A 144179-nucleotide genomic window follows, 5' to 3' on the forward strand; every position below is an offset into this window, starting at 1 on the left:
GCCTAAGACCCTTTTAAACTAATATGATATGTTATTTGTAAGTTTTCTTTCCATTTAAAGTACATTAAGTACATATGTAAGGATAATTTATAATCAAAAAGCTTCACAAATTTAAAATTGCTGGAAAATATTACATCTTCATGCAAGGCTCCCCTTCATTGGAAAACCTCCATTTTTAGGCACAGGCTCATATAAATTTGACTTTTGAAAAATTATGCTAAGTCTGATATATAAAATGAGTACTCTATTGCTTTAAATACATGATGTATTATATATTAAGGCATTGTAAAAGTATTTTTTTGCAATATTTTAATTTTAAAAGCCCCAAATGTTGATAGTTGAAATTTCTCAATTTTAACGTCCAAATTTAACACGTAAAGTTGAATATAGAATTAATCATAGTGTCTATAATATATATCCTATTGCTATGAAACTTTGTAAGCAGTCTTATAATATATTAGGCTTGTGTCATACCAAGTTTTATAAAGATTGGTCAACTTTTTCTATCCTAAGAGGTGAAATCAGGAAATATAGAATCTGTACTTTGGCAACTTCCCTGAATGATTTGATGGTGTCAATTTGTCAAATAGCATAAAACTAAAGGATTTAAACTTTTATTTGATAGAATTTCTGCAAAAATAACCAATTTTGGCATTATATGGTCAAAATAAGCATTTCATAGCTTTTTCAATGTTGATGCATAAGTGGCATTTTGACTTTCTATCTGACATGTTTTCATGTGTCAATTTTGGTGTTTCTATGATTTAATCCAGTTGTATTACTCATTTGTGAACTCTGAATTTACAGAAAAGAAGATTATCTCAGACAATATGAGCAAAGTGTGTTGTATAAATGACCCTCATCTAACGCCCTGTTTGGATCAAGTTAAATGTGAGGAGCATGGTACATAAAAGTTGAAGTCCATAATAAAGACCTCACTAAATTTGTATAAAAAGCACTTAACAATGTCTTTTGTACCTGTTTCATTTCACATAATATCTTTCTTTACCTCTGTAGGATACCATGTGGTTCAAATATAAGCCTGTTGAGACTAAAATAGCATGCAAGTATTTCACTAAAAAGTGAAAAATCTTTGTATCAGACCATACTGTCTGCTCAAAAAGTTGAATGTAAGAGGCTTTTTGTGCTCAGATTCATTGTATCATGTCACTTGAGTATAGAAATGATAGAAAAGACACAATTCTTTATTTCCTATAGCTTCAATATGCATTTTTAAATGTAAATATGTGCTACGGCCTAAATTGACCCTAAATTATTTTTAGTCATACTTGGCCTAAGACCCTTTTAAACTAATATGATATGTTATTTGTAAGTTTTCTTTCCATTTAAAGTACATTAAGTACATATGTAAGGATAATTTATAATCAAAAAGCTTCACAAATTTAAAATTGCTGGAAAATATTACATCTTCATGCAAGGCTCCCCTTCATTGGAAAACCTCCATTTTTAGGCACAGGCTCATATAAATTTGACTTTTGAAAAATTATGCTAAGTCTGATATATAAAATGAGTACTCTATTGCTTTAAATACATGATGTATTATATATTAAGGCATTGTAAAAGTATTTTTTTGCAATATTTTAATTTTAAAAGCCCCAAATGTTGATAGTTGAAATTTCTCAATTTTAACGTCCAAATTTAACACGTAAAGTTGAATATAGAATTAATCATAGTGTCTATAATATATATCCTATTGCTATGAAACTTTGTAAGCAGTCTTATAATATATTAGGCTTGTGTCATACCAAGTTTTATAAAGATTGGTCAACTTTTTCTATCCTATTAGGTGAAATCAGGAAATATAGAATCTGTACTTTGGCAACTTCCCTGAATGATTTGATGGTGTCAATTTGTCAAATAGCATAAAACTAAAGGATTTAAACTTTTATTTGATAGAATTTCTGCAAAAATAACCAATTTTGGCATTATATGGTCAAAATAAGCATTTCATAGCTTTTTCAATGTTGATGCATAAGTGGCATTTTGACTTTCTATCTGACATGTTTTCATGTGTCAATTTTGGTGTTTCTATGATTTAATCCAGTTGTATTACTCATTTGTGAACTCTGAATTTACAGAAAAGAAGATTATCTCAGACAATATGAGCAAAGTGTGTTGTATAAATGACCCTCATCTAACGCCCTGTTTGGATCAAGTTAAATGTGAGGAGCATGGTACATAAAAGTTGAAGTCCATAATAAAGACCTCACTAAATTTGTATAAAAAGCACTTAACAATGTCTTTTGTACCTGTTTCATTTCACATAATATCTTTCTTTACCTCTGTAGGATACCATGTGGTTCAAATATAAGCCTGTTGAGACTAAAATAGCATGCAAGTATTTCACTAAAAAGTGAAAAATCTTTGTATCAGACCATACTGTCTGCTCAAAAAGTTGAATGTAAGAGGCTTTTTGTGCTCAGATTCATTGTATCATGTCACTTGAGTATAGAAATGATAGAAAAGACACAATTCTTTATTTCCTATAGCTTCAATATGCATTTTTAAATGTAAATATGTGCTACGGCCTAAATTGACCCTAAATTATTTTTAGTCATACTTGGCCTAAGACCCTTTTAAACTAATATGATATGTTATTTGTAAGTTTTCTTTCCATTTAAAGTACATTAAGTACATATGTAAGGATAATTTATAATCAAAAAGCTTCACAAATTTAAAATTGCTGGAAAATATTACATCTTCATGCAAGGCTCCCCTTCATTGGAAAACCTCCATTTTTAGGCACAGGCTCATATAAATTTGACTTTTGAAAAATTATGCTAAGTCTGATATATAAAATGAGTACTCTATTGCTTTAAATACATGATGTATTATATATTAAGGCATTGTAAAAGTATTTTTTTGCAATATTTTAATTTTAAAAGCCCCAAATGTTGATAGTTGAAATTTCTCAATTTTAACGTCCAAATTTAACACGTAAAGTTGAATATAGAATTAATCATAGTGTCTATAATATATATCCTATTGCTATGAAACTTTGTAAGCAGTCTTATAATATATTAGGCTTGTGTCATACCAAGTTTTATAAAGATTGGTCAACTTTTTCTATCCTATTAGGTCCGAGTACACAGTTATCGTCCTTTGATTTTCGTTGTTCACGAATATAGTCCTTAATGTGGACAGTGTGTTACTTGCCAATTTTTGTTATACCCCTTCCAAATTTAATTCTCCTTGTTTTATGCCTCATATAGCAAGTTGGGGGGTGAAATGACACTGTAAAAAAATTTGGGTCATAAATATTTAGGTAAAGTAGTGATTAGGTCCAGCTGAAAAAGGTCAAAAATTAGCACTTCGGAAGCTGTCAAAAGATTTCAAGACCCCCTTAACACAAAACTGTCCATATTTTGAGTTAGAGCTGATGAAGTTTTCTATAATTTTGATATAATTTGTCCCAAAAGTAGTACAACACACTGTAAAAATGTTATTGAGAAAGCGCAGGTGGGATTTTTTTTATTTACATTTATTGTCTAAAAGAAATGCACTACGAAATAACTGTGTACTCGGACCTAAGAGGTGAAATCAGGAAATATAGAATCTGTACTTTGGCAACTTCCCTGAATGATTTGATGGTGTCAATTTGTCAAATAGCATAAAACTAAAGGATTTAAACTTTTATTTGATAGAATTTCTGCAAAAATAACCAATTTTGGCATTATATGGTCAAAATAAGCATTTCATAGCTTTTTCAATGTTGATGCATAAGTGGCATTTTGACTTTCTATCTGACATGTTTTCATGTGTCAATTTTGGTGTTTCTATGATTTAATCCAGTTGTATTACTCATTTGTGAACTCTGAATTTACAGAAAAGAAGATTATCTCAGACAATATGAGCAAAGTGTGTTGTATAAATGACCCTCATCTAACGCCCTGTTTGGATCAAGTTAAATGTGAGGAGCATGGTACATAAAAGTTGAAGTCCATAATAAAGACCTCACTAAATTTGTATAAAAAGCACTTAACAATGTCTTTTGTACCTGTTTCATTTCACATAATATCTTTCTTTACCTCTGTAGGATACCATGTGGTTCAAATATAAGCCTGTTGAGACTAAAATAGCATGCAAGTATTTCACTAAAAAGTGAAAAATCTTTGTATCAGACCATACTGTCTGCTCAAAAAGTTGAATGTAAGAGGCTTTTTGTGCTCAGATTCATTGTATCATGTCACTTGAGTATAGAAATGATAGAAAAGACACAATTCTTTATTTCCTATAGCTTCAATATGCATTTTTAAATGTAAATATGTGCTACGGCCTAAATTGACCCTAAATTATTTTTAGTCATACTTGGCCTAAGACCCTTTTAAACTAATATGATATGTTATTTGTAAGTTTTCTTTCCATTTAAAGTACATTAAGTACATATGTAAGGATAATTTATAATCAAAAAGCTTCACAAATTTAAAATTGCTGGAAAATATTACATCTTCATGCAAGGCTCCCCTTCATTGGAAAACCTCCATTTTTAGGCACAGGCTCATATAAATTTGACTTTTGAAAAATTATGCTAAGTCTGATATATAAAATGAGTACTCTATTGCTTTAAATACATGATGTATTATATATTAAGGCATTGTAAAAGTATTTTTTTGCAATATTTTAATTTTAAAAGCCCCAAATGTTGATAGTTGAAATTTCTCAATTTTAACGTCCAAATTTAACACGTAAAGTTGAATATAGAATTAATCATAGTGTCTATAATATATATCCTATTGCTATGAAACTTTGTAAGCAGTCTTATAATATATTAGGCTTGTGTCATACCAAGTTTTATAAAGATTGGTCAACTTTTTCTATCCTATTAGGTCCGAGTACACAGTTATCGTCCTTTGATTTTCGTTGTTCACGAATATAGTCCTTAATGTGGACAGTGTGTTACTTGCCAATTTTTGTTATACCCCTTCCAAATTTAATTCTCCTTGTTTTATGCCTCATATAGCAAGTTGGGGGGTGAAATGACACTGTAAAAAAATTTGGGTCATAAATATTTAGGTAAAGTAGTGATTAGGTCCAGCTGAAAAAGGTCAAAAATTAGCACTTCGGAAGCTGTCAAAAGATTTCAAGACCCCCTTAACACAAAACTGTCCATATTTTGAGTTAGAGCTGATGAAGTTTTCTATAATTTTGATATAATTTGTCCCAAAAGTAGTACAACACACTGTAAAAATGTTATTGAGAAAGCGCAGGTGGGATTTTTTTTATTTACATTTATTGTCTAAAAGAAATGCACTACGAAATAACTGTGTACTCGGACCTAAGAGGTGAAATCAGGAAATATAGAATCTGTACTTTGGCAACTTCCCTGAATGATTTGATGGTGTCAATTTGTCAAATAGCATAAAACTAAAGGATTTAAACTTTTATTTGATAGAATTTCTGCAAAAATAACCAATTTTGGCATTATATGGTCAAAATAAGCATTTCATAGCTTTTTCAATGTTGATGCATAAGTGGCATTTTGACTTTCTATCTGACATGTTTTCATGTGTCAATTTTGGTGTTTCTATGATTTAATCCAGTTGTATTACTCATTTGTGAACTCTGAATTTACAGAAAAGAAGATTATCTCAGACAATATGAGCAAAGTGTGTTGTATAAATGACCCTCATCTAACGCCCTGTTTGGATCAAGTTAAATGTGAGGAGCATGGTACATAAAAGTTGAAGTCCATAATAAAGACCTCACTAAATTTGTATAAAAAGCACTTAACAATGTCTTTTGTACCTGTTTCATTTCACATAATATCTTTCTTTACCTCTGTAGGATACCATGTGGTTCAAATATAAGCCTGTTGAGACTAAAATAGCATGCAAGTATTTCACTAAAAAGTGAAAAATCTTTGTATCAGACCATACTGTCTGCTCAAAAAGTTGAATGTAAGAGGCTTTTTGTGCTCAGATTCATTGTATCATGTCACTTGAGTATAGAAATGATAGAAAAGACACAATTCTTTATTTCCTATAGCTTCAATATGCATTTTTAAATGTAAATATGTGCTACGGCCTAAATTGACCCTAAATTATTTTTAGTCATACTTGGCCTAAGACCCTTTTAAACTAATATGATATGTTATTTGTAAGTTTTCTTTCCATTTAAAGTACATTAAGTACATATGTAAGGATAATTTATAATCAAAAAGCTTCACAAATTTAAAATTGCTGGAAAATATTACATCTTCATGCAAGGCTCCCCTTCATTGGAAAACCTCCATTTTTAGGCACAGGCTCATATAAATTTGACTTTTGAAAAATTATGCTAAGTCTGATATATAAAATGAGTACTCTATTGCTTTAAATACATGATGTATTATATATTAAGGCATTGTAAAAGTATTTTTTTGCAATATTTTAATTTTAAAAGCCCCAAATGTTGATAGTTGAAATTTCTCAATTTTAACGTCCAAATTTAACACGTAAAGTTGAATATAGAATTAATCATAGTGTCTATAATATATATCCTATTGCTATGAAACTTTGTAAGCAGTCTTATAATATATTAGGCTTGTGTCATACCAAGTTTTATAAAGATTGGTCAACTTTTTCTATCCTATTAGGTCCGAGTACACAGTTATCGTCCTTTGATTTTCGTTGTTCACGAATATAGTCCTTAATGTGGACAGTGTGTTACTTGCCAATTTTTGTTATACCCCTTCCAAATTTAATTCTCCTTGTTTTATGCCTCATATAGCAAGTTGGGGGGTGAAATGACACTGTAAAAAAATTTGGGTCATAAATATTTAGGTAAAGTAGTGATTAGGTCCAGCTGAAAAAGGTCAAAAATTAGCACTTCGGAAGCTGTCAAAAGATTTCAAGACCCCCTTAACACAAAACTGTCCATATTTTGAGTTAGAGCTGATGAAGTTTTCTATAATTTTGATATAATTTGTCCCAAAAGTAGTACAACACACTGTAAAAATGTTATTGAGAAAGCGCAGGTGGGATTTTTTTTATTTACATTTATTGTCTAAAAGAAATGCACTACGAAATAACTGTGTACTCGGACCTAAGAGGTGAAATCAGGAAATATAGAATCTGTACTTTGGCAACTTCCCTGAATGATTTGATGGTGTCAATTTGTCAAATAGCATAAAACTAAAGGATTTAAACTTTTATTTGATAGAATTTCTGCAAAAATAACCAATTTTGGCATTATATGGTCAAAATAAGCATTTCATAGCTTTTTCAATGTTGATGCATAAGTGGCATTTTGACTTTCTATCTGACATGTTTTCATGTGTCAATTTTGGTGTTTCTATGATTTAATCCAGTTGTATTACTCATTTGTGAACTCTGAATTTACAGAAAAGAAGATTATCTCAGACAATATGAGCAAAGTGTGTTGTATAAATGACCCTCATCTAACGCCCTGTTTGGATCAAGTTAAATGTGAGGAGCATGGTACATAAAAGTTGAAGTCCATAATAAAGACCTCACTAAATTTGTATAAAAAGCACTTAACAATGTCTTTTGTACCTGTTTCATTTCACATAATATCTTTCTTTACCTCTGTAGGATACCATGTGGTTCAAATATAAGCCTGTTGAGACTAAAATAGCATGCAAGTATTTCACTAAAAAGTGAAAAATCTTTGTATCAGACCATACTGTCTGCTCAAAAAGTTGAATGTAAGAGGCTTTTTGTGCTCAGATTCATTGTATCATGTCACTTGAGTATAGAAATGATAGAAAAGACACAATTCTTTATTTTCTATAGCTTCAATATGCATTTTTAAATGTAAATATGTGCTACGGCCTAAATTGACCCTAAATTATTTTTAGTCATACTTGGCCTAAGACCCTTTTAAACTAATATGATATGTTATTTGTAAGTTTTCTTTCCATTTAAAGTACATTAAGTACATATGTAAGGATAATTTATAATCAAAAAGCTTCACAAATTTAAAATTGCTGGAAAATATTACATCTTCATGCAAGGCTCCCCTTCATTGGAAAACCTCCATTTTTAGGCACAGGCTCATATAAATTTGACTTTTGAAAAATTATGCTAAGTCTGATATATAAAATGAGTACTCTATTGCTTTAAATACATGATGTATTATATATTAAGGCATTGTAAAAGTATTTTTTTGCAATATTTTAATTTTAAAAGCCCCAAATGTTGATAGTTGAAATTTCTCAATTTTAACGTCCAAATTTAACACGTAAAGTTGAATATAGAATTAATCATAGTGTCTATAATATATATCCTATTGCTATGAAACTTTGTAAGCAGTCTTATAATATATTAGGCTTGTGTCATACCAAGTTTTATAAAGATTGGTCAACTTTTTCTATCCTATTAGGTGAAATCAGGAAATATAGAATCTGTACTTTGGCAACTTCCCTGAATGATTTGATGGTGTCAATTTGTCAAATAGCATAAAACTAAAGGATTTAAACTTTTATTTGATAGAATTTCTGCAAAAATAACCAATTTTGGCATTATATGGTCAAAATAAGCATTTCATAGCTTTTTCAATGTTGATGCATAAGTGGCATTTTGACTTTCTATCTGACATGTTTTCATGTGTCAATTTTGGTGTTTCTATGATTTAATCCAGTTGTATTACTCATTTGTGAACTCTGAATTTACAGAAAAGAAGATTATCTCAGACAATATGAGCAAAGTGTGTTGTATAAATGACCCTCATCTAACGCCCTGTTTGGATCAAGTTAAATGTGAGGAGCATGGTACATAAAAGTTGAAGTCCATAATAAAGACCTCACTAAATTTGTATAAAAAGCACTTAACAATGTCTTTTGTACCTGTTTCATTTCACATAATATCTTTCTTTACCTCTGTAGGATACCATGTGGTTCAAATATAAGCCTGTTGAGACTAAAATAGCATGCAAGTATTTCACTAAAAAGTGAAAAATCTTTGTATCAGACCATACTGTCTGCTCAAAAAGTTGAATGTAAGAGGCTTTTTGTGCTCAGATTCATTGTATCATGTCACTTGAGTATAGAAATGATAGAAAAGACACAATTCTTTATTTCCTATAGCTTCAATATGCATTTTTAAATGTAAATATGTGCTACGGCCTAAATTGACCCTAAATTATTTTTAGTCATACTTGGCCTAAGACCCTTTTAAACTAATATGATATGTTATTTGTAAGTTTTCTTTCCATTTAAAGTACATTAAGTACATATGTAAGGATAATTTATAATCAAAAAGCTTCACAAATTTAAAATTGCTGGAAAATATTACATCTTCATGCAAGGCTCCCCTTCATTGGAAAACCTCCATTTTTAGGCACAGGCTCATATAAATTTGACTTTTGAAAAATTATGCTAAGTCTGATATATAAAATGAGTACTCTATTGCTTTAAATACATGATGTATTATATATTAAGGCATTGTAAAAGTATTTTTTTGCAATATTTTAATTTTAAAAGCCCCAAATGTTGATAGTTGAAATTTCTCAATTTTAACGTCCAAATTTAACACGTAAAGTTGAATATAGAATTAATCATAGTGTCTATAATATATATCCTATTGCTATGAAACTTTGTAAGCAGTCTTATAATATATTAGGCTTGTGTCATACCAAGTTTTATAAAGATTGGTCAACTTTTTCTATCCTATTAGGTCCGAGTACACAGTTATCGTCCTTTGATTTTCGTTGTTCACGAATATAGTCCTTAATGTGGACAGTGTGTTACTTGCCAATTTTTGTTATACCCCTTCCAAATTTAATTCTCCTTGTTTTATGCCTCATATAGCAAGTTGGGGGGTGAAATGACACTGTAAAAAAATTTGGGTCATAAATATTTAGGTAAAGTAGTGATTAGGTCCAGCTGAAAAAGGTCAAAAATTAGCACTTCGGAAGCTGTCAAAAGATTTCAAGACCCCCTTAACACAAAACTGTCCATATTTTGAGTTAGAGCTGATGAAGTTTTCTATAATTTTGATATAATTTGTCCCAAAAGTAGTACAACACACTGTAAAAATGTTATTGAGAAAGCGCAGGTGGGATTTTTTTTATTTACATTTATTGTCTAAAAGAAATGCACTACGAAATAACTGTGTACTCGGACCTAAGAGGTGAAATCAGGAAATATAGAATCTGTACTTTGGCAACTTCCCTGAATGATTTGATGGTGTCAATTTGTCAAATAGCATAAAACTAAAGGATTTAAACTTTTATTTGATAGAATTTCTGCAAAAATAACCAATTTTGGCATTATATGGTCAAAATAAGCATTTCATAGCTTTTTCAATGTTGATGCATAAGTGGCATTTTGACTTTCTATCTGACATGTTTTCATGTGTCAATTTTGGTGTTTCTATGATTTAATCCAGTTGTATTACTCATTTGTGAACTCTGAATTTACAGAAAAGAAGATTATCTCAGACAATATGAGCAAAGTGTGTTGTATAAATGACCCTCATCTAACGCCCTGTTTGGATCAAGTTAAATGTGAGGAGCATGGTACATAAAAGTTGAAGTCCATAATAAAGACCTCACTAAATTTGTATAAAAAGCACTTAACAATGTCTTTTGTACCTGTTTCATTTCACATAATATCTTTCTTTACCTCTGTAGGATACCATGTGGTTCAAATATAAGCCTGTTGAGACTAAAATAGCATGCAAGTATTTCACTAAAAAGTGAAAAATCTTTGTATCAGACCATACTGTCTGCTCAAAAAGTTGAATGTAAGAGGCTTTTTGTGCTCAGATTCATTGTATCATGTCACTTGAGTATAGAAATGATAGAAAAGACACAATTCTTTATTTCCTATAGCTTCAATATGCATTTTTAAATGTAAATATGTGCTACGGCCTAAATTGACCCTAAATTATTTTTAGTCATACTTGGCCTAAGACCCTTTTAAACTAATATGATATGTTATTTGTAAGTTTTCTTTCCATTTAAAGTACATTAAGTACATATGTAAGGATAATTTATAATCAAAAAGCTTCACAAATTTAAAATTGCTGGAAAATATTACATCTTCATGCAAGGCTCCCCTTCATTGGAAAACCTCCATTTTTAGGCACAGGCTCATATAAATTTGACTTTTGAAAAATTATGCTAAGTCTGATATATAAAATGAGTACTCTATTGCTTTAAATACATGATGTATTATATATTAAGGCATTGTAAAAGTATTTTTTTGCAATATTTTAATTTTAAAAGCCCCAAATGTTGATAGTTGAAATTTCTCAATTTTAACGTCCAAATTTAACACGTAAAGTTGAATATAGAATTAATCATAGTGTCTATAATATATATCCTATTGCTATGAAACTTTGTAAGCAGTCTTATAATATATTAGGCTTGTGTCATACCAAGTTTTATAAAGATTGGTCAACTTTTTCTATCCTATTAGGTCCGAGTACACAGTTATCGTCCTTTGATTTTCGTTGTTCACGAATATAGTCCTTAATGTGGACAGTGTGTTACTTGCCAATTTTTGTTATACCCCTTCCAAATTTAATTCTCCTTGTTTTATGCCTCATATAGCAAGTTGGGGGGTGAAATGACACTGTAAAAAAATTTGGGTCATAAATATTTAGGTAAAGTAGTGATTAGGTCCAGCTGAAAAAGGTCAAAAATTAGCACTTCGGAAGCTGTCAAAAGATTTCAAGACCCCCTTAACACAAAACTGTCCATATTTTGAGTTAGAGCTGATGAAGTTTTCTATAATTTTGATATAATTTGTCCCAAAAGTAGTACAACACACTGTAAAAATGTTATTGAGAAAGCGCAGGTGGGATTTTTTTTATTTACATTTATTGTCTAAAAGAAATGCACTACGAAATAACTGTGTACTCGGACCTAAGAGGTGAAATCAGGAAATATAGAATCTGTACTTTGGCAACTTCCCTGAATGATTTGATGGTGTCAATTTGTCAAATAGCATAAAACTAAAGGATTTAAACTTTTATTTGATAGAATTTCTGCAAAAATAACCAATTTTGGCATTATATGGTCAAAATAAGCATTTCATAGCTTTTTCAATGTTGATGCATAAGTGGCATTTTGACTTTCTATCTGACATGTTTTCATGTGTCAATTTTGGTGTTTCTATGATTTAATCCAGTTGTATTACTCATTTGTGAACTCTGAATTTACAGAAAAGAAGATTATCTCAGACAATATGAGCAAAGTGTGTTGTATAAATGACCCTCATCTAACGCCCTGTTTGGATCAAGTTAAATGTGAGGAGCATGGTACATAAAAGTTGAAGTCCATAATAAAGACCTCACTAAATTTGTATAAAAAGCACTTAACAATGTCTTTTGTACCTGTTTCATTTCACATAATATCTTTCTTTACCTCTGTAGGATACCATGTGGTTCAAATATAAGCCTGTTGAGACTAAAATAGCATGCAAGTATTTCACTAAAAAGTGAAAAATCTTTGTATCAGACCATACTGTCTGCTCAAAAAGTTGAATGTAAGAGGCTTTTTGTGCTCAGATTCATTGTATCATGTCACTTGAGTATAGAAATGATAGAAAAGACACAATTCTTTATTTCCTATAGCTTCAATATGCATTTTTAAATGTAAATATGTGCTACGGCCTAAATTGACCCTAAATTATTTTTAGTCATACTTGGCCTAAGACCCTTTTAAACTAATATGATATGTTATTTGTAAGTTTTCTTTCCATTTAAAGTACATTAAGTACATATGTAAGGATAATTTATAATCAAAAAGCTTCACAAATTTAAAATTGCTGGAAAATATTACATCTTCATGCAAGGCTCCCCTTCATTGGAAAACCTCCATTTTTAGGCACAGGCTCATATAAATTTGACTTTTGAAAAATTATGCTAAGTCTGATATATAAAATGAGTACTCTATTGCTTTAAATACATGATGTATTATATATTAAGGCATTGTAAAAGTATTTTTTTGCAATATTTTAATTTTAAAAGCCCCAAATGTTGATAGTTGAAATTTCTCAATTTTAACGTCCAAATTTAACACGTAAAGTTGAATATAGAATTAATCATAGTGTCTATAATATATATCCTATTGCTATGAAACTTTGTAAGCAGTCTTATAATATATTAGGCTTGTGTCATACCAAGTTTTATAAAGATTGGTCAACTTTTTCTATCCTATTAGGTCCGAGTACACAGTTATCGTCCTTTGATTTTCGTTGTTCACGAATATAGTCCTTAATGTGGACAGTGTGTTACTTGCCAATTTTTGTTATACCCCTTCCAAATTTAATTCTCCTTGTTTTATGCCTCATATAGCAAGTTGGGGGGTGAAATGACACTGTAAAAAAATTTGGGTCATAAATATTTAGGTAAAGTAGTGATTAGGTCCAGCTGAAAAAGGTCAAAAATTAGCACTTCGGAAGCTGTCAAAAGATTTCAAGACCCCCTTAACACAAAACTGTCCATATTTTGAGTTAGAGCTGATGAAGTTTTCTATAATTTTGATATAATTTGTCCCAAAAGTAGTACAACACACTGTAAAAATGTTATTGAGAAAGCGCAGGTGGGATTTTTTTTATTTACATTTATTGTCTAAAAGAAATGCACTACGAAATAACTGTGTACTCGGACCTAAGAGGTGAAATCAGGAAATATAGAATCTGTACTTTGGCAACTTCCCTGAATGATTTGATGGTGTCAATTTGTCAAATAGCATAAAACTAAAGGATTTAAACTTTTATTTGATAGAATTTCTGCAAAAATAACCAATTTTGGCATTATATGGTCAAAATAAGCATTTCATAGCTTTTTCAATGTTGATGCATAAGTGGCATTTTGACTTTCTATCTGACATGTTTTCATGTGTCAATTTTGGTGTTTCTATGATTTAATCCAGTTGTATTACTCATTTGTGAACTCTGAATTTACAGAAAAGAAGATTATCTCAGACAATATGAGCAAAGTGTGTTGTATAAATGACCCTCATCTAACGCCCTGTTTGGATCAAGTTAAATGTGAGGAGCATGGTACATAAAAGTTGAAGTCCATAATAAAGACCTCACTAAATTTGTATAAAAAGCACTTAACAATGTCTTTTGTACCTGTTTCATTTCACATAATATCTTTCTTTACCTCTGTAGGATACCATGTGGTTCAAATATAAGCCTGTTGAGACTAAAATAGCATGCAAGTATTTCACTAAAAAGTGAAAAATCTTTGTATCAGACCATACTGTCTGCTCAAAAAGTTGAATGTAAGAGGCTTTTTGTGCTCAGATTCATTGTATCATGTCACTTGAGTATAGAAATGATAGAAAAGACACAATTCTTTATTTCCTATAGCTTCAATATGCATTTTTAAATGTAAATATGTGCTACGGCCTAAATTGACCCTAAATTATTTTTAGTCATACTTGGCCTAAGACCCTTTTAAACTAATATGATATGTTATTTGTAAGTTTTCTTTCCATTTAAAGTACATTAAGTACATATGTAAGGATAATTTATAATCAAAAAGCTTCACAAATTTAAAATTGCTGGAAAATATTACATCTTCATGCAAGGCTCCCCTTCATTGGAAAACCTCCATTTTTAGGCACAGGCTCATATAAATTTGACTTTTGAAAAATTATGCTAAGTCTGATATATAAAATGAGTACTCTATTGCTTTAAATACATGATGTATTATATATTAAGGCATTGTAAAAGTATTTTTTTGCAATATTTTAATTTTAAAAGCCCCAAATGTTGATAGTTGAAATTTCTCAATTTTAACGTCCAAATTTAACACGTAAAGTTGAATATAGAATTAATCATAGTGTCTATAATATATATCCTATTGCTATGAAACTTTGTAAGCAGTCTTATAATATATTAGGCTTGTGTCATACCAAGTTTTATAAAGATTGGTCAACTTTTTCTATCCTAAGAGGTGAAATCAGGAAATATAGAATCTGTACTTTGGCAACTTCCCTGAATGATTTGATGGTGTCAATTTGTCAAATAGCATAAAACTAAAGGATTTAAACTTTTATTTGATAGAATTTCTGCAAAAATAACCAATTTTGGCATTATATGGTCAAAATAAGCATTTCATAGCTTTTTCAATGTTGATGCATAAGTGGCATTTTGACTTTCTATCTGACATGTTTTCATGTGTCAATTTTGGTGTTTCTATGATTTAATCCAGTTGTATTACTCATTTGTGAACTCTGAATTTACAGAAAAGAAGATTATCTCAGACAATATGAGCAAAGTGTGTTGTATAAATGACCCTCATCTAACGCCCTGTTTGGATCAAGTTAAATGTGAGGAGCATGGTACATAAAAGTTGAAGTCCATAATAAAGACCTCACTAAATTTGTATAAAAAGCACTTAACAATGTCTTTTGTACCTGTTTCATTTCACATAATATCTTTCTTTACCTCTGTAGGATACCATGTGGTTCAAATATAAGCCTGTTGAGACTAAAATAGCATGCAAGTATTTCACTAAAAAGTGAAAAATCTTTGTATCAGACCATACTGTCTGCTCAAAAAGTTGAATGTAAGAGGCTTTTTGTGCTCAGATTCATTGTATCATGTCACTTGAGTATAGAAATGATAGAAAAGACACAATTCTTTATTTTCTATAGCTTCAATATGCATTTTTAAATGTAAATATGTGCTACGGCCTAAATTGACCCTAAATTATTTTTAGTCATACTTGGCCTAAGACCCTTTTAAACTAATATGATATGTTATTTGTAAGTTTTCTTTCCATTTAAAGTACATTAAGTACATATGTAAGGATAATTTATAATCAAAAAGCTTCACAAATTTAAAATTGCTGGAAAATATTACATCTTCATGCAAGGCTCCCCTTCATTGGAAAACCTCCATTTTTAGGCACAGGCTCATATAAATTTGACTTTTGAAAAATTATGCTAAGTCTGATATATAAAATGAGTACTCTATTGCTTTAAATACATGATGTATTATATATTAAGGCATTGTAAAAGTATTTTTTTGCAATATTTTAATTTTAAAAGCCCCAAATGTTGATAGTTGAAATTTCTCAATTTTAACGTCCAAATTTAACACGTAAAGTTGAATATAGAATTAATCATAGTGTCTATAATATATATCCTATTGCTATGAAACTTTGTAAGCAGTCTTATAATATATTAGGCTTGTGTCATACCAAGTTTTATAAAGATTGGTCAACTTTTTCTATCCTATTAGGTGAAATCAGGAAATATAGAATCTGTACTTTGGCAACTTCCCTGAATGATTTGATGGTGTCAATTTGTCAAATAGCATAAAACTAAAGGATTTAAACTTTTATTTGATAGAATTTCTGCAAAAATAACCAATTTTGGCATTATATGGTCAAAATAAGCATTTCATAGCTTTTTCAATGTTGATGCATAAGTGGCATTTTGACTTTCTATCTGACATGTTTTCATGTGTCAATTTTGGTGTTTCTATGATTTAATCCAGTTGTATTACTCATTTGTGAACTCTGAATTTACAGAAAAGAAGATTATCTCAGACAATATGAGCAAAGTGTGTTGTATAAATGACCCTCATCTAACGCCCTGTTTGGATCAAGTTAAATGTGAGGAGCATGGTACATAAAAGTTGAAGTCCATAATAAAGACCTCACTAAATTTGTATAAAAAGCACTTAACAATGTCTTTTGTACCTGTTTCATTTCACATAATATCTTTCTTTACCTCTGTAGGATACCATGTGGTTCAAATATAAGCCTGTTGAGACTAAAATAGCATGCAAGTATTTCACTAAAAAGTGAAAAATCTTTGTATCAGACCATACTGTCTGCTCAAAAAGTTGAATGTAAGAGGCTTTTTGTGCTCAGATTCATTGTATCATGTCACTTGAGTATAGAAATGATAGAAAAGACACAATTCTTTATTTCCTATAGCTTCAATATGCATTTTTAAATGTAAATATGTGCTACGGCCTAAATTGACCCTAAATTATTTTTAGTCATACTTGGCCTAAGACCCTTTTAAACTAATATGATATGTTATTTGTAAGTTTTCTTTCCATTTAAAGTACATTAAGTACATATGTAAGGATAATTTATAATCAAAAAGCTTCACAAATTTAAAATTGCTGGAAAATATTACATCTTCATGCAAGGCTCCCCTTCATTGGAAAACCTCCATTTTTAGGCACAGGCTCATATAAATTTGACTTTTGAAAAATTATGCTAAGTCTGATATATAAAATGAGTACTCTATTGCTTTAAATACATGATGTATTATATATTAAGGCATTGTAAAAGTATTTTTTTGCAATATTTTAATTTTAAAAGCCCCAAATGTTGATAGTTGAAATTTCTCAATTTTAACGTCCAAATTTAACACGTAAAGTTGAATATAGAATTAATCATAGTGTCTATAATATATATCCTATTGCTATGAAACTTTGTAAGCAGTCTTATAATATATTAGGCTTGTGTCATACCAAGTTTTATAAAGATTGGTCAACTTTTTCTATCCTAAGAGGTGAAATCAGGAAATATAGAATCTGTACTTTGGCAACTTCCCTGAATGATTTGATGGTGTCAATTTGTCAAATAGCATAAAACTAAAGGATTTAAACTTTTATTTGATAGAATTTCTGCAAAAATAACCAATTTTGGCATTATATGGTCAAAATAAGCATTTCATAGCTTTTTCAATGTTGATGCATAAGTGGCATTTTGACTTTCTATCTGACATGTTTTCATGTGTCAATTTTGGTGTTTCTATGATTTAATCCAGTTGTATTACTCATTTGTGAACTCTGAATTTACAGAAAAGAAGATTATCTCAGACAATATGAGCAAAGTGTGTTGTATAAATGACCCTCATCTAACGCCCTGTTTGGATCAAGTTAAATGTGAGGAGCATGGTACATAAAAGTTGAAGTCCATAATAAAGACCTCACTAAATTTGTATAAAAAGCACTTAACAATGTCTTTTGTACCTGTTTCATTTCACATAATATCTTTCTTTACCTCTGTAGGATACCATGTGGTTCAAATATAAGCCTGTTGAGACTAAAATAGCATGCAAGTATTTCACTAAAAAGTGAAAAATCTTTGTATCAGACCATACTGTCTGCTCAAAAAGTTGAATGTAAGAGGCTTTTTGTGCTCAGATTCATTGTATCATGTCACTTGAGTATAGAAATGATAGAAAAGACACAATTCTTTATTTCCTATAGCTTCAATATGCATTTTTAAATGTAAATATGTGCTACGGCCTAAATTGACCCTAAATTATTTTTAGTCATACTTGGCCTAAGACCCTTTTAAACTAATATGATATGTTATTTGTAAGTTTTCTTTCCATTTAAAGTACATTAAGTACATATGTAAGGATAATTTATAATCAAAAAGCTTCACAAATTTAAAATTGCTGGAAAATATTACATCTTCATGCAAGGCTCCCCTTCATTGGAAAACCTCCATTTTTAGGCACAGGCTCATATAAATTTGACTTTTGAAAAATTATGCTAAGTCTGATATATAAAATGAGTACTCTATTGCTTTAAATACATGATGTATTATATATTAAGGCATTGTAAAAGTATTTTTTTGCAATATTTTAATTTTAAAAGCCCCAAATGTTGATAGTTGAAATTTCTCAATTTTAACGTCCAAATTTAACACGTAAAGTTGAATATAGAATTAATCATAGTGTCTATAATATATATCCTATTGCTATGAAACTTTGTAAGCAGTCTTATAATATATTAGGCTTGTGTCATACCAAGTTTTATAAAGATTGGTCAACTTTTTCTATCCTATTAGGTCCGAGTACACAGTTATCGTCCTTTGATTTTCGTTGTTCACGAATATAGTCCTTAATGTGGACAGTGTGTTACTTGCCAATTTTTGTTATACCCCTTCCAAATTTAATTCTCCTTGTTTTATGCCTCATATAGCAAGTTGGGGGGTGAAATGACACTGTAAAAAAATTTGGGTCATAAATATTTAGGTAAAGTAGTGATTAGGTCCAGCTGAAAAAGGTCAAAAATTAGCACTTCGGAAGCTGTCAAAAGATTTCAAGACCCCCTTAACACAAAACTGTCCATATTTTGAGTTAGAGCTGATGAAGTTTTCTATAATTTTGATATAATTTGTCCCAAAAGTAGTACAACACACTGTAAAAATGTTATTGAGAAAGCGCAGGTGGGATTTTTTTTATTTACATTTATTGTCTAAAAGAAATGCACTACGAAATAACTGTGTACTCGGACCTAAGAGGTGAAATCAGGAAATATAGAATCTGTACTTTGGCAACTTCCCTGAATGATTTGATGGTGTCAATTTGTCAAATAGCATAAAACTAAAGGATTTAAACTTTTATTTGATAGAATTTCTGCAAAAATAACCAATTTTGGCATTATATGGTCAAAATAAGCATTTCATAGCTTTTTCAATGTTGATGCATAAGTGGCATTTTGACTTTCTATCTGACATGTTTTCATGTGTCAATTTTGGTGTTTCTATGATTTAATCCAGTTGTATTACTCATTTGTGAACTCTGAATTTACAGAAAAGAAGATTATCTCAGACAATATGAGCAAAGTGTGTTGTATAAATGACCCTCATCTAACGCCCTGTTTGGATCAAGTTAAATGTGAGGAGCATGGTACATAAAAGTTGAAGTCCATAATAAAGACCTCACTAAATTTGTATAAAAAGCACTTAACAATGTCTTTTGTACCTGTTTCATTTCACATAATATCTTTCTTTACCTCTGTAGGATACCATGTGGTTCAAATATAAGCCTGTTGAGACTAAAATAGCATGCAAGTATTTCACTAAAAAGTGAAAAATCTTTGTATCAGACCATACTGTCTGCTCAAAAAGTTGAATGTAAGAGGCTTTTTGTGCTCAGATTCATTGTATCATGTCACTTGAGTATAGAAATGATAGAAAAGACACAATTCTTTATTTCCTATAGCTTCAATATGCATTTTTAAATGTAAATATGTGCTACGGCCTAAATTGACCCTAAATTATTTTTAGTCATACTTGGCCTAAGACCCTTTTAAACTAATATGATATGTTATTTGTAAGTTTTCTTTCCATTTAAAGTACATTAAGTACATATGTAAGGATAATTTATAATCAAAAAGCTTCACAAATTTAAAATTGCTGGAAAATATTACATCTTCATGCAAGGCTCCCCTTCATTGGAAAACCTCCATTTTTAGGCACAGGCTCATATAAATTTGACTTTTGAAAAATTATGCTAAGTCTGATATATAAAATGAGTACTCTATTGCTTTAAATACATGATGTATTATATATTAAGGCATTGTAAAAGTATTTTTTTGCAATATTTTAATTTTAAAAGCCCCAAATGTTGATAGTTGAAATTTCTCAATTTTAACGTCCAAATTTAACACGTAAAGTTGAATATAGAATTAATCATAGTGTCTATAATATATATCCTATTGCTATGAAACTTTGTAAGCAGTCTTATAATATATTAGGCTTGTGTCATACCAAGTTTTATAAAGATTGGTCAACTTTTTCTATCCTATTAGGTCCGAGTACACAGTTATCGTCCTTTGATTTTCGTTGTTCACGAATATAGTCCTTAATGTGGACAGTGTGTTACTTGCCAATTTTTGTTATACCCCTTCCAAATTTAATTCTCCTTGTTTTATGCCTCATATAGCAAGTTGGGGGGTGAAATGACACTGTAAAAAAATTTGGGTCATAAATATTTAGGTAAAGTAGTGATTAGGTCCAGCTGAAAAAGGTCAAAAATTAGCACTTCGGAAGCTGTCAAAAGATTTCAAGACCCCCTTAACACAAAACTGTCCATATTTTGAGTTAGAGCTGATGAAGTTTTCTATAATTTTGATATAATTTGTCCCAAAAGTAGTACAACACACTGTAAAAATGTTATTGAGAAAGCGCAGGTGGGATTTTTTTTATTTACATTTATTGTCTAAAAGAAATGCACTACGAAATAACTGTGTACTCGGACCTAAGAGGTGAAATCAGGAAATATAGAATCTGTACTTTGGCAACTTCCCTGAATGATTTGATGGTGTCAATTTGTCAAATAGCATAAAACTAAAGGATTTAAACTTTTATTTGATAGAATTTCTGCAAAAATAACCAATTTTGGCATTATATGGTCAAAATAAGCATTTCATAGCTTTTTCAATGTTGATGCATAAGTGGCATTTTGACTTTCTATCTGACATGTTTTCATGTGTCAATTTTGGTGTTTCTATGATTTAATCCAGTTGTATTACTCATTTGTGAACTCTGAATTTACAGAAAAGAAGATTATCTCAGACAATATGAGCAAAGTGTGTTGTATAAATGACCCTCATCTAACGCCCTGTTTGGATCAAGTTAAATGTGAGGAGCATGGTACATAAAAGTTGAAGTCCATAATAAAGACCTCACTAAATTTGTATAAAAAGCACTTAACAATGTCTTTTGTACCTGTTTCATTTCACATAATATCTTTCTTTACCTCTGTAGGATACCATGTGGTTCAAATATAAGCCTGTTGAGACTAAAATAGCATGCAAGTATTTCACTAAAAAGTGAAAAATCTTTGTATCAGACCATACTGTCTGCTCAAAAAGTTGAATGTAAGAGGCTTTTTGTGCTCAGATTCATTGTATCATGTCACTTGAGTATAGAAATGATAGAAAAGACACAATTCTTTATTTCCTATAGCTTCAATATGCATTTTTAAATGTAAATATGTGCTACGGCCTAAATTGACCCTAAATTATTTTTAGTCATACTTGGCCTAAGACCCTTTTAAACTAATATGATATGTTATTTGTAAGTTTTCTTTCCATTTAAAGTACATTAAGTACATATGTAAGGATAATTTATAATCAAAAAGCTTCACAAATTTAAAATTGCTGGAAAATATTACATCTTCATGCAAGGCTCCCCTTCATTGGAAAACCTCCATTTTTAGGCACAGGCTCATATAAATTTGACTTTTGAAAAATTATGCTAAGTCTGATATATAAAATGAGTACTCTATTGCTTTAAATACATGATGTATTATATATTAAGGCATTGTAAAAGTATTTTTTTGCAATATTTTAATTTTAAAAGCCCCAAATGTTGATAGTTGAAATTTCTCAATTTTAACGTCCAAATTTAACACGTAAAGTTGAATATAGAATTAATCATAGTGTCTATAATATATATCCTATTGCTATGAAACTTTGTAAGCAGTCTTATAATATATTAGGCTTGTGTCATACCAAGTTTTATAAAGATTGGTCAACTTTTTCTATCCTATTAGGTCCGAGTACACAGTTATCGTCCTTTGATTTTCGTTGTTCACGAATATAGTCCTTAATGTGGACAGTGTGTTACTTGCCAATTTTTGTTATACCCCTTCCAAATTTAATTCTCCTTGTTTTATGCCTCATATAGCAAGTTGGGGGGTGAAATGACACTGTAAAAAAATTTGGGTCATAAATATTTAGGTAAAGTAGTGATTAGGTCCAGCTGAAAAAGGTCAAAAATTAGCACTTCGGAAGCTGTCAAAAGATTTCAAGACCCCCTTAACACAAAACTGTCCATATTTTGAGTTAGAGCTGATGAAGTTTTCTATAATTTTGATATAATTTGTCCCAAAAGTAGTACAACACACTGTAAAAATGTTATTGAGAAAGCGCAGGTGGGATTTTTTTTATTTACATTTATTGTCTAAAAGAAATGCACTACGAAATAACTGTGTACTCGGACCTAAGAGGTGAAATCAGGAAATATAGAATCTGTACTTTGGCAACTTCCCTGAATGATTTGATGGTGTCAATTTGTCAAATAGCATAAAACTAAAGGATTTAAACTTTTATTTGATAGAATTTCTGCAAAAATAACCAATTTTGGCATTATATGGTCAAAATAAGCATTTCATAGCTTTTTCAATGTTGATGCATAAGTGGCATTTTGACTTTCTATCTGACATGTTTTCATGTGTCAATTTTGGTGTTTCTATGATTTAATCCAGTTGTATTACTCATTTGTGAACTCTGAATTTACAGAAAAGAAGATTATCTCAGACAATATGAGCAAAGTGTGTTGTATAAATGACCCTCATCTAACGCCCTGTTTGGATCAAGTTAAATGTGAGGAGCATGGTACATAAAAGTTGAAGTCCATAATAAAGACCTCACTAAATTTGTATAAAAAGCACTTAACAATGTCTTTTGTACCTGTTTCATTTCACATAATATCTTTCTTTACCTCTGTAGGATACCATGTGGTTCAAATATAAGCCTGTTGAGACTAAAATAGCATGCAAGTATTTCACTAAAAAGTGAAAAATCTTTGTATCAGACCATACTGTCTGCTCAAAAAGTTGAATGTAAGAGGCTTTTTGTGCTCAGATTCATTGTATCATGTCACTTGAGTATAGAAATGATAGAAAAGACACAATTCTTTATTTCCTATAGCTTCAATATGCATTTTTAAATGTAAATATGTGCTACGGCCTAAATTGACCCTAAATTATTTTTAGTCATACTTGGCCTAAGACCCTTTTAAACTAATATGATATGTTATTTGTAAGTTTTCTTTCCATTTAAAGTACATTAAGTACATATGTAAGGATAATTTATAATCAAAAAGCTTCACAAATTTAAAATTGCTGGAAAATATTACATCTTCATGCAAGGCTCCCCTTCATTGGAAAACCTCCATTTTTAGGCACAGGCTCATATAAATTTGACTTTTGAAAAATTATGCTAAGTCTGATATATAAAATGAGTACTCTATTGCTTTAAATACATGATGTATTATATATTAAGGCATTGTAAAAGTATTTTTTTGCAATATTTTAATTTTAAAAGCCCCAAATGTTGATAGTTGAAATTTCTCAATTTTAACGTCCAAATTTAACACGTAAAGTTGAATATAGAATTAATCATAGTGTCTATAATATATATCCTATTGCTATGAAACTTTGTAAGCAGTCTTATAATATATTAGGCTTGTGTCATACCAAGTTTTATAAAGATTGGTCAACTTTTTCTATCCTATTAGGTCCGAGTACACAGTTATCGTCCTTTGATTTTCGTTGTTCACGAATATAGTCCTTAATGTGGACAGTGTGTTACTTGCCAATTTTTGTTATACCCCTTCCAAATTTAATTCTCCTTGTTTTATGCCTCATATAGCAAGTTGGGGGGTGAAATGACACTGTAAAAAAATTTGGGTCATAAATATTTAGGTAAAGTAGTGATTAGGTCCAGCTGAAAAAGGTCAAAAATTAGCACTTCGGAAGCTGTCAAAAGATTTCAAGACCCCCTTAACACAAAACTGTCCATATTTTGAGTTAGAGCTGATGAAGTTTTCTATAATTTTGATATAATTTGTCCCAAAAGTAGTACAACACACTGTAAAAATGTTATTGAGAAAGCGCAGGTGGGATTTTTTTTATTTACATTTATTGTCTAAAAGAAATGCACTACGAAATAACTGTGTACTCGGACCTAAGAGGTGAAATCAGGAAATATAGAATCTGTACTTTGGCAACTTCCCTGAATGATTTGATGGTGTCAATTTGTCAAATAGCATAAAACTAAAGGATTTAAACTTTTATTTGATAGAATTTCTGCAAAAATAACCAATTTTGGCATTATATGGTCAAAATAAGCATTTCATAGCTTTTTCAATGTTGATGCATAAGTGGCATTTTGACTTTCTATCTGACATGTTTTCATGTGTCAATTTTGGTGTTTCTATGATTTAATCCAGTTGTATTACTCATTTGTGAACTCTGAATTTACAGAAAAGAAGATTATCTCAGACAATATGAGCAAAGTGTGTTGTATAAATGACCCTCATCTAACGCCCTGTTTGGATCAAGTTAAATGTGAGGAGCATGGTACATAAAAGTTGAAGTCCATAATAAAGACCTCACTAAATTTGTATAAAAAGCACTTAACAATGTCTTTTGTACCTGTTTCATTTCACATAATATCTTTCTTTACCTCTGTAGGATACCATGTGGTTCAAATATAAGCCTGTTGAGACTAAAATAGCATGCAAGTATTTCACTAAAAAGTGAAAAATCTTTGTATCAGACCATACTGTCTGCTCAAAAAGTTGAATGTAAGAGGCTTTTTGTGCTCAGATTCATTGTATCATGTCACTTGAGTATAGAAATGATAGAAAAGACACAATTCTTTATTTCCTATAGCTTCAATATGCATTTTTAAATGTAAATATGTGCTACGGCCTAAATTGACCCTAAATTATTTTTAGTCATACTTGGCCTAAGACCCTTTTAAACTAATATGATATGTTATTTGTAAGTTTTCTTTCCATTTAAAGTACATTAAGTACATATGTAAGGATAATTTATAATCAAAAAGCTTCACAAATTTAAAATTGCTGGAAAATATTACATCTTCATGCAAGGCTCCCCTTCATTGGAAAACCTCCATTTTTAGGCACAGGCTCATATAAATTTGACTTTTGAAAAATTATGCTAAGTCTGATATATAAAATGAGTACTCTATTGCTTTAAATACATGATGTATTATATATTAAGGCATTGTAAAAGTATTTTTTTGCAATATTTTAATTTTAAAAGCCCCAAATGTTGATAGTTGAAATTTCTCAATTTTAACGTCCAAATTTAACACGTAAAGTTGAATATAGAATTAATCATAGTGTCTATAATATATATCCTATTGCTATGAAACTTTGTAAGCAGTCTTATAATATATTAGGCTTGTGTCATACCAAGTTTTATAAAGATTGGTCAACTTTTTCTATCCTATTAGGTCCGAGTACACAGTTATCGTCCTTTGATTTTCGTTGTTCACGAATATAGTCCTTAATGTGGACAGTGTGTTACTTGCCAATTTTTGTTATACCCCTTCCAAATTTAATTCTCCTTGTTTTATGCCTCATATAGCAAGTTGGGGGGTGAAATGACACTGTAAAAAAATTTGGGTCATAAATATTTAGGTAAAGTAGTGATTAGGTCCAGCTGAAAAAGGTCAAAAATTAGCACTTCGGAAGCTGTCAAAAGATTTCAAGACCCCCTTAACACAAAACTGTCCATATTTTGAGTTAGAGCTGATGAAGTTTTCTATAATTTTGATATAATTTGTCCCAAAAGTAGTACAACACACTGTAAAAATGTTATTGAGAAAGCGCAGGTGGGATTTTTTTTATTTACATTTATTGTCTAAAAGAAATGCACTACGAAATAACTGTGTACTCGGACCTGATAATTTCAGGACCGATATATTTTGACATATTGAACAATTTGAGTTTTTGGCCCCGTAGTTTCAGAGGAGGACACTTTTTAAATAGTTTACGACGAAAGACGACGACGACAGACGACGGACGCCAAGTGGCGGCATTTATCAGCTAAATACGACTCGGAAACAAAAAACGCTTATGAACTGAACCACTTCAACAAACGACAACTACTGAACATCAGATCCTAACTCAGGAAAGCGGGTTTAAACGTGTTAATGGTACCAAAGCTTCACCGTTATCTGAAACAATTATAGTGTAACATCACAACATAGAAAGACACACTATAAAATATCGATTGAAACGAAAAAAATACATAATTTACACTGAACATAGTCTACACTAAAAGTTTATGAATCAATGTTTTATTTATCTTAATTTCAACGCTGATACTTATGTACTATATATTAAACATATGTATAGTTTCCAAAGATTTGTATAGTAATATACGTAACAATAGATATGATCAGGCAGAGTGAGACGACTTTTGATCACTTTTTAAATGTTAAAAATCCACGTGTTGCATTACTTTATTGGAAATGCCTGCAGCAGGAGTGTGTGTAATTGTTAGATCAACCAATCAACAGCCTGATTGACAGTCAGTGCGATTTTTTTTGTGATCGGAAAAAACGGAAATCAGGTACCCGAAAAACGTGTTGAATATTCATATGTGTACAAATTTATTGATTAGGTAAGAAAACATCATCAAATACATTTCTAAACAAAAATCTAACCAAACAGTTTGGGCTGCGAGAGTATCGATCAACCTATCGAACCGGTTCTTATTACAGATTCTAAAAGTTTTTGTCTTTGTGTTGACTTTTTGGATTCCAGGTGTTCGAAGTATATTTCGCCGTTTATCTGTTACAAGCTTGATATAACATTTTTAAAAAAGAATCACACAAACATATTCTGACTTCTACTTATAATATTTATGCAACAAAACATTCTGAGAAGTCCAAAAATAAATATGCAACTTTGTTTACAAATTTTCACCTGAAGCCGCCATGTTTGATTTCGAACTTACAGGTTGAGTAACTAATTACTAAGCACATCAGCTAATGACATAAGCACTAGTCATGTGCTGTGCAGGTATACACAAGACTATCTTTAATCTACCACAAACTGTATGTATTTTTTGTTCCAGCATTATAATTTTAAGTTAAAGACGATGTATTTTATAGGGGAGAAGTAAATAGTGAAATTATCTCCCTTACTTACTCAGAATATTTTTTTCATAATGAATACAGATCTTCATTTTTCAATAGTTAGACCACACAAAATTAATACAGCAAAAGCACAGGCACTTGTCTCTGAGAAAGAAATCCATCAACTTTATTATATTACATGTACAATGCACTTGGCTTACATTTTTGGAAATGACAAATGGTTTTCAGTTTTCCTTCATATTTTGATTTTGGTAAACGGACAGAAAGTCACAGGACATAAAGTCACAAATTTGATAGGACAAAAAGTCATAAATATTTTTTTGACAATTGTTTGGATATATATAAGAGAAATATCTTGAAATATTTACTTTTTAATACATATATTCATATTAAGTTAATGAAATTTATCATTTTACTTGAAAAAGGAAGATTTATTTAGTTTTAATCATGCAAAGGACATATTTCTTGGCAACATGAAGCCATTTAAGTGCCAATATATTTTGACATTTTTTGATACATTTTGCTTACAAAGTTGGTTAATATACCATACTTCAAGAAAAATACAAAAATGTTTTTGTAAGAATAAGCATTTTTTATTCAAAGAAAATAATCAGAAAAAATGAATTGTGACTTTTTGTCCGTGACTTTTTGTCCTGTGGCTTTCTGTCCTACATTCTTTGATTATACAGTTCAAGCAATTGTCTATACCACTTGAACTTATTATCCCATAAATCTACATTGAATTATCTACAAAAGGGTGTATAACATACTTATTCTATGATAGGAATAATTCTTGATAGGTCATCCAAGTACATGTATTTCAACCTTAATTATTTTGTTGAAATCACAGTCCTAATTTTGGAGGCCTTCTACAAGTGATTCAGACCTCAAAAGAAGACGTCAATGTTTCATTCACGATTTTGTAGCTAAATCGATGTACAGTTTAGTGGGGTAATTAAGTGAGGAATCACAATATACTGAAAGCTCACTTCAAAATACTGATTGTATTTTTTTTTTAAATGCATGTTTATAAGTATCTTGAGTGGAACAGTACATGTATATAGAAAATAAGAAATTCTGAGATAAGTACCTTTGAGAATAAGGTGCCATGTCCCTCTCAATCAATTCGTCCCGAATGAACATTAAATAATTTGCCACTGCAAGGAAGTTAAGCAAAGTTTGATACCAATTTTTTAGTGTAACAAAAAAACTAACATGATTCATTGTGATTGGTCATCCTATATGTTAGTTCCGGTAAATTAAGTATCATTTGTCCAAGTATCATTAATATTAAATATTTTATTAAAATCTAGAATAGAATACAATCTCTTTATAAGCTATAGTCTTGTGATTTATTTGAATTATTTAAATAGGTGATCATTAAAGAAAGTCTTAAGTACTTTTTCTCAAGTTACTTGCAAATTTTCTATAAAAAATATTGCTTGAATAAGTGAATAAAGAAATTACTCATTTAAGTATTCCCCCTGACTGTATTAGTGGCAAAATGAAGTTTTGATTGGTGTTATTTGAGTATTAAAAAGTTCTTGTCTTCAAAATTCCAATAGGGAACATACCTTTTATAATTGTATAAATAAACCAATTGTTCAGACGTTTCGGCCATTGGCCTTCTTCAGTTATTTATTATTCCTCTAAACTACATGGCTGACATTTCTTTTTTCAAACATTGAAAAGATGTTATAGATAAAAAGTTATTATTTCTCTTTGCCACCATGTTGAGGGTCAATTTTCTCAAATTCTTTCTTAAATAAACCAAGTTCAACATGTTATGCTGGTCATTTGAATTGACTAGAAAAAAAGTTTGTTTTTTTACAAATTTTCATTTGTCTTTAAGTGTTGAATTGTATCAAAGTATAACAAGATCTAATATTTATAGGATCTCCTATCAGATTTGCTTGAAACAAGTTTGGTTAGTCCATGTACATGTACATGAAGTCATTTAGGAAAATACCCAAGTTATTGAAGTTAATTATAATGGGGCAGAGGTATAATAATATATCAAACTCAACTTAAATATTCAAAATTGTGACAAATTTTTTGTTGTTGTAGATAAACTATTGCTTCACCAGATGAAGATGTAAACAATGCCTGCAGGTCATTATGACCCTCAGACTTCTTACAATGGTGATGATTCTGCAGCTAGCATTCTAAAAACAGTACAAGCACAGGTAAGTACTAATCTACACATATATTGACCTATGATGGATATTGGAAGATGTGGTATGAATGCCAATGAGACAGCTCTGATGGTTTACTTTTACAATTTGTGACTTGGACAAAATGGTGGATGGACAGTTGTCTCATTGGCACTCATACAACATTTTATATCTGTATACATGATAGAACAGATGAAATAATTGAAAAAGGATAATAAATGTTAGGATTACCCATGCATTAACCTTTGTACAAATGTGTAACATAACTGAAGAACATTGGACAGTTTTGTTACAACGTTAACACTATAAGCACCAACAGTAATATTAGTTGGTAAGGGCTTTAAAAAATCATCTGCAAGAATATACATTGATGAAAATTTAGAAATGGAGGAACTTTGACCAGGACATGTACAAAACACTGCATTTATGACTAAAATAATTGTTTCCTCCATTTTTTTGTAAGGCCAAATAAAGATGTGGGTTGGTAAGTAGACATTTTTTTTTGTGACCCCTCTATAGCAGTGGGGGCATTAAGTTTTATCCATGTCCAACTGTACGTGTCGACATCCCAACTATTTTGTTTGTTCTTTAACTTGGATCAAAACACAGTTAAAGTCTGAATTTGGGTGGTGTCACTTACCATTCTAGAATAATTCACCTTTACATTCTCTGACTTGTTTGACTGGATTGCCTCAACTAAATGTGTGAATCTTAAACAGTGCTTATATGTTTACAACAATACAAAGATCAAGTTTGAATCTGCTGGGGTCATTTTTAACATTCTAGAGTTATGCCCCTTTACAAATGGAAAACTTTCTTATTTTGTTTCCATTCTCTGTGAGTTTCAACTGGTAATGATCATGAAGATTCCATTTTGGCAGTCAAGATCATTGCATTTAAGTTACATATTTCAAAGTCTGACTTATGGCCAAGTTATGGGACACAGATGATGCCCACCCTGGGATACAACCCTATACAGAACTTGAACCTACGATAGTGAGGGGCATTATGTTTTCTAGTCTGTCCGTCTATTCGTCTATGTTCGTCCAACTTCAGGTTAAAGTTTTTGGTCAAGGTAGTTTTTGATGAAGTTGAAGTCCAATCAACTTGAAACTTAGTACACATGTACCCTATGATATGATCTTTCTAATTTGGATGCCAAATTAGAGTTTTGACACCAATTTCATGGTCCACTGAACATAGAAAATGATAGTGCAAGTTTCAGGTTAAAGTTTTTGGTCAAGGTAGTTTTGGATGAAGTTGAAGTCCAATCAAATTGAAACTTAGTATACATGTTCCCTATAATATGATCTTTCTAATTTTAATGCCAAATAACAGTTTTCACCCCAATTTCATGGTCCACTAAACATAGAAAATGATAGTGTGAGTGGGGCATCCGTGTACTATGGACACGTTCTTGTTTTTACATATCTCAGTATACATAGTTTTAGCCTGATAACATTTGGTTTACATCACTTTATAGGGTACACATGTATGTTACAATATATATCATGCATATTTTAACCTTAAAAGTGAAGTATTGAATTTGCAGTAAATTAGTATTCATGTTTAAAGTATGTATTAATAATTGCATTTTATTATGCCCCATATACATGTATGTGCATTATGTTTTCTGGTCGAGGTAGTTTTTGATGAAGTTGAAGTCCAATCAACTAGAAACTTAGTAATCATATTCCCTGATATGATCTTTCTAATTTTCAGGCCATATTAGAGATTTTCCCCTTTTTTCTCGGTCCACTGATGAACATTGAAAATGATAGTGCGGTTGGGGGCATCCATGTACTTTGAACACATTCTTGTTTATTTTATAATATTTCATGATTTGACAACATGAAATAATTATAAATAATTGCCAAATAAAAGTAAAAGTATACATATACATGTTTCCTACTTTTATATGTCACACTTGTGAAAAGCGTATCTTCAATTTTTTTAAAGGTTCAGTTGGTGGTACAATGATCTACAGTGTATATTGAGAAAACTGCAGGTTCCTCATCAACATGTTATTGGGGTAAAAAATGATGTGTTAAAAATCCTAATTTCCTTGATAATTAGAAACTGTTACAAGTTTATACAATCAGTGGTTTTCCTATTGTGTTGAGGAAGGGGCCCAGGTTCATATTCATGTAGATAGTAAGAATCGTTTAAAATGATTTTCAATGTGCAATGGCACCGATAAATAGAAACAGCTTCTTGCTCTATTATTAACATCAATTTGTCATATGAATGGTGACATACATGTATAAGAAGACCAGAATAATATTGGTTTCACAAATAAATCAAAATTACTTTTTCAAATGCAGTACAGACCTTTGACAGATACATGTTGTACCTCATTCTAAATTCAGTGTGTTTTTTCAATTCAATATCATGTGACTTCCTAAAGAATTAACATTATGAAAAAAAATCATGACTAATTTATGACACTGTCAGTGTCACCTAAATTGTTTGGTTGACTGATTAAGAACAAAGGTTTATAATTTATTACAAAATTCAGCATGTAAATTTGAAAATGTAAGCATGGAATATGTACATGATTTTACAAAAAAAAAAAAAAAATATCTTAGTATTTGAGAAATGTAAAAATATTGTATATATTATATACATACATGCATCATTTATCTGTCATATCAGTAATTAAATCTACAGATACATGTATAACATGTACAATGTATTTCTAAAGAAAATATGCTTTTAAGTGACAAATACAGTTCACTCATGTTCACATGTTAGCCTCTGGTTGAAAACTTTATTTGTGAAATGTAAAAACTATATCAGTATACATATACATTTAACAATTAAAATGTGTTTTCTTAAGCAGATACTGTAATTGAACTTATTTTCGCGGTGTATTTATTTTCACGAATTTCGCGCTTGGTTTATTATCGCGAAAATAAATACACACGAATCTAAATCAAACCTTTCAACTGAAAGGCAATAATTATAAAATTGCGAAAAATAAATAGCCGCGAACGTTTTTGAAATACACAATTTGCGAAAAGAAGTACCCGCGAAAAAAAGTACAAGTACAGTACATTGTATGCCTTAAAGTGTCAACTTCTGGTTTAAATTTTCATTAATAGGTGCAGTTGTATAAACTACATACATATAATTTATAAAATGTAATTCTAAATTAGATCTGCTTTTAAAAACTTAAAAGTGTCAGATACAATGTACTAAGTGTGCATGTCAGCCTCTTGTTTAAATTTCAATTAATTGGTGCAGTTGTACATATACAACCCATAAATAACATATATTTTTAAATTCCATTTTCTTTTTAGTGCCAGTCACTAGATTCCCATGTTAGCGTCTTTTTTAATCTCCATTAATTGATGCAGTTGTATAAACTATTAAATTTCATTCCAGTTGCTTTGTGGGTACATGTATTTTCTCACACTGTAATATGATTGCAATAATTTATTATTAAAACGAACACAAACAAATTGTGTAGGAAATGATGTAAGCTAATAAATAGTGGAATAGTCACTGACATTCCAATCATTATGTATTTATAACACCTGAATGAGCACGCTCAGTGAGTCAGTTAGGAAAAGGGTTTTACCTGTAAACATTGCTTTTACCTGTCAGGTGTAAATTAAAAAATCAAATAAATTCGATATAAATTCAGTAATATTTAAATCAAATTAAACTTGTATCAGACCATTAAAATTTTATAGGTGTAAAAACATTTATATATGTTTATCTTGACAAACAAATATAACATGCTGATAAAATTTTTCCTTTTTTGAACCCTTATCAAAGGATTGAAAAAATGACAACACACATTTGAATACACAATACCTTGAACTCCCACAAATATTTGTGAACTCAAACACCCAGACACATTCTCATCATTGTCCTTTAGTCTAGGTCGTTGTAACATGTAAAAAATGTAAATGTACAAAATGTACCTGTAAATAAATCAGTGCACATATTGGGGCATTATTGGGACGTAATTAAACCATTTTATTGATGTACAATAATATATACATTGATTCATTGTTGTATGACAGTGCATGTATAATGTGACTTAGGGAGTTATTATTCATGTAATCTTTTGTGGAAAAAATATATCTAAAGATATTCAGAGACACTTACATGTAAGAAAACGAGATTTATTGGATACTGTATATGATATTTGTGTAAACAAGTTTTATATATATAATATATATATGATATGAATTGATATATTTGGAGATGCATGCATTTTACAAATTGTGACTTGGATGGAGATTTGTCTCATAGGCACTTATATCACATCTTCTTATATCTATATATTTCATTTGTGGATTTAAAGTAAATAACCAGTGTTTGTGCTATAGTATAGATACCAGTGGATTAACATTCAAGATATGGATTATTAATTTTTTTAGGAAGCAGAATTTGAAAGATTAACCAGAAAATTGGAAGCCGAACGAGAAACTGTAGGACATAAGTTTAGGGAGGTGAGTAAAGGAAAGATCACAAGAATAGTGCTTGTTTTTTGCTGTTTATTAGATCCTTCTACAAAAAATTTTGTTTTACATGCACACCTATAAAAATTGCAGTTTTTATCCAACACAATCATATAGGTTTGATCATAGTTTTCAATTCAGACTTGTTTATACATACTGTATATCATATTTTTTTCATTCATTATTTTGCACTTAAATCAAGCTGTTAGTTTTCTCAATTGAATTGTTTTGAAATCTTCATTGGGGGCCTTAGGTAGCCAACTATGTGGTATGGCTTTTACCCATTGTTGAAGGCTGTACGGTGACCTATAGTTGTTGATTTTTGTGTCACTTTGGTCTCTTGTGGTGAGTTGTCTCATTTGCAATCATACCACATCTTTGTATTTTGATACATATTTATAGAGATAGACTAGTATGGAACACTTTGCTTTCATTTTATTTTCAACTCCTTTCGGATTGTCTTCTCTTGTTGTCTGATGTTTTCCATCAATTACAATTCACTGTTCTCCCCAGGGGCTTTTAACATTATTGTAAGGTGATGCAATCTGAAATTATTTCTTTATCATGTTTATAGATTGTGTTTAAGATATGATACAACAATTTTCAAAATGTTATTTCAAAATACGCTGTAAAGCAGGATACAGTCACTGGAAGGATTTCATCATGTTGATAAAGATGATATATAAAAAGGAGTTTTAAACGGGTACTTTTTAAGTACACATAAATACCAGGGGTTACAGACTGATTGTTTAGCCTTTAGAAGTATTTACAAATGTATGTCAGTCATATCAATACCTGATTGAGTCTATTTTTCTCCAAAAAAATATTCTTATTGAAAGCTAAGATTTTGGTGAACATGACAAGGTTTGAACTTCTCCTGAAAAATAGAAGTTGATATCAAGCATATTAGCATATTCTTTCAGTATACATGATGTACATGGTTAAAATAAATGATAAATATGATTTAATAATCATCAAACATTTTCGTCAAATGAAAACTTCCAGATGACCAAACTTTTAATTGAACTTTTTATTTCTAAAATTGCTTTAATTTGTTTACACAATGAACAGAAGAAATGGAATATGAAGATAAGGTATACTAATTAACAGGACCCAATTACTAAGAGGTACATACATGTACCAGGAAATAACATACCATATGTTTTATCTGACACTGCAGTATTTGGCATATATATAAATAAAGAATACAAACAATCTCTGATTTGAAGTAATTATGCTTTTTACTTCATGTACTTTGAACTCCTTGTCCTAATTGAAATTTGTACATTTCTTTCTTTTAAAGAAATAGGTAAGGCCTAAATTAAAATATTGTTTGTTTGCCTTTTTCCGACCCTATGTTTTGAAACAGGGTAGGTAGGTAGGTAAGATATTTTATTTTTTTCCCCAAAAAAATAACTTGGCTCGGTATATTATTTGTCATGGGTAGGCAGGTAGGTATAATATTTTATTTTATAGATACAAACTCTGCATAATGTCATTTTTGTCCGTTTTGTTTTTGCAAATAAATTTCTAGGACTATTAGTTTTGAAAAATAAAAATATTACAGAGAATGTGAAGCTAATTCATATATGCACTACTATTTTGTTTTCAAATATCAAAATATAGAGCTGTGCCACATATCTTCAACGTTTATATGCCTGGAACTTTGAAGAGTTTGAACTTGCATTTATATTCTGTACTACTTACCTTGTACACTTACCTTAAGGATTTCTGTAAAAACTTTGTACTGGTAAGATATGTCCGGGCAGACATACATTACTAGTAGAAAAAGTCCCTAGAGTGTTAAAAAATTCGTGTGTGCCTTTGTTTCCAATAAAAAATGCTACAAAACTTAAAACTCTGACAATTGTCACGTATTTTACATCGCATTTATAAATGATCTGTATGGACAACTTGGCGATTTTACTGCCAGATATTCTCCACTTTACCGGGTTTTGTCACTTTTGATTCGTGTCAGATATAAATAATATAGCGGCATCGTTAACATAATCATCCTGATCTGCGGATCACAAAAGGCCATCCCTACATGGAATACAACGTCCGTTTACAAATTAGTTTGTACACACGTTGATAATTTTGTATCAAACAAACTTTTTTGTAAATGAACCCTGCTCTTTAAGTATAAAGGTACAGAGTAACATACGTCATATCATGATTTTAGGAAGCGTTTAACATCGATTTCAAACAAATGCTTTGAAACTTCAAATGCAAGTGTTCATGCCAAACGCTCAGGTGATACCAAACGGACTGAACCTTATACATCAAAGATAAAACCCGAGGATTCCGGTAAAAAAGTTTTGAGCGGGAAATACAAATATAAGATTTTTGGTAGGAACGAAAAAATAAAATAAAATAAAATCTTGCTGGTAAATACAAATAAAAGATTTTCAGGCGGAACGAATTTAAAGGGTCGGTCGGTAAAGGGCAAACAAACAATATTTTAATTTAAGCCTAATTCTAATGAAAAGCTCTAAAAAGAGTGCACTTTGTGGGACAGACAACTTTCTACTTTTCTTGTCTTTTTATTTTGTTGTCGTAAATATGCACGACACTCCATTATAAAACAATCATTGAAGTAAGACAACATTATAACACCATGACGGATCATACAGCATTAATTTAACTTAATAAATAACATTTTCATGAAGTCATTTTTTATGAGGTTTTATAAGAATGTTATGATTAAAAGCAGGATATGATAAATTGAACAAGAAACTTATTATTTTCTAAAACTAAAATGAATTTTCTGATATCAAAGATTGCTTGCAGTATTTATTCATGACTTTTGAAGTATTACACTGTATACCATGTATAAGCAAGCATGATAAGTTTATGTTAAGATTGTTATGTATAAATACAATTACTAAGTAAAAAGAATAACTTGACGTATATCATGTATATTTTTATACATTAGCCTAAATTTAACAAATGTATCAATTGAATTACTTGGTATACCAGATATTCACTGGCTTGTAGACCACTTTTAAAATGAAGACTTGTATTGACTCCACACAGGATGTTTTGTATAACTTGATTTATACGGGTATCTTTCAGGTATTTTAAAGGTGGACCTAAAAATGTTGTATAATCGGTTTTAGGAATGCATTTGATTATTTTTTGGGCACATACATGTAGTTATTTTCACCTATCACTGATATTGGTCCTAAACAAAATTTAAATACACACTCAACAGCCAAAAATTTCAATTCTGTGTCCACAAGTTGTAATTTATCAATGTTTCTGGTTATAAAACAATGTGTTTTTCCTACCTGAATACTTTTGCAATGTGTAAGCACTTTAAAGATTAATCTTGACTTTATATTAAAACATGATTTATTCACTTTCATCAAATTATAAAGACACAAAGGTTTCAAAAATAAACTTGGTTTTAGTTACCAAGATATTTGAGTAATTTGAATTTTTCGTTTGAAATCATTTCCCTGTTTAGATAATTACTCGTCTCAAAATAGCCAAAGTTTTCTTTTTGTTAAAAACATGCATTTCATGTTCTCAGTTTACAGTTGAATGATATCAACTCTCATAAAGACATTTGATAAATTAAATCGCTACTGTCTGGGTCAGCTAGAGGTAAAATTTATTACATGTATAAATTACAATTATACCGAAAATGATTTCATGTCATTAATTGATAGCTAAGTAGATGAAAGTAAAACTAATAAACAGGTGTTAAATGGCTAACAATACCTGATTGTACTTGGCTTTAATATCGCTGAGGTTCATATATTTAGCAAGCTAATTAGCAAGTTACTTGTGTGGTCATATAGGTTTGTACTAAGACCTATGATTGAATTTGGGCAAATATTTATGTTTTGAAATTGACATTTCCTATTAAATCTGAAAGTATAAGCGTCTTTGTGATATCACATTTTCTCCTATATGTATACAAACTGAAACATTAGATTGCTTTCATTTGATATTAGATTTCCGAGAACTTATCATGTTAGCCAATGATTAATTAAGGTTTTGGACCTGATTGGGTTTTAATCTATCTTCATTGTTTAATGGGTACACAAACAGTATAAATGAATTCTAATATTTTAAAAATTAATAAAATGAGAGAAAAGGAAGATCTTTGTTACTTAAAAACGTAGCCTGTTGTTAACTTCTAGGTCATTCATGTCTTCTGGTCTCTTGTGGAGAGTTGCTTCTCCAGCAATCATACCACATATCCTAATTTATATGCTGTGACATTTTCAGGAAAAACTAAATCAAAACATATAATTTTGCTGGGGTATACATTGTAAGGTACTTGCATTACATAGTTAAAATAGAATTTTGGATTGCATTGAGGACATGATCTGAATATCAATGTCTGTACATATTATATGTGTACATTTGATGCCTAACAATATAAGTACATATGAATTTCAAAAAGCTTGTACATTTAATTGTACTCTGCATGTTGTATATGTACAATATTAGAATTGGGTTGCAGCTTGTTATGGATAGTTTATAACTTGTTTGCTTCTCCCAGAATACCATTTATTTGTTTTGGTGTTTGGACTAGTTTTTACCTGTATAAGTATCCTATTTTACAGTAGAACCTTTATAGTCAAACCTGCTATATCTAAAGGTCTTGTGTATTTACTGAAAATGTCAGGTCATCCTCATTTGGAATTGTCCCACTGTATTGATACCAATTCATATTGAACTACCTTTCAAAAGATCCCATCTCATATGATGGGTGACCTTTATACCAGGTTTGACTGTAGTTCACACATAGCCAATTTCTGTTAGGTATTTAGTTACCCTTTTTAGTTTTGCATGGATCTCTAGCAGTGTTTGGTTTTATATTATTGCAGTACAGGGTGGGAAGTCAGGCTGATAGTATGAATAGCATCAATAGCGCAGATGATTCTTATTGGCGTAGTCCTCACTCTGACTCACGACTCCATGATGATACTGTGGGGGACTCTAAAATGAGCTCACACCTCCTTGACTCCTGCCTGTAAGTATTTTTGGTAGCGGGTAGGTTTTAATGTTAGGATGGTGAGGTATCTGTATTTGAATTTCATCAGGCAATGAATATACCTAACCAAACTGGTCTCTAAGATTCTGATCTCACTGATTTCTAAAAGCAAATTGTTTTTTTTTTCATTCAATCAACATTTGCCAATACATTTAGAAAGATTGTTGACAAATGATTAAAAGATATAAATAAACATGATAAACATGACCTTCTGCTGTTGTTTTTTCTATGGTCGGGTTGTTGTCTCTTTGACACATTCCCCATTTCCATTCTCAATTTTATGATTATTTTTTTTTGGTTGGGGGGGGGGGGGGAGGTTATTTTAGGATGTAGAATAAATCCCATTGCTTTACTTTGCCACAATTTGATGGTAGTGCCTGAAATTTAAACAGGGGTTTGCATAAGTACTGCTCATTCCTAACCTTTGTTTAGTTGCATTAATTGTTGTAGAGCTTCAATTTTATAGGACATCTTTCTGACATATATGTTTTTGCATGATTAGTCATTTATGCATTTAAGTCTGAATCTTGAACATGATAATGTACATGTATCAATAACCATAAACATTATCCTTGTACATATACATGTAGGCCTGAAATAATATGTATATGGGTCAGAATTTACTGTCATGGAATTTGTGTTACATCTGACAATTTCTTAAAATGTATAGTCAATTAAGATTCAGAATGAATAAAACATAAAATGAAAGAAAATTTGCAAAATGATGATATAAATAATCCCAATAGAATTCCACTTTTTCTGATGCAAGTGTTTTTTATACTAAATTTCAATGTGATTTTTGGTGGACATTTTGTTGAATTTATCGTGTCCGTAAAAATCATGTGGTTAAAAATACGTCTCAGTTGATTGTATCTTTCAAATACTCTTTGCTATATGAATATTAATATCAATAAGAGGTGTTAGATAACTATTTAATGGTGCTTAATAGGGTATACATGTCATATTAAAACGAGAAAATAGGTTATATTTGCAGAAATTGAAGATGTAACATTTTGTGTCATAAATGTTACATCCAAAAAATGTTACTTAAAACAGCTTTGAGATGTTCCCTGTCAAAAACATGCAGATTTACCCGGAGATAAACTGTTCCAACATTCGGGTATAATGTTGTGCATGGACTGTTTTTCCTAGAAGTACTTCAAATACGCAAGTGTTGGACATCCATGAAAATAGTGTCAATTTGTTACATCTTATATACAACACTAATAAATTAAATAAAAGAGAACCAATTAACATAATAGCAATATTCAATTGATGTTTTGAAAAATTTATGACATAATGTCATACTAATGTACAACCATATTCAACACATGCAGTCTTTTCAACTTTCAATGGAAGAAAACAAGGTTGCAAAATTGAAGGAAGTGCAAACCAGACATTAGTTACATCATGTACATGAAATATTTCAGTTATATTTACCACATAAATATACATGTAATGAAGGATTACTGTGATTAATTTTGTTATTTCTAAATCTGATATCATAAAGATTGTTAACCTGACAAATTTGGTATGGCTAAGTTTGATGTAAACAGATTTATGATAGATGAAGAATGGTACAACCATTTCGCTGCAATAAGTCTGTAGAATATGGTTTCATTGTTACACCCTTGGATTGTTTGTCAAAATTTAGGCTAATGAAAAATTCATGAATAAAAGTAACCCAATTTACACACGGAGATTAGTTCACATTGCACCACAATATTAATACTAGGAAAGGTCCATGAAAAGATAAGCTAATATGGATACTGCAGTATATGGTGTAACACTGAAACTAAATCAATTTTTGATGTAACAAAGACAACAAATTTGAAAAATAGTTTATAATAAAAAAAGTATGAGGAACCAATTGGATTTAGTCAACTTTTTTTTTCATCTGCACCATGCATTTCTGATATCCTGTAACCTTTCACCAAAAATTGATTGTGGTATATTCAGAAACATGAAAAGAAATCCGAAATTGTGTCCTGTTACATCCATGAGTTTAAAAGTGAAATTTCTTGAATATGGTTCAAAATTAGACAGAATACTGCTAGTATTTAATCTGTTTAGAGATAATGAACAGACTTAACCCTACACAGATGTTAAATTGTTCATAGAATTTCTGAAAACCAGTATTTACAAGAAGTTTTGGAGTCTGTGTTACATCATTCAATGAAATGAAAAAAGGCCACTAATATCATGTTGCATGAACAAGTTATCTTTTTGCATACAGAAATGGAAAGGCCTTGATCCCAAGGTTTAATTTACAGTGGCCTTTTCATTTTAAGAGTAGTTTTAAATTTTCTAAAAAGACAGTTTTGGATGTAACAAAAATTTCATGACAGTAAATTCTGACCCATATATACTAAGTACTCATTCTTATTCCTGAGGTTTAGCTATTGTGGATTTCATGGTAAAATGTGAATTCAGGAATAACGTAAAAAAATTCTTATAGGCTTTCATACCATTGAAATCATGATCATGAATTGAAGGGCATTCACATGTACAATTTTTTCTCCTTTTATAAAATTGTTACCCAGAAAAATTATAAAATATTTTTGTTTGGATACAATTGTTTATCATATCCCTTTGTATCTTGTTTGGGGCCTCTGTGGTCGATGTGTCTAAGTAGTTACTACTGTAATCAATAGCCAGTCATCATTGAGGTTGTGAGGTCAAACCCCTGCTTGTGCCGGTGCACTCAACCCAAATCTCAATAGACTAGGAATGCCAGTTTTCCTTTTGAAGGTCATGGTTTTCTACGAGCACTCTGGCTTCCTCCACCAATAAAAACAAACTGGCCGCTAAGAAATTGCCGAAAAGCAGTGCTTAAAAGATGTGTTAAAACACAAAAAATCAAATCATCAACATCAGTCATGAAGGGTTATTTTCATCAAATTCATGTATTTCTTCTGTTTCCATTACATTCCAAATATGTGTTTTAAAAACTTACTGTTAACAAGCCCTAGGGACAAAAGGAAGACAGCTTTGAAAGTATCAGTGCTAAATACATTAGGGTAACATTTTTATTTGCCCATGTCTCCCTTTATTAGTTTATTTTATTCTGTGCCATGAATTTTCGAAAGATTGGGAAGGCTGCCAAATGGCTATTTTGTTAATTTGTCTTATCAGTTGAATTATTTTAAAAAAGCACTGATAGTGCCCACTATATCAAACATCTATACTTTGTATGCATATGTAAGTCATTGTGGTTTGGCATTCCATTTATATTCAGAGTCTTAAAGTATTCAAACATTTCATTTTCGAAAAATAGATACCTTACAAGGGGATTTACCGGTAGGTCAAACTGTTGTGATTAAATTTAGTCACTGTTCAAGTGTCCACCAGAGTTAATTGATCTCTAGCTCATTGATCAAAGATCTTTTAAACTTTGCTACTTTTAAAATGTTCAGGACATTCCAATACAGCTGTGTATACAATGAAGATAAAAATACCGTGGCCATCAGAGCATATCCTTCACTGTTCTGAAGTTGTTTAAATTTCAATTATGTGACACATGTAAATAAAGATAAAAGATTGGTTACGCAAAAATTAAATATTTTCAGACTAAAATAAGCTTTGGCATAATATGTGGTATTATGTGGTTAAAAAATTAATTACTTTATGTGATATTTTATTAGATTAAAATATTGGAATTTGTTGGGCTTGGGTTTATTTTATATACATGTAGTACTTGTAGTCTTTATTTACATTAAATAAGTGGATTGGTTTTAAAATAATAAGCATAACTTAGTCAATATTTTTCGTGTATCCTTTATCGTATAATTAGCATGTCATTCTGCAAGGTACCTGTATATGTCTCTTGAGGTATATGTAAATATTTCATCTTGTACATTGATAGTTCAATGTTATGACCAAGGAAGTAATAAAACAAATAAACAGAAATTAAAGGACACTTTAGACCCGAGTAGTAGAAAACGCAACAATTGTTGTACAAATGCAGAGTTCTACAAAAATGATGGTCCGAAGTTTTTGACCACCAAATTTTGCAAAGGACTGACACGATTTATTGTGTTTTGCAATAAAAACAATGGTTAAAGGACTAGCAGATTTTTGTAAAGAACTACCAATGAAAAGATTTTGAGAATTCTGCTGATGCATTTGCAATATCCATCGCCATCAAAATATATTTACCGAAATATAAAAAAGAATTTACAATTCAAATCCAATCAAAGAAGTTGTTTTTCTGTGTTATGTATTAGTAAGAATTTGAGTTTGTTATTGGCACCAACTTGGAAAAATATTTAAGTTTTAAAGTATTCCTTCCAGCTATCTGATGACATCCAACAATAATATTTATATATGGTTATAAAATCATTAGAATGTACATGTATCTTGTGGAAGTTGTGTATATAAATGATCTCCCAAAATATCTAATACCTGTAGCACTGTTTCCCTTATATATAGCACAGCATTTATATATGTTTTGATTTAAAATCTATTCCAAAAGCAGCTTGAGAAAACTGAATATCTGTGATATTGGAAGTTTTAGTTTAATTGATGGATACATTAAAATTTTGAAGCTTTAAAATATAAATTTTTATTAATATTTCAAGAAAATTTCATTTAAACTGTCCAATTTTATGCCCCTACACAAGGCAAAAGGGACACTAACTATTACCTTTTCCCAGTCAGTCTGTCAAAAAAGAATTTCCCCATATTTTAGCAAGCTTTAGAAGGGTCATTCAGTCCTCAGGCACCATCTTCTTTGATTTATTGAAATGTTTCAAATCACATATAGCCATTTCTTACCATTGCTTGCAGTGCAAATATTTTTGTTTGAAAAAATTGAAACTCTAGTGGATATAAGTTAATTGAGGTAAACATGGTAAATATGGTTCGTAGCTTTTGATATAAATATTGGGGACTTTATAAATTACAAACATAAACTCAACCAAAATGTAAATTTTTTTGTAGATAATATAAGATGACTTATACAAGTTTGATCAAAAGTATGAAATTTGATAACTCTATAGACCCTGAGTATTATATTGTGTGTTTTGTTATAAAAGTGGCTTAACGCTTTATGTTATACTTATTTTTTGTTACTCAAATAAATGCCTATTCATGTTTAAAAATTTTAGGATTGAAAATTGCATTAAAAATATGTACTTCCCTTTGTTGTGAGATATTTATGTCGAGGAGTCTGCACAAAAGAGAACACTAGGTTTACATTTAGGGTATATTATTGTTTACTGTTCTCGTGAGAAGAGCTTTAAACCTTTTAAATTCAGGGATAATTATGTTATTGGCAAAGAAAGAAAACTTGAATTTAAAACAGGATTAAATTACCAGGTCATAGTAAATAGTAAGTTGTCCAGGACATTAATGTCACAGTTGTAACACTCCTACGGGCATGTAAGCTTCTTATTGTCAGTGGTTTGTAGGTCTTTCAGTCTGCGGGTACACGTTCCCACTTCTTCCATCACATATCATGCATAATGCACTGTATCAACTATGTCATGTTCGTGGTACATACCTTGTATTCTTTGTTCCTTTGATTAAAAAGAGGAAATAAAGTTTATTATTTTTTTGGAACTTCTAACTTGCATGTCAAGTCACATGGGTTCATCAAAAGATTCAGTTGTTTCCACCTGTGTATTTGTCAAAGAAAAACATCTATGTAATAAGGATTCATTACATGATTACCTCCAAGTATTTAAACTTGTATACAATATAGTTTTAGATTCTTTTTTCTTTATTTTTAGGAGAGAGCTTGATAACAGGGGCACATTTGGGTATGTTTATTACATAAAATGACATAATATACTGCCATGAAATTAGTCTCAAGTTGAATTAGAATAAACTTTGATTACAGGTCAAAAGTGTTTTACATTTAAAAAATTAAGTCATTAAGTTTATAAATCATGTATAAATAAAACATTTAAAAAAAAATGTCAAAAACTTAAATATAAGGACTGAATTTGATGAAATGATTAGGTACTACTAAACTCATAAAAGTTTTTAGAGGTTATGAAATACTTTTAATGACATTTTATAACTTAGAAATCACTATTTCAATACAAATATTGAAGTTGAATGTTATTGCTCCCTATGCTTTAGCTATATGCCCATATCTCATCTTTTGTGTGCAGAAATACTTTACTATATATGAGGTCTGTTACTCTTACACAAGTAAATGCACCTCTCCAGTTTTGCAAACTTCTAAGAGCAACTTTATAAATGGTTTGTGAAATCAGACCTATTGAACAATATAAGTCAATAAGATGAAATTTCAATGATTAAATAAAGTATGTATATATTTGATGCCAGCCATATTTAGTTATTGTGTCAGTTGAAGTATGTATCTATTTGATGCCTGCCATATTCAGTTATTGTGTCAGTTGATATTTTGAGATTATTTGTAAATGAACAAGGTTTTTCATCATCATATTGTAAAACAGAAGAAAAAAAAACCATACATGTTCACACAAATTTATCATTTTAAAACATTGTAAAATACTGCAGAAGATTGAACGATTGAAAAGACATCATTTAGTTAGATATATATTTGCTGAAATTACATGCTCTAAAAGATTGTTCAAAACAGAATTTTCTTCCTTTAAACTTTTATAGTCCTTCCACATTAGAATAATTTTGTTGCTATTTTTCAGAGACAACAACATGGATTACGTGGAGGACCCCTACAGTGGTGGAGGGAGACAATTGTATAATGATTCCTACAATCAGGGCTACGACCCCCATTACATGGACCAAAGGTCACCTCACGCATCTCATACATCATTACAGAGTAACGACAGAAACAGAATGGTAAGGACAAGGATTTAGTGACCTTAGTTTGGTTCACTATCAAAGTTTTTTTCTTTGATAAGATTAACTTGGTCCAAGTCATTGCTTATCACTGTCAAAGTTGTTCATTCTAATATGACGTGCTTCTTTCGCTTTGTGAACAAACCCATGCTCTAAATCCAATAAAATTTGTTTGCACATGCGTATATTGACTTCTTCAGAATAATGAGTTTTATCAAATTATCATGCACTTAACTTTAAAACACATTCAAACTCTTAAATGGTACACATGATGTTACTAATTCATTTATTATGACTGTAATATGTTGCATTCCAAAATTGACATATTTGACCTAGATACGACAACTGTTCATGCTGGCTGTTCAAACTCCTCCCTCTGAAAAATCACAGTGCCAGCTGTTTGCTTCTTTACAAACAAAAAAGGGAGGTTCATGGAAGAGCCTACAAAAACGCTTTAACACTTATACTTATTGGACATAGAAATTACCTTAATAGTCCTATTCAGAATCGAAAAAAATTGATGCAAGCTATAATTTATTTACAATAAAGTATAGCTTGCATCAATTATTTCTTTATTAAAGACATTGTCAAAGAAAAATCTGCAATGTAGTTGGACAATACTGTCCAAGTCTGTCAAAGTTTTGCTCAATGTTTTCTTTGAAAGTGCCCCATTAAATTAATCTATCGAGAAGATTGACCAAAAAACTTATAAATGACAACAGGACTTGACAAATATTGCAACAAACATCTCCCATCTTATTCCTTATTTCGTATTTTCTAATATAATGGGCAGATGTAACATTGTGAAGCATGTGCTAATCCCAATTTTCAAGAAAGGCATAAAAAACTGGTCTAATAGCATGAATAGAAGTAGTAATGAATAAATATCTTATTCTCACCCTGATATGTCTGTTACTTTTGACTTGACAAGTTCTAGACACCATTCTCAGTGGTGGTACAAATAACCTAGATAAGGGGTTACCTGTCCTGTCTATGAGGGTCAACTTCTACAAAATTTATGACAATAACAGACTCTTATTAGGTACTTGAAGATTAGATAAATGATTGACATTTACATGTACAATAACATCAAATTGTGTATTGTGTATTGATTTTTACCTCAATTTTGGAATATTTGAAATTGTCTGATAAATCATGATTAATTTCCTTCTAAATGTTTTATCTCAACACTCCAAACATAACTGGCATTTAACAGTAATGACCATGTTAAACCGAATTTAAATGAAATGCAACATTTTGCATTTCTCAAAGTTGTTTGAAAGATTCAAAATTAAAGTTTAAATTGATAAGTGAAGATATTGTAGCATTATTGTATCTGTTGACAGAAAGGGGATTTTCCTGAAATGGCTTATAATTGATTGATACTGTATGTGTATCAACAATTATCGCTATATTATGAAATTTTCCTTTGATCTTACTGACTGATAATTTCTTTTGTCAGCACAGTAGAGTGATATGGAAAAATATTGCTAGTATTAACTAAGGGCATATGTGCCCATTTTCAATGAAATTAACAACGCTGTCATAGATTAAATAGCGATAAACAGATTATCATTGGCTGCACCGGCTCAAGCAAGAAAATCAATCTTGCTTAGATGATCAGCGATAATCTATTAGAACTTTTTGAAAATAACCCATAGGAACTGCTAGGTTTTTAAAAAATATTTGTGCAAGTACAGAATGTAAATCTTATGTTCCTCTTTTTAGGCACAGAGAGAAAACCACCCTAATGACAACTACACATCATACTCATCATTAGCTAGACAGCCAGGGTATGACGATATGAGAGGATCCCCGGGAACACCCACAAGGTTGAACCAACAGCAATATGCTAGCGATTATTATAACGATAACTCACCTCGCTACAGTTTGGCCTCTAACGATAGCTTCCAGCGACCTCAGCAGCAGTATCATTATGATCCTAGGTAGATGGGTTATAGAGCATGCTCAGTTAAGCTCTAGGTGTGACACAAATGACCAGAAATCATTCTATTTTGAATTTGTACTCAAATTATGGAAGTTAAACTTAGAATATTTGTAATGATTTCTGGAAATGACTTGTCAGCCTAGCCTTAAATGAAAATGTTCAGTTAGGTGTCCCACCATGCAAAAATTGTTAAGATTTTCTGTTTGTTCATTTTATTCATGAAATTTATTGATTTACTTTTGAAAATATTTTAAGAAATGTTAGGAAACGTAACATAAAAGACATGTTCAAAAAGTTGTTGAAAACATTTATTATTATAAAATTATTTGTGAAAAGTAATTAAGTCAGTCAGTAAAATTACAATAAATGATTTAAGTTTGTATTAAAAAGCATTTTGTAGCATGTTTTTCAGAATGTGTATTTCATTGTAAGCATATAATCAAACACATATTTTGAAAAAAAAATTGTATTGTATATTTTAAAAAAAAGTTGTCATAAGAGATTGAAATGCATTGTGGGATTTTTGTGAAGTGATCTAGGATTATAGAAGATAATTTGAAATCATCAGCTTTTGGAAAAACTAAGAAATATGTGTCTAAATGAAATGAAAATAAGTTTTAGATTGTTTTAATCTGTGTCTGTTCATGTTCACAGATAGAAAGGGGGAGATACCTTATATATTCCTTTAATAGACTTTTATTATTCATTTTGGAGAAATTCTTTTACATGTTTAAAAGTTATCAAAAAGTTAAATTAGTCTGATCATAAATATTTTATCATTAGACATAGCTTTTAAGGAAAAAGTTTATCTAGGGAAGGATTCAAAGAATTACAGTTTCACACTGTGTTACCTTTTAAAAAATCATTTTTCATCTTACTAGAAAATGATACCAAATGAATTCTTTTTTTCTTTAACTGCAAATTTTTGCCATTATGAAGAACTTTTGAGATATTCTAAACATAAAATCCAAGTATGTTGTTGGTAATATTTATAAGAAACTTTGTGTATATAACTTAAGCATATTTTATAATCCTGGAAAACTTATTTCTCCTGCTCATGATACTGCGGATTCCATTGTATGGAAGAGGGGTAAAATAACCAAACATGTTAACACTGTCATCATCATTGTCATCTAGAACAGTTTTCTCTTGTAGTTCGTTCATTGGAACTTGTTAATGGGAAGTTCTGTGGAATTCATGTTGATGCTGAGAAAGGACTTATTCAAATTTATATTAGTTAAAAAAATATCAGTTAATTTGTAACAAAAAATAATATGAAATTTGCACATCTGCATGAACCATTCATTGGATATTTTTGTGGGACTAAATAAAATAAAAAAAAGATGTCAGTATTTTTACTCATAACTTTTAAATCAACATTAAGGAGTAAGGATAGTTTGTAGTCACAAAATGTAATTGTTGTCTAATAAGCAAGTGAACATGATTTGTGATAAGAAAAAGGGAGATAATTTTGGTTTATTTCCCTTTGATAAGCTTTTATTATTTTGGAGTTAAAATTTTCAAAAATGTTTTTTAATCAGTTTTGATTATGAGGTTGACAGAATCTGTATGCATGATATGTAATCATGTATTATATGCCTGAAAAATTAGCATGCTAGTGTGTATCAGTTATAGTAAAACTTAGGCAACTCAAATTCATTACTTTTAAAAAAAGGGTGTTTAGAAAAAAAAGAAGAAAAGTATCCATTGAAATTATAGCTTTGCAAGAAAATCTACAAGATAATAAAATAATATAATTTTAGTTGCCTAGGTTGCATTTATGAATGGCTATTTTAAAGCATTGAAGTGTAGGACTGTTAGTTTTGCAAGCCACTGTAGTTATTTTAGCAAAACTTTAAAGACTTCTTATATACCCTTGAAAGAGACAGTTTTATGTAAGATAAGTTTAGGAATTTTTAGTGATAAAGGGTTGGTTTCCTTCTTTCAAGTCTGGAAAATAAGATATTTAGTATTATTACGGTTTTGTTTAAAAAATTCTATAATTTTATTATTCGTCACTTCTTTTCATTTGTCAAACCAGCTTAACACACTAAGACTGAATTAAGAGAGGCCTTCATCATTAAAATCTGAAGATTAATACACCTTTTCTCATTAATTATGTAGAATAGGAACATTGCTTTTATTGTCGAGCCTGCAACTTTTGTTGCAGAAAGCTCGACATAGGGATAGTGATCCGGCGGCGGCGGCGGCGGTGTTAGCTCACTTTTTAAAAGCTTTATATTTTAGAAGGTGGAAGCTGGATGCTTCATACTTTGCATATAGATGCTTCATGTTACGAAGTTTCCGTCAGTCACATGTCCAATGTCCTTGACCTCATTTTCATGGTTCAGTGACCACTTGAAAAAAAAAGTTCAAATTTTTTGTAATGTTGAATTCTCTCTTATTATAAGTAATAGGATAACTATATTTGATATGTGCGTACCTTGCAAGGTCCTCATGTCTGTCAGACAGTTTTCACTTGACCTCGACCTCATTTCATGGATCAGTGAACAAGGTTAAGTTTTGGTGGTCAAGTCCATATCTCAGATACTATAAGCAATAGGGCTAGTATATTCGGTGTATGGAAGGACTGTAAGGTGTACATGTCCAACTGGCAGGTGTCATCTGACCTTGACCTCATTTTCATGGTTCAGTGGTTATAGTTAAATTTTTGTGTTTTGGTCTGTTTTTCTCATACTATATGCAATAGGTCTACTATAACTATATTTGTTGTATGGAATGATTGTAAGGTGTACATGTCTAGCGGGCAGATGTCATGTGACCCTGACCTCATTTTCATGGTTCAGTGGTCAAAGTTAAGTTTTGAGTTTTGGGCTTTTTATCTAATACTATATGCCATAGGTCAACTATATTTGGTGTATGGAAATATTTTATGATCTTTATGTCAGTCGCGCAGGTTTTATTTGACCGTGACCTCATTTTCACAGTTCATTGCACAGTGTTAAGTTTTTGTGTTTTGGTCTATTTTTCTTAAACTATAAGTAATGGGTCAACTATATATGTTGTATAGAAGCATTGTTAGCTGTACATGTCTGCCTGGCATATTTCATCTGACCTTGACCTCATTTTCAAGGTTCATTGGTCTTTGTTTAGTTATCTTGGTTAATGTTAAGCTTATGTGACAGTTGTAATAAAGCTTAGCTTTATACCTAGGACTATCAACATAATATCAATGATTAGTATAGAAGGCGAGACATTTCAGCGTGTGCACTCTTGTATTTATATTAACAAAGACCAACTATTTTAAAATATTCAAATTTTTAAATCTTTAATTCACTGGTATTATACAAGGTGCTTTTTGAATCATATCATTTTGATTTGAGTACTAACATTAGACAAACTTTGTGTTTTCTTAGTGATTTAATTTGTTAACAATTATGCATAATTGCTGCTTGAAAGTTTTGTTTTGGATCTATTGCAAAAAAAAACCACCTTAGAATAATAACATTTATTTTCATTGTTTAAAATGATAAAAATGTTTTATACAGACAGTTTTAAGAGATACAATAATATAAAATGTAGGAAACAGTAAAGAAAAACTCAGAATTGAAAATCTTTAAATCATGTTATTTTTAAATTTTCAATAAGATTTTAGTTTCTCACAGATAAGTAAAAAATTTAATATGTATGGTGATCAAGAATTTTACAGAAACAAAGGTCATCATGAAACATTAAATATTTTAGGGACATGGGTCATCAGCCAACAGAACAAGTATCTTATGGTGGACCTCCAAACGATCGCTATGGTGATGTGTCTGCCTTTAGTGAGCATCCTCCAAACAATCCTCATAATGATTCTCATGTCAGTGACTCTTTCTATAGGGACTCTCCTGTTGGAGAAAGGTACAATGTTCAAAAAGGAATACCCCAAAATGATCCATACCATGACGAGGGTTACGGGGCTCCCTCACAGGAACGTTACAATGAACAGCCTTATGGTAGTGACCCAAGAGGAATAGACGGATACAGGGATGATAATCGTTATGTAGACCAATATGGTCAGCCTCCAGATGATAGATACATGCCTCCAGAGGATAGACTTGCAGATTTAAGTCTTGACAACCCTAGAAGTCCCCATGATGGCCATGGTCCAGAAGGCTACAGGGGACATGAAGGACCCTTGAATGATAGTTATGGGGACCAACCCCCACAAGAACAAACATTTGGGGATTATGATGACAGTCCTTACAGACCTGAAGTAAAACATCATGGGCTTCCAATAGTTCATCAGGACCCTTTTGCTGACGATCCTTTCCAAAGTAAGGAAAATTTGGCCAACAGAGATCATTTTGATGGTCCAGGGAATGATAGGTATAGAGATAATGATAGATATAGAGATGAAGACCCATACAGAGGAGACCCTCCGTCTGATGAAGATGACCCTTACAGACGGGGTCCACCAGTGGAAGACTTTGGGAGAGAGCCTCCTGCCAATGACCCTTACTTAGGTAGAGGTCCACAAGATGAAGAAGAGGATTCCTTAATTGGTAGAGGTCCCCCAGGAGATGACAGATACAGGGACGAAGACCCCTACAGTGGAAGGCCACGACCAGATGATAACCCCTATGGAAGTCGTCACCTACAGGATGAGGATCCTTATTCTGGAAGGCTTCAAGATAGACAACCATCACCTACCAATGACAGATATGGTATGTAGATATATTATTTTGGTTGATATTAACCCTTTCCCTTTCACACCGGTACAGCTTACCGGTGAAGCCAATTTCAAGATTTTTTTGGGGCATTTAGACTTGTTCCATCGCCATTTGCTGACGTACAGATGTGGTTAAGGGCTCAGATAACCAGCAATGTGATTTAATGTGCATCAAACTTCTATTATTATATGTTTAGAGTCAACTCGCCCCTTACTGATGTGTAATTATTCTGTAGAGTGTTTGAAGAATAGTATTAAACTAATAGTTCTAACTTGTACACTAGTTGAAAATGCAATTTTTAGTGTAGCAGCGCAATCACAAACTTGAAATACACTAAAAATCGGAAGTCATTTCTTAAAGATATTATGGGAAAAGAGACAAAAACTACTAAAATATTCTGAATTTTTTTTGGCAAAGTTGAAATAGATGTAACAAAACATGGTTTCGTAAGTGTTGCGGTATGATAAAGTTTAAAACGCTTTTGTTTGAATAAAGGAACATGTATATATTTCAATGAAAAAATGACATTTAAAGAGTGGATTCCTCCTAGATTTGCGTAAAAATCATGCATTTGGCAACAAAAATTTATCATCTGAACACATTATTTCTAAAAGAAAACAAACTGGATGAGGATCTTTTTACAATACCAGTGGCGCAGGGGTACACTGATCTATCCCGAGGCGCTAAGATTGAGTGTTGGAAAATCACTGGGGGGTTGGAAAAATAATTTCCTATATTAAATGTAACTTAACTTAACTTTACTTTCAATTTCAAAAAGAAAACCTATGAAATGTTTTTAAAAGAATGTGTGTGCCAAATTGCCCCCCCCCCTTTTTTTTTTACCCCCTTTGCTCTATCGGGCTCGGTCTAGGGTGTACCTGATCAAGCTAGCATTGGTAGTTCAACGAATTTTCTCTTGTAAAAACAAAATTTAGGTTGCTGATTGATTGAAAACGAATTAGACAAATAACTAGGGTCCAAGTTTGAAATTGGACAAAAAGAGCGTCTATAATAAGTTATTTTGAATGTTACGGACATCTATATTTCAAGGCCTATAGCACGTAATGCGTCTTTTTAAGCAATATGATAACTTATATGTCTTCAACAGACTCGAGGCATTGTGTTTCCACCAAAACCTGACCCTATCAGCGCAACAATATGTCTCTGCACGATTTTTTGCCCAAGGATTTCGTATTTTTTCACTTTTTCTCCAACAGTCACATACTTTTGGAAATATACCACGTGACCAAAAAATGACGAATTATCTTCAAACTTAATTTTCTGAAATATTTTACCAATTATCTTTCATTTGAGCCCAACATGGCATGTGTATGACCATTGATGCGAATGCAGTATTCATTTAAACTTTTATCATGTTGATAATGTCTTTTCGATAAGTAAAGGTCTAAAATGCCTGAAAGGGAAAGGGTTAAGAGTTGCTATCTTTTGTTCTAATAAGTTTTGGTACTTGAATGTCTACTGATAGTCCAGAATCACAGGGGAAAAAAATAAATTTAAATGTTGAATTAAAGATATTCACAAATAAACACCATTTGAAACTACATGTTTGAAGCTGAATACAATGACAGATTTTGTTTGATAGAAATAAAAGCTTATTTGCCTTTTTAAAAATATGTTGTGCATAATTTGACATATTAACAATGTTTTTGTTATAATAAAATCAATTTTGGTTGAAAAAGACTGTCATATTTTGATCATATTCTTTCTGATGTTTAATTCTACAAACCCTTTTAGGTGGTCCTCCTCCTGGTTACGTTGACAGATATGGTGACGAAGATCCTGTCAATCAACAACCTATGTTTGATGATCGTATGGAGAGGAGCAATGAAGGCCTGAACATGGCACCCCCACTCCAAGATAACTACTCTGATGGAAGACGAACACCTTCAGATAGAGGTAAGAACTATTATTCACTTAAAATGTATAATCTTTTGTGGTGTATCTTTTGATCTTACTATCATCCAAACAGAAAGATGTATTTAAACAAGTGCATAAAAGTTCCTTTTGGCAATCAGAAAAACTCTTGATTGCATTTTGAAACAGTTTACAATTTCACACTGTGGGAATCACTGAGTACTGCTATGAGAAGATAGTCTTTCCTATTCAACTTGAGAAAAAGGTTGGAAAAATACATGGACATGTCATCAGTGAGTAGTACTTAATGAAATCCCTGAGTGCACAGAAAGCCATAACTTTCCAAGATCTATATTGCCCAGTGGAGTTGCAACCCTAGTTTTAATATAAATAACTAGAAATCACATGTTAGAAGCTAAATTATATATTTGTTCAAACCAAATAGTACCATTAGTTGATACATGCTTTACAGGTCTTGTGTTGTTCTTGTGATTAGGTGGTTAGTCCTTTTATCAAGCAACTTATTTTCTTGTGAAACTAGTTTTAATAAGACTTTTAAAATTTGTTTTAAAATAAGGTATGTAATTATCACTTATTTGCTTTTATGCAAGGAGAGACAACCCAGTTTGTCACAGTTTCCTGATAATGTAAGAAGTCAGTTTTAACAGAAATGAGGAACTGAATCTCAAAATTATTTTTAGGTCAGGAGAGACAACTCTATTTGGTCTTAAGTTTCCTGTTGTAAGGGCTAGGGAAAGTGAAAAAAACACACAGGAAAGAGGAACTTTAACTATGGTTAAAGATGCTTTCTGTGTAGTCGTTGTAAGATACTTTGGAAGAGATAAATTAATTGTAGTATTTCTCATGAGTGAGTTTTTTTTTAAATTGTCCAAAGATTACATCCTCATGTTTAAACAAAAATTTGTATAGAATGGTGAATATTTTAGAATCTATATAAATGTATGTTTATGTTGAGTGAAATAGGGAAGTGAGAGTTACTTTTGACTTTTAATACTTCAGTTCAGTTTAGTTTCCTATATAATCCTCCATTAATTGTGGAGCACTACTAAAGTGTATAGTGCTGAAGACCATATCTTTACATATGATAAACATAAAAGTATCAATAGAAACCCAAATATACTTGAAAGTTTAGAATGTGTCTCATGTTACAAAAAATTGTGCAGGTTTCATAAGATAAAAATGTGTATAAAGTACAATAAAGGTGCTAAACTGTACAAGGTCCACAAGCATAAACTTTGACAAATTCCCCTTCTCCAATTCTTAGTTTTTATGCAGTTAATCTGCATTATGCGAGCACCCTAGATTTGTGGTCTACCCAATAAATGCTGAAATACTTGCCATTGTTATTATCTAGCTGGCTACTATGTTATATATAACTAATTGAACACTTTTTTAATACTTTTAATTCTGGATTACAAAAAAAATGACTAGAAAAACCTTAAATGATCGTCGAATCACCCAAAACTTTTGAAGTTGCACATACATAGGAAGTAGTGCTCATTAGGAATTCTTATGTAGTTTATTATCGCCTGTGCTTTTGGCTAAGATGTCAAAAAACAATTGTACGAAATATTTAATCGCCCAAAAATCTTTTTAAACAAGTAGTTTAGATTTCCCAAATGGCAAAAGTTGTAGGAATATTGTTTGTCGTCAATACGTAGTACAACTACGTCATTAGTCTATTATATAATAAGTTCAACTGTTCATGCTGTTGGCGGCAATTTCAAATTAGAAGACGAAATTTGTATCTTTTCAATTTGGAGGCAGGGTTTCAAATTAGCGGTGGTCCTAGGTTCACGACCTTCCACTTTCGACTTGGTTACTAGCCACGCCCGACGGGCCTTCCACTCTGAGACAACTATATCACAGTTATAGTAGTCGCAGTTCCAATTGAAAGAAAATAAAAAATAGCTTTGCAAACCTTTTCGCCAAAATCTCCAAATAAACGATCTCAAAACTTATTTTAATCATTATTATTCATGACAGCGATGTCAATTTTGTTCAATCGCTAGCTATATACAGAAAATCGCGGACAAAATATGTGTTAATACGAGTAAAATCGTATCTGACTGACAAAAACAACATTGGAACACAATAACAATGGCTGCCGTGAAAAGACAATTACAATTTCGAATCCGATTCCGGAAGCGGATAAGTGTAATTCCGGGTTTTTGGCGAATCCAGGCAGGTGACAAAATACATCTATGCATGGTAAATGAATATAAACACTAGAATTGAAAACCAAAAGACATATGTAAAAGAAAGAAAAAGCAGAAAATATTTTAAACAGAAACTCAAAATTACTTTTGACAAATTTTAATGTCAAAATCCAATACAATGTGACAGCTGGGAACAGTATATCTAACAATATATATGTTCCTGGTCACAGTATCATGTATGGGTCAATATAACTAATTAAATGAAATATAGGGGAAGTCCCCCTACCCCCTCCTGTTTGAGAACTTGGAAACCGATGAGATCCCCACCCCTAAACCATATATATTCATGTATGGGACAATATAACAAATCAAATATAGGGGAAGTCCCTGGGGTCATCCTCTCCCTTCCTGTTTGAGAACTTGAAAACCCTCGAGATCCACACGCCTAAACCATATATATTCATGTATGGAACAATATAACAAATCAAATGAAATATAGGGGAAGTCCCTGGGGTCACCTTATCCCTTCCTGTTTGAGAACTTGAAAACCCTCGAGATCCCCACCCTAAACCATATATATTCATGTATGGGACAATATAACAAATCTTTTACATTTACTATGGGCAGGTCAGTCATTTGTCTGATTTGTGTCGCATAACTATTGTACTATAGAACACATACTCAGTTTTCTTTACAGGGAAACCAGTCCATTCATACTATTACATGTTCGTACTAAGTCAACACGTACTACTAACAGTCAACTAAAACCAACGTTAACTATATATATAGCTACCAACTAGAACAACTACAATCATTGCAAACTTGTACCACTGCAGACTCACCATAAAAATATACATTTATATATTCATTGCTATTGAAACCTTGATAACATATAAATTATTTGCCTTAATAATTAATTCATTAGATAAACATAAATGTACAATATATGAATGTTTAATGCAACATTAGAGGCGGATTTAGAGGGTTTTTCAGTGAGAAAAAATTTGGTTGATTATATAGGGAATCACTGTAGCATGACTGGAGCAGGTCCCCTGTTAGGCAGGCAGTGGGCCCCCACTTATGAAAATTTCTGGATCCGCCACTGCACATAATTACGTTTGTCTGGTTTTTGGTTAACTGCCTTCAGCGCTTACAGCGCTTTGATTTTTTATTGCAAGAGGTTAAAATGCATGTTGAGTGTATGTAAGTAGATCAGTGGGATTAATGTAGTAACATGTATGTATCCATAAAAAAGAAGCAGTATTTATTATATATATAATTAACTAAAATGGTTCTGAGTATAAAAGGTCGACAAGAATAATCATCTTTCAGGATGATAGAATTTAACAACAGATATAATTTGTTATGGCGGGTGTAAGCCAGTTGAACCCTTCAGGAGCACCTGAGATCAACCGCCAGTTTTTAGTGTGGTTTGCGTTACTAAGTCTAGTTTTCCATATTGCATTTTGTGTAGTATTGTTTGATGGTCTTTTATTTTTGTAGCTATGGTGTTGTCAGTTTATTATCAACATATGAATTAGAATGTCCTGTTAGCATGTCTAGTACATGTATCCTTCGCCCCTCTCTTATAGTGTTGATGTAGATGACCTGAACATCTTAAGGACAGTCACATTAAAACAACAAAATGCTGTCAAGTGTCATGTCACAGTTGGCAAGAATTGATTTTCTAGTTCATTGACTTTACAGTAATAAATCAAAGAAGTGATCAATGTTTTATGTTTTGTAATTAAAATGGACTTTATTGCACTGTTTTGTCAAAAAAAATTCTAACTGGCAATTTACTGAAAGTTTCTGGTTAGGGTAAGGAACACAGGAAACAATTTGATATCAGTTAAGGACTACGTACTCCTTGCTTATCTGGGCTCTTTAAATATAAGTTCCCTCACAGATTTAGTAATATGTTGAAAGAACATAGTTTTTTCATCACACATTTCTCCAGTGCTGTTAAACAGAATTACTTCAATTTTGTTCAGAAACTTGACGAGTTTTTATACGACCGCAAAATTTGAAAAATTTTTCGTCGTATATTGCTATCACGTTGGCGTCGGCGTCGTCGTCGTCGTCGTCCAGCGTCCGAATACTTTTAGTTTTCGCACTCTAACTTTAGTAAAAGTGAATGGAAATCTATGAAATTTTAACACAAGGTTTATGACCACAAAAGGAAGGTTGGTATTGATTTTGGGAGTTTTGGTCCGAACATTTTAGGAATTAAGGGCCAAAAAGGGCCCAAATAAGCATTTTCTTGGTTTTCGCACTATAACTTTAGTTTAAGTTAATAGAAATCTATGAAATTTTGACACAAGGTTTATGACCACAAAAGAACGGTTGGGATTGATTTTGGGAGTTTAGGTTTCAACAGTTTAGGAATTAGGGGCCAAAAAAGGGCCCAAATAAGCATTATTCTTGGTTTTCGCACAATAACTTTAGTTTAAGTAAATAGAAATCAATGAAATTTAAACACAATGTTAATGACTACAAAAGGAAGGTTGGTATTGATTTTTTGAGTTTAGGTCCCAACAGTTTAGGAATTAGGGGCCAAAAAGGGACCCAAATAAGCATTTTTCTTGGTTTTCGCACCATAACGTTAGTATAAGTAAATAGAAATCTATGAAATTTAAACACAAGGTTTATGACCATAAAAGGAAGGTTGGTATTGATTTTGGGAGTTTTGGTCCCAACAGAATAAGGGGCCCAAAGGGTCCAAAATTAAACTTTGTTTGATTTCATCAAAATTGAATAATTGGGGTTCTTTGATATGCTGAATCTAACTGTCATGACTGTGTATGTAGATTCTTAACTTTTGGTCCCGTTTTCAAATTGGTCTACATTAAGGTCCAAAGGGTCCAAAATTAAACTTAGTTTGATTTTGACAAAAAATGAATCAGTTAGGTTTTTTGATATGCTGAATCTAAAAATGTACTTAGATTCTTGATTATTGGCCCAGTTTTCAAGTTGGTCCAAATCGGGGTCCAAAATTAAACTTTGTTTGATTTCATCAAAAATTGAATAAATGGGGTTCTTTGATATACCAAATCTAACTGTGTATGTAGATTCTTCATTTTTGGTCCTGTTTTCAAATTGGTCTACACTAAAGTCCAAAGGGTCCAAAATTAAACTTAGTCTGATTTCAACAAAAATTAAAATCTTGGGGTTCTTTGATATGCTGAATCCAAAAATGTACATAGATTTTTTATTATGGGCCCAGTTTTCAAGTTGGTCCAAATCAGGATCTAAAATTATTATATTAAGTATTGTGCAATAGCAAGTCTTTTCAATTGCACAGTATTGCGCAATGGCAAGAAATATCTAATTGCACAATATTGTGAAATAGCAAATTTTTTTTTAATTAGAGTTATCTTTCTTTGTCCAGAAATATCTAATTGCAAAATATTGTGCAATAGCAAGATTTTTTTTAATTGGAGTTATCTTTCTTTGTCCAGAATCAACTTAAATCTTTGTTATATACAATGTACAATGTATATTCACTTTTTACTACCAAGTTCTGATAAATTATAATAAATAACATTCAGTGATAACAAGCAGTTTTTTTTACATCTTAATATTTTATGATGTATTTAAATGAGTAGTTATTGTTGCAAACTCCATTAGAAATTTTAATTGAGATTAGTTTTGGAATAAGGGAAAGGGGGATGTGATTAAAAAAATTGGGTTCAATTTTTCTCATTTGAAATTTCATAAATAAAAAATAAAATTTCTTCAAACATTTTTATGCCCCACCTACGATAGTAGAGGGGCATTATGTTTTCTGGTCTGTGCGTCCGTCCGTCCGTCCGTCTGTCCGTTCGTTCGTCCGTCCGTTCGTCCGTCCGTCTGTCCCGCTTCAGGTCAAAGTTTTTGGTCAAGGTAGTTTTTGATGAAGTTTAAGTCCAATCGACTTCAAATTTAGTACACATGTCCCCTATGATATGATCTTTCTAATTTTAATGCCAAATTAGAGTTTTTACCCCAATTTCACGGTCCACTGAACATGGAAAATGATAGTGTGAGTGGGGCATTCGTGTACTGAGGACACATTCTTGTTTTGAGAGGATTAATATTCAACAGCATAGTGAATTGCTCTAAGAGAAAACAAAATTTTTAAGTTCATTAGAACACATTCATTCTGTGTCAGAAACCTATCCTGTGTCAACTATTTAATCACAATCCAAATTTAGAGCTGAATCCAGCTTGAATGTTGTGTCCATACTTGCCCCAACCGTTCAGGGTTCAACCTCTGCGGTCGTATAAAGCTACGCCCTGCGGAGCATCTGGTTATATCTTAGAGCTTTTCTGAAATGTCAGAAACTTAATTTATCTACTGTAGATTATTTGTTTTCATTGGATACCAATTTTCATGGTTTTCATGTGTACATGTGAACCACAAAATTTGAATTTTCAACTTGGTACACTTTTTTTGATAGACTTTTATGAAAAATTTAGCAAAGCCAAGAAAACAAATATCCAGGAAAGTGTTCATTTTCCAAAATCCATGAAAATTGGTACCCACGAAAAATAAACGAAACTACAGTATTTAAAAATTTGGAATTACGAGTATTGTATGTTAGCATAAATATGAGTGCAACCTTTTGTTATGTTTTCCATGTACGAATTTCAAGGGACAACTCTTCAAATAAATTCAATTGGGATTATATTGCTTGATAGAATGCATGTACCTGTTATGTTTTGGTCAAAATAAACTTTATTTTATGCTTGATTGCCATAGGTCTATACATCAGAAAGGCTTTGTAGTATATAACACTGTTATTTCGTTGTAATACTTCTCTAACACACAAGTTGAGTCATTATGATGTACATATATATGTTTGATTAACTTGTTTGATGATATAAAACATTCTGTGGTTTCCTATATGTTTAAGGTGACCAATTTTCGTGGATTGAGGAAAACTTGCGCTTTGGTGGATAATCATTTTTGCACTTTAGCAAAAAATCAACATGCAAACTTGATAATTTTTTTTTTTACTTTTTTGAATATTCAAACTAATGCTTTGACTATACCCACAAAAATTGTGATTCAACAATAGTAAGAATCTACAGTATATGATAAAGTGGAGTTCCGAAAAGAATTTCGACTACTCATCTTGACATAACACATGGGTGAAGGGAACATTTTATTCAATTGCCTTAACGGTTAACCTATTGATCTTCCAGTTGATGTAGACTTACAGCAGATAGCAATGAGTGTGTAGCTAAAGGTAAAATCTTTGGTTAGCTTGCTTGCTAGCTGAACTGTGAAGTCATTGTTAAGTAAGGTATACTACTGTCCTTTCGAAGTAGCCTAGTCATACAGACAGATATATTGGTAACCTGTTGGACAAGTCTACTCTTAAAGGAGGGTAGTTATCTAACCTAATAATGACTTCACAGTTCACCTTAAAACAAGCATGATAACCAAATATATTACCTTTACCTACACACTCAATGCAATCGGCTGTAAATATTTTGAGGTTCGAGGCCTTCCTTTTATAAAGAATGTGTTTTGAGTTTCAAAAACTTTTAAAATTCCTAAATTCCTTAATCATTCCATCAAATTGTGTCTATAAATATATTTTATTCTTTGATACATAGAGATATCCCTTTAAAACAGTAATGAATATTCTAATGAATGAAATTGGACGATATGTTAGATAGGAGATGAAAAGAAAAGTGTATTATTACGTCTAATATACTTATTAATTCAACACTTTAGGGCTTGATTTTCCTTTGTGTCTATATTTTTTATGACATGAATGACTTAGATTATTTCTTGCCATTTAGTAAAAAGATATAATATGAAATTAAGAAGAGAAATTATGATGACTTAAGCTGTTAACTTATGTACTGAATTGAAGACGCAAACATAACTAGAGAATGGGAGGTGGATGTTGGCGTAAATAACTGGCAGCTTGGACCAATGTCCACCTTTTAGCTCATTTTGAAGAAGGGGCAGTCATTAGTGAGAACTCCTCATCAACATACATTAAAGTTTTTATTATGCCCCACCTACAATAGTAGAGGGGCATTATGTTTTCTGGTCTGTGCATCCGTTCGTCCGTCCGTTTAAAGTTTTTGGTCGAGGTAGTTTTTGATGAAGCTGAAGTCCAATCAACTTGAAACTTAATACACATGTTCCCCATGATATGATCTTTCTAATTTTAATGCCAAATTATAGTTTTGACCCCTATTTTATGGTCCACTGAACAAAGAAAATGATAGTGCAAAGTTCAGGTTAAAGTTTTTGGTCAAGGTAGTTTTTGATGAAGTTAAATTTACATCAACTTGAAACTTAGTACACATGTTCCCTATGATATGATCTTTCTAATTTTAATTCCAAATTAAAGTTTTGACCCCAATTTCACGGTCCACTGAACATAGAAAATGATAGTGGGAGTGGGGCATCCGTGTACTATGGACACATTCTTGTTTGCCTTCCAACAATAGACAGAATCCACGCTATGGACAAAAACATTGTGCAACATCATCAGCTACTGAGTATATCAGTTGTTTTACAGTGGATTCATTTATTTTATTCTATTTTCATGGGTACCAATTATCAAGGATAAGAGTAAATTCTATTTTTTGTTGATAATAGATTTCATGCTTTTTAAAAAAGTTTGCATACAACCCCTTAATTATACTTCAGAGAAAATTTGAATTTGTGGTTCATCTGGATCTATACTAACAGAATCCCAAGAAAGTTAGTACCTAACGTATAATAATGAATTAACATTAATTTTTTCAATTTTGTGGGGTTATCTGGTTGTGTTATTCTTATAACCTGTCTTTCTTTTATTTTGTTCTTGTATGTAGTTTGCTTTGATATATATATAAACAGTTATCATGGAAACATGTTTTTCCCATGTCCCCACCCCCTAATTCCAATGTTATTACAATTTCACTCACATCAGAGGTCAGCTAAGCCTATTTTAGAAAAAATTATGCGACATCTGTTTTTATAAGATTTATATTTACTGTAAATATGACCCCATAAACTGATACTAGGATAAAATATCAACTTTTAAGCACTTAAGTTACTGATTATCGTATATCAGTTGCATATTTTTGCTGAGATATTCATTTCGGGACATTTTTGAGCCATGAAGATTGTGGTGAGCGGTGAGTTTAAGTATTTTTTTCAAAAATTAATCAAGATTTTTTTTTTATAAATACATGTATGAAATTAGAAATTTTTAATCTTAGATAAATTGAAATTATACAGATGCTGTGTTTTAGTTATAAGTTACGATTATGGGAATATCATTAATTTTTAGATAAGATATATGTGTGAAATTTTCTGTAGTCCTGAGGTAGGGATCGGGGTTAGGGAGGAAAATAAAAAAAGATGCCAACTAACCATAAAATTTATGATTGGATTTTAGCAGTCATATTTAATTTGATAGTTCGATCAGTCAAGGGTTAATTTGAAGAAGTTGTAAGATGCAGAAAAGAATCATGAATACATGGTTTCTGACATTGAAAAAAAAAATTTACTGTTATTACAATTTTAATAATTTGTAAATTATTTCTTGTGATAAGATAAGATAAGAAGTTAAGAGAGATTTAATATTGAAAATTCTTAATTTGATTTGAATTATCTAAGTAAAGGTAATTTTGGCCTGAATCACAGTAGCTATCTGATTGAGAGAAAACGAACAATAACTTCTCAATGTATAAATAAACAAACAAATAGAAAAGCCCGTATTTATCTACGATAAACCTTGTCAGTATGAGAAAGATGTGATAAATGAAAAATTAATGAAAATCATTCACGCCACATTTAACCGATGTTTGGCCTCAGGCCAGTTAGATGACACGAGTGCATGGTCAGATTTAATATGCAATAGTGTTATGGCTTGTTTCACAGATAATTTGTGAAGATTCTTTTTATAAGACAGTGGTGGATTTTAAATATTGTATTGTTCTTGTGAACGTCTGTGGAATGTTTAGAGAGATAATTACGGGATAATAGCTTGGGGTTTATTAGTCGTAATGGAGGATATAGGTCATCCTTATACTTATAATGGTAGGTAAAAACATGACAACATTCTTTTCTCATTAGTGATAAATTTAAAATGTGGACTTTGCTTTTGAATAAAGGATAATTTTTACCTTGACGTATTTTCTTACGCATAAATCTGCTACTTGCAAAGAGAATTTAAAAGTCTTCAATCTTGATTTAAGAAATTCATAGCGATTTAATTTAAATTTGTTTTTCTGCTAAATTCATGTATTCAGACCGAAGACTTTTTTTGGGGAGAAAATTAGAAAGAAAATGCATTGTGTACATCTCAAAATAAGTTTGAATTTTACTTTGCAAAATATTTTAGTGATGTAGAGTGGACTTAAAAAAGAAGCATACTTTCAACATTTATTTTGTTAACAAATGGTTAATGTCTGAGGTTAACCAAGGCAATTTGTTTTATATGTAAATTCAAGTTTCTTCAGTAGATCTTTCCCTAAAATTAATATTTGTAAAAAATTATAAATATTGCTTGTCAGAAGAAAAAGTTCAGTTGGAAAATGTTCAATAAAATTAGTAGAAAAGCAAGGATATTATATGTAAATAATTCAATTATTAGTTATCTGATTATGGTATATTATTCATTCTGGTTTTTTCTTTAATCTATGTATGATTCATTAAACATGATAAACATGACTGTTACTTTTGTTTTAGTCTATGATCTCATTCTGTTTATTAAGTGAAGGTGTAGTTGAGGTCAGACTATTGTCTTCGTTAAAGCTTGCTTCTAGCATTTCCATATATGACAAGGTTGAGTCTATTTCTGTATTCACAATTCTTCCTAAATAAGCATGATTCAGACTTCATTTTCCTAATCTGTGGCAGAGTTGAACTTCTGACCACAGAAGTATTGACCGGCTTGCGAGCAACAATTATTGACAAACTAGTCAATTCCTGGTAGAATCCAAATTACAAGTGAAGCCGAAAATGACGCTTTATAAAGAGATAAAAGTGTTTCTGCTGTCAAGTGTTTGTTTCTGTCAATAAAGAAAATCACACACGAAATCAATTTCATTAACTGGTGGTAGATTTCATATTTGTTTTGTTTAAAGTTTACTAGTGCATGGGTGACACCTTGTGAACAATTGTCTTTTGTCTTTGTGCATTCATATTGCATTTCCAAATGACATAATCTTACCTGTCGTGTGTAGGAATATTTAAGTGCAAAAGCTAAAAAAAATAAATGAATGAAAGGAAATAGTTTGAATTCTTCTATTTAATTAGTAGCTTCTAATTGAAAATGGACAGGTTTAAATCAATTTAAATTTTGGAGAACTTTTAATTTTGTATATATAGTCTTAAGTAAGTTGAGTTTAAGGTAAAAATATCCCACCTGCAAACATATAAAGATTGCAAAGGCAAAATGATCTTTATAAACATTTTAAAATAGTTTGGACATATGTTGGTGGTGACTAAAGTCAATTTAATTCCTGAGCTTATAACCTTGCAGAGCAAGATTCATTGAACAAGTTGTAAAATAATGAATATGGTATAATCAATTTTCAGTCAGACCTTTTTGTAAATAAACATTATAAATTCACTATCAAAATCTCTAAATTCAAATTTAATCTTTTTTTTGTGGATAATTTTGTTGAGTATAGTAAATTTTATAGTTGTGGGAACCTAATTACATAGTTTAAGATCTTAAAACTCGGATTTTATTGAACTGGTATTAATTTTGTGACCATTATCGTAATACCACATGATATTGACAATTGTAAGGTCCTGATTTATAGTGTGTTGATGACAAGGGGGAAATTATACCCTTAGTACAGATAATAGGAAAATGAGGTGCAAATTGATACTTCAAGACCATACTTGGACTTGTTGATATTAAAGGGGATGTGTTAGTGTTGAATGAAATAATACCAATTAATAGAAGAGAGAGGGGAGAAACCTTATAATACATGTATATAGCCTTGCCGGGTTAACTGTCAGCATACAAGTAGACTTGGCATTTACTTTATTTAATTGTAGATGAATACATTTTGCTATTTTTACAAAATTATCTGAAAAGAGTATTTACGGGTAGATAGTTTCAATGTTGCCACACTGCAGGCAGTGTGGCAAGTTGGCTATTTTATATGACCAACCTCTCTCATGGTTATCAACCCAGAGCATTCAAACTTTTTTATATACATGGAGAATGTTGTCTCATTCTTAATACACTTTTCAAGGATTTTGGGATATTTTCAAAATGCAATATTCTTACAGGATAGCTATCCATTTTGTGTAAGCAACACCTTATTTTAAACCCTGAGCTTTCCAAACATGTTAGAAATTTTGCATTACTTTGTATTTACATTTACAGAACATTTTCTGTATTAGCTAATCAATGTTTCCTAGGGTACTATCTTTTCCTCTGTTGTTCAAAGTGTAGAATCATCTTTCACCACAAGCTTTCAATAAATGCTCCCCTTTATATCAGCATCAGAAAAAAGGGGCTAAGTAAAATACATTATACAGAAAGTTACAAATCAATGCTATATCAATGGAAAGTCACTTGCAGGAGAATGGCCCATTGAGAATGAAAAACTGCTTTAAATCTATATGTACTTAAAAATTAGGAGAACATGGGTATGCTTCTGAATGGGAATTTTATGGATATTCAAGAGAAGAATATATTGTTTTATAAAGTTTAAATGATTTTAACTGTTTTAAAGAGTGTAAACCATGTATCAAGTTTAGAATCATTACAAATCAGATAAAATAGTTTAATCACCCGAAGGCTATAGAGATGACCAGATATATGTATTGTTATTGACAAATAACACACATAAAGTTTTATTTTATTATTTAATCATGTAAATAGACCTTCCTTCTTTTCGTTATAATAATATTGGAGTTGATTAAAATAGTGCTGTTCTGTTTGCAAGGTTAAATTATACTATAATACATGTATTTGCAGATTTCTGTTCTGTTCTAGAAACTTGCAAGTGCAAATATATTCTAAGATCATGAAGATAGAAAATGAGAGAATATCAAAAATAAAAGGACAATTTATTTTAATAAGTAATATATAAGAAATGCCATGTATACCGATGGTTAACATAAAAAATTTCTTACAATATTGCTCTTGTGCAATACTATAGAATATTGTAATTTTTATCAGAAGAATGTTATTTATTGAAATCTGGGGAAAAAATCACCATTTTTCCGACTTATTGAAACTTGCATCACTCACAGTTTACCTACAAGAATAGCCTACTCCTAGGACAAAATTGGATGATGATGATGATGATGGGGTTATTAAAGACCTTGACTGGTTTTAAAGCCCTTGCATGGTCCTTTCCAAGTAAAATAGTGAAAGCAATTATGCTGTGTTTTATATGAAGGTCAATTGAGATGGAATATCTTTCAATTTAACTCTTTGTTTACTTCTTCCACCTTTCATAACTTAAATTACCTTTAAGAAATCCTTGATGAAACACTTGTTTTATATTGCATGGACTAGCATTTAAGTCATAAGAGGATGAAGGGAAATAAAACTAGACATCAAAACATTGAAGAGAGTAAAAATTTACCAAATGATAGTGTACAGAAGAAATATATAAACGAAAAGTGTACTCTTGTTCCTTATTGCATGAGAGAGCTTACAAGACATTTCATATGAAAATATCAAATACAGTTTAATATAAATTTTATAATTTAATTGAAAAAGTTTCAAATTTGATGGGTAAAGAAATGAACTGCCTTTCTCTTGTATTTTAATGTTAAGATTGTTTAATTGCATGTCATGAAAAAATTGCTTCTTCATGTGTATGAACAAGTGCACGTTTCCTATGTCTTTGTTCTCTTGTTACGATTTAAGAATCATGATATGCATAGGCCAATAAAACTTGTTAAGGAATAAAGAAACGTAAATGTTGCATATAGGGTAATTAAAAATTAGGGAATAAGGTGAATGTTGCAGAAGTTATTTTGCCATTAGTTATTTACTATTAATTTGTAAATAGTACATGTTTTTACCCAAGGGCACAGACCAAGAATTTTGTTTATTTACAAAATATAAATGTTGACATTACACAGGTATTCCATTTTACCTGGATAAGAACCAGGTGTGGGACGGGGCCTGATGAAAGGGGAAACATGTGTAAGATTTCCTTAGAATAAATAGGTAGCTTTTCCTAATTATATAGGTTACGATAGTATACAACTGACCATTTACGATTAGAGATTTAAATGGGGATTTAAGCCTGAAAGATATCTACAAAGATAAAAGTTTAAATATTGTATGGGAGGAATATATTTAAATGGATGTACTATTAAAGTGTTATCGGAACTTTAGAGGTCATTCCCTATTTCACTTTATATTTATTTTAGTAGTTGAAGTACTTTACAGCAAGAAAACATTATTAAGTAGCCCCAGAGTGACTTGATTTAGTGTGAATAATCACTAACATGCTTTTAAAAGATTTTTTGTCTAAAAACCAACCTTTGTTCCATTCAGATACAACAATTAATTATATTCATCATAGTCCTTAAGGAATGTCGTTAGCTATTTCATAATGTATCCCATATCAGACCTGTATGCTTTTATTCTTTATGTATTTCCCCCTCAGCAGCACTTTGCCAGGATTTGTATTGTAGTTTGAATTTATAGTCAGTTCAGACAATCATGTACAAAGGTTACCATATATAGACTGTTGTCATTTCATAATTACATGTATTTGAAATATTCCTCGACACATGCCAACATTTTGTAATAGCCATGTTGTTTTCAGGTGAATATGTTTTGTTTTGCTTATGGTAATGTGTGACTTTTATCAAAAATCACAGTGTTTGATAAATCTCTTGTATCGTCTCACCATTCTTACAAGGAATATTGTTTATGTACTGTGGAATTATCTATTTTCGTGGGTATCAATTTTCATGGATTGCTGAAAACTTGCATATTTGTGGATATTTTATTTCATGGCTTTGCCAATCTCTGTACAAAGCTTATTGAAAATAGGTTATTCATTGGACATTTGAATTTTTGGTTCACCTGTACCCACAAACCCAAGAAAATTGGTATCCAATGATTGATAATGAATCCACAGTACATAGTTATAGATGCTTTAAAAGTGATAATTGAATTGAGGCTGATTACTAACCTTTTCTTTGTTTATTTTCAGGTCGTTACAATGAGAATGATGCCCCAGACCTTCTGACAGTCATTGACTCACTCAGTCATCCAGATGACAATGTTAAAGCCAATGCTGCAGCCTATCTCCAACATATTTGTTTCCATAATGAGGATAACAAAGCTAAAACAAGGTATTTATATGCTTAACTATTGTTGTAAGAAAAATTTCAATGAAGGATTTAAAAGAAAGATTTGTATATGGAAATGGAAGAAATTCATCAGATTTTTAGGGTATCATTTATATATAATATAATTTATGCAGAGGAAAAGGTGCTATGTTAGAACTTGGGTAATTATAAATATAATAACACATCTTTCTAAAAAAATTTACTGGTTTATAAATTTTTGTGAGACATTTTAGTACCACTGACCAGATTTCAGCTCCCTCCCTTTTCTGTTGTTTGTGTTTTTTTTTGTATGTTGTTCACTGAAATAACTGTTCTCATTATAGGGGGATGAATGGTATCCCACCATTGGTAGAATTACTGAGGAATGATTACCCAGAAGTTCAGAAGAATGCCCTGGGAGCATTGAAAAATATGTCATATGGTGGAAAGACAGAAAATAAAGTAAGAGGCTAACTCCAGCAAGCCACATAAAGTCAGTTTATCTGTTTTTGTGGACCTAATCTTGAGCAGATTTATATTTATCATCGTAAATTTGAAACATTAAGACTTATGAAGCACTGTTCAAAATGAAATGAATAAACACTAAACAACTCGCTATATGATTTTAACACCATTGGTGAAATGAAATATATAAATGAGTAAAAAAACTACAAACAGTTTATGAGACAGCGCTTGATAGTCTGATGTGCTTTGACCTTGGGATTAGTAAAATATATAAATTATCAGTTATGAGAACCAGTAAACATGCTTTTTTTCTCATGCAGGAAAAGGCAGGGATATGGGAAGAATGTCATAAAACAACAATCTAATGATAAACATTTAAAATAAAACACACATTTATTGATTTTTCAAAACAACAATCTCATAAAATACATATAAAAATAAAAGCACATTTAACGATGTTTTTCATTTTGAAAGTGATGGAAATGTTTGCTATTGATCTGATCTTTAATTTTTTTTCTTTACCCTCAATATTTATATTTAATTAAATTTCAAATGCTTTTCCTTTAAAATATGCTGTTTATAGATATAGGAAGATGTGGTATGAGTGCCAATGAGACAACTCTCCATCAAAGTAACAATTTATAAAAGTAAACCATTTTGGTCAAGGTGCGGTCTTCAACACGGAGCCTTGGCTCTCACCCAACAGCAAACTATAAAGGGCCCCAAAAATTACAAGTGTAAAACCATTCAAAGGGGAAAACCAACAGTCTAATATGTTTAGTATGAATTTTATGATTTTATTATTTTGAATTTGATGTTCTTTACAGAAAGCAATAGAGAATGCAGGCGGAATCACTGCACTAATCAGATTGTTACGGAAAACACAAGAAAATGAAGTGCGAGAATTAGTCACAGGAATTCTATGGAATCTATCCTCTTGTGAGGTAAGTTTGTGGAGTAAAAATATAACTATTTTTTGTGCCTGTGCCAAGTTAGTAGTCTCTGGCCTTTGTTAGTCTTGTATATTTTAGAATTTTAGTTCATTTATATGTTAAGTTTGACATCTTTTTTAACTGAACTTGTACACATTTTTATTTAGGGGCCAACTGAGGCCCACCTCTGGGTGCAGGAGTTTCTCGTTGCATTGAAGACCCATTCAGCTGTTATTTTCTTTATGGTCGGGTTGTTGTCTCTTTGACATATTCCTCATTTCCATTTTCAATTTTAACATCACATGCTTACCTGCATTAAACATAATATAATGAAAAAAGTTTATCAAATATATAGCACACAATAAATAAAAACAGAAGAAAAAGGTAACACATCAATGACAAAAAATGTATGAAATATGAAGCAAACAAATAAAAACAAAAGAATGAAGTATAACACTATAAATTAAAATGCCAAACAAATTGCATCTATTTATTATAAGCTTGCACACGAAAGAAATGCATAGTTCTCTGAAATTATCTTTTCATAAACTCCTGCACCCTTGATGAAAAAGGATAGTTATTGAATTTTAGTCTCTTGGAGATCTTAATTATATATTTTTGCAAAGCCAGATAAAGAACGACTCCAAGATGTATTAATGTTCTAAGGGAAGGTTTATTTTTGTAATTTGATTGTTTTCACTTTTAAATTTACATTAATTGTATTACTATTTTATATTTGAATATTCAGATTAAGTTTTATTTTATGATAACGAAGTTGTAAAGGCCAAAGGGAAATAACTCATGCATACATTAAAAGCGAAGCGTTTTCTTCTGTCAAGATTTTAATTAATCAGAAATAAGATCGCTTGTTAAACGAAAACAGCAAAAATTTAAAAACGAATAATAAAATGTACAGCTTATCATTTATTTTGGCATAGCATCGTTGGTTGTCGAAACACACATCTGGTGCAGAAAATTGGTACTTTTTATGCTATTATCATTAGCTTTGATTTAAGATTTTGATTTCCCCTTAAACTATGAATTATATCTTCTGGCAGGATTCTAATTTAAAATCAGAAATAGGATCACTTATTTAACAAAAATAGCAAGAATTTATAAAAAAGAATGATAAAATGTACAGCTTTTCAGTAGCTTTGGTTTAAATTTTTGATTTTCCCTTTAACTGTCAATTATATTTTTCTGACAGGATTTAAAGGAAAAGATAATCCAGGAAGGTTTGGCTGATATAGTGAGTAGAATCATTGTACCTTACTCTGGATGGGAGAAACGGGGCACTATGGAGGAACAAACCACAGATTCATTCTTAACTACAGTTTACAGAAATGCTACAGGAATAATTAGGTATGTATAGATATACTATTACAGCAAAATTAAAACAGAAGAAACAATGTAAAGTGCTGGCATAGATTCATATTACAGTGGCCGAATATTCAGGAAACTTGAGCAAACTCTACTATTGAAATAGCATGCTAATTATATATATGATCTATCAGTTCAGAATTTAAAAAAAAATTGAAATAGTGTAGGCTTTAATTCAGATTTGACTAGGTACTAGTAATGGAAAATATTATGAAATTTGTTGACATTAAAATTTTACAATTTTTATTTTTACAGGAATTTAAGTTCTGCTGGGAAAAATGATGAACGAACTGATAAAGGATATAATGTGAGGACACGATTACGTGAATGTTCAAAACTTGTTAATTGTTTAATATATACATTAGATATTTCATTACGTTTCCATGACAAAGAAAATAAACCAGTTGAAAACTGTACATGTGCATTACGGAACTTATCATATAGAATTCAAGAAGTGTCGGAAAAGGATTTTTATAAGAAAAGGACTCAAACACTTAAACGGATGCAAAAACCACCTAACAAAAAAGGTAAGTTATATTTGATATTATTTATTTTTCATCTTATTGATGTGTTTTGCAGAGATGTAAATATAAGATATCTGGTGGTAACCTGGCTAATGTTTTTGAATGTGCAGTGTTATAGGATCAAGAAAATAAATGAAAAAAATAGTACATTTAATGGCTTCATTGGCATCTTTACCCCTGCCTTTTTCAATACGTGATTTAGTGCTGAGTATTGGTACTTTTTCTTCCTGCTGAATGGCAGAGAATTCCTTTTTACTTTTATCATTTTTTAGGTGAACATTTTGTTATATAACTAGAATATTTTCTAATTCTTTTCATCATTATCTGATGTATAATGTAATAGCATTCTAGTCTCTTTAATCAAATATATTGAGAATAGTCAATCATTACAACTGATATCAAAATAAAACGATATTGTATGACTGCCAATACATGCAATAAGACAACTGTCCATCGGAGACAAAATGGTATAGAAGGTTAGAAACCATAGGTCACTGTATGGCCTTCAACATTGAGCAAAATTTATTCTGTCATGTCTGTATAGCGAGCTTCATAAGGGCCCAAAATGACCGACGTAAAACAATCCAATTAAGAAATTTAACAGCCTGATTTAAGAAAGACAGAAAAAAATGATATACAGCAACAAACTACAACTACTAAAATATATAGCTCTTAACTTTGGAAAAGCACACACAGAATGTGGCGGGGGGGTCAAACATGTTTTTGGGCAGGCCCCTCCTTGAACCTGAAACAATGTTGGTCAGTGTTGCATCTATTTACAGTAACACAAAACAAAGTTTTACACATTGTTAAAATTTTCATTTTCAAGTTGTAGACATATGTCCGAATAACACTTCTTCAAAAATGAAATTTGACAAATATTTGTTTTATTTATTACATCGATTAGCATGGTTATGGATACATTCATAAATGAACACATATGTTAAATTCTGCAACAGTGTTTACTTCTTATGTGATGAATTTTGTAACCATTGTTCAATCCTATTTGTACTCATACATGTCCGGCATGTTATATGAGGAACACTGAAGATGCTATCATGCATGACGTAAGACAATTATCTTGTACTAAATTTTTCAAATTTTGAACTGTAAATGTAATAAGGAGAGCTTTAAAACTGTCTTGGTTGCTGCAAAATATGGAAATGATCAATTAAGTCCAAACAAACACACACAAAAAAACCGAAACACAAGCATTTATTATCATGATTATAGAAATGTCTTATTTTGAAACATACATTTTAAGTTTAATTGGTGTGTTTAAGAAGATTTTGGAAGATGTCTTGATATGATAAAAAAATAATTGACAGTCGATTTTCTAACATTTTCATGAAATTTGATCATGTTAGAAGATTTTTTTGGGGGTTAAATTTACATGAATAGAGTGATTTTATCATGCTGTCAAAATAACAACTTATTTACAAATGTACTATCCTATGTCTGGTTTATGATTAATCTGTTCATGTTATTTCTATAATTGTATGATGTTCAATATTGTTAAATAAATTTGATTTAATTTTGTAGAATCGCCTGGTTGCTTTGGTGGTGGAAATAAGAAAAAACAACAGTCCAGTAAAAATAATTCAAAACAAAAACCAGATGTTAATCAAAAGTAAGTTTTATAGGTTGATATTTAACCTTTAAAATTGTAATGTTTAGATAAATGTACATAAGCAGTGTTTATTCCTGCTGGATAAAGCACTGACACACTTCACTTCTGCCTCTGTGGATTTTGGTATATCTAACTTTCTATCATTTGTCTATAATTCGAATGGGTGCAGAGTGGACCAATTTCATGATGATTCCCTTTAAGCTTTAAAAATGTTGTTTTTATGCCCCATTTATCATGTTTATGGGCATTATGTTTTACTGGTCTGTGCGTCCATTCATTCGTCCAACTGTCCCTTTTCAGATTAAAGTCTTTGGTCAAGGTAGTTTTTGATGAATTTGAAGTCCAATCAACTTGAAACTTAGTACACATGTTCCGTATGATATGATCTTTCAAATTTTAATGCAAAATTAAATTATATTGTGAGTGGGGCATCTGTAAACTCTGGACATACTCTTGTTTTTTAATGCAAAAATAATAGAGTGAGGTGCTCATTTTTGCCATATCTTTCCATGTTTTCTGCAGTTTATGTTCAGGTCTTTATATTTTTGAAGTATACTGATATTTCTATATGAAGATAACTTCAAAAGCAAAATATTCTTAGCTTGAAAACAAGTGCGCTTGAAAAGAAATCATCTGAAAAGTTAGATTAAAGGGTGTTTGAAATTTCCTGCTGTTTTGTCAAAGGGGACACATATTCGCCGTATTTACACATCTATTTAAAATCTAATAACTGCATCTTTAAACAATATTCATCAAATCAATTTCAATTGATGAATAGCAGACATTTCAAAGGTGTAAAGAACTGAAAGTTAGGGCAATCAGTCAAAAGAATTACTAAGAAATACTTCTTTGAAATCGTGTTTTTCATTAAGGAGATTGGCCGAAAATCGTAGTCCGTTTTTCGGTCTTTTGCAGTAAGTGCCGAAATTTTGTCTCAGTTTAAAAAATAATCATATTGTTATAAAAATATATTTTACCGGAATATTTCTTCCATTTCAGCCATGCTTTGAAGTTTTTACACCTCAAAATCATAAAACGGCGAAATTGTGTCCCCGGTGAATATGAGCGCCCCACTCTACTCTGGTCTGATTGATTTTAAAATGCAATATCTAATTTTGAAAAACAGGAATTAGTGTTGGGTTTGTTAAGTCCAAACTAAATGGGATTGAATAGCATGTGAATAGGCTTGACAAGATTGGCAAGTGACCATTGTACACAGTGGACATTGATTCAGATGAACAATATAACCACCTTGGAGACAATAGTTGGCCACAAGTTCTAAAAACAAAACATAGCAAGAATATGAAGGAAACTACCTTTTTGGAGGGAAAAGACATGAAATTTTATTAGAATTCATTTGTGAGACATACAAATATTTTTTGGAATATATATATCTTTATTCTGTCAAACCTTTGTAATTACAATGGTATACAGACACTACATGACAGCAATAATACAGACATAAATACATGAATACACAGAGCAAAATATGTACACTATTTACAATTATACTGATAGTAGTTAGTCAGGAATGGGAATTTATAAATCTAATGAAAGTACACAGCTTTCCCATTTTAGATTTTAATTCATAATTTTCTTAAACATAATTATATTTGGACGATTTACATATTTTTTATCAATACATTCGTTTCTTTTTACTGACATCTATGTGCACATCAAAATATATAATGATACTCATCTCCAAGATCTTTAGAGTTACATAATTTACAATTTCGTCTATCTCTCTGAATATTTGTCCATCTTCCTATCTCAATGGGTAATTTATGGTTGATGGTTCTAAATTTGCATAAAGTATAAATATCACGAAATTCTAAAATATCAAAATAGTTCTCAAACCCAAAAGTATCCTTAAATTTGATAAATTATGTCTTCAAACGTGCTTGCACATTTGAAAACCATGTTTTTTGAAACTGATCTTGGAGTGATGTTCTGATTGTATTCTCCAATGTATTGTGTTGTGTATAATTAATTTCGATTAAAAGTAATTGAAATAACAGTGAATGCAATTAACTTATTTGTGCTATTAGCATTGATCTTACAAATGTGTACAGAAAACAATCTTCTGTCTTATTAGGCTATTATTTAGTGTAAAAAGAGTCTATGATAAATAAAGATTTACTGTGTAGTTTTTTCCATAATCATGATAATAATAAATTGAATAAAAAAGTCAAATGGATTAAAAATTTATATGTCAACTGTGGATACATAATTACTTGTTGGATACCAATTTTCAAGGGTATAGGTGAAAAAAGAAATTAAATGTTCAAAGAGTGACAAATTTCTTATAGGCTTGTATGAAATAAGTGAATCCACAGTACATTAATCTATAACTAGCTTTGTTTTGTTTTTGCAGTGGTATCCCTGCTTTACCTCAGAATGCTTCTGAGTACCAGGGATTATGGAATGCCCATGTAATAAAGTTATATCTCGGTATATTAGAGAATGGGTCTAATCCAGTCACAGTAGAGGCAGCAGCAGGAGCCATACAGAACCTTACAGCATGTTTCTGGAGTGTAAGTAAATATAGTGTCTTTCTTCATCGGGTGTGGGGCCTTGGTGGTGGAATGGTCAAAGTAGTTACTGCTGAAATCACTAGCCAGTCAACACTGAGGTTGTGAGTTTGAACCCCACTTGTGAAGGTGCACTAGAGCCAATCTTAATTGACTAGGATTGTTAGTTTTCCTATCGAAGGTCAATGGTTTTCTCAGGGCAATCAGGCTTCCTCCACCAATAAAAACTGGCAGCCACAAATAGCACAAATTGGTGTTTAAAATATGTAAAAGTGGCGTTAAAACACAGAAAATCAAAGTCTAAGGGTCTTTCTCTATGAGCTATTTCCTGACGGGTTTTAATAAGTGAAGGCTTACCTCATGTGTGGCATTTGTGTTGAAATAAGAAGGGCAAAGTCTGATTTACAATAATTTTAGCAAAACAATAAAATAATAATAACAGTGTAAACTTTATTAAACCAATGTCTAGTAGCTAATGATGCATTCTCTTTTGTTGACTTTTGATAAGCCTCAATATTTTTGAGATTCTTTGAGAAAAATATGTACTATTTTTTCCAACATACAGATACCCACGAAGTCTTTTTGAATGTAGGCAACCAGCTATAGAGGAAATTTTAAGCTTTTTCTGTAAAATTTAACACAGTTGGAATTTCGCAGTGCCTTCCTTGCCTTGGTCCTACTTATGCTTGTAAAAAGAATAATGATTACAAACCTGAAAACAAATAATACTATGAACAAGAACTTTTTCACACACAAAAACTGATATCCATGAAATTAATAAATTCATATGAATCTGATTTTCATGGTTTAATTCGATTGACATTTTCTATTTCAGTATGCAGAAGATGTGCGAGCCTGGGTACGGAAGGAAAAAGGCTTACCATTCTTTGTAGACTTATTGACACAAGACCGAGATAGTATAGTTTGTCATGTGGCCTTAGCACTTAGAAACTTAGCCATTGATGAGAAAAATAAAACATTAATAGGTAGGTTATTCCTCAAATACTTATTCTGAGGAATTGTCTTTTATAATTTCACCATGAAATAATCTGTTTGGTGGAATAGTTCTTGTACAATATTGTTTGTAGAAACTTAAAATGAAGTTCATGATATCGTTATCTTTTTGATAAGGTAAACAAAGTAGAAATCATTATATGTTAGCCCTGTTCCAAAGGAAGGTTGTATATTGTCTTTCCTCTTTTCGTCTGTTTTTCAGATAACAATTTTCTCACATTTTTCTCAGAAATTACAAATCTGAGATGCTAGAAAATTAGTGAGTTTGTTCTACTGTTTGATGTGTTTTCACTTGAATTGCTTATCAACTTTGTATTTGCTGAAAACGTCTATCAGTGGTATAATTAGTTAACCTTTGGTTGAACTGTTAGAAATATCCCTTTGCATATCAAATTTTGTAGATAGTAGTGTTGTGCATTAGGAAAGAGTAGAAAATAATCATTTTATTACCGGTAAAACAAAATCAACATTAATTCTTTGTAGACATATACTGTGAAAAAAAATTTAAAAAAATAAAAATGTCTTTACTAATATAGTTTACTTTATCTAGTAATGAGCCAAAAGAGTACTCATTAGAAGAATATCAATATTGACCTGAACTATTTTTTTTGTCATTCTGTGTTATTTATACTTGACCATTACATTTATCGTCTTTATTCAACAAAATTTAATGTGATGAAAATTCATGTACATGAAATATGAAATGAAAGGAATTTTATTGTTCTTTATATTTTACAGGAACCTATGCAATGAAGCAGTTGGTCAGTAGATTACCACAGGAGAGAAGTACTGATGCCGTCTCTGATCCAACAGTATCAGCCATACTTGTCACACTTCTAGAAATCGTTACGTGTGATGAAAATTTCGCTAAGTAAGTTCTTTTGGGAATGTATTGCATTCCTTTATAGTGTTAATCATTTGAGATTTCGATAATAAGTCCACATTTCAGGGCTGTTCCATTTAAATGTATGTGGGAGAGTAGGCAGGGACTTTTAAAATATCCATATTTTTGCATGATTGTAATAGATGCATACTGAAAAATGATCCATTATCCACATTCAATAATTAAACCTCTTCCTACCTTCCCACATATATTTTAATGGAATAGCCCTTATGATTATTATATCAGTTCATTAGAAGTGTAGAATATAAGCCGGGTAAGATCTGTATGTGAATGAAGGATATTCAAAGTCCTCCAGAAATGAAGACTGTGTTAATTTTCACATATTTGTTCATAAAAGGTTTATATCCTACCTAGAAAATTGTGACTATAGAAATAACTAATTAAACACTTTATTCAAATGAATGTTGACAGATTGTGTTTTGAAGAATTTTGTGCAGTATATAATTTTATACCTTTTAGTCTATTTTCTCACAGTATACAATAAAAGTTTGATTTTGTGCAGCAGACTTTCACATATTTAGCATGTTTAGGTGTTAGATTGAATATTTTTTTCCATTGAATTTATACCATTTCCTATGTGATCTAAAATGTGTTTGCTACAAAGAATAAAGTTTTCCTTCATGTAAACAGATATTCAAATAAATATTGAAACAGTTAAAAGTACATGTGTATTGTTTTGTCTTTTTTATCTGTGTGACAGGATTATAATAGCAGTTATTGTAGTAGTATATATATTACGTTGTAATTAGAGTGATATACATATATTCATTTAAATATTTTTATTACTTTCAGAACATTGGTTGAAGCTAATGGTTTACCTAGGATCAAGTTTGTAAAATTTGTGAATGGAAAATATTCTCGTAAAACCAAAGAAAATGCCAAAAAGGTAAAACACTATTAAGAATAATATTTTACAACACACACAGATTCTTCAGTAGTTTATTATAGTTTGGAAGTATTAAGCAATTGAATAAATATAATTGTTAATTCAATGAAATGTATGGTGTATTGTGAGAGTAATTCTGTGTTTCCCAAATAAATGCTTTCTGATTTTAATTTATGAATAATAGAGAAAAAAAAAAATATAGTTGTTTCTCATAGAACAAAATCTGACTTCACACTTAGTCTCAGATTTGACATGCACCTAATATTTAATACTATGCTGCCAAGTGTCTACTTTATTATAAAGTAAGCTCCCTATCTAGCATGTTTATGATCAATGATTATCTATGATTAAAATATTTTTAAGTAGGTAAATAATTGCCATCACTGTTAGAGCTAACTTCCTAATGCTTGTAAAATAAAACTTTGGTTGACTTGCTTGCTTTGTTTGTTTAAACATTAACGCAAGCTTTGTAATTAATATTGGCATCTTCAAACAAAATCTAGTCATATTTTAACCTTTATACATTAATCTAAATTTTATACATTATCCCAATTACAATTGTACAATATACAAACAAAGAAAGCAAGCTAACCAAAGTCTTGCTCTACATGCATTAGGAAATTAGCTTTAAAAATGTGGATAACAACCTGCTTAAAAAAGAGCTCATATCTGTGAAAATGTTTTAATTGGTTGTGAAAAAAGTTGTATATAAACATAAAATGTTGTATGATTGCCAATAAGACAACTAACCTCTAAAATTTGAATGGATATAAAAAGATGTGGTATGAGTGCCAATGATACTTCTTTCCAACCTTCCAATGAAGTGAGTCACAATTTGTAAAAGTAAATAAAGGCAACAGTAGTATACTGCTGTTCAAAACTCATAAATCCATGGACAAAAAACAAAATTGGGGTAACAAACTAAAACTGAGGGAAACGCATTAAATATAAGAGAACGACGACACAACATTAAAATGTAACACACACACACACACACACACAGAAACGGACTAAGCATTAGACAAAATAAACCATTATAATGATAAGGATATAAAACTATGTTTATGTTTTTTCAGTTACTTGATTCTATGTGGGAATTTAAGAGCCTAACACCAGTTTACGCAATGCAGGGAATCACAGAAAGTGACGTGAAAGCAGCTTGTGCTCCTGGCAGGTAGGACATGATAAATAACAGGCATTATAATTGTGGAGACTTGTGAAGGATCAAATTTATTATTCCAAATCGATTGTGCTTTAGTAGTTCATGTTTCAAGTTGTATCCAAATTCATGAATTTTTTTGAATAATCGAATTAGTGAATTGATTTGAGATTTTAAGCTATGAAAAAGGAATTTTAAATACCAGTTATAGCAACAAATTTAATATTTAGAATTTGATAGGGAATTGATATGTTTACAATTTGAGATAGCTATAAAGCAAAGCAGCCAAAGGGAGATAATTCACAATTTATTTGTTGATGCACTAAACTTGAAATAAAAATTTGAACAAATCCCATGGGCTGAAATGATATAACATGTACATGATTATAGTTGTGTTTTACTTTCAATGAGAGAGATTATCTGTTTCCTGCAGAAAAATCTAGATTCTGTTACTTTGGATTCCTAGACTTTACATTGGTAAAAGGATAAAATGGTCTTTGAAAATCTCCATTATGGCATACTCTTTCTGATATTCAGAAATTCAATTTATTATTATTAGTGTAAAGTAAGATTGAAATCATTATTGTAAAGTAGGGTTGATATTATTATGTAATGAAGAATTGATAATGTTACTGTACAGTAGAATCTGTGTTAATATAACCAACAAGCTCTTCTTGTAAAAAGTTCCAATTATAATTTTAGGGAACCAGACAGAATTGGTCTTACAAGTACGACCCCTTATAACACACTAGGACGTCCCCAAGGCAGTCAAGGTTATGATGATAACACAATATCTGCAGGAAGGTTACCAGCATATAAGGGTACCATGAATGGTAGGATGGATGGCACTATGGTCCATGGACATAGTAATCCTGCCATGAATATGGAACCTGGTAAGTGTTTCATTGTCAATAAATATGAGGTGGCTAATGGGATTATAATGTTTAAATTAGGCTGTTGACTTTCTCTTTGAATTATTTCACATCTTGTCAAGACAGACTTTTTATAGCTGACTGTAGTATTGGTTTAGAAATAGGTATTTTAGAAACAAAAGTTTTGCACTTTGTTTAAATATATTTTAAAATTCAATTTAAAAAATCATCACAAGATGGAAAGATTTGTTAAATCAAATATAGATGGGGAAAAAAACAAACAGAAAAAACGTTTATTGTATTCTTTCCAATTTTGTTTTAATTGTCCCCAGCATACCATTGTGGGGGACATGGAAATACCGGGTGTCTGTCTGTGCATTTGTATAGAATTACTGATTTATTGCATAGTTTCAGTGATACTTTTAATTTATTGTTGTTTGTTTTGAATTGTAGAGCGATATCAACATGGAGGCAGCAGACAGAGAGGGGTCAGTATTTATCATTGATTCAAAATAAAGAATTGTTATTTATTATCATTATACTGACTAAGGCTTAAAATTAGCAATAATTATATAATTTTTAGCACTTGATTATGTAACTGATATCATCATTATTGGAAAGAAAGGGGACGTAAATGCAAAATTTACTATTCTCCAGTCTACTTCTGATTTTCTAATGAATTGTACTGAAATGCTATCTAAAGTATGCATTGGTTAATTTTCAAACATTCTGGATTTTTTTTATAAAAATACCAATACTTTAACATTGCAAGGTACAATAAATAGATCAACTCTATTGATTGATGGCTCCTAAAAAAATATCAGGCAAAAATTAAATGCATATTCCAGAAGATAACAAATAATGTACAACACTGACACACTTAGTCAGAAATCATGCTGCTTTCTTACAAGGTGACATTCCTCTGTAAGAAACAAAACCCTACTATAACATTTTATATGGACTCTTCGCTGACTAGTCTGCTCTTACTTCTAAATACACAAGTTTAGTTGAGATGCAGCAACACCATATTTTAAGTCTTCGATAGGACCCAGATTTCAAACCCATGACCTTCCAATGTAGAGAAGATTGCTAGATCACTGAGAAGTTTATGGTTAATTTGTACAGTTGTATCCATCCCACATCCTATTGTCTGTTTATTCATAACACAAAAGTAAGTGTTTGCTTAGAGGAAGGAAACCAATGCATGCCAAATGCCAAGTTTCTCTATATTTACATTGTATACTTTCAGATGGATGAGATCCCAATGACTGATTTAGGACCAAGTTATGCTCCCATTGAAGAACAACACAATAGAAGGAACAAGCCACCAGTAGGGGGTGTCCCTCTCTTCCCTAATCTACAACCAGCAGTAAGTATTTAGATAGACAGTTAACATACACTCCAGTCTGTGCATTGATATAAGAAGATGTGGTATGAGTGTCAATGAGACAACTCTCTATCCAAGTCACAACTTATAAAATTAGACCATTATAGGTCAAGGTACAGTCTTCAACATGGAGCCTGGAACAGCAAGCTATAAAGAGCCACACAAATTACTAGTGTAAAACCATTCAAATGATAAAACCAAAAGCCTAATCTATATAAAAAACAAGAAACAAGAAACACAAAGGAAAAGTTAAGATCATTGAGGTGGATTAAGCTGTTACTGCAATGAATTCTTTCATTTTGTTTAAGACATGACCTTTCTTGTCTTAAGAATTAATTATCTATAAACAGCACTGAAATTTAATGTCATTCAAGAAATTCCTCTAAAATTTTGTGTGTAAAATATCAAGACTTATAATAATTAGATATTTAATTTTACAAACTATATGTAAGTTTATGAGAAATGTAACCAAATGTAAAACATTTTCACCAGAATGTAATGTTTTATTTTTTGTCTTTGAAAAATCTATGAAAGACATGAAATGGTCAAAAGGTCAGATGTAAACATCAACCATTTGAACGTCATTTATTTTGTTTTGCAGAGCCCACAAGACTATCCTCCACATCAACAAGACCGACTTGAACCACAGTCTGGACACGAACCACTTTATGCACAAGTGAAAAAAGGACACAAACGACCTGAGGATGATATTGTCAGCCCTAATAATATAATGTTAGAAAGTGGTGGAGGTGGTCCCCCAGGTGGAGCAGATTCTTGGGTGTAGTGCTGATTAAGGGGAGATAACTGCTGTGTCATTTGAGAAAAAATGGAACTATTTTACTGTTATTTCCATAGACTTAAATGGTATAAAACGTTGAAAATAGATTCAATATTCATGATAAAGAGAAATAACAGATAGAGTCACAGAATTGGGATGCATATTAAGTGTATTGCAATAGCTCCTAAATTTAAACAAATATTTCACTGTTTTTCTAGAACAAAGTTATGGACATGAGTTTTTATTTATTTTATTCATGTTAATATTGAATGTATAAAATATATAAAACAAAAATTAAGGGAGCCCCAAACAGCTGGAGTTTTCATATCAGACATGTACAAAGAAAGTGTTTTCTATATTATGATTTATCATGAATTAATCATTCAGAAGTTTTTATCAGAATCATTTTTTAATTTATGAAATATATATATTAACTGCCATGTTTTTTGTAAGAAATTTGGTTTGTGATAATTTTTATATAAATATTATATCTCTACAGAAGGAAGGTTGTATATACATATATCTATATTTTTGTCTGTGAGACAAGATTTTTAATAGAAACCATAACTATTTTACCTGACATTTTTTTTTACATTGTAAACATTTTACTGGTAGAGGTTGTGACAAAAAAGGCACAGTCTGACTGTGTTTCTAATCTCTGTTAGATTTTTTTTTTAATATTCATAACAGAAATTAACATTTTCATTATAATTTTATGTTAAAGGTCAACCTTGGTTACTGTGGGTTCATTTATTTTCGTGGGTATCAATTTTTCGTGTATTGAGGAAAACTTGCATTTTCGTGGATATTTGAATTGATGGTTTTAGCAATCTCTACATGCAAAACCTATAGAAAATTTTCATTTCATTGAACATTTGAATTCATGGTTCAACTGTACTCACGAAATGCATGAAAATTGGTATCTAATGAATAATAATAAATTCACAGTAACTATTGATATATGAAAAGATTTTTGTGTTATTTGATATTAGTTTATTTATATTTAGTAATCTAGATCTTTTTGTGACCCAATTTGCCTCAAATCAATTATATAGATGTGTCGGAGAGGTAAGAATGTTAAACTTGAAATATATATGATCAAAACTAGTAGTGCTTCAAGATAGTATAAATATGTATTGTAAACTGTGCCACTGTATTTATAGTTTTGCCATACATGAGTGTTATTATTTTTCTTTAAACCATTTAAATTCTGACATAAAATGTTATTTTATCTTTATAAGGTAGAAGTACCTTCTTTGGTATAGTATGGTAAAACTTTAATGGTTTTAAAAATAGAATGAATTTTCTTATTCCATATAGTAGATGTATTTAAATTTTCTTCCAGGTTTTGAAAAAGGCCATCAGGCTTGACTGACGAAAAATTATTTTATTTTTGGTTAGTATGCCTTCAAGCATTGTTTGATGATTGGATTTAAAAGAAAATCTTTCTTGATCAGTTATTTTATTATCCCCCTCTGAATGAGACATAGATTCAAACCTTCCTACTAAATGAAACTTCTTCTGTCTTCCATTTGAACCATTTTAGCACTAAGCTTAGACATATTGAGATGATGAGCAAACTTGTGTTCGTTTTTATTTTAACCGGGGAAGATCTATCTTAGTTGCATTACTAAATTATACTATTTGGAAACTGTTTTGACAATTCATAAATATAAATACATGAATTAGATCTGTATTTATAGTACAAATTTGGTTTATATAAACTTTCATTATCAAATTAGGCCTGTCAGAGTTTAATGTCATTGTCGTGAATATAATATTATATTATTTATCACCAGCAGTCTCACAATCATGAGTGTATATTCAAAAGTAATAAATGTCCAGCTAACTCTAGGCTCATACTAGACAATTGAGAAATCATCTGTAATTATGTTACAATAGTGTACAGACCACTACTAAATGGTATTGTTGATAATCATTTTCATTGGGAATTTTGTAAATTTATACATATCATTTATCCTGTATGTATTAAATGAACTTTCGTCTTTTGAGGCATTTATATATTTTTCTATCCATCAGATCCACTTAAAAGGCAAAGAAAAGTAGGAAATACCAAATACATCACGATAAATGTCTCATTATTTTGTATAACATTATAAATCATGAAGAGACCATTTTGTGTTTTATACTAAGACAACTTAGACAACTTTTAAAGCATAATTATCATGAACAGCTCATTGTAAATATTGTATTTTTCTAAAATCACATTCTTGAGGACAAAGATGTAGAAATATAAGAAATAAGATTGATCTTTGAGTGGTATATTTAAATTATAGAAACAGTTTTAAATATTTTACTAAATCATTATGTAAAATTTATTTATTTTGAAGGATTAAAAATGAAAATAGCTACTTTATACCGAAGTTTATTTGGAAAATTGTGAGATAATAAGCATTTTGTTGTGTACTGACTTTTTCAGTTGTATTCAAATTCAAATGGTTGTCTGAATTCTATTTACTTTATAGAAAAATGATAATGATGTCAGATCTAAAAAAAAAGATTGTAGTTTATTTAGGAATCGGGACATTGTTTTTCTCCCTGACCATAATTGTTCTATCCACATGCATATAAATAAAAGTTGTCTTAATTCATATTCTCCAGACACATATTATTTTTGCATTGTATAAATATCACATATGAGTATGGCTTCTGTCATTTGTAGAATTACATGCATATGAAATAAAACTGAAATGAAATGAATATTGTTTGTTTGGATCATTACAAATAAAACATTTCAACTAACTACACTTTCATGGGAAAATGGATTATGTTTGATACTGCTGCATACAAAGTTTAGGGTATATAAAAATCAACCGGTTTGTCTCTTTACCAAATGATATGTCCATTGTTTTGATTGGTGTCAAACTGAAGAACCATATAAACATTGCAATGTACTTGGATTTGGTCTTCATCTTTATTTAAAAGAATTATCTCCTTGTCAAAACTCCTATGTGATTTCAAGGCTTTTGATTGTTGTATCTTCATGAAACTTTGTACACTGTGAGATCTTTTACATGTAGGTAGAATGTTCCCGGTAATTTAGTGTATTACCATGATTAACATAAAGTATGATGTTAGCTATTTCAATAACTTAGTATCCATCATCCAAATTTTTTGTTTATTTTGTTTTCATTTCCTATTAAAACCACTTTTTCTAATGTCAAATAAATGCGAGAGCCATAATGTACGGAAAACATGGTCTTCAAGGGCAAATCTGGATTTTGATTGATCAATTTTCATAATTCCTTAAAGAGAAAAACGAAAAATAGACAAAAACACTTCCATTTTCAGTTGTACACATGAATGATGATTTGGAGACTTTTCATGCTGATCAGGCATATGTACGGTGGCAAGGATTCAACCTTGAAACATTTCATTGTTATTGTACTCCATTGCAAACTAATTCTTCATTTTCTTCAACATTTCATGGCCTTTTGACCTCAAAACGTTTGCATAATCAACATGATGAAGTTTGTAATTAATTATTCGTCTAGTTTAAGGGAAACCACACATGATAGGTCTGATATTTCGTTTGCAGTTATATAACCATTGGCACATGGCATTCCATGGAAATTAATTGACCATGCCTCTCAGTAATGATATTTTAACTCTGATACTTTTGCATAGATCAATATAAGAAGATGAGGTATGAATGCCAATGAGACTACTCTCCATCCAAGTCAAATTTTTTAAAAGTAGACCATTATAGTTCAAACAAAGTACGGTCTCAATGCAGAGCCTTGTCTCACACTGAACAGCAACCTATATAAAGGGCCCCAAAAATGACAAGTGTAAAACCATTCAAACAGGATAAAGTTTGTGTTTAGATCAATTAAGTGGAACCACATATATTAAGTCAATGATATTTGGTATGCATGTGCACTTTTTCCTAATCATACACGTATTATCTGTTTACTGTTAGCTTGACAACTTTGTTGATAATTTGTATCTAATAATACATTAAATCGGTCATTTGATCAAGACAATTTAATCAAGATAATAATCCATATCACATTTAAGTTTATAATCCTGGAATAATTGAATAAATAATAAAACACTTTCAGTAATATTTGAAATGAATACCAAACAATGTTTGTTTTAAGGAAGCTCGCTTGTCATGTTTTGGAATTTTGGTCAGATTTTCGGAATCCTCTAGTTTTATAAATTTGAATGCCTTAACAAATTTTGCCCGGTGACCCCCATTTTTATATGACCGCAAAAATTGAAATTTTTTTAGTCGTATATTGGTATCACGTTGGTGTCGTCGTCTGCGTCATCGTCGTCCGAAAACTTTTGGTTTTCGCACTATAACTTTAGTATAAGTCAATAGAAATCTTTGAAATTTAAACACAAGGTTTATAACCATAAAAGGAAGGCTGGGATTGATTTCGGGAGTATTGGCCCCAACGAATTCGGGGCCAAAAGGGGCCAAAATTAAACTTTGTTTGATTTCATAAAAAATTTAACTATTCGGGTTCTTTGATATACCGAATCTAAACATGTACTTATTTTTTTTATTATGGGCCCAGTTTTCAAGTTGGTTCAATTCGGGGTCCAAAATTAAACTTTGTTTGATTTCAACAAAAATTCAATATATGGGGTTCTTCAAAATGTTGAATCTAACCATGTACACAGCTACTTTTGCATAGGTACTATTTCTGTACTGAAATATGTAGTTCTGGAAATTTACTTTTAATATTTAGTACTATTTCTTTACTTGGAAATTATTGTAATATTTATGTACTTGTATTTTACAGTACTTGATTTGTATTAAATATTTTGGTACAGAAATTATACAATGTTCCATGTTTGAAAATCTTAATTTTAAGAGATTTGAAATAGAAAAACTATCAAAATGCCGGAAATGTAACGATAGTAACCAAAAATCTGTAGTACCTAAATTTCAAGTACAAATTACGTACTGTAAATTACAGGTACCTTAATATTACAATAATTTTAAAGTAACAAAATAGTACTGAATATTAAAAGTAGTTTTCCAGTACTACAGATTTTTAGTACAGACATAGTACCTATGCAAAAGTAGCTGTGTATTTAGATTTTTAATATTTAGGACTGGTTATCAAATTGGTTCACATTGAGGTCTAAAGGGTCCAAAATTGAACTTTATTTGATTTCATCAAAATTTTAATTTTTTGGGTTCTTTGATATGATGAATCTAACCATGTATTTAGATTTTGGATATTAGAATACCACAAAGGGATAATAAGAATTGTCTTTGGGAGTTATGGCTCAAACCGTTAAGGAATAAGGTGCAAAAAAGGGGGGAAAAGGGTTTCCAGGTTAATGGACAATTACTTAAGTACAAAACATAATTTAAAAGCAGTGAAAGGTTGGTAATTGAAACTCATTTTACAGTGACTTGACTGTTAGTGTTGCTATCCACCAATTGCAATTCATTCAAAATTTTGACCAAATTGCAATTTGTTTTATAAAATCAAATTGTTCAACTGGTCAGAATATTGAACAAGTTGTTCAGTCAAAATGTGAAAGTGCAAGGTGATAAAATAAAATATACTTACAATCCTATAAGACTTTAACTCCACTTTAATGATGTTATTACTAAATTTGTCTATCAATCTGTATAGTTATAGTATAGCCATTACCATACTAAAGGTAAAATGTTTTATTTTGAATTGCTATAAAAATGTCCAAACTAAGCTTTTATATAGTTTTTCTTTCGAAAAGGATTTTATATTTATAAGAATCATATATCATTTAAAATAATACATCATATATTCAGTAAAATACGTGTGAAATAACAATATGCTATTGATAAGTTTCCTTGGGGAGATAACCTAAAATACTATTCTTTTGAATAAAGACTTTTTGAAACCAAAAAAGATTATCTCCCCTTCCTACAAACATATTGCAATTTCACAAATATTTTACTGAATATGAAATGTTTTTATTCACATAATGTGTGATTTTTATGAATATAGAATACTTTTCGAAAGAAAAACTATATAAAAGCTTAGTTTGGACATTTTTATAGCAATTAAAAATAAAACAGTTCACCTTTAGTATGGTAACGGCTATAATATAACTATACAGATTGATAGACTGATTTAGTAATACCATCATTAAAGTGGAGTTAAAGTCTTATAGGATTGTAAGTATGTTTTATTTTATCACCTTGCACTTTCACGACTTGACTGTGGTTTTCTACAGCAGTTGGTTCAAATTTCTGACCAGTTGAACAATTTGGTTTAATAAAACAAATTGCAATTTGGTCAAAATTTTGAATGAATTGCAATTGGTGGATAGCAACACTTACAGTCAAGTCACTGTAATATCTCACCTAAACTGCTCTTAAATTATGTATATTGGAAATTTGCCAAAAACTTTATTATTAATAAATTCCATTGGAAATGTGCCAAAAACTTTAGTTTAATGAATTTCATTGGAAATTTGCCAATATAAAATGTTGCATTGGAGTTATCTTTCTTTGTCCAGAATAGTAGTTAAATCAACTTAAATCATGACTGTATGACATTTTATATTTTATGATGTATTTTAATGAGATGTTTTTGTTGAAAACTCCATAAGAAATTTGAATTGAGATAATTGTTGGAATAAGGGAAAGGGGGAGGTGAAAAAAATTAGTGGGGTTTGATTTTTCTTATTTCAGATTTCAGAAATAAAAAAGAAAATTTCTTCAAATATCAAAGGATTAATATTCAACAGCATACTGAATTACTCAAAAGCAAAACAAAACTCATTAAACCACATTCATTCTGTGTCAGAAACTTATACTGTGTCAACTATTTAATCACAATCCAAATTCAGAGCTGTATCCAGTTTGCATGTTGTGTCCATACTAGCCCCAACCGTTCAGGGTTTGACCGCTGCGGTGGTATAAAGCTGCGCCTTGCGGAGCATCTGGTTCTTTTTATAATTCTTTTACATGTATAATGATAAGATGTCTGTTAAAGTCTTATGAAATTTTAATTATTTTTTAATAGTTTTTGAGGACTTAAACTTGTCAATGATAAAGCAATGAAAAGTCAAGAGAGAAGATTTTCCCGCCAAAATTTCAATGGCTAATATCTCGAAAACAATCACGGTGACCTATATATATATATATATATATATATATATATATATATATATATATATATATATATATATATATATATATCTATAATACTAAAATTACGAGGTCCAATTTGTCAGCCGTCATCGGGTAAAAACGACAAATCAAAGAATTCAACTCTATATATAACTAATATAGGACAATGGTGTAGATTAAAAATTACACCACTCCAGACCCTTTTGTTTTCAGCATAATTAATATTGCCAATAATTAACAAGTTCCGGGTCGAATCCGATACCGATACAAATAGTATATTCAGCTATTACCTTATCTGTACGTTCCGCATTTGACAGGCGCACCACCAAACGGTGTATTTAGGATTTTGCTATATACACGGGTCGTAATCAAAGGACTGACACTACTAAATTCAATCATTGTCAAATTGTTCCCTATTGTAGTTTTATTCAGCAATCAGCAAGACTTTCTAAGATAACTAATATAGGACAATGCTGTTGATTAAAAAATACTCCATTCCTGGATAGCCAGAACCTTTTGTTTTCCAAATAATTAAAATTTCCAATAACTGATAAGTTCCAGGTCGACGGGGTCAAACAGAAAGATTTGAAAGCAGAGAAAACTGTGTATCTTATAATCGACATGACTTATCAGATGACAATACCAATTACTAAAATAAGGCTTAGGCATAGTTATATACTTTAATTCAGTCACGGACCCGCGATATCACGGGTGTGTACTTGTATATATATATATATATATATATATATATATATATATATATATATATTGCTCTTTGGATTCCTTTATCAAAACCCTATCAATATATGCCAGTGTTTTTAAAAGTTAATTACTTTGAAACTGAGAAGCCAACTCCCTTAATATATTCTCATAATTAATAGTAATGATTTATTATAAAATAGTTTCCTTGTAAATTTCTAAAACAATAGTAAATTAAGAAATGAATAATAGATCAAATTACACAAACCCCCCTAAATAAAGCAAGGTTAACAAAATTGAGGAAGTTATTGTTTAAAGAAAAGTTGATATTCAATTAAGATTATTCTGAGAGATCTGAAGTTTCAAATTTGAATTTCATTAGTATAAACAACAAAAGTGAAAAAAATGTAAAATGCTTTTGAATTGTATGGGAAAATCTGTAATTAGTACGATCTTTTAATAAATTAAAGGCAACAGTAGATGACTGATATTTAGAATATACAAATCAACACCAAATCAAAAACTGAGACAATAGCTTGAACTTACACATGAGCGAAAACAAGAGCGTAGAGCAGTATAAGTGTCTCCTGTATGTGTCACTTACCATTAAAATCAACAATCCGCTAAAATGATGCAAAAGGAAATAGAACACAATTGGAAATTATACAGATCAAACTACTTTTCTAGTGGGTAAAGATTCGAATCAAATTGAAAAAATACTCATAAACAAATAGACTGGTGACTTATAAGAATTTTGTTTCTGAAAATTCATTTTGTAATAGCAGCAGAAACCATTAAAATTATCTTTGCAGTTTGAGTATTCAGGTAAGAAAAAAATGGTGGTTTAAAGTTCAAGGAGTCGTATGTACAACTATCTTTCTTGCGTTAAGGATGCACACCTCTAAGGAACCACACATTTCTAGAATTGAACTTTTTTCTTAACCTGATTTTTAGGTTTATATGACTTAATATAATTGTCGAAAAAAAATCGTACGGTGGTGCACTTCTTAATTTTGCCACGGCCATTCGAAAGTACCGGATGATTTTCACATTTTTCATTAATTTGTAACCATTTTTTGGGATTATAAGCATTTCACAATTAAACTTTGTTTATTGTTCCAATAAATAAAGTTGACCAATCTTAATAAATTTAACTTCAAAAAATATTGTTAGATGTTGATATAAGATATAATTATAAACTTTTGTTTCCAATTTTGTCAGTCTTGGATTTTTCTCTTATTTTTTTTTTAGAACAAAAATCATATTATTTCCAATATTTTATTATAAATGATTGAAAATAAAAACAAATCCAAGAAATTGGAAAAGAAACAATTGATAGGGAGACGCAAGTTTCTTGTAAAATCATTTCTTTTATCCCTCACCCATTTTCTCAAACTTTTGGCTATTGAGACTGACTAAATTTGTAATAAAATTTGAAAAAATAGTGTATATCTATCGATCCTTTAAATAAACTTATTAAAAACGATAATCAATCAAACAATAAGATCTTTAAATAATGTTTTGTCGGTACAAATAAAGGCAACAGTAGTATACTGCTGTTCGAAATTCGTGAATCGATTGAGAGATAACACAACAGAAACGAACTGTAATATAACAATGGTCATTTTCCTGACTTGATACAGGATATTTTAAGAAAAAAAATGGTGGATTGAACCTAGTTTTGCGGCTCACGCTTTTATGGCAATGTTAAATATAACATTAAAACGACAACATTACATGACAGGACTACAGTACAAATAAATGGAAGAACACTCAGGATAAAGAAATACACACATAAACATTACAATAGGACATTTCGACATGCTAATAGCTATCTAAGGTACCAGGCTTATAATTCGATACACCATACGTGCGTTTCGTCCACATAAGATTCACGAGTGACACTCATATCAAAATAAGCTAGAATACTTTTTTTTAAATTTAATCCATTGATAACAACTGATGGGGTTCGTGTTGTTTATTTATTGGTTTTCTATGTTGTGTCATGTGTGCTATTGTTTGTCTGTTTGTCTTTTTCATTTTTAGCCTTGGTGTTGTCAGTCTATTTTAGATTTATGAGTTTGACTGTCCCTTTGGTATCTTTCGTCCCTCTTTTAGTCTTACTATGCATGTTTGTTGTACAGCATCTTCCTTTTAACGAAGGCATATTATCATAAATAGGTACCAGGCTTATAATTTGATACGCCAGACGCTCGTTTCGTCTACATACGACTCATCAGTGACGCTCAGATCAAAACAGTGAGAAAGCCTCAAGTAAAACAAGTAAAAAATAAAGAGCAATGCGGACCACAAAATTCCATAAAATTGTGCCAAATACGGCTAAAGTAATCTATGCCTGGGATAAGAAAATTCATAGTATTTTGAATAATTCATAATTTCTAATGCTTAGTCCGTTGCTGTGTGTGTTACATTTTAATGTTGTGTCGTTGTTCCCCTCTAATATTTAATGCGTTTCCCTCAGTTTTAGTTTGTTACCCCGATTTTGTTTTTTGTCCATAGATTTATGAGTTTTGAACAGCGGTATACTACTGTTGCCTTTATTTGCAAACAGTAAAATTTATAAAAATGACCATATGATTTATATTAATGTCAACACTGAAGTGCTGACCAATTTATTGGAATAATTTGTAATTCTGTCGAGTACTATTACGAAACAAAATTTTATGTTTGTAGATATCATACAACAAATTCAGTTCAAGGGGATATGAGTTTGAGACAGTGTCAGCATATATGTTCATTACTTGAGTACCTTTATAAATTTGTCTGTTGTAGTCCTTCGGCATGGTACTAGATGGTGATTCCTTCTTGTATTGCCCGTTCTTCCCGAAAATATATTCTGCTAAATTAGTAAAGCGTTTAACCAAGAATACTAATAATTAGTATCTTATCTCCTTATTCATGTGTAAATACATGATCCATATACATATTTGTTATGACAAATGTCATATTAAACCATCATTCTATTTTTAAATAGAAAATCAGAATACAATATCAACATTTAAATTCGAGAGAAAGAGAAAGAGAATGATATAATGATCGAGTGAACGAAATCCGACTTAAACTTTAGTGTCTATGAAAAAGCCGATCAAAATAGAATAAAACATGATGATATCAAACTTGTTATAGCGATCAGATATTATGACGTATGTTGAAATATAGTTGAGAAAACCAAGCAGAAAATAATATGGCCAATACCCTTTTTTATAACCAGTCATCAGAAATAATAATGAGTAAATTCTTTCCTAGAATAGCAGTTCAGCAAGAGTTGAAATACAGAAAGCAAATATGTTTTCGGATAAAAAAATTCAGTTATAATGGAACAACAACGAAGAACATCATTAGATCGTACATGCAATACACAAACTGGATTGTACTATACTAAGGCAAGGGAAATCGGTTACGGACACCTTTAAATTTATTTGTCAAAAATTAAGAGCTTTTTAATATTCTTGAATAGAAATTTGTTGAAAAATACTTAATCAACTATATCTGCAGTGTCATTTTATTGTGTTCACGCATATGAGATTTTTCTTTTAAAACTATTTACAAAGAAAACATACGTTTAGAGTGGGCACTGGTGGTCCAGTGGTGTAAGCAGTCGAACTACTGTATCACTAGCCAGTCGACACTGAAGTTGTAACTTCGAATCCCACATGGGGCAGGTGTACTCGACTCCAATCTTAATTGACCAGTATTGTCAGTTTCAATGCAATATGGCTTAAGTGAATTTTTTACAGACTTTTTAGAATACTTTTACATTACTAACCCTTAAATAAGAAATGTAGTTTTGGAGGTTCCTCCAATTTGTTGTAACTATATGTTCAACTTGTAATTTAAAATAATGCATCTTAACTTCTAGAATAAACATAAATGGATGCGAATTTTGCTCTGAAAAAAAATGTTGTTCTGATTTTGGCATAAACATGCCCGTTATTGTTATGGTTATTTCCTTTGTAAATATCACTTTCGTTAAATACATCTACACAGAAAGCTACTTTACAATAGTTTAATTTTTTTAAAGGGGCACTAGCTATATATATATATAAAATCTAAAGTATATTTTTTTTGTTCAATCATTAATGAAAGTGAAATAGTGAAATAATAATTCACTTTTAGCAGCTAAAGTGGTTCAATTTTGTCAAATTAAGCTAATAAAAATTGATAATGAATTATTTACTTGCAAGTCCTCATTAAACCTGTATTCATGTGAACTCCAATATATAACCCCGTAGAAAGAGATAGAAAACCGCATGCATTGTCCGTGTACAGTTATTTAAAGGAAAAGAATGTCAACATTGAAAGTGAAACAATGGTAAATAATTTGATCGACTGATTCGATACACCAAAAATTCTTATTTAGGAAAAAAACGTTGATAAACATAAATTTTTAATCTATAATACAAAATTTAGTAGACCTATAAAAATCTAACTGCAGGATTTGCTTTATCTATTTATATCTATATTTATGTTTACATCGCTTATATGGTCATAGAAGGTCAACTCGAAATTTAATTAGATGGCGTCATTGCTAAAATTCACACGAAACGAAGCTAAATCTTATTCAGACCATGGCCTGCAAATTGTTTAGTTTATACTTTTGATAGTTTGGAAAAATGTTTAACATTGTTAAAAATAAAATGTGAGAATTTGATTCAAATTAATGAACATGAATTTGAAAGCTAGTACCCCTTTAAAGAAACTTATTAACATGCATATAACATGGTTTTCATTTCAAATATCACCAAAGAGAGATAGTGTTATTGTCCTTCATCTAATGAATCCAGGAAAGAGACTTTGAAATGTGATATGACTTGTGCTATTTATTACCGAAATTAGTAATATGAGTAAGGTGTGACTGCATATTCATCAACAGTTTAGAGAACCAGATGAACTATTTTTACAATGAGTGTAGATTGGTTTCATTACTTCAAGCAGAAATTTTCACAGCAATAAAAAAAGAAAAAAAGAAAAAAACCACACGATTCAACATGTTCAAGCCATAACGCTTGCAAAATAACTTTTAAAATAGTTGCAATATTTGTTAATTAAAAGACTGTATAGCTACTTAAGTTAGAGGTTACTTACTTTTTACCATAGGTAAGCCGGAATTTTCTCAACTTCTGTCAAAGATGTCCTGCCCAATTTATATGCTCATTTTACGAATGTAATATCTGTATTTTCCTCGGAGTTCGGTATTTTTGTGATTTTACTTTTATTTTTTATAATAAGATCTATGAATATTGTCTTTTTTCGGTACAGACATGGATTTCGATATAAACTTTATACACTAAATCCATTGGATGTGTACTGATTGATATTTTAGTCTGAGATACATGATATATTTATTACCTGTAACTTACTATGCATTTGCCAACAGTTAGTGCGAGTACTTTCATGTCAGTACTTTTTGTCATAAGTCTTTGTGTTACATGTTTTGTTTTGTGTGTTTTGTGTCTAACTTAATAGTCAAGCATTTTTAAACCAATGTGATAATACTTTGAACGACAAACGACAAAAAATATTTTACTCGCGTAGTAGTGTTAACCATATATGGATTCTTAAAAATTCTGAAGAACTTGTGAATAATTTTTAATCTCTGTCTGTTTGTGTAAATAACTCTAACATAACTTTTGAATTCATAACCGTGCATACCACAATTCATCATGTGAAATTATAATTATTTTTTTTGTATAGACATTGAACGACAATTTTTTTCTATGTGACTTATACATTTTCTGACGGTAAACACGCGAAACAATGAATGTGATTTTTAATTTGATAAATGCTTTTGTGTGTTTTTTTTTTTTTTGTAAATGTTTGTTTTGAGATTGTAACACAGTGATGACCGCTGTAACCATATTTTGACTATTTTACCGATTATGTCTGTTTTATACACGCATCGTTGTAAAAATAACGGAATTGGGTGAGACTGTCATACAAATGAGAGGTTTAGCGCTATAACACCAGGTTCAATCAACCATTTTTTACATGAAAATGCCTGTACCAAGTCAGGAATATGACAGTTGTTATCCATTCGTATTTATGTTTGAGCTTAAGGTTTTGCCATTTGATTAGGAATTACACTAAAAAATTGACTATAAGGGTCAGTTGGATACAACACTTTACGAAAAAAGAAATTTTACGGACGCTATCACGAGTTGGCTGACCAATGTGGAATATAGAATACAGATGATATCGAATATGTTCCTTAAATCGTAACTACAATCCCATTCCCTTTTCACAATTATGACCTACCGAATTAGACTATTTACCGACTCTATGATAACACGAGCAACACGCGCATACGACGGGTGCTGCATGTAAACAGCACCTGAATTCATCCCCAGTTTTTGTTGGGGTTCGTGTTGTTGTTGTACCCTATTTGTGACATTTTGTTCACGCATCTTTGTATACAATATAATAATATAATGGAATTTGATACGGCTGTCGTAAAAGTGAGAGGTTTAACGTTATAAAACCAGGTTCAATCCACCATTTTCTATATTTGAAAATGCCTATACCAAAGCAGGAATATGACAGTTGTTGCCCTTTCGTTTGATGTGTTTTATCATTTGACTTTGCCATTTGATTGGGGACTTTCCTTTTTGAATTTTCTTCGGAGTTCAGTATTTTGTGCTTTTTTCTTATGTTGTCATATAAACATATTAATTTGAATTAAAACTTCTAATGCAGTTATCAAAAGTAATATTCGATTAAGATAAGTGTTGACATTTATGCTTGTTTTATTTTTCGAAAAAACACAGAAACAATGGTAAAACATTTATAAAAGAGAGAAAAATGCAATTGAAGTCTTTAATATTCAAAAAGTGGACTACACGACTATATTAACCGGAAATACATGACGCTTTTATTGAGCCATAGTTTACCATGGGTTCAACTTGCACGTTTGTTCAGAAGTAGTTGTCTTTAAATGAACACACACATTAAAAGACTTCATTAAAAGATAAAGGAAACTTAATATCGGTATACAGAAAAATATTGTTATTGTCTATTAAAAATAATACAGGATATTATTGTAATATGACGTGTGCTCTTCATTACCGTAATCATTAGTATGTGTGACAGTTCATCAACAGTTCATTCAGAGAACCAGTTGAACCAATTGTACAGTATGTGAAGATTTTGTTCATTACTGTAAACACCAGATTTTCACTGCAACAAAAAAGCCAAACTATAATGCAGAGTACTTATCGCAGAACAATGTCTGCATATAAATATGATATGTGTTAATACAAAGGTGTTATCGTCGAACTTAGCATATATCCTTCAACTGTTAACGGGAGTGATTATGAAACATTGCAATATTCCGTTTTTCTCCATTCTTGCCATTTGTTTGATGTGTTTAATCTTTTGATTTTGCCATCTGATTAAGTACCTATCCGGATTTTTCGTTTTCTTTGAAGCTCACTACTTTTGTTACTTTTTGTTACATTTCCTGGGAGGTTAGTCAATCTTCACTATAGCAGAAAAAGAATTGTCTCAATGTTTGAGTCAAATTTGTCCTGCCTAATAGATTTATATGCTCCATATTAAACACACCACCCTATTTGCTACCTTCAATTAGTTAACTTGGAATATGAATTCACATAACACTTTTCATTTTTACTTATATTAAGTTATAATTCATTCAAAAGATCCGGAAATAAATAATGAATTAATTGAATATTAAGATTACGGAAACGTCTGATAGATACAGAACTTAGAAAGTCTAAGGTAATTTGGGTCTTAAGTTCTGATTTCGTTTAAAAAAAAAGACATTCCCTAAGAATTTATACATTTATCCCGTAAGCATCATTATGCCCTTGTTTCGATTCTTCAATTGCAATATATTGGCTAAGATTGCATTCATGTTTATCATTCATTCCTACATATGATCTAGTAAAACCAGTTGAAATATATGAGTCAATTGACTGTCTATCTCAAAAAATAAATATGTATTGTAGAACTTGTAACATGCCAATTTCTTAAATCAGATATGTTATCTAATAAAATGTCATCTACATAGTACATGTTTAACCATATAAGCAATGTTAACAACGTAGTGAAAGAGTCTTTCTTTATTATGTAAAAAAATATATGGTTGTTCAAAAAAAAATAAGTGGACATTTTGTTAATTATAGAATACAGATAAGCAGAAATTGGGTATCATTTTATAGTCGACTATTTACCGGATTAGTAATAACATACGCAACACGACGGGTGCCACATGTGGAGCAGGATCTGCTCACCCTTACGGAGCACCTGAGATTACCCCCAGTTTTTGATGGGGTTCGTGTTGCTTAGTCTAGTTTTCTATGTTGTGTCTTCTGTGCTATTATTTATCTGTTTGTCTTTTTATTTTTAGTCATGGCGTTGTCAGTTTTTTTTTCAATCTATGAGTTTGACAGCCCCTCTGGTATTATTATAGATTGATAGTATATAAATAAAGGAAAAAGAAAAGCCAAAACAAGAAAGAGAGACATTTTGCTTGTTTTTGAGATAAAAGTCATTGCAAATTTGGCGGGAAATAGTTTTCTCTAGATTTTTCAATCACTTCACATTGACGCCTTTTTCTTTCAAAAACGTTTAAGAAATAACATGCATTTAATAAGATTTTCAAAAAAGACATTCTAAACTATATGTACTCGAATTAATCATACTACAAAAGGAGCAAGACTGGGTACGTCGATCGGATAATCGTGTTCTGCTATACATTCATCACCTGCCATGTAATTCACACTCAGTTAAATCATCACAAACAGAAACAGACACACTTGGTAAACATAACACAATAAAATTAGTAAGATGTTGCTTAAATAACACAAAACCAAAACATTATCCGGTATTGGTATATTTCGGGTTTTGTTTATCTTCGCATAGGAATTTTGTGTCTTCATTAGGTTTATTGTACCCTTATATTTTCACTAGATTTATGTCTTAACTGACACTCTTGTATTATTTTTATGAAATAATTGTCACGATTTTACAACCACATAAAGACAGTAATAATGAGTATATACATGACTGGGAGAACATGATTTATTTATAAGTTGTAATTGACTTTGAACCAGCGTTCCGTACTCTGATAACGGTGTTATGTCTTTATTGACTTTATGTATGTTTGTTTTTTATATTGGTGAAGACTGTTCGAGTTCAGTTTATTAGAAATTTATTTTAAAGTTTGTTCTTATGTTGTGCTATAACTCCACTGTCTCAGGGTAGGGCGCGTTGAATGCTAAAAAAACATGTTTAACTACCCATTTGCTATGTGCCTGACAGGAACCTTTGAATAATTGATCACTGTATGATATTTTGTTGTCCATGAATTGTTTTTACAATTTTTTTCATGTCGGACAATTTTATAGCCGATTATGCGTTATGATTTTCTTTTATTGTTGAAGGCTGTACGGTTACCGATAATTTCTGATATCTATTCCATCGAATGAAAAGACACAAAGATTTGTCTATATTATCTATATTTTTATTTGCAGTCATTTTATGTTTTGATATCAACCATAAGTTGTACTGTTTCAAGTATGGTCAACCTTTAAATTTACTTAAATTGGTACTAATTGTGTAATAGGTTTTGTAAACGAGCCATTACAAATCAATCAATATTTACTCACCATGTTGATTTTAAGATGAATATGGAATAAAAAAAATCTAAATCATCAACAGTTGCCAAAAATATTAAAAAGTTACTGTACTATGCACTAATCGATTTGATAACATAACTATCTGTCAAAAAAAACAGAAAAAAGTATTTGAACTTAATATCTTATTATTGATGATTTTTTTATGTATATATACATTACGCAATCATGTAAGTATTTATAATACGTCATTCGCAAGTTCGTGATCCAGTATAGTAGGAACAACATCATGAACAATTTTTCAGTGCTTGAAACAAACTTTCGAAGAAATTGTTTCTTATGATTCTGTGTTCAGCAATCTAAAAATATCACTCTAAACTTATAAATGTATTTTGTCTTAAGAAGTATTTCTTCTTTGTATTTTTTTGGGGGTATTCATTCCTTTCACATTTATTTTCGTTTAAATTGGATGAGACGGGGCATTTGAAACACATATATTTGATTATGTTCAATGCAGAATGTTTTGGCTGTCGTATATATCTCTTTGAATCTTATTTTTCTATGTGAAGGGCAGTCTTTCAATGACCTATTTTAAATTTAATCAAATCTTTGTATCAGTAAACTCTTTGACAAGACATTTTTTCTCCATTTATTTGATGTGTTTGAGATTATAGGTTAAACTTTGTACAGCTATTTAAAAAAACTACGCCCCGATTTGGGATATATATGATATTCATAGATAATTTGTTTTATTTACTTACGGGTTCCCAAAGAGGATCTCTATGTTTCATCTCGTAGAGAAATAAGGAATATCAAAAGTATAAATTCAAATGAACAGCGATGAAATTCAATTTCGAAAAAGACCCAAAGTGAAGGGAGGGATAGGACAGAATTTTAGTATAAGTTTAAATTTCAAAAGGAGTTTGGGCATACAAATGTTGCAAACATGCCGAACACCTCAATTTTGATCTTTTGAAAAATAGCAGTGCAGACGAATTTTCTAGTCTAGGATATTATTTTTGACGAAATGGCGTTGTAAAAGGGGTGCAGTTCTAGACATAAAAAGTAAAATCACAAAAATACTGAACTCCGAGGAAAATTCAAAACGGAAATTCTCTTATCAAATGGCAAAATCAAATGATATAAATTTTGTATTTACGCTAAACGCCCGTTTCGTCTTCTAAAGACTCATCAGTGACGCTCGAGTAAAAAAAAAATGTTAAAAAAGCCAAATAAATCATTTGAGGACCAAAATTCCTAAAAGTTTTGCCAAGTACAGTTAAGGTAATCTATTCCTGAATTAAAAAGCCTTAGTATTTCAAACCTTTTAAAGTTTTGTAAACAGTTAATTTATAAATATGACTATAAATTAATCCATGTCAGCACAGAATTTCTGACTCCTGAGCTAGTGATACCCTCGGGGAATTAAAACTCCACCATCAGTGGCATCTACCCAGTTATTGTAAATAAACTCATTATAGATACACATCAAACGAATGGACAACAACTGTCATAGATTTCCTATAGGAAATTGCAAAGCCTACATTTATAAAAGTGCAACCTTTAATTTTGACATTGGATAAAGGAAATTCCGATTTGAATTTTCCTTGTGGTTCAGTATTTTCTTGTTGTACTTTTTTATTACTGATTGAAAGCCTTTTTTTTCTTCTTTTTTTCAAAGTTTAATAAAATTGAGAATGGAAATAGTGATTTTATGAAAGAGACAAAAAAAAAAAACCGACCAAGGAGCAGAAAACAGCCCAAGGCTACCAATGGGTCTTCAACACAGTGAGAAAATCCCACACCGGAAGGCTTCAGCTGGCAAAATAATAAAAAAACAACAAAAAAAACAACCAAAAATGGGTAATATTCAGTGAACTTAATTCCGAACGTCTAAATAAACTAAAAGCATATATAATAATAATAATTCCGTTTCAATGAAAATAATTATCAAACTAACTCTAAAAGAAAAGTCGCAAATTGTCAAATACAATTGGATGTAAAATGAATTTTAAATATGAAAAATGCAGTGGCAAACTGTGATAAAAAATGATGGAGGTGATTGAATATTTATATTTTATTTCAATTAATTTTTCAGAATTTCAGGCTATATGCTTGAATTATTTTTAGACGGAAGTTTTATACTTTTGACTCAATAGGTTGGTGTGAACAATCTTTTGAGAACATAATTACCGATCAAATAAGTGCTGTTTTTAGAAAGCTTGTCTGACCTCATAAAAGCAATGACGTAGCTAGACTATTGTTTACGTCTTAATATCCTGAATTAATCTAACCAATGGAAATAATATAATCTTCTGAGAAAGAGATAACAAATAATTTCAAATTTGATATACGTTTTTGTATATCATGTTTGAACGCACTACGTTTTTGTATATCATGTTTGAACGCACTGTCATGTTATCCAACTTGGCATTGGCTGTCAAATAACTGTTCACCAATTTGACTCAAATTTCTCATATTTGATTTATAATATTTTTAACATATATATCCAAATTAAAAAAAGTATTAAATAAAAAATTTCCAAGGCATAGGCTCGATAATATATATAATAGTTGTATGTGGTTTTAGCCTAGATGCCGTCTTATTACCTATCGAGTTGCTCTCTGAAGACTGGCGACGGTCACATATGGAAAATAACATAAATGTTGGTACAAATAGATAGAAAACTCGTGCAAGTTGATTTTTCTAGGTCTGTTTAATTTATTTAAAGGGTTAAATAAATGTTTATCATAATTGTTACCTGTATCAGAATATGTTTTTTTGGTGATCGATTCAGTCAACTAAATGATTTACCTCTGTTTTACTACCAATGCTGATATTCATTTTGTTCCTTTTTATAATTGAACACGCACAATTCATGCGTAAACTATCGCTAGGTAAGGGGTTAAATAAAAGGTCACATGAAACGGATTCAATGAGGTCGGATTATTCTTTTGCAAGTGAATATGATATCATTGATGTGTCTTACCTTATTTTGACAAAATTGAACCCTACTGGCTGATAATAGCGAAATATTATTACATTATTTCACTTCAATCAATGATTGAACCAAATGAAACTCATATTTTATCTTTTTTATATATCACGTTGCTAGTGACCCTTTTATAAGTATGTAATTAAAAATCACATGGCAGATAACAAAATACATGAAACTAATATTTTGATGTTATTGTTGATAGAAGGAATGTTTTCATTGCAATTCAATTATATACGAATATTCGAAAGCACAAATGAGAAAACAGTCATTAAAACTATAGCTACTTATCAAATGACCAAAGTCCGAGATGTTATTTTTCATATAAAATGGTATAAAACAAATTTTAGTTTTGTATTGAAAGGATGGTGTTCGTTCGTTTAATTCCATCAATTTTAGACAATTCATGTTATGGATCTGAAAGATTCGCTTGTTATGAATTACTCTTGCAAGTAACTATGTTTATATATAAAAAAAAGAGGCAGGAGGCACAACAGTAATTACAAATCGCAGAGAAATACAATATATATTTTTTTTAACGAAAAACGACCAGAATAGAACAGCATCCCTCAAAACATTTAACAGATTGCATACTAGTATTAAATTAAAATGTAGAAAACTTTGGTTCTATCTGAAACAAAAATATGTTAAAAAGTATAAACGCCATCTTGCGTATACTTATAATTACCTTTTAGATAAATGATAAGCAATATGATATAGTTAAGGTGTGCCAGAAATACTTGCACATTTGTTGTCTTTTGTTGTTTAATGCTCTTTGCTTGTTGCCGGTTGTTGACACTTCTCCATTCTCTATTCTAACCGTTCGAATACAAAGGCTACTCCCCGATTTCAATATGAAATTAGAAGATGAGGCATGCTTTTCAACGAAACAACTATACAACTAAGTAAAAACATTATGGAATCATGGAATTAAAGGTCACCATATGACCTTCAACAAAGAAAAAAGTCCATATCGTGTGGTCAGCAATTTAAGTTCTTATAAATTCGTCTAGGAAACGTACAAGTCACACTTTTCAATAGCTTGAGGCGAATTTAGTCGTCACATTATATTGGTTATGTTATCAAAATAAAAATAATTAAATATCTTTGTTTTAAGGTACATCGTTCAATATTGATATCAATGGCATATATGAAACCAATCTCCGGCGCAGAGCTTACATCCGTTCCGTACTTACTTCGTATCACTACACTTAAAGGAAAAACGGTAGTATTACATTTTCCCTGCATTAGGTTGGCCTTTTGTGTACCCAAGACAGGTGAAGGAAGTCAACTTAGGAGCACTGTGATTGGATGTAAGGATACACTATATTTTTTTTATTTATCTATGAATAACTGCAGTGTGTATATTTATAATATAAATTTGAAAATCTTTTGAAATATTTTCTAGAGAATTATTCGAAAAGGCTTCCAAAATTTCATAAATTTGGTGCAAAATGACGGTGCGCATGGATAACATAAACAAGCTCCGTTGGAAATTGGTCATGATACTATTTGGCTCTAATTTTTGAAATAGAGTAATAAAGTACTAACACCACACATAACTGTTTTATCCAGGTTTTTATTATAAAAAGTAGTAAATTTAGAAAATGTTAGTATTGTCGCCTATGGCAGAATAAATAGTACCGTTTTCCCTAAATTGTAATGTACTAAGTATACGGAAAGGAAACGAGCGCTGTACGGAGATTGATATGAAACATAACTACTGCAACATATATATCACTTTAGTTTATCAATTACGTTGTCTTATGACGAAAAGGGATTAGAAATACGATATATATAGGACATATGCAGTCTAATTTAAACATATTTTATTGTTCAAAATGACAAAAGGATCAGACACAAGTTTTACAACTTAGTAACGTCTTCTCCGAAACAATACAAAATATACACATTAGTTAATGAACACATCAAATATTTCATACTAACAAATAATTTAAGAATAAAGACATGAAATCAAAAGGAAACTTGTTGGAGCGAATCAATGGATTTTAATCGAGTGCATCGTTTTACCTTATAAATAAAATACGAACACACCGAATTGTTTGTTTGGAATTACCTACATGTATGCGCAAATCCTTTTTTGTATAGACATAACTTCGTGTGTGTTTTTGGCCTTCCAGACGTATTAGAAACCGACTGGTTTTTTGTGAAATTGTAAACATGTAAAACACTGCTATCCAAATCAATAAGTCAGTCAACCAAAATACAGCGACAACAGATGAAGATAGTAAGAATAGCTTGAAGAGAGACAACAAGCAACTTGTTGAGTTTGACTTATTAATCTTTTTTACACCTGGTAGAGTTTGCAGATTTTGAATAGTTGTTTCATTTGAATGTTCCAAAATTATTATTGACACTTTATTGTTATGTGCATGTATATTTGTTGTAATTCATCAAAAGATACCACTTGTGTATGCAATATTTCATTTATATTGTAAAGAACACCAATTTCATGAAACAGTTTTTGCTGAAAAAGATCAGTTTATATCAAAATACTCTGTTAATTATTTTATTGATCTGTTCTATATACTGTTTTTAAACAAAATTGGTAAGCTCTTTGACAAAATATCAAAATCAGGAATATATTATGTCGCCGTTGGTCGTTTTAATGTTAGAACATCAATTTTAAGGATTATATGACGACATCTTTTTTTTTTAGAGTTTAATCAAAGTTTGAATAATGAAAAATTGCATGGTGCAAGTCAGAGTTTGGTCATGTACACATATCATAAGACAAAAAAATTCAAGAACAGGGAAAGGAGAATTGTGACGAATTGTTAAATTTTTTAGGTTTTTATTGTGTATTTATATTGAGGTATTCAAAAGAAAAATATAGACTATTCTTTTTTTGGGCACTCCTTTATCCAACTCTACTAAATTAAAAAAAATCACTTACAGAAACCATATCATTTACAAATAATTGTTGTGATATTAAATTTAAAGATTGTAGACTTATCAACAAATAAACATTCCACCAAAGTGCAAATGATCCGTTCCATTTATAATTATAAAGATTATAATTAAAAAAAAAGTGTTTCAAGAAAATATAACATCAGGTATCCTCAACACGAGCCATGTAATGCCGTGTATATAAAACAAAAGCATCATGTAAAAAAGGATGTCAACAGAACAGCAAATATTGGCGGTGAATTTTGAAGAAAGGTACGAATAAATAACTTGAATGTGAAACTGTTTGTCGTTTTGGTAATTTTGCGTTCAAAGTTTGTATTGGATTTTGAACTTTTTAATATTTTGGTCTTGTGCATCACTTAAGAAAACTAACTGGTCGAAATGCACATTGGGTGCAATGGCATTTATACCGTTAATGTTGTTTTTACATGTAAATGGATCAACTATTAAGATTCCATAAAACATAAAATTGCAATCAATCAACCAATAAATCAACGAGATGAACTTAAAGACACAAGAAAATTGAATTGAAAAAAAAGAGGTATTCATCTAGTCATCACAAACATTAAAATATTCAGAAGAAGTCAGATCAAAATTTGAAGGAATATAGGTTTCTTGGGTAGAATAAGCTTATGTCGAAGCGCAGTTGACCATTGTCGCATTGGTTCAAAATTAAAGGTCGGTAATAACACACATTTGGTAACTTCATAAACCTTCAATAATATTGCGATACACTAGTCTTTTAATGATGAATCTATAGTTATAACAGTGGATAAAACAGTTACAAATAATGCGTTTAAACAGACTTATCAGTTCAGCAATTTTGTTTTCCAAAAGTCTCTTGAGTTGACATAAATGCCTGGAAATAAGTAAACTCGGGAATGCAGGCATATTTGTATCATCCTTTAAGAATTCATTTTTCTCCAGGGGAAAACATAGGCATTTGCATTCATATCAATGTGTTTTTATTTCATCATCATGTCAATAATTATTCTGATGTCCGTCTTTCCATGTTTTTGTAAAAAATAATTTCTTTAAAGATATATCATGAAACAGAAAAAGACATCCGTATACATATAATTTTTTTGAGAAATTGGTTTTTTAACTAGCCTCGTTCTAAATAAAGGCAAATATGTAATGACAGAAATTAGCTACATCGCCTCTGATGACTTCAACGTTCTACACAAGGGAGATGAATTCCGTAAAAAAATATTAATGTGAAGGGGTAGTGTATAAATAACAACATATTGTAACAGATCTATATTTATCTCTTTGAATCGTCTATGAGAAGTTTAGTTAAACATATGTTTTACTTGTCGACGGTTGAGATTCGGTGTTTTTATCTTATGTGTTTGGTTAACAAGTTAGGGTTTTTCCTGGCAGACGTGCATGTATTTATTTTTTTCTATATTAAGAAAAATGATGAAGAGAAATGAATATTCGGAATTCTAAAGTACATGTAAAATAAACCAAGCAAACAAATTAGTCAAACGACCAAGATATTAACATACAGACATCCTTAGTTTACCAGTTCGCAAATCTCATAAATGGTTAAGGAGAATTGATTTACGTTATCATACATCAGCTGAGTGAATCATATGAAATCTGTAAGACTTAAGACTAGGTACGTCGACAGGGTTGATAAATAAAGGCAACAGTAGTATACCGCTGTTCGAAAGTAATAAATCAATTGAGAGAAAGCGAATCCGGGTTACAAACTAGACCTAATGAAACACTATAACAGTAAACAACGAAACAACAGAGACACTAAAATGCAAAAAAAGTCCAAACAACAATGTAACACATACAAAAACGAACAATAAGATAACAACTGCCATTTTTCTGACTTGGCACAGGACAATTTGACAAAAAATGGTCGGTTGAAACTGGCTAGCCAAACTTTTATGGCAATGTTAAATATAACACTCAAAGGTCAACATTACATGACAGGAATAATAAACTCATAAGATTTATCAAAGGTACCAGGCTAACAACTTATAGTACTGCAACCAGAGTTCATTTTTTAAAACTTTAATGGTCCGGAAGAACACACACCTAAATTATATATCGAGGAAAACGTGTATAAAAAGAAAAGTTGGGTCGTAAAAATCCAGAGTGGTCACAATTTTGTGAAATTGAGGTCAAAGGTCGGACCTAAAAGTATCAATATTTCAACCACAAGGACAAAAAGGAGAAATATTCTGATATTTATTCAATAGAATGCTACAAAAACGATTCAATCACGACAAATTTGACTACTTATATGAAGAGCTGCCATTACAAAATGGCGTTGATTTGGAACCTTCTAATTTTTTTCCTTTAAAGACATAGCAAAAGAAGAAGTGGCCTTGACCTTTTCACATCCATAAACTTTCATATTGAGTATAGTGTTTCACTATAGTATATAACAGAATTATTTTCTAAAGTATAAAACACCAGTTTATCAAATTAATTCTATCTTTGAAAAAAACCCACAAAATTCAAGCGCTGAAACAGGGTTTTTAATTTTGCATCTTAAAGGTTGTGTATTTTGTGAAAATTAGTATCTAGTTATAGATAAATACATATTGTGTATTTGCAAAGTCTGGACAGGGCAATTATAACACATAATATACTATAGTCACCCGAGGCGAATGCGAGGTTTAACAAAAATGAGTGAAAAACAAAGTCAGTTTGGTGCATGAACATTTTTTTAGTGGGATAATCCTGGTAAAAAAGTTAACTCATTAATTTTTTAAGGGAAGGATGAAAAATTATACAATGCAATGCCAATTTTCTAATGTTGTAATTCAAAATCAGTCATGATCCTTATATAACTTTTAAAAGCGAAACACAATAGCTCTAGTATTCATAAAATAGGGACCTGAATCAATCTCTTAGTCATCATATGCGGATTCAGTACGCGTATTAGCATTACAAAACACTTCCCTTTTTTATAAGAACAAGTACGGCGCAGGAAAGAGTTTGTTCTAAGCAAACACAGTTTTTGAGTACAAATGCTATATGGAGCGTAAATACCGTCATGATTCGGTCAAACTCGTCAGATATAGTCTTACCTTTGCATAGGAAGCACAAAAGAAATGTGAGTACAAAGTTTCGAACAATGTTCGTGATCCATATTTCCATATGCATATGCATGATGTATCTGCACTGCCAATCCCAAATGCAATAGGGCGAATGTTGCTACAGAAACAATAGATTTTTTAATAGCCATACATTTACGAATTTTTGTTATCTTAAGGAACAATATACGGTTCAGAAGTGCCTTTGTGTTATTTTTCTTCAATTAACGAACAAATGAACTTTTGAGCCTAGGCTCCGTGTTGAAGACCGGACCGTGACCTATAATGGTTTACTCTTATAAATTGTGACTTGGATGGTGTGTTGTATTATTAGCACTCATACCACATCTTCCTATATCTATTAACAAGCTATGTGGGCATCCTTTCCATAGAAATACCAAAACATAGACTTCAATTTTCCTGCAGCAGATATGGCATCCCCTAAATTGAGTTCAGAGCTAAACTCTATATTTTATATCCCTTGGCCCCACTGTGTCTGAATTGTAATGTATCACAATATCTAGTTAGTTCTGGAGTTTGGCAGTTTGGTAAGCTTCAGAGACAATCTTGGGTAAAAGTGATCGGTATATATAGAAGATGTGCTACATGAGAAAGGCTTTTTCTTATGGAAGAACAAATCACATCACTAACAATCGTTATTAATGAACTGACAGCAAGTCAGTAACTGTTACTTAATTGCACAGGTGTTGACTTCAATAAGTTCTTGGTTATGCATGGATAAATGATTACTCACATTAATAAGCACAACTTAAAAGACTGTCAACACGTTTAGAGGACTCAGTTTTGCGTAGTTTTCTGGTTTTTTTTAAAAGATTTTTCTTTTACACAAAAACCCTGTTTTCATATCCAAACTACAAGGAAGAAACTGAGCGCGAGATCGTATAAAAGTGTCAGTAAAGTAAGTAAAGTTCCCCGAGGGTGACTGTGGAAACGAAATATGGTCACTTGGTCTTCTCCCGACCGGCAGTAAAACGGAGTGGGGCTTCCGTTTGGCTGTGCGGGATGTATTTAATTCGCAGTCACGTCCGGTCAGAATGGGGACGTTAAATCCGATGCCTCGTGTAAAGGGAGTGTCACGTTCTTTGCACGTTAAAAACCTTGGCATCAACTCTTTGAGGGGTCCGTAGGAAAATTTCTGTCCCAATCCAATATACCATCCTTTTCCAGTGGCAGTCTAAATTTTCCCGATCATCATCCAGAATGGCCTCTATTGCCTTCTGGTGCAAGTCTCATAACATCACTGATGATTCGCCCACGGAAAGCATAATACTATAGTATCAAGAGAAGTTGGTTTTAGCATCACCTTGTCACACACCAAATCTCTGCGAAACTTCAATAGTACTTTTCCCCCGACCACTTGCATGCATATTAATTGCTCTGAGGTTAAACATTGACATACAATGTATTTTCACACAATGTCAACTAGTCATTATCCGGAAAAGCCTCTTATCCGAAGGATTTGGTTAACTTTTATATAAAGTCAAAATTTTATTAACAAAAATATAACTTATTTACAGAAAATACACGAGAGAAATACTATATATATTCAAATCACTCAAAAATAAATTAACTTCTCCTACAAAATCTACATAATCACATCGAAACTATCAAATTGATTGTGAAGGAAAAAAATAAATGTTGGAGCTGATTGACGGATAGGAAATTTCCGTAATTAAAAAGGTACAAATGATGTTTTTATTTTTGAGTTTTTGACAAAATTGTTTGGAATTTTGCCCAACAAAATTTGCATGCAGTATAGCAATAATATGTTTTGTCCTCGCAAATGTCAAATACTGTTTTTGCATCATATGTTTTCTCGTTTTTAAAGAAAAACGCGTTAAATCTCTATCTAAAAAACAGCCAACTTTAAGTTTGAAAGTTTTACTTGGAGATGGTATTATATTTATGTCTTCATCATTCCGATGATCCTTGATGATATGTGCATAGAAAATATTTACGAAAATAGCTGGAAATTTAACCAAAAGATATATTTTTGGATTTTAAGGTAACTACCCAAAACTGTAAATTAAGTGATACCCCATTAAAGGGATAAAATACAAAAATGTGACCATAGAAACTTTTTACGACCCGACGGAAATTATAATATAGATATTATTCTATCATTTAAAACAATTTGCAGCCGTGTGTTATTCCGGACCATTAAACTCGTTAACTAAGGGTCTTTTTTCGATGTCAGTTGCAGTACTATTAATACACCAGACGTGTGTTTCGTCTAAATAAGACTCTTCAGTGACGCTCAGATCAAAATAGTTAGAACGCCAAACAAGTACACAGTTCAGGAGCATTGAGGATCTAAAATTTAAAAAAAAGTTGTGCGAAATACGACTAAGGTAATGTATGCCTGGGATACTAGTATGAAAATCATTATTCTTTTGAAACAGTAGATTTATAAATAAATTACCATATAATTGATATTCATTTCAACACCGAAGTGTTAACTTCTGGGCTGGTAATATCCTCGTGAACGAAACGTCATAAGCGTCTCTTGCTTTGCAGAAGTACTTAAGGGGGCTCCTGGGTATAAATCAATTTTTTTTTCTAATATAGGATTTCGCTATATTTTTTTATAAATGAGCTTTATCATATACTTAAAAGAAAAATGAAATAAAAAAATGGGGTCACCGATCATTTAAGCTCACAATCTGCCTCCGGAAGAAGCACACATTTTTGTTTATGTCCTTTTTTTCTGTTGAACTAATAGGAGAAATAGAGGTAATATCGAAATAAAAAAATAACCTAATTACAGAAATCGCTTAAATTTTACATTTTTTTAGTTTATGTACAGTAAATGAAAACAATAATAAAAAATATAGGTCACCGATGAGTTTAAAAAGATATTTCAAATTTAATGCCAAAAAATGGCATTTTTGCACCAAAGGGAGATAATTTGGAGCTTTTTCAATGATATAAACATTTTAAAAGTCATCTGGGGCCAAACCGAATCGATTTTTTGGGTTGATTTTTTTTACCATATCATAAAGTAATAACTAATAGTGTAATAAATAAAATTTGTAATGAAAAAATAAAGGTTCAATTTTTTGCTGAAATTTTTGTACCCACGAGCCACCTTAAACATAAATGTAAGTCTTAGACAAAAATTCTTAAATTTCAGACGGGTGTTTTTTGTCTAAAATATATGACAGTTAAATGAATTCGACAGTTCTTTACTGAAAAATTCTTTCAAAGTGATTTAACCATTTTGGAAATGAGTGAATGAAAGAAATCATTAACATATCTATTTCTAACAAAATATATATCTTTTTGAGACATGAATTGTGACAATCAATGTTATTCATTATTGTAGCTATAAAGATTCAAAAAGTTATATTTTGTTGGAAACTTAATTTTCAAAACATTTGCAGGAAATAAAACATTTGACTATTTTAATTCATAAATGTCTATAAACTAGCAACATTAGATTAATTATCAACAAAAAAGTGAAACATATATCTTACAATATAATTGTCATTTAATAGTTATCAAAGGTACCAGGATTATAGTTTAATACGCCAGACGCGCGTTTCGTCTACATAAGACTCATCAGTGACGCCCAGATCAAAACAGTTAAAAAGCCAAACAAAAACAAGTTGAAGAGCATTGAGGACCCAAAATTCCAAAAAGTTATGCCAAATACGGTTAAGGTAATCTACTCCTGGGGGTAAGAAATACCTTAGTTTTTCGAAAAATTCAAAGTTTTGTAAACAGAAAATTTATAAAAATGACCATATACATGAAATTGATATTCATGTCAACACCGAAGTGCTGACTACTGGGATTATATGGCAAGGGAAGAAACGTACCGGAGAAACAAATATACATAGAGGTTGCAAGATAATCCACTCTTTGCGTGTACATATTAGCATGTTCTTAGAACGATAAGAAATGGGTCATGTGAAAATGGAAGGACCTCGTTTATCAAATTTGCTTTTAAGTTTGATATATTTTCCTTTTATCACCCAATCTGTTTAACTATGTAAATTTGTACAATTATTTCGTTTATTTTAGAATACTGGTTTGAGGGCATCAAGAAAGATTACATTAGTTGTTGCTTAGTTTAGAATTATGATTTGAGGGTCTCAAGAAAGATTATCTTAGTTGTTGCTAATTTGTTTAACCCACTTAAAATACAAATTTTACTTATAAATTTGCTTACCAGAACACTTGTAGCGTTAATCTTGCAGGGAAATTTCTCACAATAGAGTGTGAAATGAATTATTGCTATCAAATGCCTTCATTATTCGTTATCACACTCAGCTACAAATAAGTTGAACAGGAATACCAATGCATGCTAGATGGCACTGACACTTAGTTACGTCTGGCGTCCTAAATTATAATCCTGGTACCTTTGATAACTATTTACACCACTGGGTCGATGCCACTGCTGGTGGATGTTTCGTCCCCGAGGGTATCACCAGCCTAGTAGTCAACACTTCGGTGTTGACATGAATATCAATAATGTGATCATTTTTATGAATTTCCTGTTTACAAAACTTTGAATTTTTCGAAAAACTAAGGATTTTTTTTATCCCAGGTATAGATTACCTTAGCCGTATTTGGCACAACTTTTTGGAATTTTGGATCCTCAATGCTCCTAACTTTGTGCTTGTTTGGCTTTATAAATATTTTGATATGAGCATCACTTATGAGTATTATGTAGACGAAACGCCCGTCTGGCGTGCTACATTATAATTCTGGTACCTTTGATAACTATTTACACCACTGAGTCGATGCCACTGCTGGTGGACGTTTCGTCCCCAAGGGTATCACCAGCCCAGTAGTCAAAATCAATAATGTGATAATTTTTATGAATTTCCTGTTTACAAAACCTTGAATTTTTCGAAAAACTAAGGATTTTCTCATCCCAGGCATACATTACCTTAGCCGTATTTGGCACATTTTTTTTGGAATTTTGGATTCTCAATGCTCTTCAACTTTTCACTTGTTTGGCTTTATAAATATTTTGATATGAGCGTAATTGATGAGTCTTATGTAGACGAAACGTGTGTCTGGCGTACTAAATTATAATCCTGGTACCTTTGATACTTATTTACACCACTGGGGCGATGCCACTGCTGGTGGACGTTTCGTCCTCGAGGGTATCACCAGCCCAGTAGTCAACACTTCAGTGTTGACATGAATATCAATAATGTGATCATTTTTATGAATTTCCTGTTTACAAAACTTTGAATTTTTCGAAAAATTAAGGATTTTCTTATCCCAGGCATAGATTACCTAAGCCGTATTTGGAACAACTTTTTGGAATTTTGGATCCTCAATGCTCTTCAACTTTGTACTTGTTTGGCGTACTAAATTATAATCCTGGTACCTTTGATAATTATAGCAGTATGATATTAGTCAACATATAACAAAACATAACAAAGACAACACTTGATAGAAAACTAAAGACTGTAAATTACGAAACTCTACCAAAATCTTCGAATTTAGGTATGTAAAGCGTAACAAAAGTAATATTTCCTGCTCCATACACCTATCCCTAACAAGAGACACTAGCCCTTTTGACCAAAGCCAGTCTCGTTCCGTTTTTGGTTCATGTAATTCCCGCAAGTGGTGTTTTGTATATCCCTAATACATTAAGGAACTGTTAAACATCTATATATTGTGAAGATATACATTGTCTTACAAGATTAGGAAGAAAGCTGCGTGCGAGTTTGATTAATGCTGAAGAAATTCTTAAATGTCTCATTTTGTGGTAGTTATCCATTCCTCGTAAATTTAAGCATCATTGTTTTACCACAAAATATATGACATAATTTCGCCCCTATTTTGTCTCTATAGAAAGAAAGCGCCTACATTCAAAAGTGAATCTGCATGTGCTTTAGCTTGTCCTTTTAAATGATAAAAATGTATGTCTACGATTTACAAATATTTATATCGTTATTAAGATAAAAAAAAAAAAAAAACATTCGTCATCACAGTTAACATATTATTCTCTCACAGCAAACACCTAGAACTTTAGTCGGAATGATTAAAAACTGGCTACCTAAGATAAATACTGGCTGAAGCACGCAAATATTTTTTTTTATTATGTATATATGTTGATTTTGTTATATAGTATATTTGTTAATATATAGTTATCTTGTTTGCATGCGTGCCACATCTAATTTTCAAAACATGTGTTCACTATCTGGGCGACTTTATGTTCTCACGTTAAGAAATAAATTGCATATACGTTCGTTTTTTTCTTAATTTGAGTGTATCTGCTTTTGTTTATTTTTAATTGCCTTTAATGTTCGTACCACTGCCGTGCATCTTTGTAACAAACACTATAAAACTTAATGTTGGGAAGTGGTTAAAATCTCTACCTCCTCATTATTTAAATTATTTAAAATAGTATGTCTGTATGTTACAAAAGGATACGATAATGTAAAGACTTAATTTTACACATAGGTAATTAAGGTAGAAAACGTGCAGTTGTTTGTCAAAACATTTGTAGTCATCATTCGGACAACAACATGCTACCGCAAAGCAGGATACTTTCACTAATTATTTGTATTTTTTTAGATGTCATTTGCGTCATTATTTAGTATAAAATATGGAGCACAAACAAAATGTGTTGTTAAAACTAAAACAATAACAGTAGCATTTGCTTATGTAAGTACATTTTTTCATATTATAATAAAAATAAAACACAAAGTTGCAAAAGAAAATTCAGGTGAGATATTTTTAATAAGCTGAAAATTTCACACTTCCATCAAGATATACTACAACACTAGTATTCATTCTTATTTTTACTTGAAGTATATATTTAAAACAATATCATTTGTATGGAATGAGTTAAGTGGTGTAACAATTGTGACATTGTTACATTGTTAAAGTTGTACAATGGAAACATTTAATATAATATTCCTAATCAACTGTATAAACTTCTAAAATATTTTAGATTTCCAGTTTGGTTCATGTACATTTTTCAACTAGTAATCTTTAAAAAAAAAACACCATGCGATATCGTAACAGAAGCTATCGTATTGAAAGTTATGCACAATATCTAAATAAATGTATTCAAATTCCTGAATACCAAGTTCTTAAAATTACTCTTTACAGTCGTCTGCATCCAGCTTTTCCGTTTTCAAAACTAGAACAGATGATGCCTTCTAACAATTTGATATCATACATACATAACTAAACCAAATTGGTATTGTTTTGTAGAGTGTTGCAGAACAATAAAAACAAGAATGCAGATTTCCGTTTGTTTAGTCGCCTGTCTGTTGTTAATGTCCGTTGGAGGTAAGAAAAAATACTGCTGTTTTTTGCCTTGATATTTTATTGCTCTTTCCCGAGTAATCAAGGAGCAGAGAAAGTAGTGAGTGGTTTGGCTAACTATAAAACCAGGTTAAATCCACCATTTTGAACTTAAAACAATGCCTGTCCCAAGCTAGAACGATGACAGTTGTTATCCATTTGTTTCAAGCGTTAAGGCTTTGCCATCTGATTAGGAACTATCCGTTTGTTTGAAGCGTTGGGGTTTTGCCATCTGTTTAGGAACTATCCGTTTGTTTGAAGCGTTGGGGTTTTGCCATCTGATTAGGAACTATCCGTTTGTTTGAAGCGTTGGGGTTTTGCCATCTGATTAGGAACTATCCGTTTGTTTGAAGCGTTGGGGTTTTGCCATCTGATTAGGAACTATCCGTTTGTTTGAAGCGTTGGGGTTTTGCCATCTGATTAAGAACTATCCATTTGTTTGAAGCGTTGGGGTTTTGCCATCTGATTAAGAACTATCCGTTTGTTTGAAGCGTTGGGGTTTTGCCATCTGATTAGGAACTATCCGTTTGTTTGAAGCGTTGGGGTTTTGCCATCTGTTTAGGAACTATCCGTTTGGAATTTTCTTTGGAGTTCGGTATTTTTGTGATCTAACATTTCATTTAACTGACAGAAATACAGTTTCTGGGCTGGCAGGTATCTTTTCTTGTTGTTTCAGTTGAACCATAAGAAAGGGAGATGATTTTTTTATTGATGCAAGTCCGCCTACATTAAGATTTGTTAGAAAATATTTTGTCAATTTTTATAAAAATCGTTTCGGATGATACGTACTTTATTTGTTGATCTATACATGTCTGTAGTCCTTTTTTTAATTTTTATCGCTTTTCAATTGACGTGTGGTCTTCCTTTCTATTCATTTACTAAATTCAAAATTCAAACTGCTTCTTACTTAAGGATTGTGTCGGGGGGTGGGGGCGGGGGGGGGGGGCGTACAAGTGAATACAATCGGGGAGCTGCTCCTTAACCTTGAACCGAATCGGAGTTTTTGGAACCTGCTTTACTTACAAAATGATGATATATTTGAGAAAATTTCTTTTCATTTTCACAATATATATCACTACACTTGATGAAACAAAATACGTAAATATTATATATAAGATGTATGTTACAATTATAAATCAGAAAACAAACAAACATAAAACAAGAGAAGAAATCATTTGTTATAATACATTAGTGTTAAAACAAACCATATTTGTGTGTGAGTACGTCCCGCTCCGAACCAATTTCGTTCAACATTGTGATTGCCGTATATTTTGAACATGTTAAAAATTCAGTTTTCTCGTAACCGATTTTAATGTTGGAGGGTCTTTTAAATTTCAGAATTTTTGTTTGGTATAAGACAAAATGCCCTTAACCGGTTCACGGTATAAAAATATAAAAATATGATTTTCATTGCAGTCAACATGGCAAATGACGAGATGCTAGAAGACAATGGACTCATTCATGAGTAAGTTTGGTTTACTTATTTATAGAGTCCATAGATTTTATTTGTATAAGAGTCGGCTATCAGATGAGTGAGTTGGTTCAGTAATAATAAATAACTAAATATCAAAGGTCGATGTTTAAAGGTAAATATTGTCATCAAGATTATGAAGTTTTTAAGCAACATTGGTTGTGTTATAGATTTTAGTATATCATTATTACATGTAAAGGCCTCAAGCCCATACTGATATAAGCAAACACAACACATACGGTAAACAATGTATCACATACAGAAATACTATGACATGCAACGCTGATGTATATTGCAGGAAAATCGCATTGGAAAAAAATCCAATGAAAAAAAATCTATAGTTTTACTTCAGTGTAAGTGTAAAAGCAGATAAAAATGGAAAGCTTCAATCGAAAGCCAAATCTTAAAAGAAAACATCAGATCATATTTGGACAAAAAACAAAAAAAGTATAAAGTTGTCATAAAGTTGTCATAAAGCACAATATAGAGTAAAAACAAACATGTAAGCTTCGGAAAGAGTTTTTTGGTTTAGACAGCCAATGTTTCGATTATCTTCAGTAAACAAATTATCCAACCACTGAATCAGAGGCTCTCGAGTAGGAACCGGTACATACATAGTGTGATGGCTGTAAACTTGATAGCAGGCGCGGGTTTACCAATTGAATTGATCAATACCAGTACATTTTCGTCAATAATTTATGCATGTCTATGTATGGTATGAACTTTAGCAGATGGACAGTTGATAATGTTGTCTCTTAACGACTCTTAAGATATCAATAATGTCCATTCACCTATGCCCTCCAGTTAGTTCTGGATATCATTCTGATCATATAAATCTCTATTAAAAAAATATCAATAAAGATGTAAGACACTTACAGTGGTTTGAATTAACCAGCAATTCAAATATTGGTATTAGTACTTGATTTTGTAAACATTACATGATAGCAGTATAAAACCATACTTCCGGAAATCTATGAATGTTCAAATATTATTCAATCTAACCCTCGAAATGTATGCTTATATGTGTTCTTTTCTACAAATATCAACTATCAGTGTTGTCTTGTTTTAGTCGTGTGAAGAGAGCTCCATGTTGGCCTCGAGGATGTTTTCGTGATCGTGACTGCTGTTATGGATATCACTGCTCTTATAGAAAATGCATGCGCAAAAGGGGCTAGTGAGTTTAGCCATCCATCATTTGCAAGTACTGAAGATTCCAGAAAATCGTGTTATTTAAAATGTTGGACTTGTATAAATGATCAGCTATAATTAAAGTTATTCAGATTTATTTTCTTTGGTATTTTTCTTACTTTATTGTAACAAGTTGAATGATACCTAAAACACAATTTCACTAACCTTCAAGGCAACGTATGATTCGAGTCAATAACATGGCTTTCAACATTTAATAAGTAAATGATGCAATCGCATCTAAGCTAACTTACTAATAATACAGCACTTTTATAATGAAAATTACTTTCATAAAGGGTTAAGTTATTTTCAAGTTGCAAATGTGTACAGCTTTTAATAAGCACACTTTGTATGAGAACGTGATGTAAACTCTAAATAGCAATCATATCGTTTGCAACTTAATAATCTGAATTAATTGAACAAATGAAAATAATAAGATTTTTGGCGAAATGAATATGTATAAATATATAATTTGTTACACATTTTGCATATCTTATTATTGGTTCACTTTCAAATATTAGTTTTCTGTGTAATTCTATCGAAATGTAATAAAGAAGAATATAATTAAACAACGAATGATGTTACGACTTCATCATATCCTAAGTTTATTAAATGATGGAAACAATAATATTTGCTGTGAAATATGAGACAAGAATAATAATAAAAAAAAAATAGATAGTAACAGAGCAATGTGCTAGAACTTTATTTTTATACGTTGAAATTATCATTTGTGCCGGCAAATTTATTTTCTTTTTCATTTAACTAAAAAAAAAAATGCAGGTTACAATAGCGAACGTTTCGGTTTCCAAAAATTTCGACGAAAACAAAACAAACAGCATCTCACATTTACTACATAGAAAAATGAAACCTAGATATATTTAAATTGTTGCATATCTAAACAAAATAGCCGCAGATACATGCATGTTTTGTATAAATCTTATTTATAATTACTAGAAGAGGGGCGAAAGATACCAAAGGGACAGTCAAACTCATAAATCTAAAACAAACTGACAACGCCATGGCTAAAAATGAAAAAGACAAACAACAGCACGCATGACACAACATAGAAAACTAAAGAATAAACAACACGAACCCCACCAAAACTACCATACTACTGATACTTATAATCGATACTCATGTTAAACTGACACTTTAAAGCTATAAACATTTACATTACTTCCAACCGAAACTACCTATGAGCAGAAAAACCATTAATCGGGTATAATTTTGTTATTTAAATAAAAGTAACACATGTTATAGTCATAATTACTCTTCATATCAGCACAAATAGCTAAATTTGAAAATTTAAGAAAACTCGGAGTTATTTTGAGTTATAGTTAGTTATATATGTTACAGGCATTTTATAAATTTAGGCATTTTGTAAAATGCCTGAAAGTTTAGGCATTCTCTAAAATGCCTGCACGATTCAGTCATTATATATAATGACTAATTTGTCATTTATTCAATTTTCTCAATTTTTGGATGACAGAGCTGTTACAAAATATTTGTCCTGAACTTTTGTAAATACATAATTGTTTGGCGTAAAATATGGCTTAAGCACTTCAACCATATTTGCAGAATTGGAATCATCACATTTAGCTCTTTCGTTACAATTACTGACAGCATTATATTTCGTAATAAACAATGGTCAATTAACCCCTTTTGGAGTTATTGACCTTCATAGTAAATTATGAACATTTAAAAAATTGGTAGTCTTTTGCACAAATAAATTTAAACCTAGCTACATTTTGCAATAGGCTATCTGGTGGGGAAATGTATCTGATGACACAATCAATCACAACTTTGCATAACATCAAAAACAGAGAGCCTTGTATGGCTTAACACATATTGTAGAGGGGAATTTGTTTTGATGTGGGTTTATAAAATTAAAATACTCATTATTTCTGAATGGGAATATTAAATATTGCCATATGTTAGTTAAGTGCAATACTTTCTCCATGTTTAGAACTCTACATTTTTTTGTATTTTTATTTATGGCTGTTCTGAAGGTGGAATTTTCTGTCCCTATCCAGAATACCTTCATTTCAATTGCAAACAATAGTTGGAATTTCTGTTATTTATTTTTTTACTTAATCCTCTACAGGAATAACCAATATGAATTTTAAACAAAGTGGTCACGTCTAAAAAATGCATTACAAATTTGCAATTGAAAGCAAACAAAAAACAATCAGTCAATTTAAAAAAGATGTTTTCACTGCTTCATATGTTTTGTTATATTTACTGATTTGAATCCTGAGAATTTCTATTGGCCATTTTGTCCTTCTGCAATTTTGACAAAATAATCACAAATTCATACTGGTATCTGAAATACAGAGTGAGTACATACTTAATGTAGTTTCACTAAAAAGTACACATCATATGACCTATACACCTTTTAAGCTGGTTTATTAAAAATAAATTAATTTTACTAAGCCATTAGATATTTTGTTTTGTCAACTTTTGTCAATTTTAACCTTCTTTCTAGAAGTTGATGAAACTGAACAGGCAACTTGTTGAATTGTGCTTCAAAATTTCAGTAATTTTACAAAATGACTAGACTTTTTTAGTCATTTTGTATAATGCCTGTCAAGGTTAGGCATTTTATGAATTGCATGAAAATTCAGTCTTTTATCAAAATGCCTAAATTTAGAAAATGCCTGTAACATATATACAGCACTAATTGAGCAAAGTGACAAAAACACATCAAAGAAACCGAGTTTGACTTTCCAATACGTATGATAGACTTGCGTTTCGTCGACGTGACAACAGTGATGTATAAAATTGTGGACAATCTGGCTGGTGTCATCTGGTTCAGAAGGTAGAATATTTGAAGATTTTGAAGATTGGACATTACTTAGCAGTACAGGAAATATAATGTCTTAGTATGGTATTTTCACAAAAAGAAAACTTTATATATTGATCTCTACTTTTACAGAAATATGAAATTCTTGCTGGTTAAAAAAGAAATCCTTATTTTCTCATTCATTTCATGCAGCAATGTCTTATTCAGACAAAACAACAGTACTTTTTATAGAATATATTAGGATAACATAGATAAAAAAATTGAAACTTTGTCAATACACCCGATCCTATATAATATTCGTATGTTTTGTGGTTTCCCAACATGATTTCTTGATTTCAATACTATTGATAATGATATTAACATAAATATACCTCGTCGATACAGAATATAAATAACAAATTCCCTGACAACAAAACAAAATAAAGAGATGCGAGTATGATAGACAATGAAACCAAAAAACAATATAATATAAGATAGAACCGTCAATTAAAACTATGGCGTTCAACAATGAGCAAGGTCCATATTCGTATAGTCAGCAATAAAATGCCTATCAATATGGTCTTTTAAAACGAAAAGTTCAAGTAACACATGAGGTTTTGTGAGGCTAATTTGGTCATGTTACTGGTAATTATTAACTTGTTTGTTGATTGTTTTTTTCATTAAAGGATTATTAAAGATGAAAGTGTATCGTTCTATATTTGAACTTCATTTTTGAAAACAATAACTTTAAATCAGTAATCCGATAACATTTTACGATTTTCTTCATTATTTTAGTTTTTATCTAATATTGCGTAGACCTACATCTAAATGGGCAACCTCAATCGTTCAAGGCTTACATTGTCATATTAGTATTTTTAAAGAAATGCCGACTCAAAAATTGTTAAATGCAAATCAACGTATATGTTACATTATGTTTATTTGAAGGCACGAGCAACAGGCTAAATCATTTCAAATTGAAACACTCCACATTATTTTCTGAGACCTCAAGAAAAAATTAAAGAATCATTGTATCAGACATTTTCAATTGATGAGATCAAAAGTTTTTTTTTAAGTTTTTCAATCTGAGGCTCTTACAAACGCCATTGTAGATACGGTGTATTGGAATATTAAAAATCATGCTTAGCCTCATCGATAAGCCTTGTAAAGCCAAAGGACAAACCTCAAATCAGCGTATGATAAAACGTACATTTGTCGGGTACTATGAATAACACCTTCGAACATCGACTGAAACTACTGCTATTAGTGACAAAAATATTTAGTCCTGAACGTCATAATATAGCACAACGTAGGTACTATATAAAACGAAAGTGAAAGTACATAATTAAAAAAAAATGCCTTCTAGATTTTCGTTCATCTATTTAATTTCGGACGGTATTTCTTAATAAAATAACTTTCTTTATTAATTCTCATTGGTTCCGCTGTATTATCTGAACACTGATAAAATGTTAAAATGAAGAAATTTGGCTGACTTTATCCAGCGCACCTATCAATATGTTCGCTAAGCGGAATTTTTCTTTGGCTCGGGACTCGAATTTGCTGTCTATGCACTGTCATCCGTTTTCTAATGGTGTTGCCGGTTTGCCCAATATAATTTTCTTGACAACCCCTGCAAATGATGATGTACAGAAGATTTTCAGATGCATATGTAAAACTGTTCTTGATTTGGAAAATATGTCCGGATTTAAAGACAAATTCGGTTCTACTTCGGAAAAGTATAAACATAATTCACAATTTGGTCGTCCACATTTTTGTACCTTTGGTTAGATATTATCAGTTTGGAATGTTGCGCGTATCAACAATTCTTTTAATGATTTCGGTTGCTGTTTTTACTTTGTGTGAATTGAATAATTTCATTATCCTTTTGTTGCTTTGTAAAAATGGTATGCTGTTATGTATATTGTTGAAATCTTCATTATTTCTCGATTGTGAGTAGAAATGTACAGTAACACGTTTTCTCTTGAATGCGGTTTAGTTTTCCGTAATTCCTGTAAGTTAAAAAATTTGTCTCTAGTTATACCGTCATCAAGTATTCTCTTGGGATATTTTCGGTCCAAGAACATGTATCTTAGTTCCTTTAATCTTGTATTACTTAATTCTGGATTTGAAATGATAGTACATATGCGTTTAGCTAGGTTATATGGTATATTGATTAGGAAGAAAGATGTGTGCGAGTTTGATTACTGCTAAATAAATTCTTAAAAGTCTCGTTTTGTGGCAGTTATTCATTCCTCTTAATTTTAAGCCTCAATATGTATAACAAAAATATGTTCGACCACAAAATATATGACAGAATTTTATCTTTATTTTGTCTCTGTAAAACGAAAGCACCTACATTCAAAAGAGAATCTGTATGTGATTTAAATTGACATTTTATATCAAAAAAAATGTATGTCTACGACTTACGAATTTTTATATCGTTAGTAAGATAAAAAAAAAACCGTCATCACAGTTAACATATTATTCTTCCACTGTAAATACCTAGAACATAAGTCAAAAAGGTTCAAAAGGTGGTTACCTAAGATACATATTGGCTGAAGAACGCAAATGTTTTTTTTTATTATTATGTATATACATGTATGTTGATTGTTTTATATAGTATAGTTGTTAATACATAGTTATCTTGTTTGCTTGCGTATCACATCTTCTTATCTGGTCGACTTTATGTCCTGACGTTAGCAAATACATTGCATATACGTTCAGTTTTTTTAATAGTTTTATTTGTATGCTTTTATTCATTTCTAATTGTTCGTACCACTGTCGTGCATCTTTGTAACACATAGTATAAAACTTAATGTTAGAAAATGGTTGAATTATTTCACCTCCTCATCATTTTAATTATTTAAAAAAGTATTTCTACATGTTACAAAGGGATACGTTAATGTAAAGACTTAATTTTGCAAACACATAGGTTATTAAGGTAGAAAATGTGAAGTTGTTTCAATTTGTCAAAACATTTGTAGTCATTATTCTGACAACAACTTGCAACCGCAAAGCAGGATACTTTCACTAATAATTTGTATTTTTTTAGATGTCATTTGCGTCATTATTTAGTATAAAATATGGAGCACAAACGAAATTTGTTGTTAAAACTAAAACAATAACAGTAGCATTTGCTTATGTAAGTACATTTTTATCATTTTATAGTAAGAATAAAACACAAAGTTGTTAGTTTTCAACAATAGAAATTTCTGTAAGACAATTTTAACCAACTGAAGATTCCGCGCTTCCAGATGTGTTACGTCACTAAAATGTATTCTTATTTTTACATGAAGAATATATACATAAACATACCTTTTAGATGGATTTAATTATGTGATTCAGTAATGGTTACATTATTAGATTGATATAAAACTGTAGAATGAAAAGTATTAATTTAATTTTCCGAACAAACTTCATGTACTTCTAAAATGTTTTAGATTTCCAGTTTGGTTCATGTACATTTGACAACTAGTAATCTTTAAAAAAAAAACACTATGCGATATCGTTACAGAAGCTATCGTATTGAAAGTTATCCACAATATCTAACTAAATGTATTCAACTTCCCGAATACCGAGTTCTTACAATTACTCGTAACAGTCGTTTGCAATTATCTTTTTCTTTTTTCAAAACGAGGACAGATGATTTCTTCTAACGATTAGATATCATACATTCATATCTAAACCACATTCATTTATCTTTTGTAGAGCATAGCAGAATACTAAAAAAGAATGAAGATTTCTGTTTGTTTAGTCGCCTGTCTTTTGTTAATGTCTGTTGGAGGTAGGAAACGAACAACCGCTTTTATTCTTTGTGTATAACTGTTGTTTGTTGAAATTAGTTGTATTGCTCTTTCTCGAGTGATCCAGGCATAGAGAAATTAAGGTATTTACTTTATCACTTAACTGACAGAAATACAGTTTCAGTGTTGGCAGGTATCCTTTCTTGTTATCACAGTTGAAATGTAAGAAATATAGATCTTTTTGCTATTATAATGTCCATCTGCATAATATGTTGCTGCTAAGTAAGTTAGAACTGCTCACAAACCTCGATTCGAGTTTCTAAAAATCTTTTATCTAATGAAATGAAGATATATCATAGCAACGATTGTTTTTGGTTGTTTATAAATGATTTGTGTACGTATTTTGAATCTTAAATGCATTATGTTAGCAAAACATTTCACTACACTTGATGAAATAAAATACACTATATTTAAAACTTATGTGCGAAACAATTTCTGTCAACATAATTGTGTTTGCATTGTACAAAAACATGTTAAAAAATATCAGTTTCCCCGTATGTTGGAATGCCTTTTAACGGTTTACAATATATACATATGTTTTTCATTGCAGTCAACATGGCAAATGACGAAATGCTGGAAGACAATGAACTTAGTCATGCGTAAGTTCGGTTAACCTGTTTATAGATTCCATAGATTTTATTTGTATAAAAGTCTACTTTCAGTTGAGTGAGTTGGTTAAGTAATAATAAATAACTTAGATATCAAAGGTCGATGTCTCTAGGTAAATATTGTCATCACGAATATGAAGTTTTTAAGCAACATTGGTTGTATTATAGATTTTAGTATATTATTATTAGATGTAAAGGTCTCAAACCCGTACTGTAATAAGCAAACACAACAATACGATGAACAATGTATCACATACAGAAATACTATGACATGCAACGCTGGTGTATATTGAAGGGAAATCGCATTGAAAAAAACAATGACTTTTTTTATAGTTTTACATCAGTATAAGTGTAATAGTAGATATAAAATAGAAAGTTTCAATCGACAGCAAAAACTGAGAAGAAAAGCATCGGATCATATTTGGACAAAAACAAATAGTATGAAGTTGTCATAAAGCACAACATAGAATCAAAACAAAACTACATGCTTCGGAAAGAGTTAGGCGTTTTTAGTCTAGACAGCCAAAGTTCCGATTATCCTCAGTAAAACATTTGTAAAAAATGATCTCCAACAGCTGAATCACTGGTTCCTGACTAGTGACAGATACATACATATTATAGCAGCTGTAAACATGATTGCAGGCGCTGGTTTAAAATATTGAAATCTTGAAAACAACACGTTTAATAATTTCTTGCTTCCGAAGCGCTTTTCTGGATTTACCTCAATCATGAACGCTTAAAGCCAAACATTTAAAATCCGAAGTTGTATAAATACCAAAACCGTTGAAGAGCTTATGTCAAAAATACATAAAGTAATTAGTCAAATTCATCTAAAGCCAACTTTGCCTGAGGGAGTTGAAAACTTAGTTTCTTAACTATTTCAAAATTTATAAACGGACAATTTTAGTAAAGTTTGTTAAAACATGTCAGTACCGAAGTACTGACTACTGAGCTGATGATACCCTCGAGGACTGATAGTCCACCAGCAGAGGTATCGACCCAAAGATGTAAAATATTGAAAACAACACGTTGAAAAATTTCTTGCGTCCGAAGCGCTTTTCTGAATTTACCTCCTTCAGGAACGCTCAAAGACAAACATTTGAAATCCGAAGATATCTAAATACCGAAACCGTTGAAGAGGAATTGATCAATACCAGTACATCTTCGTCAATTATACATGTCTATGCATGCTATGAACTTTATTGGAGGGACATTTGATAATGTTGTCTCTTAATCGACTCTAAAGATATCAATAATGTCCATTCACCTATGCCCTGTAGTTAGTTTTGGATAGCATTCTAATGATCTGAAGCTATATTAAAAAATATTAATAAAGATGTAGACCACTTTCAGTTTTTGCATTAACCAGCAATTCAAATATTGGTATTAGTACTTGTTTTTGTAAACATTACATGATAGAAGTATAAACCCATACTTCCGGAAATTTATGAATGTTCAAATATTACTCAATCTTAACATCAAAATGTATGCTAATATGTGTTCTTTTAACAAATATTAACTATCAGTGTTGTCTTGTTTTAGTCGTGTGAAGAGAGCTCCATGTTGGCCTCGAGGATGTTTTCGTGACCGTGACTGCTGTTATGGATATCAATGCTCTTACAGAAAATGCATGCGCAAAAGGGGCTAGTGAGTTTAGCCATCCATTATTTGCAAGTCCTATGAAGCCAAAAGGATTCAAGAAAATCGTGTTATTTAAAATGTTGGACTTGAGTAAATGATAAGCGATAATAAAAATTATTCAGATTTATTTTTTTTTGGTATTTTCCTTACATTTTTGCAACAAGTTCAATGATACATAAAAAAAAACAATTTCACTAACCTTCTATTGTTCGAGTCGATAACATTCAATGAATTAATGATGCAATCGCATTTAATCAAACTTACTAAAAAGGCAGCACTTTTATAATGAACATTACTTTCATAAAGGGTAGAGGTATTTTCAAGTTGAAAATGTGTACAGCTGTTAATAAGCACACATTTTGTATGAGAACGTGATGTAAATTCTAAAAAGCAAACAGTACCTTAATATCCTGAATTAATTAAACAAATGAAAAATAAAATTTTTTGGCGAAATGAATATGTAAAAACATATAATTTGATTCGCATTTTGAATAACTTATTTTTGTCCAATATTAAGTTTCTGTGTAATCCTATCGAATGTAATTTAGATGAGTATAATTGAACAGTGAATGTTGTTCACGATTTAACATCATCAGTCTATTAAATGAAGGAAACAATAACATTTTCTGTGAAATTTGAGACTAGAATAAAATAAATTCACTCACACCACATCTTCCTATATCTATATATAGCAACAGAGCAAAGTCCTAGAACTTTATTTGCATAAGTCGAAATTGTCTATTTTGCCGACAAATTGATTTTCTTTCAATTAACTCAAAAGAATTGCAGGTTACGTTTCGGTTTCAACAAATATCGACGAAAACAAAACAAACAGCATCCCACATATGCTACATAGAAAATTGAAACCTAGATATATGTTAATTATTAAATATTTAAACATAATGTCAAGAACGGCCACATATACATTAACGATTTGTATAAATCTCATTTACATTTAATACCGATACTTATAATTGATATTTTTGTCAACATTCCAAGTGCTGACTACTGGGCTGGTGATACCCTAGTGGACAAAACGTCCACCAGCAGTGACATCGAACGAGTGGTATAAATAGTTATCAAAGGTACAAGGCTTATTAAAAGTGTAAAGGTTGTATTAAACTAATACTCACATATTAAATAAATGAACAACGCAATGCAATTTAATTTATCATAGATACCAGGATTAAATTTTGTCTTTACGTCAAATGCGCGTTTCGTCTACAAAAAAAAACTCATCAGTGACGCTTGAATCCAAAAAAGTTAAAAAGGAAAAAACAAAGTACAAAGTTGAAGAGCATTGAGGACCAAAATACCTAAAAGTTTTCAAATACAGCTAAGGTAATCTATTTCTGAGGTAGAAAAGCCTTTGTAAGTATTACACTTTATATGAATATATTTGTCAAAACTAGTTAAGAAACGTTTGCCTGCTCATCCTATATAGGTATGTACATGTGATAGCCTGTTATTTTATGTATTTTGTATATTGTTATATTCTTAGTACTTGATATTAGTACATATTTGAATAAAGTTATATTGTTAGCTTATTAATTATATTCTGTAATTAAGGATTATTATTTTGTGTTATTCTATTTTAACTTATTGACATGGACTATTGACGGACGAATTCTATTATCATGCTTTGGCTAAGTCTGATTTCACTGTAGTCATTACTTTATTTTCACGGTTGGTTTGAGCGCTTTCGGACATTTCTACTATTGGTCAGTACTTTTGGCGGTTTAATTCTTTTGTTCTATATTTTATGGGAAGACATCTTGTGGTCAACACATATATTTACCTGTCTACAAATTAACAACTTTAGAAATTAATATATGCAATAATAATTCTGTGATTGGAGTTTCTTATAAAAAGGTCAGTCCTATATCTTTCTTTATAAATTTTGCAATAATTGTCCAATAGTTCATATTTTACACGTCTGCATGTTTAGATTGAATGTCGAGAACGAGAGTTAAATTTCATAACAAAGAAGATCGTAAATGTATATTAAAACATAAGAAGAGTTGAATTTTACGATAATATGAAATAATACTTCAATAACCTATTAAATCTGGTACAATGATTTGAAGTTAAAAGTTTACATATAAATTGAATGATTGCGAGTGTCGAGTGGACCGAAAGAATCTTGTAATGTTTAAAGGTTAATCGAATCAAAGTAAATCGATATAAAAACTAAAAATAGATTTCAAGGTTTAATATTGATTTTTACTATAAACAATAATCATTGCTTAACAAAGTTTTATAATAATCATTTTTGTTATACAGGTATATTTTAACCTAAGTTACCAAAGATGTAGTGTTTGTAATATAATGGTTTATATGGAAATGTGCCACTTGCACGATATGTGAGGTAAGCTAAGTGTATTTGTATTCTTGTTTCGCTTAGCTTTAGTTTTTGATATTTGCTTTGCTTTTATTGTTACATTTTGTGATTAGTTGCTGTTTGATTTAACAAGCATGTATCTTACGTTTTGTGTAGTTTATATTATCAACACAAGTATTGTTCGATAGACTTTGGTATGAGACAGCATATGAGAACATGTACCATAATAACTTAAAGTTGAATTGGTATAATTGTAATTGAGACAAATATTTGCTATGGTATCCACATTATATATGTTTTTGATCAGATACATAGGTATGCAGCTAAATAAGTTTGCATGATAATGAATTACGAACATTAGTTTTAATTATTATTACTTAGCAAACAGATTTATCTATCTGTATCTTATAAGTACATTTATATTTTACAGGGCTTTATTTATATATCCATTATAGAACTTCGTTAGTCTGAAAAAAAGTTACAGAACCAAAGATTGAAGTTTTAGTTATTCATTATTGAAAGCCTGAAGAAACCAGCTTTAACATACATATATTTAGAGAGACACAAAAAAAAAAAACAGTTGAACAGTTAATGGGCATACTCAGTTTGTTTCTTTGAACAGTAGAATAGTGTCGCTTATATTTGACCTTGCATGTATGGCCTCAGATTTTAGTCAAAACAATGTTTGCGACTTGATATCATGTCAGTGAATTGATTTAACTAATGGGAATAATAAGACTTTTGCCGAAATGAATATGTGAAAAAATATATATAATTTGATACGCATTATGCATATCTTGTTATTGAATCACTGTCCAACATAAAGATCATCTTGAGTAATTCTATCGGAATATAATTAAGAGGCGTATAATTAAACAATGAATACTGTTTATGTCTTAATATCCTCAGTTTAATTATTGATGGAAATAATTTAAAAAAAAAATGGAAAAGAATATGTTCGATAGCAAATATGAGACAATAGTTGTAATCATACATAGCAACAGGGCAAAAATTATTTTTGTACAAAGCATTGCACAAAACTTATGAAATGCATATGTTTTTCACATGATATATAAAACATATGAAAAACATAGGTTGCAAATTTTTCTATGACAAAGCAACAGATCAGAGTCCTATTACTTTATTTTTGTATAAAATGGTGTTTTTCACTAAATAATGTATGTTACATATGTGACCGATTAGGTTTTAACGAGTATTGACGAAAAAAAAGAACAGCATAAAGCTTGTACTATATAGAAAAATAAAACTAGCAGTACGTAAATAGTAGCATACATGTAGTTAAATAAAATGCAAAGAATGTCCGCGGATACATATATATTTGTTTAGATCTTAGACTATTCTAAATCATTAAAACTTTACATTGCTTTCAACTGAAACTACATATTAGCGTAATAACTAGATAACAAACATTAGTAACATGTTTAAAGGTCACATGAATCAACTAATAAATTCACTTCTTTAAAATGAAAGCAGTTTATTTTAATTATCACATTAACTGATAAATATATTTGTCAGTGATTCAATGAAACAATTTCAGAAGACATAAAATATAATAATTTAACATGATCCCTTTATACATTTTAAATTACCATTTCCGATATCTAATCTTATATATGATTAAACACTCTTTATTCGATGCACCGATGTTTGATATCTATATGACTAAAATGAAAAAAAGTCATTAAAAGAGTGTCAAAAGACACCAAAGGGACATTGCAATTCTTACTGATACATTTAAGTCAGTATCGAAAAAAATGTCATTATTGTAAGAGTATTACACTTTATATGTATATTGTTTATAAATACCAGTAAAGACTCATTTTCCTGGCCTTCCCATTTATTTATGTATTCTTATCCGGAGAGAACTAAACAGTCAAGTGTTCTCCTAATTTTTTGAGTGAAAAAAAAAATATTGTTGAATAGCATCTCTTATATTTGACCGTGCCTGTCTAGTCTAACATTAAAGACATAATTTGGTTTGCGACTTGATATCCTGGATTTAGAAATCGATTGAAAATGATATCAATAAAAATATGTAAAAATATATAATTTGATACGTATTATGCATATCTTATTATTGGTTCACTTTCCAATATTAATTTATGAGTAATTCTATCGAAATGTAATAAAGACAAGTATAATCAAACCATGAAAACTGTTTACGACTTGATAACCTCAATTTATAAGCGTGTTTTAACACATGGCGTTGTCATATCATTTTCGAGCTATGAGTTTGAATGTGACTCTGATATCACTCAAAAGTTCACATATAGGAACAGAGCAAAATCCCAGAGCTTTGTTTTTGTGTTTTTTCTTTTGTGAAAATTTTAAACTTGATATCTTTAATAAATGAACGCAATTTTATGTAATTAATATATTCAATGATAAATATGTTTGTCAGTAAATCAATGAAACAATTTCAGAAGACACTGTTTAACCCCACATGATTCTGTTAGAGCATGTCCCAAGTCATGAGCTTGTAAATCAGTTGTTTTCGTTTGTTGTTGTACATTATATTGTTTTTCGTTCATTGTGTTTTACCTTAACCAGGCCGTGATTCGTCTTGTTTGAATTCTTTTACATATGTCATTTCTGTACCTTTATTAGCTGAATATGAGGTAAGGATTTTGCTCTTTTTTGAAGGTCTTATGATGACTTATAGTTGTTAAGTACTATATCATTTGGTCTCTATTTGAGACCTGTCTCATTTGCACTGATGCCTTATATTCGTTTTTTTTTGTATTAACATATTGTCATTCGAAAAAGGTTATCAAGAAAATATATTTGAAGAAGCAAGCAACTTTGTAACACAAAAACAATTAAGGTATCATTTTTGAAATTCAGTACTCGGTACTACAGTGATGTACTATTAACACATTAAAGCAAGTGACAACTCTATGATAGAAATATCCATTGGATCACCAGTGAAGGTGATACATGGCTGAACACACAAGTTATATTCATAAATACTCTTCATATTACCACAGCAATGTTTAATCTACAAATTTGAGTAAACTCGAAGTTATTTGGATTTATTAAAAGTTGTATCTACAGCACACTCATATTGATGAATATGACTAGAAACACATCAAAGAGACCGAGTTTGTCTATTCAATACGTATGCCAGACTTGCTTTTCGTCAATGTGACCAGTTAGGCATACAATTGTGGACAATCTGGCTTGTGCCATCTAGTACTGAAGGTAGAATATTTTAAGATTTTGAAGATTTGACCTTACATAGTAGTACATGAAATGTAAGGTCTAAGTATGTTATCTTCACACAAAGGAAGTTTCAAACTATTCTCTACTATTACAGAAAAATAAGATTCTTTCTGGTTACAAAAAAGATCGCCTTATTTTCTTGGTCCATTGCAGACATGTCTTAACAGGACAAAACAACAACACTTTGTATACTAACTTATGTTATAGCTCAAAATAAGATAATATATATGGAAAAAAAATATGAATGTATATCTATAATCACGATCCTATATAAAATTCATATGCTTTGTGGTTTCCCTACGTGACTTTTTGATTTCAGTACTGTTGATAATAATATTAATTTAAATCATCTTTTTTGATACAGAAAGTAGATAACAAATTCCCTTACAACAATACAAAATAAAGAGATGCGAGTATTATTGACAATGAAACAAAAACATCAATATAAAATAACACAGAACCGGGCTATTAAAAATATGGCGTTTATCAATGAGCAAAGTCCATATTGTATAGTCAGCAATAAAATGCCTATCAAGATGGTCTTTTAAAACGAAAAGTTCAACTAACCAATGAGATTGTTTGAGGCTAATGTGGTCATCTTACTAGTTATATTATTAACTAGATTGTTTTTCCTTAAAAGATCATTAATGATCAAAGTTTATCGTCCAATATTGGAACTTCATATGTTTATATCAATTACATAATTGAAACTTGACCATTGCAACGGATATTACTTCGAATCAGTTTATCAATAACATTATCAGATGACGAAAGGTAATTAGAAGTTACGGTATATATATATATGTAATATATGCAGTCAACTACTATACTTTTTCATCTGACCGGACAAAAAACAACTATGGACAATGATGAGTATTATAACTACGGTTACTACGACTTAAACAGCACTTGCCCTGATGGATATTACATGTATACATTAGATACCATTGGATCCTGGTCATTTCATGTTGGAGCTGCGATGGCATACATCATTGCGATTTTCAATGTTCTCGTCGTCTACATGTTTAGAAAGACAAAAAATATCACGCCAACAACTGTAATTTTCATCGGCCTAGCGTTCACAGATACTTTATCAGCACTTTTCCTATCGCTTCCTCGACATTATGGAATAATTATGAACTACATTTCACAGATCGATACTCTGAACTCTAAGATAAGGTATGAATATTGCACTTTCTTGATCATTGCCGAAGGACCACTATTCTTTGCGATACACAATGTGTCCATCTTCTTTACAACCATGCTAGGGGTGATCAAATCTTTGGCGATACAATTTCCAATCTGGTTCAAAATCAACGTTGGGAAGAGGATTCCTGTAATGATGTCACTTATATTTTTGGCCACCAGTATTAGCTTGGAAATGCATCCAGTGTTGACCTTTTCTTTCCAATCAGATCTCGATGGTTGGTGTTGCAACAATGAAGCCTATTCGACATACTTTTATGAATACAGTGTCGTCGGGCAGTGGGTTCTTCCGATTATATATTTGACAGCTTTCATCACAATGATCATAACGACCGGTTTCATAGTAGGGAAACTAACCTGTTGTCGATCAAGTATTTCCATGGTGCAGATTTCCGATGCGGCACGTCAAAGATTTCGCAGGGTATCGATAATTGTGGTTATAATCACCATTGTATTTATCATATCTGAGATTCTTGATTTCGTCCTTATTATTTCTCCACTTCTCGTGTTCGTATTTGGCCTTCCTGACGTCTTTGAATCCAAGTGGTATTCTGAAGCCTTCCGGTACCAAAGACTTATCTTAGAAACTGGTATGGGATCGCTTTTCTTCATTTATCTGACAACCAGCAAGGAGCTTCGTAACAATTTAAAGGCATTGTTGACATGTAAAACACTGCTATCCAGATCAAAAAATCAATCGACTAGAGTACATCGGAAACAGACGAATGTTACAAGAATAGCGACAACAGAGACCTCTGGAGAGTAGTTGAGTTTGACTAACAGATTTTTTTACCACTGAATCGATGGAGTTTACAAATTTGAATGAGATGATTCGTTTTAGCAGATTGATACTTTATTGTTATGTATATTTTTGTAAATTATAAGGATTTTTTCGATGTTTTAATATTTATTGTAAGGAACACCACTTTCGTGAAACAATTTTGTTGGTAAAAACTTCTGGCTTCTACCATAATACTATGATAGTTGTATAAAGTGTAAGGTGGCATGTTAGTTACGTAAGTGTGTAACTGTTTGTGATACTGTGGATTCATAATTATTCGTTGGATACCAATTTTCGTGGGTTTCGTGTGTACAGGTGAACAACGAATTCAAATGTTCTCGAATTATAAAATTATAATAGGCTTTGTCGTTTGCAAACCACGAAAATGCAGATTTTCCTCAATCCACGAAAATTCATACCCACGAAAATAAATGAATCCACAGTATTTCGTGGTGTCTGTTGTGGATATAATATGTTCGTTGTTGTTCTGGGTTTGCATATTGTGTCAATTTGTTTGTTGGTCCGTTTCTTTTTCTGTATTTCTGTCACGAGGTCTTGTCATTTTACGATATTTCTTAACATTGTCATGGAACGGGATTTTAGGCTAGACATTGGACCAGTTTCAAAAAGTAAAATCACAAAAATACTGAACTCAGAGGAAAATCAATTCGGAAAGTCCATAATCACATGGCAAAATCAAATAACAAAACGCATCAAAAACGAATGGACAAGAACTGTCATATTCCTGACTTGGTACAGGCATTTTCAAATGTAGAAAATGGTGGATTGAACCTGGTTTTATAGCTAGCTAAACCTCTCACTTGTATGACAGTCGTATCACATTCCATTGTATTGTCACCGATGCGTGAACAAAACAAACAGACACAATAGTTAAAAATGTCAAAAATAGGGGTACAGCAGTCAACATTGTGTTATCATCTTAATCACTGTAAAAACAACAAATGTAACAAAAAAGCACAAAAAAGCATACATAAAATTAACATCCTCATTTTGATTACATTATACGATTTTATTTGTCTATGTAAAATGCACCCATCAAGGAAGAAGGGTTTTGAGTACTGGTGTAAAATTGCGCGTTTGAAATTCGTACAGGTAGACATGAAATAATTTTGTCGTTCAAAGTATGACGGGATGCATAAATACAGTCACGCAAAATAGATATAACAAAAACTTACTAAACAGTATAAAGTAATAATAAATAAAATAGTAGTGTGGTTCAAAGTATGACGGGATACACAAGTACAGAGTCCCGTCAAATGTATATCACAAAAAAAGTGGGTTAACAGTAAAAGTACTATTAATAAATAAAATAATTTTGTCATTCAAAGTATGACAAGATACATAGGTACAGAGTCACATCTTAAATATTTTTTGTCGTTCAAAGTATGATGGGATACATAAGCACAGAGTAACGTCAAAAAGGATATCTAAAAAAAACAGACTTAGCTGTAAAAGTAATATTAATAAAGACAAATAAAAGAATAATATAACACGTTATTAAGATGATAAACAACGTCAGTATGCAAAATCTATACTTCAAGACCATCGTGTATTATTTGTGAAGTTGATACGGAATATTTATCAACAAGTTCTGGGTAACTTCCGACGAACTTTCAACCCTCCATGTTTTCTTAAAATGTCCTGTACTAAGTCAGGAATATGGCAGTAATTATCAGATAGTTCGTTTCTATGTATGTTGGGTTTTGTTTTGTTGCAAGTTAGTGTTCCTGTTGTTCCTTTGTTTTCCTCTTATAGTTGATGGTTTCCATCGGTTTTAATTTATACCCAGATTTGTTTTCTCTCAATCAATTATGACGTTTGAACACCGGTATACTGCTGTTGCTTTTATTGATAATTTTATTAGTATATTCTCGATACTTGTTTCAAAAATAATTGGTATACTATTTGAGTGTTTTCAATTTTTTGCAATTTCAAAATAAAGAAAAGGTTGATGTCGTCTTTTGGTGTAATAGATAGAAAATCAATTTGAATGACTTCTGTCAGAATTTAATTAAAGTATAAGTTTCATTAAGTGTATGGAACAGGTCAGAACTTTTTATGTATTTATTTGATTACGCAAACACTGAGTTAAGGCAGATACATTTTCATTTTAGCAGTTATGAATGTATACATGTTTGTGAATGAACACATAGAAAAATTAAAAGGCAAGTCTTGGGCTGTGCACTGTAAAATATATTTCTGGAAATATCAAGAAAAACATTTAGAGGAATCAAAATATGTGCAGATGATTGTTGTGATAATGTGTAAAAATAAAAAAAAAATTAAAAAATTCAAACTTATGTTTACTTATGATTTTTGTGTACGTTAAAGATGTGTATAAATATATCAGCAATTTTGTGTACTATAATTCCCTTTAAATTCATAAAAATAATTCAACAACGCTAAAATACAGGAATGCATACATATTTATATAAAAAAACAGGTTTGGTTGCATTTTATTCCAATGTAGTTTGATTTTGATAGTTTATATTGATAATTATCATGGTGTCCTTCTATCCACAATCTGATAGTTGGTATGGAAACACCATCAGAAGAACCTTCATGTAAATTGGTAATTTATTAGGGAAAGGAATGCATCGTTCACATATAGAAAGCTTAAAAAAATGGCTGCTTAAGTGTGTAAACAAAATGCAACTATTTAAGTACAAAAGTTTTAATAAGTATGTTAAGATAAACGTTGATGGCTGCTCAGTATTCCTGTAAGACAGTATACAGAAAGTTTGTTTTAAAACAAGTCATGAAAGGTACCAGGCGTAATAAAATTTGTTATATTTGACCCTGCCTGTCTGGTCTAACATTATGGACATAATTTGGTTTGAGATTTAATCTTCTGAATTTAGAAAACGATTGAAAATGATGACAATAATTCCGTAAGAAAGATATGTAAAAACATATACATGTAATTTGATACGCATTATACATATGTTATTATTGGTTCACTGTCAAATATTAATTTATGAGTAATTCTATCGAAATGTTATGAAAAAGAGTATAATCAAACCATGAAATCTGTTTACGACTTGATATCCTGAATTAAGTAGGTTCATTAACAAATGGCGTTGTCAGTTCATTTTCGAGCTATGAGTTTGAATGTCACTCTGATATCGCCCAAGAGTTCACATATAGCAACAGAGCAAAGTCCCAGAGCTTTGTTTTTGTATTTTTTCTTTTTTGAAGACAAAATTGTCTTCTCCTGTCATTTAACTCAATTTTAAACTTTCCATTTTACAATTGTGAACGTTTGGGTTTCAACGAGTATCGACGAAAAGAAAAAGACTAACATCATCCCACATAAAACAACAAAAGCATAGCAATACGTAAAGCATGACATACGTGTAGGTAATTAAACTGTAAAGAATGTCCGCGGATACATATATGTTGTATATAAATTTAATTCAGAATGACTCTACTTCTAAACTATAATATACTTTACATTGCTTTAAACCGAAACTTATTGCATGTATTGGCATTATCCCGGATTTAAAAAGAATAGGTAAAATGATTTATAAGTCATTTGAATTGAACTAATTACGTCTTTAATAAATGAACGCAATTTTATGTAATTAAAATTATAAAGAATATTAACGATCAAAGTTTACCGTCCAATATTGGAACTTCATATGTTTACATGAATTACATGATTGAAACTTGCCCATTGCAACGGATATTAATTCGAATCAGTTTATCAATAACATTATCAGATGACGAAAGGTAATTAGAAGTTTCAGTATATAAATTTATATATGTGAGTCTAAAAGATGGTGAAACGATACCGATAAATAGATGGAAAACAAAACACTAAAAAGTGTTGAATATCATCGCACAAAGATGGAAAAACCTGAACAGATGATAGAAATTATACAATATATATATATATGTAATGTATGCAGTCAACTATTATACTTTTCCATCTGACCAGACAAATAATAACTATGGACAATGATGAGTATTATAACTACGGTTACTACGAAATAAACAGCACTTGTCCTGATGGATATTACATTTATACATTAGATACCATTGGATCTTGGTCATTTCATGTTGGAGCTGCGATGTCATACATCATTGCGATTTTCAATTTTCTCGTCGTCTACATGTTTATAAAGACAAAAAATATCACGCCAACAACTATAATTTTCATCGGTCTAGCGTTCACAGATACTTTATCAGCACTTTTCCTATCGCTTCCTAGACATTATGGAATAATAATGAACTACATTTCACAGATCGATACTCTGAACTCTAAGATAAGGTATGAATATTGCACTTTCTTAATCATTGCGGAAGGACCACTATTCTTTGCGATACACGATGTGTCCATCTGCTTTACAACCATGCTAGGGGTGATCAAATCTTTGGCGATACAATTCCCAATCTGGTTCAAAATCAACTTTCGTAAGAAGATTCCTGTAATGATGTCACTTATATTTTTGGCCACCAGTATTAGCTTGGAAATGCACCCAGTGTTGACCTTTTCTTTCCGGTCGGATCTCGATGGTTGGTGTTGCAACAATGAAGCCTACTCGACATACTTCTATAAATACAGTGTCGTCGGACAGTGGGTTCTTCCGATTATATATTTGACAGCTTTCATCACAATGACCATAACGACCGGTTTCATAGTAGGGAAACTAACCTGTTGTCGATCAAGTATCTCCATGGTGCAGATTTCCGATGCAGCACGTAAAAGGTTTCGCAAAGTATCTATAATTGTGGTTATAATTACCGTTGTATTTATCATATCTGAGATTCTTGATTTCGTCCTTATTATTTCTCCACTTCTCGTGTTTGTATTTGGCCTTCCTGACGTCTTTAAATCTAAGTGGTATTCTGAAGCCTTCCGGTACCAAAGACTTATCTTAGAAACTGGTATGGGAACGCTTTTCTTCATTTATCTGACAACCAGCAAGGAGCTTTGTAATAATTTAAAGGTATTGTTGACATGTAAAACACTGCTATCCAGATCAAGTAATCAATCGACTAGAGTACATCGGCAACAGACAAAGATTACAAGAATAGCGACAACAGAGACCTCTGGAGAGTAGTTGAGTTTGACTAACAGATCTTTTGACTACTGGATCGATGGAGTTTACAAATTTGAATGAAATGATTCATTTGCAGATAGATCCTCTATTGTTAAGTATAATTGTTTTCAAATTATTAGGGTTTTTTATGTTTAAATATTTATTGAAAAGAATACCACTTTCGTGAAACAATTTTGTTGGTAAAGACTTCTGGCTTCTACCATAATACTATGATAATTGTATAAAGTTCAAGGTTGCATGTTAGTTACGTAAGTGCGTAACTGTTTGTGATACTATGGATTCATTATTATTCGTTGGATACCAATTTTCGTAGGTTTCGTGTGTACAGGATGAACCACGAATTTTAATGTTTGTGAATTATAAATTTATTATAGGCTTTGTATGCAGAGGTTGGCAAACAGCGAAAATTGATACCCACGAAAATAAATGAATCCGCAGTATTTCGTGGTATCTGTCGTGGATATAATATGTTCGTTGTTGTTTCTTTATTTGCATATTGTGTCAACTTTGATGTTATTTGTTGGTCCGTTTCTTTGGAGTGAATGCTCTTGCGCATGTTTTTGTCTGTATTTCCGTCACGAGGTCATGTCATTTTACGATATTTCTTAACATTGTCATGGAGCGGGATGTTAGGCTAGACATTGGAACAGTTTCAACCCACCATGTTTTCTTAAAATGTCCTATTAATCAGGAATATGGCAGTAATTATCAGTGAGATAGTTCGTTTCTATGTATGTTGGGTTTTGTTTTGTTGCAAGTTAGTGTTCCTAATATTACTTTGTTTTCCTCTTATATTTGATGGTTTCCATCGGTTTTAATTTGTACCCAGATTTGTTTTCTCTCAATCAATTATGACGTTTGAACACCGGTATACTGCTGTTGCTTGTATTGATAATTTTATTAGCATACTCTCGATACTTGTTTCAAAAATAATTGGTATACTATTTTAGTGTTTAAAAATTTTTTGCAATTTCAGAATAAAGAAAAGGTTGATGTCGCCTTTTGGTGTAAAGGATAGAAAATCAATTTGAAGACTTCGGTCAGAATTTAATCAAAGTATAAGTTTCATTAAGTGTATGGAACAGGTCAAAACTTTTTATGTATTTATTTGATTACACAAACACTGAGTTAAGGCAGATACATTTACATTTTAGCAGTTATGAATGTATACATTTTTGTGAATGAACAGATAGAAAAATTATAGGCAAGTCTTGGGCTGTGCACTGTAAAATATATTTCTGGAAATATCAAGAAAAACATTAAGAGGAATCAGAATATGTGCAGATGATTGTTGTGATACTTATTATAATTTGAATAATGTGTAAAAATTTTAAAAAAATAAAAAATTCAAACTTATGTTTACTCATGATTCATGTGTATGTTAAGGATGTGTATAAATATATCAGCAATTTTGTGTTCTATAATTCCCTTTTAATTCATAAAAATAATTCAACAACGCTAAAACACAGGAATGCATACATATTTATAAAAAAACAGATTTGGTTGCATTTTATTCCAATGTAGTTTGATTTTGATAGTTTATATTGATAATTATCATGGTGTCCTTCTATGCACAATCTCATAGTTGATATAGAAACACCATCAGAAGAACCTTCATGTAAATTGGTAATTTATTAGGGAGAGGAACAAAAGTACAAAAGTTAAAGTATGTCAAGATAAACGTTGGTGGCTGCTCAGTATTCCTGTTAGACAGTATACAGAGTTTGTTTTAAAAAAAAAGTCATGAATAAAGGCAACAGTAGTATACCGCTGTTCAAAACTCGTAAATCTATGGACTATGGACAAAAAACAAAATCGGGGTAACAAACCAAAACTGAGGGAAACGCATTAAATATAAGAGAAGAACAACGACATAACATTTTAATGGCAATGTTAAATATAACATTAAAATGACAACATAATATTACAGGACTACAATGCAAATAAATAGGAGAACGTATTAGACAAAGAAACACATGAATAATAGATAGCAAAGTCAATACGCCAAAAATGCGCCTCGTCCACACAAGAATTACCAGTGACGCCCAGAT

General features: G+C 30.9%; 3 protein-coding genes across 7 annotated transcripts; all 3 read left to right on the forward strand.

The window, feature by feature from the left end:
* The first annotated feature begins 26807 nt into the window (after window positions 1-26807).
* Window positions 26808-86990, forward strand: LOC143083143 (uncharacterized). 5 transcript variants are annotated; one of them, XM_076259377.1, is made up of 24 exons: window positions 26808-26922; window positions 29468-29586; window positions 33969-34040; window positions 38894-39039; window positions 44793-44822; window positions 45699-45855; window positions 47584-47801; window positions 51509-52473; window positions 54235-54396; window positions 69690-69831; window positions 70152-70269; window positions 71100-71216; window positions 72412-72566; window positions 72840-73111; window positions 74651-74738; window positions 77113-77272; window positions 78105-78255; window positions 79022-79154; window positions 79980-80073; window positions 81150-81247; window positions 81935-82125; window positions 82558-82592; window positions 83354-83473; window positions 84093-86990. In XM_076259377.1, exons 2-24 carry the CDS (start codon window positions 29503-29505, stop codon window positions 84273-84275), a joined length of 3891 nt encoding a protein of 1296 aa, XP_076115492.1. In that variant the 5' UTR covers window positions 26808-26922; window positions 29468-29502; the 3' UTR covers window positions 84276-86990. The 5 variants fall into 5 exon arrangements, with proteins under 5 accessions (XP_076115492.1, XP_076115495.1, XP_076115493.1 ...); XM_076259380.1 differs by having other exon boundaries at window positions 47584-47687; XM_076259378.1 differs by having other exon boundaries at window positions 26851-26871.
* A 30272-nt stretch (window positions 86991-117262) lies between these two features.
* Window positions 117263-120739, forward strand: LOC143083144 (uncharacterized). Its single transcript, XM_076259382.1, has 4 exons — window positions 117263-117335; window positions 117891-117968; window positions 119400-119448; window positions 120524-120739. The coding sequence occupies exons 2-4, from the start codon at window positions 117917-117919 to the stop codon at window positions 120627-120629; spliced, it is 207 nt and encodes a 68-aa protein (XP_076115497.1). The 5' UTR covers window positions 117263-117335; window positions 117891-117916; the 3' UTR covers window positions 120630-120739.
* Window positions 120740-126496: 5757 nt separating this feature from the next.
* LOC143083145 (uncharacterized) lies at window positions 126497-129597 on the forward strand. Its single transcript, XM_076259383.1, has 4 exons — window positions 126497-126560; window positions 127127-127202; window positions 127772-127820; window positions 129372-129597. Exons 2-4 carry the CDS (start codon window positions 127151-127153, stop codon window positions 129475-129477), a joined length of 207 nt encoding a protein of 68 aa, XP_076115498.1. The 5' UTR covers window positions 126497-126560; window positions 127127-127150; the 3' UTR covers window positions 129478-129597.
* The last annotated feature ends 14582 nt before the right edge of the window (window positions 129598-144179 follow it).

The sequence above is a fragment of the Mytilus galloprovincialis genome, chromosome 7 (assembly GCF_965363235.1).
Source record: "Mytilus galloprovincialis chromosome 7, xbMytGall1.hap1.1, whole genome shotgun sequence".
Taxonomy (NCBI): Eukaryota; Metazoa; Mollusca; class Bivalvia; order Mytilida; family Mytilidae; genus Mytilus; species Mytilus galloprovincialis.

Coding starts and splice junctions, on each gene's coding strand:
- LOC143083145 (XM_076259383.1), top strand. CDS start 127,151: ATGAAGATTTCTGTTTGTTTAGTCGCCTGTCTTTTGTTAATGTCTGTT. Junction 127,203..127,771: donor TTTGTTAATGTCTGTTGGAG/GTAGGAAACGAA, acceptor TTTTCATTGCAG/TCAACATGGCAAATGACGAA. Junction 127,821..129,371: donor GACAATGAACTTAGTCATGC/GTAAGTTCGGTT, acceptor GTCTTGTTTTAG/TCGTGTGAAGAGAGCTCCAT.
- LOC143083144 (XM_076259382.1), top strand. CDS start 117,917: ATGCAGATTTCCGTTTGTTTAGTCGCCTGTCTGTTGTTAATGTCCGTT. Junction 117,969..119,399: donor GTTGTTAATGTCCGTTGGAG/GTAAGAAAAAAT, acceptor TTTTCATTGCAG/TCAACATGGCAAATGACGAG. Junction 119,449..120,523: donor GACAATGGACTCATTCATGA/GTAAGTTTGGTT, acceptor GTCTTGTTTTAG/TCGTGTGAAGAGAGCTCCAT.
- LOC143083143 (XM_076259377.1), top strand. CDS start 29,503: ATGCCTGCAGGTCATTATGACCCTCAGACTTCTTACAATGGTGATGAT. Junction 45,856..47,583: donor GTAACGACAGAAACAGAATG/GTAAGGACAAGG, acceptor TCCTCTTTTTAG/GCACAGAGAGAAAACCACCC. Junction 70,270..71,099: donor GTGGAAAGACAGAAAATAAA/GTAAGAGGCTAA, acceptor TGTTCTTTACAG/AAAGCAATAGAGAATGCAGG.